At 34.4% G+C, this 125,893-nt stretch overlaps 1 protein-coding gene and 2 pseudogenes across 1 annotated transcript; 1 reads left to right on the forward strand and 2 right to left on the reverse strand.

The window, feature by feature from the left end:
- Positions 1 to 7,653: 7,653 nt before the first annotated feature.
- Positions 7,654 to 108,892, reverse strand: LOC145256430 (uncharacterized). The gene is made up of 16 exons (XM_080115324.1): positions 108,718 to 108,892; positions 87,988 to 91,302; positions 73,792 to 73,854; positions 69,220 to 69,332; positions 63,160 to 63,187; positions 52,920 to 53,436; positions 50,308 to 50,473; positions 45,830 to 47,445; positions 38,914 to 38,965; positions 35,258 to 35,344; positions 30,421 to 30,623; positions 29,095 to 29,239; positions 23,127 to 23,234; positions 17,639 to 17,745; positions 11,190 to 11,301; positions 7,654 to 9,077 (listed from the first exon to the last, which is right to left on the reverse strand). Exons 2-16 carry the CDS (start codon positions 91,280 to 91,282, stop codon positions 8,697 to 8,699), a joined length of 6,993 nt encoding a protein of 2,330 aa, XP_079971450.1. The 5' UTR covers positions 91,283 to 91,302; positions 108,718 to 108,892; the 3' UTR covers positions 7,654 to 8,696.
- LOC145256564 (5S ribosomal RNA) lies at positions 62,288 to 62,406 on the forward strand (annotated as a pseudogene).
- Positions 77,735 to 77,941, reverse strand: LOC145256602 (U2 spliceosomal RNA; annotated as a pseudogene).
- Positions 108,893 to 125,893: the final 17,001 nt, after the last annotated feature.

The raw sequence follows: 125,893 nt of genomic DNA on the forward strand, positions 1-125,893 counted from the left end.
AGAGTCCCTCTCGGATGACAGACCAACAAAAATGTTATCTGAAGCCTGACAGACCAATAAAAATGCTATTCTTTCCAAACTGAAGCCTGACAATCCAATTAAAATGCTACTCTAAACTGACCAATGAGAATGTTATTTCAAATTGAAGCTTGACAGACTAATAGAAATGCATTGAAAACTGAAGTGTGACAGACCAATAAAATACTATTTCATATTAAAATGTAATCGACCAATAAGAATGCTATTTAAAACTGAAGTGAAATAGACCAATGAGTATACTATTCCAAACTGAAGTTTGACAGACCAATAAAAATGCTATTCTAAACTGAAGCCTGACAGACCAATAAAAATGCTATTTTAAATTGAAGTGTAATAGACCAATAACAATGCTATTCTAAATTTAAGCTTGACAGACCAACAAAATACTATTTCATATTAAAATGTAATCGACCAATAAGAATGCTATTTAAAACTGAAGTGAAATAGACCAATGAGTATACTATTCCAAACTGAAGTTTGACAGACCAATAAAAATGCTATTCTAAACTGAAGCCTGACAGACCAATAAAAATGCTATTTTAAATTGAAGTGTAATAGACCAATAACAATGCTATTCTAAATTTAAGCCTGACAGACCAACAAAAATGCCATTCTAAACTGAAGTCTGACCAATCAATAAAAATGTTATTTCAAATTTAAGCCTGACATACCAATAAAAATGCTATTTCAAGCCTGACAGTCCAATAAAATGCTAATTCAAACTGAAGTGTGACAGACAAACCGATAGAGAATTTAAGACTTTATAGTGCTTCATATGTATATGAAAGTTAATGGATACTCACTAAATGATGTATTTTCCCACAAGTTGTCGGAGTTTCTTTGTAGTGTCTCATGAAGTCATTCATGTTTCTGGGTTAAAAAGGACAGCATTTTTTAGATTATGTGAGTATATGTCACCGACACAACACACATGTGAATGAGTTTTATTTAGTTTCAGTTGATGTAGGTAATAGATTTATTAAAGTACTAGCAGTTCTGCTCGGCTTTGCTTGCGCCTTATGTACTGTTCATAACTTTATGTGCATATGTATATAAATATTAAAAAGTTTGACACATGTCTAGGTAATCTATATCTAAAATTTCAAGTGTTCAGACCACAAATTGGCGGAGGCGTTTAGTAGAGTCTGCAAAGGTCAACTCTTTCAACTTTGACCTCTTAGCAGCCAAATTTTCGCCCAAAAACTGATTAAAAAGCTTGTTGCATGTCTGAATACCTTTTATGTAAAATTTCTAATGTTTAGATGAAAAATTGGCTGAGAGGTCAATTTTTTAAAAATTTTGACCCCAATTTTGACCCCTTCATATTTATTATTTTGGTCTCAAATCAAATTTACCCATGTCTAAGTTACCTACATATAAAATTTCAAGTTTTTAGACCCAAAATTGATGGAGAAATTTGGTAGAATCTGCAAAGATCAACTTTTTGAACTTTGACCTTTTGGAAGCCAAAATTTCGCCCCAAAACTGATTAAAATGCAGTTCTAAGAAAGAAGCTTTGCTCATGGAATCTACGTTTGGATTTAGGCACAGATAAAGAGTGGGGAAAATTATTGACAGTAGTTTCAGTCAGACAGGTGTTTCTCGTGAAAGATTGGCGAGAGGGGGACGAGGGATTGGAGCTCAGACGAGCACCTGCCATGGAAATAACGATAAAACAAAGACTGGCTTGCAACGTCTCTTCTGTGGGAGAGAGGTAGCAGGAAAGAGAAAAGGGCATCCCCACTAAACCACGAAGTCTATTTTGTATTCTGTCAAAGCAGGATAGGCTGTTTTTAGCAGCTCCTGTCCAGATATGGCAGCAGTACTCCATCCTTGGACGTACTTGGCTTTTATACAGATAGAGGATTGCATCAGCAGTGAGATATCTATTGGAGCGGTAGAAGGATCCCACCATTTTTCCAGCGTCCCTGGCAACAGATTTGATGTACGTATTCGATTTCAGATCAGGAGTAAAGGTCAAACCCAGAAGCTTGTCAAAACATGGAGCCTCCCCAAGACGAGAGCCATCCATTTCAATTGATGACAGATGGGGATCAGAGCGTTGATGATGTAAAGATAGAAGCTTGGTTTTAGATGCATTAAAAGTAACCAGCCACCTCTTCCCCCATTGTACCACACACTCAAGATCAGAGCAGAGAGAATCAGAAAGAACTTTGTCATTTACGGCCTTTGATGTGTTGCCATAGATGGTCGTGTCATCAGTATAGATGTCAATGAATGATTTAAGTATGTGTTTTGGGAGATCATTGATGTAGATCAGGAAGAGAGTTGGGCCCAGGATGGACCCCTGGGGAACTCCAGCATTAATACTATGGGCCTCTGCTTTCTGCCCATCAACCACTACTCTTATGAACCTATCAGAGAGAAATGATTTAATGATTGAGAAAACATTTCCAGTAATACCGTAGCTGGAAATCTTGTGACGTAGGCCCTTATGCCATACCTTATCGAAGGCCTTCGATATGTCAAGAGCAATTGCCCTGGAAAGGAAACCTTTGTCAAGAGATTCACTAATCCTATGTGATATAACCGTTAGCACATCTGCTGTAGATCTTGCAGAGTGAAAACTATATTGCATGTCACTAAGAAGGTTGTTTCTGTTGAGGTGGTTGACTACTTCTTTATTTAATATGGATTCCAACAACTTACTCATGACACACAGGAGACTTATTGGTCTGTACTGAGAGGGAGATGACTTTTCACCTGAATTCTTAAATACAGGGCATACTGATGAGGTTTTCCAGGGTGTTGGAAAGCACTTCTCCTTAAGGCAACGCTTAAACAGTTTTGTAAGTATGGGGGCAAGTTCTGGTTGGAGCTTTTTCAGCACTATAACTGGAATGCTGTTAGGGCCAGTTGCTTTATTGGAATCAATGTTCTTGATTAGCTTGGCGACTTCACGCACAGATATTTGTATGTTGCATAGTGTGTTGTCTGTTATAGGAGGAAATACAGGGAGTTGATGGTCATTGTCGCATAGGGTAGAATTAGCTGCAAAGTTCTTGGCAAATAGTGTGTGTGTGGGGGGGGGTTATAAGACAATGAAGTAAATTTCTAAGAATTCCAGCCACATAAAAAGTGTTTAGTACTAAATAGGTCATCTATCTATCTATATATCTATAAAAGTGAAAATATCTGTCTGCGTGTGTGTCTGTGTACATTTCCGTACCAAATATCTGTCAAAACTAACTGGACCCGTTGCCCGGTGGTAGCATGCATCCCCTCCCCTGCGTAAAAATTTCAAATACGGCTGTTATTTTTGTTGTTGGCCAAATAATAATTTTTTCTAATACAATATAATAAATTAGCTTATTTAATAAATAAATAAATTGAACTGTTTTAGACATTCTTTTTAGGAAAAGAAGTCGTTATGTTAATTTATTATTTTGTATTTGTATTATAAAAAAAAGTGTTTTCGACATTTAAGGAAAAAAAAAGTTTTAAAAAGTCGATTGTCTACCCTTGTTGATCCTATATTTCCGACAGGTGTTGTTAATAGCATATCAGTCTCAAACAAGATGGTGTGAAGCAATTCTTCGCTGAAATGTGTGATAATATTTGATTTTCTTAAATAAAAAAAAAACTACTGGATCGATTTATATGATTTTTGGAATATGACATCTTCATGCAGTGACAAGTATGTACATTATAAAGAATTTTTTCAGATTTTTCTTGTAAATATTTTTTTTCGGACCAATTATAGACAAGCACCAAAACAATATTATTTCATCACGGTACCAAAAATACATAAGCACCCAAAATTGTATTTTGTATTGTTCAACGCTTTTAATATTAAAAAAAAAAAAAAAATTTGTACTCATTGTCAAACTTCGGTACTTCTGCGGTTTTCAGTTGGTTTTTCCGAACGACGGAAACCGCTGGATTATACCGATTGATTCAAAAGAATCGCGAGTGAACAAACATGATAAATGTCATGTCAACTGATATTTGGGCTTGACGATCTTAAGAAAAAAAAAGTAAAGGAATGAACTTAATACGAAAAATAAAAGAAAAGGCAGAATATCATTGTGCCGACGTATTATAAATAACCACAACCTCCCCATGTTAAGAACGTTTTTCAGAATAAACAACCCCCAACCTCTGAAGCCGTTCTTAACACAGAGAGGTTGGGTATGTTTATACTACAGTTTGGTGGGTCGTAAGAAAAATACATAAATAACTTTGCATACACAAAAAAAAACACGTCACATGCGCAATAATAACGTGCTTAAATTATACTCATGTAAAGTTAGTGAAACATTTTTTAATCCCAAAAACAAAACGATTGTTTTATCTTGTGTGCCTGTAATAATATGTTAGTAAAATCGAATTACTAAATTGTTATATATGTTACGAAAATATAATTATGAATCCTTTTTTTTATGAGTGTCTGCCACTGTAACTGAAGTAAATAAATTATGAAATGTAAAAAACACAAAAAAACAGATTGTATACAGTGTGAAACTTGGTCAACGAGGGTTGAGGACCTGCATTGCATGAGGAAAAATCACGAGAATGAGACAATGGATCTAAGCCTGTCTTCAAGACTCACATTATACATCCATCGTATTATTCTCATATCGTTTCTCTCCATGCAATGCTGGTCCTCAACCCTCATTGACCAAGTTTCACACGGTATACACGTGCTTGATAGACTCTTCCCTTGGTCAACAGTGGTAATGCTCTGCTAGTTTGTAATGACAGAAGAACATTAAACTCCTATCAACTCTTAATTCTTGTAATCACACTAGCTCCTTCCTAAACACCAATGGTATCACCAAACTAACAAAACTCCTAAACAAGATTAATAGATTAACTATCCAAACAAATGCAAAAGCTACCTGAACTGCCTCCTGCCAAATTAAGAATAAATCTCTAGAAAGGATTAACTTACTAAGAGATTGAATAAGCACATCTTATAGTAGACTGATTTGGGGGCACCCTGCCTTGCCTAGTACACTTAAATATATTTTAATTCATGCAGCTTTCGTATTTATTATTATAGACCCAATTCTCTATTACATATTACCTGATTTCAAAATATTAAAAAAAAAAAAAAACATGACTTAGAATCAAAACCAAAACATTTAGCACTTTGTGTTTCCTACCATTTGAGCTATCGACAGATAAGAAAGATTTAAAATTAAACCACTTCAAGCTATGAATGAATTTGCACAAGCGTAAAAATAGAAATATGTCAGCACGTTGAAATGAACATTTTGCATTTCAAATTGCTGACATATTTCTGTATGCATTATTCATCCATCCAACTCGTTATAAATCATTATTGGCGTATGATTACTATTTCCTGTTAATTTCAGTTTTATGTGACATGTAGTTTAAGAGTTTATCAGTTAACTTATTGATTAAGAAAAAAAAAAAAAAAAAAGCTTTCAGGGATTTGTCACACAAACATCTACAGTTTTATTTATGTAGATTTCTACAAACATCCCTATAGAAGGATCCATCGTGCAGTCAATCCATCATATTTAAGTTTGAAATACCATTTTCAAATACATCCAAAGACATCTATAAAATTTGGAAATAGACTTTTCAATCCAAAACATCCAAATTAAATGAAAGTATATAAAAAAGGATTTGTTTTCATTCTTCCTTTGCTTGATCCAAATATAACAGGAAAATCTTGGATCACAAAAAAAAAAAGAAAAGATTAAAATAAAAGTCACAACATGGCTGCCAAAAGCAAAAAAGGCTTAAAATAATTAAACAAGGGATAATATAGTTTGGCACACTGGCCAGATTATCTTATTATTATTTTATGGTTCTGCTTGTTAAGAAAAATTCTCAGCATCAGATATTAACCATCTTCTGGATTCTTTCAATTATAATTTTCAAATTTCTAATCAACAAAAAAAATCCCAAAACAAATTGAGATGTGAAGAAAGCAGTAGGAGAACGTTTTATTTACTTAATGGGTTATCATGATCTTGTCCTGTCAGATATGACTGGGTAGAGGTCTTAAGTAATTTGCAACTGTATTTTTCGATCACCCACACTAAAAGTTGAATCTTCAACCAAGATCACTTTTACAATTAATTTTTCCAAGTACTCTAACCACTGCACCATGAATCCTTGGCAAACAGTCATAGAACGCATTTTTGGAGCCTTAAACCTATTTTATTTAACTTTTACTAGACATTACCTAAATTTCAACTCTTACCATCCATATAATGTAAAGAAAGGAATCGTCAGTTGCCTACAATAAACAGCCAAAGTAATATGTAATAACAGCATATCAAGTAATAGAAATAAAATAGGTTTAAGGCTCACAAAATTCTTACTAGAACTGTCTGCAGGGACCTGTGGCATACAGTAGTTACAGTACTTGGAAAAATCAATTATATTATAAGTGATATTCTCCTGAAGGTTCAATTCTCAGTGTGGGCGATCGAAAAATACAATTGTGAATTGCTTAGAATGTCTATCCAGTCATGAGTGATGGAATGGGAGTATGCTACCCCCATGAAGAAAATAATGGGTTCTGTTCAAAATTCTGTCTAAATTCCCGAGTTTGGCAGAAACATTCCCCGGGTTCGGCAAGATACACCTGAAGAAGGTCAAAGGTTACATTGACTGAAACATTGCGAAAAATGAAACTCAAGATGAGAACAGTAGTCCAAAGTATCCAAATAATACGAACAACCAATCCTCATCTCAAAAATTCAGAAATGTAAAATGCTTTACAGTTGACAACTATTCCATGTCAACAGACTGTTTTCATGCAAAATAGACAGAAATCTAATCCGTCACATGCAATTCATTTTTTTTTTTATTATTGTTTCGTCGAAAACGAGAAAGGTGCAAAGGTAAAAATATTTTTTTTTACATGATTATAAGGAAAGAAATAGATATGGGATAATCACGCTGACACACCGGTTCTTGTTGGATCAAGATAAGCACTGTTGAGCCTGGCCAATACTAAAGTGGGGGACCATTTGGGAATATCAGATGTATGTGCTCTCCGCTTATCTCGGTATTGTTTCCAGTCGTCCTGGACTTCTTCTTGCTACTGGACTCAAGCAGTACAGACTGTGGTTGAGGATTGTGCAACCCTTGCTTCACAATTACACGTACAGCTGTCATTACAGGGGGTATCCATTGTCTCCAGAAACAAAATGGAGGCCATCATCAAAGGAAGGAAATAAAAAAATTGAAAAAAAAAAAAAAAAAAAATGAACAATAAAATATTTCATTCTAGTAAGTTATTTGGCTTCTTTTAATTCAGCAATATTTGAAAATGACACCTAAAAAAAATCATTTTTGTTCTCAGTTTTTAGGTCTATGAATATTAAAAAAAAAATTTTTTTTTTCTTTTTTTTTTTATAAAAATGTGCAATTCAAAAGATATGTCATAACTGTGTAAATATATATAATTCCTGTACGTGTGTTCATGACTTATTCACCATAATTTGTCTATCTGCTCGTCTCAAATTATAACAGCGTAGGATATATAATAAAAAAAATTTTTTTTTTCAGTTTTGTGCCTTCAATCAACTTTTTTTCAGATTTTTAATTTATAAAATGAAAAAACAAATAAAACAAAATAAAAAAATTAAAACAACCAGCACAAAATAACCTTGTTGGGCAAAATTATATTTAATATGAAAATTAAGTTAACAGCAAGTAGCCTGGGAGAAGGAGTTGATGTGTTAGATGCTGCAGGATTGTAAACATAGAAGAATTCTTCATCGGTTGCCATAAAACTCTAATGCATACACATAATTGAATTATATATAAAAGCTGCTCTACCTTTCAAAGTATTGAGCACTTTTCAATTCAATACAATCTATTTATCATAGATCACAAAATCTGGTAATGTATTTCATAATATGTATAATTGTTTTCGTTTTTATTTTTTTATCAATTTAAATTTTCAATTAAATCCACTGAATGCATGATCATATTTTGAGATAATTTCAAATGCCGACTGCCATCATTTGAAACAATGGTGGAAGGCTTTTATTTAATACATGATGTGGCTGCACGCATGTGCATAGTTGTATTGTTTTTCTTCCATTCTTTTTCTTTACAAGAATGATTAAAAATAATTTTAAATGTCCGACAAAGCCGCCAATAACTTTCACACATGGGAAGATAACTCATTTTTATGGTATGGGTTATCTCCCCTACAAAAGTTTAGAGGATTCTTATTTGAAATTCAACTTGATTAAAAAAAAACAAAAAATATAGAAAACACAGGCATATCTGTCATCTTCCAAAAATCACGTAAAGTGATCAAGTATTTTTTTTTTTCTTTAACTAAGAAAATCAAATTTTATGAGGAAGCGAGATGAGAACTGAGAGCTGCTATGTTATTTTAGAATGTAGAATTTTAATTCAAGGGCAACAGCTCAATTCGACCATCTATTCAAATTAATTAAAACTTTAAATGCTAAAAATCGTAAATTTTTATTTTTCTTAGTTAAAAAATAATTAAAATAAAAAATTACTTGATAAATTTACATGATTTTTGGAATATGACATCTTTGTTCCATGAAGAGTATGCACATCCTAGATTTTTCTGTATTTTTGTTATTTTTTAATTAAGTTGAATTCTGAATAAGAAGCGTGCCGAGATGATACACAAATCCAATTTGAATCAATTGTCACTTTGTTCACCAGCTGCTGACACAATTTGTGTCATCTAAAGTTCGAAACACAGTTACTTGCGTGTTTGTAAGCAAACATTTTAGTTTCTCATCAAGCTGGCGCATACCAATGTATTCTGTAAATTTCTCCGAAGTAGACATCATTTCGCTATTGTTATTGGGAGTCTGGTTGATCAATTCCTGAGCGTCTGGTGAAAGAAAAGGGATCATTGCCAGCTTATCACTATCAGAATCTTTGTCACTCTCCATGTTAGATGCTGTAGTCACACTGCGCGGTTCATTCAGGATGATGCTAGAGTTGTTATTCTGAGTCACGCCCCATTCCAACTGTCTTAGGGTAGGAAGTTTAATTACCGTCACAAATGTATTAGAGTTGACAAGAGCTGCCTACAAACAATAAAAAAAAAAAAAAGTGCATTTAAGAAAAGGAAATTCTAAAAATAAGACATACAAGCAAAGTAATTTGAAAAGTTGTGTCCATGCATGCATATCATATAGGTCTCGTCAGTTGATTCATAGGTCAATCGGTTAGCTTACGTTGGGAAAAACATTGTCCATCATGGTAGGGTTTGAAATAATGTTTTGGTGCTTTTCCAAAATGACAAAAATTGAGTTTCAACTAAAAGCAATTATCGTGTTGAAAATATTACGAAAAAAAGCAGAAAATTATTAATGAAAATTGCTTCCAAAGAAATTGCAAGTTTTTCTTCGTATATCAGGGGAGATAACTACAATAATGGCGGTTTGCTGAAGTAGATGGTTTGTGTAATGATGTAATAATCTATGAAGTTTAGTTTTTTTTTCTTACTCTGACATTAATATTAAAAGCCTACTTTTTCTATTTTAAAATTATTAAAACAAACTTTTTTAAATACTCAGTCATAGACATGAAAGCGACTACAGAAATGTTAATTAATTTGCATATTCCTTTGAAAGACAAACGTTAATCATTTATTCATTTTTTATGATTTTTTATTAGATGATTAGTTTCATTTCACTATTACGTTTAATTCTATTTATGCGTGGTTTCTACACCTGCATAATTGCAAATACAAAATAAAAAGGTTCTAGCACATGGAAATATTTTCATATATAAAAGTGACCTTGTTAGTGTGTGTGTGCAACAAACGCCTCTCTGAATATTTGGTATACCAAGATGAAATTTGATACATAGAGTATTTGGACCAATAGCACACTTTCAATTTGGTTTTTAGCCGATAAAATAGCTGCTAAGAGGTCAAAATTGAAAAAAAAAAAAAAAAAAATGTATATTGAAAATACTCAGAGTTTTTTTTTCTGCACATGTGCTAATTAAAAGTTATAGATTAAACATTATTTTTTGCAGGTCTTGTATATTTATGGGTTTAGGTCATATCCTAATGGATTTGAACTGGGCCATAAGTTACCAAATTTAACAAGTCAGAGACACACTTATCAGGATAGAACTAACCACAGCTGGAACCACTTTTTTTCCATAGTTATAAACATAATATGCATGAAAAATATTGAAAAACTTTTGACTCACTGTGGCAAAGGTATTGAGAGAATATCTCGCTTACCAATCAACAAAAGAATTTGTGTGGCGACATGCATCACGTGTGTGTAGGCAGGTTTGGTGAGGTTCAATCTTGAGCCTCGAGATGACAGTTGGTGGCAATGTCACAATATAAAATCTGCATGTGTATGTGCGTGTATATATATATATATATATATATATATATATATATACTTTAGTGTTGGGGAGATTAATCGGAATCGGGAATCAGAAAAATCAAAGCTTTTTTTGGTATCGGAATCGGCATCCGAAAAATTTGAGCCTATTTTCCAATACCAAAACCGATTCCTTTAATTATCCTTTTTATTCAGTTTTGGTATAAGAAATATCTTCCACTGCTTGTAACATTAAAATAATAAATATTTAGTGATTTAAACTTCCAGTAAGACTAAAATTCCCTCACAAGTATGTTTTTACGTTTGAGAAAATATAGGCACATTTAAGATGTGTTTTTATAGTAATCGGGACAAAATAACACTTAAAAATAATAAATAAAGAATCAGAATCGGTAATTGTATCAGAATCAGGAATTTAATAGGGAATCAGGAAAGATTTTGGGATCATCCCATCACTAATATATTTATTATTGTTTGTGAGTGATATACAATTTGCATATGCGTGATATCAAGAGACAATAAAATAGAGGAATACATTCGTATTGGAAGAGAATCCACATATTGTGATCATTATTGAAACGGTGAGAGATCAGAGAGATGTTAGAGAAAATGTCCACTGCTTGCGGATAGGATTATTTTTTAGACTCTGGCAACAACAAGATCATTCAAAATTATTTTGTTTCTCTTTTTAATTATTTCACTTACCACCCTTGTGATATTCTATAAAAGTTGGGAAAATTGCAAGTGTGTGTGTCAAGGGAAGCTAATTTTAAAACGCAATCAACATACTTGGTTGATAAATATAGATTTATTAAACGATCAAATTACCTGCTGAGATGTATCAGGCCAAACAACAAATTTTCTGAGATTCTTCAATTGACTTAACGTAACATGCAAAGTGTCAGCAATCACAAATGTAATCAGTTCTAACTGGCATAAACTGAAAAGAGAGAGAAATAAAAAATCATGAAAAAATATTTTAATGGACTTTTCTTTTTGAAAAGAGAATAGAACAGATTTTTTCTAAAAGGAGAAAAGTACTTCAATATAAATCTAAGAAATGGTGCAAATCTAAAAATTAAGGTTCTAAGTGTGTAAACAACTGGTGAATAATGGGACTCCCTAGTAATGGCGGATTGCCAATTCTTATTGAACATGAAACATTCAATAGAGAAATATTTAATAGTAGATTTTTAAAGTCACAATAGAATACAGGTCAAATATTTAAGTCAGATATTCAAAGCAATAAAATGTTACAGTCAGATATTCAAAGCAATAAAATGTTACAGTCAGATATTCAAAGCAATAAAATGTTACAGTCAGATACTCAAAGCAATAAAATGTTACAGTCAGATATTCAAAGCAATAAAATGTTACAGTCAGATAATTAAAACAATAAAATGTTACAGTCAGATATTCAAAGCAATAAAATGTTACAGTTAGATATTCAAAGCAATAAAATGTTACAGTCAGATATTCAAAGCAATAAAATGTTACAGTCAGATATTCAAAGCAATAAAATGTTACAGTCAGATATTCAAAGCAATAAAATGTTACAGTCAGATATTCAAAGCAATAAAATGATACAGTCAGATATTCAAAGCAATAAAATGATACAGTCAGATATTCAAAGCAATAAAATGTTACAGTCAGATACTCAAAGCAATAAAATGTTACAGTCAGACATTCAAAACAATAAAATGTTACAGTCAGATATTCAAAGCAATAAAATGATACAGTCAGATATTCAAAGCAATAAAATGTTACAGTCAGATATTCAAAGCAATAAAATGTTACAGTCAGACATTCAAAACAATAAAATGTTACAGTCAGATATTCAAAGCAATAAAATGTTACAGTCAGATACTCAAAGCAATAAAATGTTACAGTCAGATATTCAAAGCAATAAAATGTTACAGTCAGATATTCAAAGCAATAAAATGATACAGTCAGATATTCAAAGCAATAAAATGATACAGTCAGATATTCAAAGCAATAAAATGTTACAGTCAGATACTCAAAGCAATAAAATGTTACAGTCAGACATTCAAAACAATAAAATGATACAGTCAGATATTCAAAGCAATAAAATGTTACAGTCAGATAATTAAAACAATAAAATGTTACAGTCAGACATTCAAAGCAATAAAATGATACAGTCAGATATTCAAAGCAATAAAATGTTACAGCCAGATATTCAAAACAATAAAATGTTACAGTCAGATATTCAAAGCAATAAAATGTTACAGTCAGATATTCAAAGCAATAAAATGTTACAGTCAGATATTCAAAGCAATAAAATGATACAGTCAGATATTCAAAACAATAAAATGATACAGTCAGATATTCAAAGCAATAAAATGTTACAGTCAGACATTCAAAACAATAAAATGTTACAGTCAGATATTCAAAGCAATAAAATGTTACAGTTAGATGTTTATGTAATAGATTTTGAAATGTTCACAATTAAAGTTTTACCAAAACAAAGGGTGAACTGGTTCAGTGATGTCAAAGAATCAAACAAAGAGTTTTGAGATGTATACGCAGTCAGTCAGAGAGAGCAGTTAGATAGCCATGGAGTTGGATCGCAGATGGAAGCTTTGGCTCAGAAGAGATTGTTTCCCTTTAAGATGCAGTTCAGTGGGATAACTAAACGTAGAATACAAAGAAGCATTTGCGTAACTCTGACGGGGACTCAGGAACGTGAATGACTGTTAATATAAAGAAATATCATTTTGCCTTATAGCGTTTTCCTTCGGAGGAAGAAATTCATTTGCAGAGTAGCAACCAACCAAGAAAAGTAAGAAATAAAACAAGGTATGTATCCTTTTGATCTGATGTGCCCCACAGTGTAATTTGTCCATTAAAGAACAGTCACGTGTGATGTTATTATCTGTTTATGAACTGCACCTAGCTGCGTAATTATATATATGCAAACACCCTAACGCAGCTGGCTGTTACATGAACATTATACATACGGAAAGAAGACATTACAATATGAACTGAAACTTTCTAACGAGCAGTTGAAGACACGGGCGGCGGCAATCAAAGGCGACATAACACTATCAGGCTTGCAAATAGTTGGTCGTTGACTATGGAATCAGGATTATGTGATTTGTCTCATGATTGGCAAACCAAGGTTGAAGATTAGGATTGTAGATGGTCAGAAAACGTTGAACCAATTCTTAATAGTTTTGCATTGAAGATGGACACTTTTAGTAGATTAGTTGTGAATTTGCAATATTTATTTTATTTTTTATTAGATGCAAATGTTAATATTAATTATATTTATTTCAGTTTTTGATTTATATTCACTTATTTAATGATATTTTATTATTAGATACAAATGTTAATATTAATTATACTGATTTCAGTTTTTAATTTATTTTTTTTATTTGATTATGATTTTATTAAATGTATAATAGTATTTCTGGTCCAAGGATTTACTCATTTTATCTCACAAGATGATTTATGGCATTCCAATTATAGTGCTGTAAAAGTTTCAACCAGAACTAGCTCCCATACAAAGTTTTTTAAGGAGAATTGCTTCTTACAGAGAATTGCTTCCCAACACCCTGGAAAACCTCATCAGTATGTCCCATATTTAAGAATTCAAGTGATTGGTCATTTCCCTCTCAGTACATACCAATAAGTCAAGCGTGCGTCATGAGTAAGTTGCTAAAATCTGTTAAATAGAGAAGTAGTCAACCACCTCAGCAATAATAACCTCCTTAGTTACATGCAATATGGTTTCTGTTCTGCTAGGTCTACAGCAGATCTACTAACGGTTATATCTTTTAGGATTAGCAAATCTCTCGATGGAGACATCCTTTCTAGGGCAATTGCTCTTGACATATCAAAAGCTTTTGATAGGGTATGGCATAATGGTCTACTCTACAAGACCTCAGCTACCTTCTCAATTATTAAATCATTTCTTTCTCAGAGGTTCATAAGAGTAGTGGTTGTGGGCAGAAATCAGAAGCTTACAATATTAATGCTGGAATCCCTTAGGGGTCCATGCTGAGCATAACTCTCTTCCTAATCTACATTAATGATCTCCCAAATAACATCCTAAGATCATTCATAGACATTTATACTGACAACATTACGATCTACGGCAGCACTTCAAAGGCCGTAAATGACCAAGTTCTCTCCCATTTTCTCTCCTCTGGTCTTGAGCACATGATACAATAGAATGGCTAGTTAATTTTAATGCATCTAAAATCAAACTTCTATCATCAATGCCCTGTTCCTCGTCTGGCATCAATTGAAATGAATGGCTCTCATCTTCTGGAGGCTTCATGTTTTGACAAGTTTTTGGGTCTGATCTTTACTCCTGATCTGAAATGGAACACATACATCAAATCCGTTGCCAAGGTCACTGGAAACATGGTGGGATCATTCTACTGATCTAGTAGATATCTCACTGCAGATGCAATTCTCTACCTGTATAAGAGTCAAGCACATAGAAGGATGGAATACTGTTGCCACATCTGGGCAGGAGCTGTTAGAAGCATCTTATCCTGCCTTGACAGAATTCAAAATAGATTTTGTAGCCTAGATAGAGATGCCCTTTTCCTTTCCCTACAACCTTTTTCCCCACAGAAGAGACGTTGTGAGCTTGTCTCTGCTTTATAGTTATTTTCATGGCAAGTGTTTATCTGAACTTCAATCTATGGTTCCCCATCGCTAAACTTTCACAAAAAACACTCGTCTATCTGAAAACACTATCAATAATTTCCCCCATGCTTTATCTGTGCCTAACCTAAACCTAAATGTAGATTCCATGAACAAAGTTTCTTTCTTAGAATTGCATGCCTGTGGAACTCTCTTCGTTTCCCTGCTTTCCAGCTGACTATAATATGGTTGTCTTCAAGTCCAATTTAAACAAGTTCTTGATGAGCCATCCTCTTAATTAATCCAATTTACCAAATTTCTACTACTAATGATTTCTACAATATTGTCCTATTGATTACTGTACACTCATTAACCCTTATACTCGAGTGGGTTCCAGGTCTTGATAAGTGATGACTCCTTTGTAAAAACGAAACATTGCGCACAGAAATCACTTTTTCCACTGCTTCAAACGTAATAGATGTATGGAAACTAAAGCCGTTTTCAGGACTGCCAGCAACCATTGTAAGAAAGTAATAAGGAACGCAAGAGTGTTGTATGCTCAATCTGTTAAGTCCAAAGTAGCTGAGCAGCGGCTTGGTTCCCACCAGTTTTGGCAAATAGCAAACAGAATCCTGAACAGAAGCGTGTGCTCCATCCCAACTATTATCAATGGACCTGAGGTAATCTCGTCAGCATCAGACAAAGCCAAACTCTTTGTCAAGAACTTTGCAGCTAATTCTACCCTTTGCGACCAAGACCGCCAACCCCCAATATTTCCTCCTGTATCAGAAAACACGCTATGTGATATACATATATCTGTACGTGATGTTGCGAAGCTAATCAAAAACCTTGATTCGAGTAAAGCAACTGGCCCTGACGGTATTCCAATTATAGTACTCAAAAAACTTCAACCTGAATTAGCGCCCATACTTACAAAACTGTTTAAACGTTGTCTTAAGGAGAATAGTTTCCCATCTCCCTGGAAAATCTCATCAGTATGCCCTGTATTTAAGAATTCAGGTGATCGCTCATCCCCCTCTCAGTACAGGCCAATAAGTCTCCTGTGCGTCATGAGTAAGTTGCTGGAATCTGTGTTAAATACAGAAGTAATCAAACATCTCAACAAAAATAACCTTCTTAGTGACACTCAATATGGTTTCCGTTCTGCTAGATCTACAGCAGATGTCCTTACAGTTATATCGTATAGGATTAGCAAATCTTTCTAGGGCAATTGCTCTTGACATATCTAAGGCCTTTGATAGGGTATGGCATAAAGGTTTACTTCATAAGATCGCTAGCTATGGTATAGCTGGAAAAGTCTTCTCAATTATTAAATCATTTCTTTCTGATAGGTTCATAAGAGTAGTAGTTGAGGGGCAAAAATCAGAAGCTCTCAGTATTAATGCCGGTGTCCCTCAGGGATCCATCCTGGGCCCAACTCTTTTCCTGATCTACATTAATGATCTTCCAAATCATATCCTTACATCATTTGTAGACATTTATCCTGACGACACTACCATTTATGGTACCACATCTAAGACAGTAAACGACCAAGTTCTCTCCAATTCTCTCTCCTCTGATCTTGAGCACGTAGTACAATGGGGAAAGGAGTGGCTGGTTACTTTTAATGCATCTAAAACCAAGCTTCTCTCTTTACATCATCAACATTCTAATTCACATTTGTCATCAATTGAAATGAATGGCTCTCGTCTTCAGGAGGCCTCAAGTTTTGACAAGCTTCTGGGCTTGACCATTACTCCTAATCTTAAATGGAACACGTATATCAAATCTGTTGCCAAGGCCGCTGGAAAAATGGTGGGATCTTTCTATCGATCCAGTAGATATCTCACTGCTGATGCTATTCTCTACCTATATAAGAGCCAGGTACGTCCAAGGATGGAATACTGTTGCCACATCTGGGCAGGAGCTGCTAGAAAGGACTTGTCCTGCCTTGATAGAGTTCAAAATAGACTTCGTAGCCTCGTAGGAGATGTCCTTTTCTCCTCCTTGCAACCTCTATCTCACAGAAGAGATGTTGCGAGTTTGTCTCTGATGTATCGTTATTTTCATGGAAAGTGTTCAACTGAGCTTCAATCTATGGTCCCCCCCTCGCAAAACTTTCACAAGAAACACTCGTCTAGCTGTAAACACTATCAATAATTTCCCCCACTCTTTATCTGTGCCTAAACCTAAACGTAGATTCCATGAACAAAGCTTCTTTCTTAGAACTGCACGCCTGTGGAATTGTCTTCCGTTTTCCTGCTTTCCGGCTGACTACAATATGGTTGTGTTCAAGTCTAAAGTAAATAAGTTCTTAATGAGCCGTTCCATATAAGTTATTAAATTTACCAAATTTTCATTACTAATGATTACTATATTGACCAATTTCTACTGTACACTCTTTAACCCTTATCCTTGAGTGGCCTCTGGGCCTTGATAATGTGGTGAAGCCTTTGTAAAAAAAAAAAAAAAAAAAAAAAAAAAAAAAAACACTTGACTGCAATGGTGAGAAACTTTGTACAAATGTGGCTTAACCCAACCAGGACGTTAGAAGCATAAAAAATACATTCAAATTACAATCAGGAAGAAATGTCTTTGACCTGCATTGCAAGCTGTAATGAATATTGAAAAAATCTTGCTTAATATTTAAAAATGAATACCTTTTCAGATTGAAGAGGGCATCAGCTAAGCCGACATCAGGTATTTCTCCGCCATGTTCCAGTCGGAGTTTCTGTAAATTCACCAGTTTACCAAGTTGAAAGTAAGTCTGAAAAAGAAGTGTTAAAGGATCACTAAAATTAAAATCTCCAATAGTGATGCATCACAAAACAGACTCACATGTAACATTTCCATCAGAGTACTGATCTAGTTTTATATTAAAACAGCAATAGCAATGGAGACACAGGCATAAAATACAAGACACTATCAGACTCTGTGTCCTGGAATTGCCTGGGAAACTGAAGTAACTCAAAAAATTCCTGACTACAGAATTCAAACTATTGACTTATTTACTGCTTATTGTTAACGGCTCCAACCCGGACGCCATGGTATTAATGTAAAACAGAAAGCGGGAAAATAAAACACAAACTTGAATTAAATAAAAAATAAATAAATAATAAAAAAACTACTAGCTTTGGAATTAATAAAACCTTATGTTGTAAATGTGGTGGCAGAGGATTAGATCTAAGCATAAGAGTGAAAATACCTCCAACTTCTTGTATAGATAACTATGTTAGGAGAAGCTGTCTGGTTGGAAAACAAATGTAAAGATTATTGAACGAGAACAAGAAGAACAAACATTTTCACAGAACACACACAACATGAATTTTCATAAATGACTTCCGAAAAAGATTTGCATATGCAGTTTTTGCTAACTGAGGTGTGATGATAATAGCTGATGAAATAAGCGAAAAAGTCAATTTACTTTATATATAACTCATGTTCAGGCAAACATTAATATTTTTTTTTTATTACATTTTCACCCCAAACAAGACACAGTGCAACTTTGATGTAGGGGAATACTACCAGGGACATAAGTTGCAGGGATACTATGTAGGGAGTTGAGCAGCAAGAAGTCTGTTCACATTACATTTGAACTTCTGTATGTCAGTAACATTGGGAAAGCAGGAACCCTGAAAAGGAATTCCACAGTCTAGCAGTTTTAGGGAAGAAACTATTAGAGTAGAAGGTTTTCTTTTCTTACATCTCGGGATTTCTACTGTGTAGGGGTGAGATTTAGCTGCTTGTCGGGTTTGTCAAGAGAATTTACATTAAGAAGGTATAAGGGTTGCTTGCAGTTCGTCGGAGCATCCACCGTTAAAATACTTGTAAAACAGGTAGAGGGATGCAACATTTTATCAATGGAACAGAGGTTGAAGTTCAGATGACAGTTCAGGACCTATCAGATTGGCAACTCTCTTTTGAACCCTGTCCAGGAGTGAGAGACTAGAAGCAGCGCAAATGTGACAACAATACTCCATACATAGGCGAATGGTGGCCTTGTAGAAATATAGGATACTTTCAGGCGCAAGTAACTTTCTAACACGGTAGAGAGAGCCCATCTTCTTTGCGTCAGCCTTGGTAATGCTCTTGATGTATCTGTTCCGAATCATGTTCCCTGTGAACGTTAAGCCGAGGAGTTTGAATGAAGTATTTTCAGGTAATGTATCATTAGCCATAGCTATTGGTGGTTGAGAAAGTTTCTTGTAATTATTAAAGGAAACAAGCTTAATCTTAGCATTGAATGTTATCATCCATTTTTGACTCCATTCCACTACAGACTGGAGGTCTTCCTCTAAGTTTCCGCCATTGCCTTGGATATGTGTGCATTAATTTTCCCCTCATGCCTGTTATAGAGTGTGATGTCGTCAGCAAATATAGCTATCTCAGAGACAATTTTATCAGGGAGGTCATTTATGTATATCAGAAATAAGAAAGGGCCAAGGTACACCCGCAGTTATATCATAGTTTTGATGTTCGACAATCGAGGACAACCTGGATTCTTTTCTTATTTAAGGATTTAATTATGGTATCACTGAACGAATACTTAACATATGATCTGATTTTCCTGAAAAGACCATTGTGCCATACTCTGTCAAAAGCCTTAGATATATCTAGGGCTACTGCCTAACCTTACCCTACTTTGTCCAATGCATGGCATATACATTGAGATTAGTTAGGATATCTGCAGTAGAATGGCTTGCCTAAATCCATATTGTTGGTCGAACAAAAGTTTAGCAACTGTAAAGTGGTGGACTAGAGCTTGATTAATTATAGACTCAAATATTTTGGTGAAAAGAGGGAGGAGTCTAATGTGATGATAATTTAATGGATCAGTTCTTTCGCCAGAATTCTTGTAAACTGGTACCACAGAAGCAGTTTTCCAGCAGTCAGAAAAGCAAAATTCGTTAAGGCATCTGTTGAAAAGTTTGGACAGGACTGGGACAACTTCAGCAGAGTATTTTTTAATAGTACAGCCGGGATGAGGTTGTGTTCACATGTTTTTGAAGTGTTTAGTTTTTTTATGATATTATGTACTTAAGAGGTAATTTTCAGATCATCTAGTGTGGTTTCTGTCCACAAAGGAAAATCAGAGAGGGAGTGGTTTGCTGGGTCCAAAGTAGAGTTTCAGGCAAACCGACTGGCAAGCATGTTAGCCTTCTTGATTGCTGGATAGTGGAGAAATTGTTGATTTCCCATTATTTACTACACTGTTGTAAATTTTCCAGAAATCATGAGTTCCTAATTTCTGCGTTTCAATGCGTTTTCTGGTGGTTTTGGTATATTCTCTCTTAGATGTCGCTACTTCTTTCTTACAATTACTTCTAGCTTCTATAAACTTTTGTTTGTTTGTACTGAACTTATGCCGGATAAATCTGCAGTATACATATGCCTCTGAGCAATGGCAGCTGTGCAAGTAGAAGTAAACCATTGGGGACACTGGGGTTTGCTATAGAACTTCCATGTGGGAACATGTGCTTCAATTGCCGCTTTGAACCATTCGATGGTCTCATTTGTGCACTGTTCTGCAGAAAAAGAAAGATATTTCTCTGTGGGGCATCTCTGATGTGATTTCTAATAGCATCCCAGCTTTATTGTAGTACTTTGTCATTTTGATCAATGGCTTTTCAACTTGAGGACAAGAGTTTAGAGTGATGTCTATTATTATCACAGCATGATCAGCATTCCCATGTAGGCAATAGGCATTTGTTAGACAATCCTCAGGATCTCTTGTCAAAAATAAATCCAGAAGTGAGGCTTGCTGATTCTGACGATCTGGGAGACGGGTCAGGAATGTTACTGTGTGTCAAGGAATGGGATATAGAAAAGTTATGGACCAGCTGTGTTTGTGTAGTTAGAGAAGCCAAGTCAATTATTGTGATGGGTGTTAAAGCCATCAAATACATGTATTTGGGTCCTAGTATCAAGGGAGAGTGCTACAACTATACTGTCAGAGACATGATTGCTTACAGTACAGTCCTGGGTCGAGGGAGAGCGATAAAGAAAATATAGGTAGCTAACACTATGTTGTAAAGTTAGTTTAAAGCACACGAAGGCCTGGTCATCTGATTCTAGTTTAGATTTCCTAGTCATGGGGAGGGTGTTTCAAATATAGACCCCAAGTCTGTGCATGTATCTGTCAGAGTTCTTACGACAAAGTGGAAGATAACCAGACATGTTAAAGATGTTAGAGGAGATGGAGGAGTGCAAGTTAGTTTCACTAAGTGCTAAGATAAGGGAGTTTGCTAGGAGAAATGATTCTACAGGTGAATCGTTGTTCGAGTGTGTGTCTGGTTTGATTGTTATTTTGGATTGAGTTGTCATTTGGTTTCATTTCATAGTTTCAGTTTAGGGTGAGAGGTGCTAGACAAAGCGGATGTGCATAGCTACCACCATGCAACACAAGTAGATCATCAGTCAACTCCTCATTCACAGGAATGTGGCCTCAAGAATAATCCAGAAATGCATTAAGATAAAAGATGAGAATATTTCCTGTGATGATAGTCACAGAACAGGTACTACATTATTCCTATTATTCAAAAAAGGAGGACATAATACCTAGGAGGATGGTCTCATGACAACAGAACAGATACTACACTTTCTTCCTCCCTCTAAAAACAAGAAGTAATGGTAATACCTGTGATTACGGTCTCATGACATCCCCACTAAAGCTAATTTTAAAAGAAACAATGTCATTTCTGGATTATTTCAATGACACTGCAGATTTCAAAATTATTACATAAATACATTAGAAATCCAGGAAAAAAAAAGAAGCCCCCCCCCCCCCAAAAGGGACCAAAAACTTGTCTAGTTGACCACTAAAGAATAAATAGTTTTTTTTTTTTATATACTTTTCAGATATTATACATCCAGGGCAATGCCAGTCAAAACGATTTCTAAATTACTACATAAATACATTAGAAATCCAGGGGAAAAAAACACCCCCCCCCCCAAAAAAAAAAAATGGGACAAAGAACTTGTCCAGTTGACCACTAAAGAATAGTTTTTTTTTTTTATATACTTTTCAGATATTATACATCCAGAGAAATGCCAGCCAAGACAATACTAACCGGATGGGTCTTAGTTTCCTAAAGTGACATTTGACCTTCGTTAGTGGTGAGTCATCAGCCTATGCGTGTGTGTGTAGTTGTTAGTTAAATTCCAATGACCAAAATTCAATTGTTAATCAAAATATTTATTTTGCAGTAACAGAATTGATGGTTTTACAATAGTTTTATAATGTGGAAGATGCTATAATCCAAAGCAATTACATGCTGCTCATCAAAACTCATCAACTTCAACAAAAACAGAAGAATTTTAGATTATGCAAAATATTTCAGAATAAAATTTTATTTAATTTGTCACTACAATAAATTTACTGCTTCAAGCTAAAAAGATTTCATAATGCAACAGAAGCCTCCATTTTTCATTAAGGTCAGTCTTTTAATGAAATCGAATTAAAAGATTAGGCTTGATAAAGAATGGAAGCCTCTGTCGCATGATGAAATCATTTTAGATTGAAACAGTAAATCTATTGTAGTGACAAATGGTAATTTTGTTTACCTAAATTGAATAAAATATATGAAATTTATAACTTAATATAATGTAATTTTATGACATTCATTATTTTCCAAATGATCGTGCTCCAAAAGAGTTAACACCAACAATATTTATTGATGAGTTTAACTTTACCTGCAATATTTGCTTGCATACTAGATTTTTATAAAAAAAAAATTAGTGCTCTATGTTCTAAAATTATAGTTATTCAAACTTTTCTTAAATAAGAAAAGTATTCAAACACAACACGAGAAATCTGTAATCTGCGATTTTTACACTGAACCAATTTTACACTTATAACTACAAATCCACTATCTTCCTCAAAAGGTACGCAAGTCTGTTTAAAACGTAATGAGACAAAGTGCACAAAAAAATATTTCTCATATTATATTAAATCGTATATTAATCATATATCCATTTTATGTTAAATGTCAATACAATTCCATAAGGAACTACAGACGAACTTAATAGTCAGTATGAATAATAATTGATTAGTTAACTGATTGGTCTAACAAGGTGACACTGGAAAGGTTTGAAGTTAGAAACAGTTTTTGCTAAGATTATAGTGAAATGACAATTATTTTTTCTTACCTCTGACGTCCAATTTGTACAATTTCCGATTTCCAACACTTTCAATCCTTTCAGTTCACCCAGATAATCCAAATCATGGTCGCCAACACTTCTCATTGACGTGAGGGACTGAAAAAGACAAATTAATATTTACACATGAAAAATTGGCCACAAAATGCAGTTGTTTTAAACTAACGATTTTGGCTGTTTATTTATTTTTTTTTAATAATCCTTAAATGTTGTTCAACAAAATATAAAATTATGTTTATGAATTTTTGAGATGAGGATTGGTTATTTGTATTATTAGATTAATCGGACTACTATTCTCATCTTGAGTGTCATTTTCACAATGTTTTAGTCAATGTAACTTAAGTGTTGAGACATTATGTTGAACAAAGATGAGGCAGTAAATCAAATCGGCAAAGAATCAATGCAGTCACAATTCAGTCGTTTCAAGACAGAGGTTTAACAGCGAACTGAATTGAATCCAAAATTCGATATTTTTATAATAGCAATACACATGAAAAAATTGAAATAGCTTGAAATATTTCAATATTGGTATGCATAGAAAGAGCTTGATGAGCTTTTAAATTTTTAAAATCTGATTAAAATTAAGGAAGTTATGGCTATTTTTGTGCCTCACACGTTTGGATATTTTTCCCTCTTCAAGACCATATGCGTTTCGTCACATTTTTTACACTACTTTTTCAGTAAAAATGTCATATCTTTGTTAAAACACAAGACTAAGAAATGAAATTTACCATATAAGTGTATTTTTGTACAAGGAATCAGAATATGCAACTGAAAATCTCCCAAAGTTTATGGTTTCCAAATAATCTGCAGTAAATGTGCATAAATATGCAGCAATTCCTTAAAAATGCCATGTATCCATAAACAGAAAAGAAGTTGGAGAACTCAAAGTTGAATTGTAATGTGCTTTATGTACAAAAAACTTAAATCTAAACATAAGACCATTTAAAAATGAATATATTGCAATATTTCTTTGGTATTATTGTAGATTAACACCTTCTGTTTAACCCCACTCAACTCCTTCTGACCACCCCTCCAAAATGTGATTCTACCTTTTTAGGAAATTATGTATAAAATGCCATGAAAAACTTTAATGAAAGATAAACAAATTATTTTAGAATTGAATGTAAAATAATTTCCTAATATAGGCCATTCTAGCATTTTAGGGCAGTTAACTGTTTTTTTTTTTTTTTTTTTTTAAAGATGATTATGTGTAGTTTTAAGAGGGTTTCTATGCAATGAGAATATGGGGAGGGTTGCCATTCGGACTTTGAATTAATTGTAGGGGCTAAGGAAAATTATGTGTGAACATACTGAAAACTTGACAGAGACAAAGCTAACAAAAACAATATTAGAGGGGGGAGCGGTTAGTTTCACAAAAATTTAATGTAAAATAATTCACCATTTCCTGGCCATTCTAGCATTTTAGGACAGTTAACCAATTTATTTTCATGTGTATTTTTCTTTAAGGAAAGATCTATTTTTTGCTTGTTTGTTTTAGATGCTTGTATGTGGCTTACAAAGGTATTTTATTTGGGGGGAGGGCTTGCCACCCGAACTTAGTGTTATTGTTAGGGTTAAAGAGTGTTTTAGGAATACGAACCGTTACTTCATTTTTGTTTTGTTGTCCTAACTGCAAAATGCCGTTTCCATTTCAAATAAATATTTTACAGAAAGATGTATATATATATATATATATATATATATATATATACATACATACATACATATATATGTGTGTGTGTGTATTCGACAGGTAAATAAGTCAGAAAATGTTATATTTAGTTTTAATTTAATAAGAAACTGCGTTGCGAAATTTCAAAGAAAATTCCATAAATTTGTTGATTTCTATTTTCGAGGTTGAAGGTGTTAATTCCATAGGCCGTTTATACTATTCTGGAGCAGGTTGTAAAAATATCTTTCGCTTAATAAGTAGAAAAAAAAATAACGAAATAAAAAGCTTCCTAATTGTAGTTTGATGTGTTTTCTTTTAAAATTTCAAGAATATTGATATAGATTTTGAGGGTTTGTATTACTATACACACAGATTCGAAAAAGTTGTCACAAAACAAATATATAACAAATAAATGTTATCAAAAGCAAGTTACTTTTCTACATAACTGGATAATTTTTTAGTGTTTTTATTTAATGTAACATGTTTATTCAGCTTGAAAACAGTGTTTACCAATGTTTTGGAAAATTTAAAATGGCGCCCGACTTTTGAAACGGTAAGTTTGTGGAAAAGAGTTAAAAATAAAAAAGTAGACAAAATACTGCTAGAAACTCGCTCAATATATGTTACTGTGACATGTGACATAGGCTGACATATATTCGGTGAGTTTTTAACAGTATTTTGTATAGTTTTTTTTATTTTTAACTCCTTTTCTCAAACTTACCGTGTCAAAGAGAGTCGGGCCGGGCGCCATTTTTAATTTTCCAATACATCGGTAAACACTGTACGTTTTTCGAGCTGAATAAACATGTTACATTAAATAAAAAAACTAGAAAATTATCCAGTTAGGTAGAAAAGTAACTTATCTTGCCTTTGATAACATTTATTTGTTATATATTTGTTTTTTGACAACTTTTTCGAATCTATGTATAAACGAGATTTTGATACTTATTTTGATTTTGAAAAAAAACATTTGTGGCTGTTCGCAGTAAAACATTGTTTTAATTCGCTGTTCAAAACTAATTTAAAGAATAAAAGTGCATGCAATCTACAAAAGTTTATTTTGTTTTTTTAACCATGTTTTTAAATTTGACGAGAAATGTGAGAAATTGCAACAGATTCAATGAATGTCCGCGTATTCAATCACCGCAAGCGGATATTTTGTCAACACGGTTTTTTAACAAATAAGAAATAATATTTTTATTATGTTTGAAACAACTTTAATAGTTTATTTTGGAAGTATATTCCATAAATAAAATAAACAACCCACTTTAAAAACAGAAATTACGATTTTTTTATATTTTATTCGCAGTTTTGTCTTAGGGGTGTCAAATTTGCAATAGCGATTTTCCCAAAGATTCTGACACTGCTACAGATTCATAATGCCGAATTGGTTGGGATTGTTATTATACATTCTGAAAACCGAATAGTTCTAAACTAATGTTATTCTGATAACAAAATAGCTCTAATTAAACATATAAGAACATTTATATTCATATTTTCATGTTTTTCTTAATTCGTTCTTGAATAAAAATTAAAGAACGCGTGTTGTTTATACACTGTGCTGTGCTATGGCTGATTCTACAGGCTGGAGCTGCTGCTGCTGCTAGTAATACTAACTTCATTTGACCAAATTCGAGAAATAGAAACAATTTTTTTTTCGGGTAGGTCCTTTTAAATTATCAATTACCGCGGTCCTACTCAACATAAAATAATACTTTTAATTGATAAAGATAGTAAAAAGATTGATTTACTTACTACTGGGTGTCCGAAGAATTTTTTTTCAAAATGTTCGATACTAGTCATATTAAAGTCTTATTTTTAACACAACAAAAAAAGAAATGGTCAAAAATATTTCGGACACTTGACAGTATTAAGATTAACACCTCTACTGATTGGTTCCCAAATTTCATGACGAAATTCTTCATACAATCACGGTACGGACCTTTAGAAAACAGGGGGGGGGGGTCATTACAAAACCTTACCGAAAACGCCATTTTATGACGTTCACATTTTTATCACTTTATTTGCTTAAAACTCTTAAAATATATAATGTACATTCATATTTATTAATTCATTTGAAAGTATATTCATTTCCGAACAAAACAGTAGTAATTTGAAGACTTGAAGTGCTTTGGTTTAAAAAATATGGCTATTTTAGTAGAACTACCTTGAAATCTGGTTATCCAAAGCGTTTTTTCGTCCGTGTGTATTACTATTTATAATGAAGTTGAAAGCCTCTCATTGGTTGATTCTCATAGCCGTGATTATAAAAACGTTCGTCAAAATCACTGGAGTCATACCCTCATCAGTAATCAAAAACATTTTAACAGTAACTACCAACTTTTTTCAGGGGTATCTTGTCAAACTCAGTAATGTTTCTGTCAAACTTGGAAATTTGGATTGGATTTCGAATGAAACGCTTTATTTATTTGACAGGGGTAGCATGCTTTTGTTCCATCAGCCACGACTGGATAAAGGTCTGCAAGGACCTGTAGTGCAGTGGTTAAAGTACTTGAAAAAATCAATTGTAAAAAGTGATATTCTCCTGAAGGTTGAAGGTTCAATTCCCAGTGTAGGCAACTGAAAAAATACAATTGTAAATTACTTAGGACCTCTATCCAGTCATGGCTGATGGAACAAGAGCATGCTACCCCGTCAAATAAATAAAGCATCCCGTTCAAAATTCCATCCAAATTCCCTGAGTTTGACAAGATACATCTGAAGAAGGTCGAAGGTTACATCGACCGAAACATTGTGAAAATAGCACTCAAGATGAGAAGAGTAGTCCGAAGAATCCAAATTATACATGAATATAAAATAAGTATAATTATATTAAAACTTTTTTATTTGTCTTTTAAATTGATTAAATTCTGTTAAAACTTTTATTTGTCTTTTAAATTGATTAAATTCTGTTAAAACTTTTTTATTTGCCTTTTAAATTGATTAAATTCTGTTAAAACTTTTTTATTTGTCTTTTAAATTGATTAAATTCTGTTAAAACTTTTTTATTTGTCTTTTAAATTGATTAAATTCTGTTAAAACTTTTTTATTTGTCTTTTAAATTGATTAAATTCTGTTAAAACTTTTTTATTTGTCTTTTAAATTGATTAAATTCTGTTAAAACTTTTTTATTTGTCTTTTAAATTGATTAAATTCTGTTAAAACTTTTTTATTTGCCTTTTAAATTGATTAAATTCTGTTAAAACTTTTTTATTTGTCTTTTAAATTGATTAAATTCTGTTAAAACTTTTTTATTTGTCTTTTAAATTGATTAAATTCTGTTAAAACTTTTTTTATTTGTCTTTTAAATTGATTAAATTCTGTTAAAATTTTTATTTGTCTTTTAAATTGATTAAATTCTGTTAAAACTTTTTTTATTTGTCTTTTAAATTGATTAAATTCTGTTAAAACTTTTTTATTTGTCTTTTAAATTGATTAAATTCTGTTAAAACTTTTTTTATTTGTCTTTTAAATTGATTAAATTCTGTTATAACTTTTTTATTTGTCTTTTAAATTGATTAAATTCTGTTAAAACTTTTTTATTTGTCTTTTAAATTGATTAAATTCTGTTAAAACTTTTTTGTCTTTTAAATTGATTAAATTCTGTTAAAACTTTTATTTGTCTTTTAAATTGATTAGATTCTGTTAAAACTTTTTTCATGGGTAAAAAAACTTTTTTTTTTTTAAATTTTTGTTGCTCATAATAAAATTTGAAAAAAGTAAAAAAATAATTTAACTTTAAGACAAACATTAAAAAAGAAAAACAATTTGAATTAAAGTTAAAATATCAACACTCTAAAAATTAGGCCCCTTAGTTCCCTGAACTGTTGTTTTGTTGTATCTCGAATACCAAAAGTGTGATAGCATGTCAACATTGTTATCATACCAAAGCCAGAAAAAGCCACAAAGAAATGCAAAAATGTTATTTCCAGATATTTCTGTTTTAAACTCCCTGAACGTCTCATCCTCAGGAACATGTGATTGATGTGCATCTACGTCAATGAACAAGTTTTCTTTCATTATAATCGTTCGACAACAGACCAAGTTGTCTACGAACTTAACTTCAACATGTTAGAGCATGTGACATTTTGTTTTCACACTTGTTGCTACAAATGTTGCCATCTAAAGAAAATCAGATTCATCATGGAAATCATTTTAAATGTTTGTTTTGGCAGCTGGTCAATGAACATGTTGGTCCTAAAATTGCCAAAACAATTTGGGATTGTCCTCATGCCAGACTTTTTTTTACTGCTTGCATAAAAAAATAAAAAAGAAGAAACTTACTAAATGATGTAAATGTTTAAGAGTGACCATTTCTGAAATGCCAGAGCTGAAAGATGATGCCAAACCACCAGTTCCACGCAATTGTAATTTTCGAAGATTTTTCAAACTGCAGAACTTTGCCAAGTCAATTTTTGTTGGAATTGTCCTGTGTTGCAAGTAAAAAAAAAAAAAAAAAAAAAATGAAGGGGATAAAGGAGAAAACAAAAAAAATTATAACCAATTTCATAAAATTTCATAAAACAAATTGTAGAAAATTATTAAATCTTACTTAGCACTTGATGTGTAGATAAATGATTGACAATATTTGACCCTTTCCCCCATGCAACATAGAAAGGATTTAAAGGTAAATTTCAATTACTGAGTAAAATTTGGGAGACATTTCGCATCACATCCTGTCGGATGGTTTCACTTAGATTCCCCTTAGTGCTATCTCACTTTTATTGATTGATTTATAAAGTAGGAGGTGCAGTTTATTTTTCTTTATCATCAGTATCTGTCAAACCACAATGCATTCATTTTAATAAAGGAAAAAAAAAAGACGTTAAATAGCAGAAATTATTTAAATGAGACTATTAAGAAAAACAAAAATGAACAGAACAAACATGGTATTTAATTTCAAAAAAAAAATAATAATGCAGTTAAATTAACTGCATTATTTAAGAGTTTTAAACTTTTTTTTTTTTTTTTTTTACATAGGCATCACCACATTATCAAGGCCCAGAGGCCACTCAAGGATAAGGTAGCAATTGGACAATATAGTAATCATTAGTAATGAAAATTTGGTAATTTTTATATACAATCTAGAATTTTTAGCCTGTTAAAAGCAGGAAAAAGTTAGAGCTTGTTGCTTTAGAATGAGTGTTTTATACCAAAATACTCTTATGTATGACATGAAAAGATATTGGAACATTAGAAACATCACCATCATTCCAGAAATTTTAGGAACAACTGGACTAATGAAAAAAATTTTTTTTTTTAAACTACCTGGCAAATATACTCGATAAACCAAGTGCAAGAAAGATATAAACAATTGCATTTAAAGGAATGGTTGGAATCTTAAAAAGATCTTTCAGTTGGAATCTCTGAGATAGATGAATGTCTAGCATCTGGCAGGATGCTCCATCCGCAGCAAAAAAAAAGAGAATAATACCAAAGATGCGCATAGTATTTGGAATAATCAAAATAATAAGCATCATCAATTCTCATCTAAACAAATATCAAAACATGTCAAGTGGTTAAATGTAAGCACAAGGTGATAAAATTCTTCAATCAGAAATCATCAGATGGTATGAAAAATGTGATTAAAATCTTATATTATGAACTCACCATTGTTGTTCATTGGTAAAGTCGCTGATCATATTGGCGCCAAGATCTTCCAGCTGAGGCAGTTTTTGACAGACTGTATAAAGCATTAGAGCAGGAACATGGTCAAAATAAAGCCGCTTCAAAGTAGTTAATTGTTCCAAGACAGGAGTTAGTTGGTGCCATACGCGATTCCAATCATCTTCGTACTGCATTCCTCGTAGACTCTGAAATAACAATTCACAAGACTTATAACATTAGACGATAACATAAGGTGTTAAACTGAAATTTCCTTTCAATGATCGAGAAATATAGTGAAATTCATTTACAATAGGTCAATTGTGATTCAATAACCCCAAAAAGGTTGATATGCCGTAAATAAGACAAAGCAAGACTCAATCATATAAGCAAACAGGCACATAAACAAAACGTAGATGTGAGATGTTCAGCCGTTATATGATACACTAGACGGTAAGTTGTTGAATGACATGGGATACAGTTAAGTCATTAAACGTTCAGTTTTGATTTTAATGAAACTACACATTCTCTCCTAATGGTCTGATATTATCTGGTGACTGAAATGATATACAAGTGAAAACAGCTGATAAACACGATAATATTCAAGTCTAGAATGTAAGCTGTTTCTAAAAAAAAGCTGTTGGTCGCTTGCTTCTTAGTGAATTTCTGCTACTGTACTGATAGCAAATATTCTTAAATAATCGAAAAAGGGTTGATATGTTGTAAACTAGACACAGCAAAACTAAATCATATAAGTAAACATAGGCAAATAAACAAAAACATGTTGCAATGGTGTTCACTCTGATCAGGTTGAATAGGCTTCTTCCACATCATATTCCAAATTATGGCGGCTCAAGATTGCAGTCCGGAGCAAAGTCATGCAACACAGCTAACCAATCACGATTCCACTGTTGAAGGTCATCGAGCCATGAACCTGGAAGCTGAAATCCTTCCTGATGGTTGTTGTCTAGGTCATCAACTGTCTAACAATATGCTTGTGCCATCCAAGGAAATATAAACATATGTTAGTCTTATCTATATATATTTCTCTTTATGTTTGTCTATCTGTCGATTACACTTCTTCTTAGAAACTGCTCAGCCAATGTAGCTGAAATTTGATATTTTATTAATTACTACCAGCAGTGAAAGATTTTGTTTTAAACAAAATCAAATAAAAAAAAGATGATTAAAGGAATCGTTTTTGGCCTGAGCGCTGATGGTTGGAAAATAGGCACAAATTTTCAGATTCCAATATATATATGTATAGATCTTTGTTGGAATATGGTGCAACGGGCTAAGTATCAGGTTGACAAGAAAATTCTTGTGATTTTTAACTTTTAAATTCAAATGAACATATCCCGACCCAAACAAAATTTATTGATCAAAATAAGCACCATTAGAATCGATATAATTTTGCCAACTCAAAACAAGTGTATTTATGCCGGTAACATAAAAAGCTTGTGCTCTGATGGCGATGAAGTCGCTGAAGGCATTTTTGATATTGTTTAGGTTTTTGAAGCATTTCTTATGTAGAAAGTTGTCAAGATACTTGAAAAAGTGGTAGTCAGTAGGTGAGAAGTCTGAAGAGTATGGCAGATGAGGCAGTGTTTTGTAGCTCAATTTGTTCAACTTCTACAGGGTCAGTTTAGCAATGTGTGGTCAGGCATTGTCATGGAGGAAAATTGGGCCTTTTCTGTTGACTAATTCTGGGTCTGGTTGCCTAAATTTCTGATGCATTTCATCCATTTGTTGACAGTACTTCTTTGCCGTAATGATTTCGCCTGCATTCAAAAAAATGTAATGGATGACACCTGTCACAGATCACCAAACAGTCAGCATGACCTTCTTTTGGTGCAACTCTGGCTTCAGGAAGTGTCATGGAGCTTTGTCGGTGTCTAACAACCGAGCTGAGTGCTGCTGGTTGTTGTAAAGAATCCACTTTTCATTGTAAGTCACAACCGGGTCAAGAAACAAGTCATTTTTGTTGTGTAAAACACTTCATAACAGCGTTTCTTTTGGTTGTCGTTCAATTCTGTGATGCACCCATTTATCAAGTTTTTTGTCTTTCCAATCTTTCTTAAGTAGTTGGAAATCGGCATATACGTTACACGTCTAATTCAGAAGCAAGTTCTCAAACAGTTGCACATGGATTCGCTTCAACTAGGGCTCTTAATTGATTGTTGTTAATATACGATGGCCGACCACTACGCTCATCATCTTCAAGGCTCTTGTCACCACCATGAAATTTCTTAAACCACTATTTTGCTGTGTGTTCAGTAGTGGCTCCTGGGCCAAACGCTTCATTGATATTGCAAGCCGTTTCAGCAGCTTTTCGGCCTAGCTTGAATTGAAATAAGAAAATTGTACGAATTTGCTTTTTTCTATCTTATATGCAACGTTCTGAAAAGAAATAATTGTTTTAAAACGATTGTAATCTAAATGATTAGATTAAGTGAAATATGCATATAGATGGTGTAATTAATAAAACATGATTTTTATAAAATACTAACCTTCAAATGACACTTGTCAAAATTTGAGCCTAATCATACTATTAGTTTACAAATTACAGTAAAATTACTGTTGATAATTTTGAAATAAATGAAAAAGTCTAAATTTGATGCATTGATAAAGCATTACTTTCTAATGAGAAACATTACAAGCAAATCAATGGCTCGATAAGTTTTTATTTGGCCTTTGCTCTGTTGAAGCAATGGATTAAGATGTGGTATGCTGACTTTAAGCATGGTTGTACAGATAAGCTGGTTAATAAAATATATAAGAAAAAAACTTAAGGAAACATTGATTAATTCTGCTTTACTATAATAATTATGATAATGAGATTTTATGAATGCTAGAATTTTTTACCAATTAAAAACGACAAAAGTTATGGCCCGTTGACTGAGAATGAATGCTTTATGCCATATTGATAATTGAATATGGTTAAATTTGTGCTCATTTTTTGCATTAACTACTAATCCTTATTGATATTTAATACATAATCCGTTGCATTTTATCATAAAGGTCTATACAAAATTTCAGGCAGATCGTCACAATATTTTCTGAGAAAACTTCTAGAGTAAATGTGGTATTGTGATGACTAATCCCTATTAATTTCTAACTGCGCATCTGACGAATACCATAATACTCAGTTTGTTGCACTTTATAATATTAAAAATGTCCATACAAAATTTCAATCAGATTGGGCCCAATAGTTTCTGTGAAAAACTGGAATAGACAGACAAACTGACTAAGAAAAATACAATATAAAAAAATCTAACCAAATGTATAAAGAAAATAAAATAGACAAAGGAAAAAAAAATCTCAAAAAAGCTATAAACTAATATTTCATTTATTTTAAGCTCCGTCTTGAGTACAACAATGGTATATTTGATACATATTTATTCAAACATAAATAGAAAAGGGGGGATAATGGAAATAAACGTGGTAGGATTGGGTAGATCAGTTGAAATATAGGTAACTAGCAAAGTCCCGCCTTTAACATTTGACCTTGACTTTCAAAAATAGTGTGCACCATCCCTGGTTGGAAATCATCACCACATGAGGTTTGGTCAAGATCAGTTCAGTGGTGTAGGAGAGTATATATATTGATATTCAAATATTCCATTAAAATTCTTCTTTACATCTCAAGTAAAGAAGTTGAGAATATAATTTTCCTCTTCCCAATTGACCATTTAAATATGTTATAGTATTACAATAGAAAAATGCGATCATGAAAAGTAATATGGTTTAGATTAAACATAGAAAAGTAAAGGACTAGTTGTTAAAACTGGAAAAGAAAAGGACAAAATTATAAATTTATAATTTAAAATATTGCAGCATTAAGAATTGATTATATAATGTTATAGATTGAATTTTTTTTTTAATTTAATGCTGCAATATTTTAAGTTATAAATTTATTATATTTTTTACTAGACTATCTTGTCTTTTTCTTTTCCAGTTTTAACAACTAGTTCTTTACCTTTCATGCTCTCATTTTTCTATTGTAATCCATGATTTTTCCAGGCTTCCAATAATTTCACTTGTTCTTTGTTTAATTTCAGTCTTATTTTTTTGCCCTCATAAACGTAACATACACATATGTAATAACAATGTATGGCACTCGTCTGCTTTCAATAACATCTCCCCCAATTATCTCCCTTTCATTTTTTCATTCTCTGTTTCACTTATTACTTCTCTTTTTATGAGAGTGGTGAATTGGTAGCAACAGTAGTCATTGAAAACTGTAATAATTGTTTGAAATTTGGTCCGCAAATGAGTGAGCGGTGAAGCTTTAAAGCCATTCTAAACGACTAAAACTGCCACTTAACCATATATTTCTTTCTTGTGGTCTCTCGGTCTTACTGAATTCCAGGACAAGAATTCCTCTAGTCTGGTGCTTTGTGCTGTTACTTGAATTAACATAACTTGGAGAAGATGTTCCAGTCACCATAAAAGCCATTGTTTGTTAGCCATACCAAGGAGATCTTATTTGGGCTGCGAATACAATATGATTTTGAATATTTGGTCAATAATTACTTATAGGGAAAAGTATTCTCATGCCAGGTTGTCTTGACAAACCCTGTACAGAGAGACCTTAAACACTTGAGGATAGTGTCTAATAAGCATTAGGAAGGATAAAATGGATTAATCTTTTATATATTTAGACTGCATTTATTATAGCCATGTCTGATTTCTTCAAATTAACATTAACCGTTTATAACTGTTTTTTTTTTTTTATTATTATAAAAAATTCAATATGAAATTCATTTGTATTTTGAAAATTGAACAATAGCAGAATGAAAATCCATTAAAATAAAATTAGAAAATTAAAGTTTCAACTGACCAATTCTTCAACTAAATAGCGGCTGAAAAACTGAGTAGCTCGAGCCCAATCTGAAATCCTTGTGTTTTCCAGATGAATAGCATTCCACTGAAAAAGTAAAAAGAATAAAAACATCAATATCAATTGTGTTGATTTAGAGTATGGTTTTATATTATAAAAAAGTAAACGATTTCTATGGAATCTCAAAAGGAGAAAGAGAAGAGATAAAGTGAGAAGGAAGATGAGAGAAAAAAGGGAAGTGGCGTGAGGAGAGAAAAAAAGGGAAGTGGCGTGAGGAGAGAAAATAAATAGGGAAGCGGAGTAAGAAGAGAAAAAGAGAAGTGGGGTAAGGAGAGAAAAAAAAGGAAGGAAGAGAAGGGACTATAAAGAGAGAAAGGGATGGGATATGCAGAAAAGTAAATGATCTCTACGGAATTCCAAAAAGTTGTACAAAAGATGAAAAGGAGAGAAGGAAAACAGCAAGGAGTGAGGAAGAGAAGGATTCTCCCTTTTTAACAGACTATTCAAAATATTTAAAACTTTAATAGAATTTATTCACTTGTATTAACATTGTCATGCCAACTGAAAATGAAATGGGGGGATAAACAACAAAAACTCTTACATTTCATTTTAAACTTTTGACTAACAATTTTCTTTAATGAATAATGCAATTCACTCATATACAGCATTTTATTGTGACATAATCTTGATTTCAAATGATTTACTTACAACAGATGCATAAAAAAAATGAAATAAAAATGGGAAAAGTGTTGTAAACACATTTGAAAGAGATTCTCAAATTAGTCATTACTGTAGAGATTACTATTAACAAATATTAGGTAAATTTAGAGTTTTGAACCTTGGATTTTTCACCAAAAAAGTAAAAATGATATTCAACTTTTTTTTTTTTTTTTTTTTAATATCTTTTTTTTTTTTTTTAATATCTGTAAAAGTTCCATGTTTGATCAGTTTAAGATCAGTTTTATATGCTGGCATACATTGGACAGTTTTTAGAAATTGACTTTTGAACTAACCTATCTTTGCCCAGGTCTGTATATATCCCTCTTTTTCTCATGTTGACATGTGTTGAACAGCTTTTAGAAATTGACTTCTAAACTAACTCTGGCCAGGTCTTCATCACTTTTCTCTCACATCATGCCATGCTTGTTTATTTGTTTTAAGGTATATAAATGTTTTTCAGGTCATTTAATGCTGAATCAAGTTGGATGTTTTTTTTTTCTTTTAATTATTTTAAAAAACATTCTTTAACAAAAAAAAACAAAGAACATTTTTGTTAGAGCATATCTTTTTTTGGATCATTTAATACTGAACCAAGTAGGATTTTTATATCTTTAGATCTTTATATTTTTGTACATAGATCAACTGCTTTTAAAAAGTTCACTATAGTTTCTACTTTATTTTTTTACACAGTTCCTTCAGTGTACCTGCTCTATAAAACGTTTTTCTTATAGTATCGACATTAATACATTCAGTAAGAATGTGTTTGATCGCAAATGTACTCGTCTAGCATGTACAACATATGTAATATAGTGGGGATGACTGAATGTCTGGTAATTTTTTTATATTGATATTGTTCTCTTCTTTGAGGAAGGCTTCTTTGAGACAAATAATTGTCAGAGATTCTTGTGTTAGTAAGAAAAGCAATTCATTAAAATTTGTTTTTATACTGCAACAATTCCATTATATTATTATTTTTTGTCCCATGGTTCACAGTTTGATTGAGAGTTGGGGTTTATTTTGTTTAATTTTATTTCTGGTTTTGAGTCACGTTTACTCTTGATTTTTTTTTTTTTTTTGTAAAATGTTTTCTCTTTTTTCTCAATTCGTCTTAAAATGGAGATTTCTTTACTGGAAATTTTTTACCTGGATCTTTTTGCATCACTATTTTTTTTAGCAGATTCAGTAATATTATTTATTTCAGTTGCCTTTAGACTGTGGCAGTGAATCTTGGGTGGGAGACACAATTTTCTTTTCCTCTCTCTGTTCCCCTTCTTGCTTCCTAATTTTTGCTCTGGCTCAAATTCGGTTATATTATTTTATTATCTCTCTTTATACAGATTCGTTATACCTCGGGAATTCCCTGTGATTTTAGCTTTTCCTTTATTTTCTCTAGGGAACACAAAACACGCTCTTGACTTGTTACCATCCCTTTGGAAGTGTTTTGATATTGATGCAGATATACGGGTATTTATTTTTATTGTGAAACATTTTCATTTTCAGCAAAAAATCTAGGTGTCTTTTTTTTTCCACCTGTATCAGGATGTTTCCATTAACTAGTTTTTTTAACATTTTTTTTTTTGCATTATGTTTGTTGAAATGACTCTCTCGATGACAGAAGGAGATAATGTTGTTAGTTTAGGTTCCTCTAAGACTTCCAAAACAATGAATCATGGAAATCTGCTTTGTTCATTTTTTCAAGCTCATATCTCTATGCATTCTTTTAATGATTCTATTATGAGCTATGACTTTTGTTCGTAATATTCATCATTCTTGTTTCTTACCTACTGCAAAGTCCACATTGGCTAAAATCTATGGGAATTGCCAAAGACAGGTTTATAGGAATGGTATATTAAACCTGATCATGATCAAAGCACTGTGTGTCTTCATCGATTTCTCTACCTACATATAGTGAAAAGTTTGAGGCACACCACCATATTGCGTTAACTTATCTTTTAGATTGATTGACCACCTTCTAGCACTTATTCATAAACTGAAGTATTGATAACTATAAAGTTATTCAATTTAAATATTGTAAATGATCGGGACAACTGGTAGAATAAGTGCTAGGGTAAGACATATGATGGATCAAATTGGGCTGTTCCAACGTCCTGTCTAGCAGAAGTAAAATGTTGCAAGTTACATGATCATTTATACAACCAGGGCAGCGACTGGGCAACCACCAGGATCTCATTCTAAGATACCTATCACAGGTCATTAAATATAGCCGTTTTAATGGATCTCATTCCTCAGCATGTGGTTGGAGAGGTTGAATTCTAGGCCCCGACGACAGTGCATCTTCTTTCCATGTTTTCCTTAGGTTCCTCTGTGAACTGAAATTGGTATTTCGATTGTTCTATACTTACTAACTAAAGAACTCTAATCCATTCTTTTAACGTGACTAAACCAACAAAGTCTCCTACCATGCACATATCTCCGTATATTGTCCAAAGTTAATCTTTTAGTGTTATCAGATCTACATCAAATTTATGAGAAGTGATAAGGATCATAATAAAAATTCTGGCTAAAGATAGGTTGGTTTGGAAGTCAATTTCCATGGCTATATAACATATGCCAATATATAAAACAGATTTGAAGCCCAAATATGAATAAAAAATGAAGGTGCAATTCTTCCGGCATTTTTAATTTTGATAACAAATCATTTTGTCTGTCTTGCTTTGATTTTTATCTCAATTAAATGATTTTCGAATATTTTTAACATCTGTTGACTATTAATTTCAAAATGTATCAATTATTTGTATTTGATAATTTTCTGTTTCTCAAGAATATCAAATGAAAAGAATTTCTCAAAAGATAAAAAAATGTTAGACCATAAATATTGGTGCCAATTTTATTTAAAAACATGTAATAATCAAGTGCTAAGATATTTCTAACTCTTTACTCTAATACACTGATTTTTACTTAATGCCAATATTTACCAAACAAGCCTGTGTAGTTAGTCGTCTCCATGTCCGACAGACAAGTGAGCATCTGGAGAAAAAAAGAAAAACAGATATCACCATTTATCTTCAAGACAAGAACGTATATTTTTGATTTATCAGAGATGCAAGTAGCTAATAGCAAAAAAGCTGAAATCAAGATAAATTTATTAACCTTCTCACTTCTCACATGTATAAAAAGAGAGAAAAAAGAAAAAAAAAGAAAAGAATTTTGAATCTAGATAAATGAAGATGGAGATGTATTATTATGTCTGTGATAGTTGTGACACACAAACTCAAGTTCTACCGGACTAAGACTGATAGATGTAATTTGCACCATTCTATATGTTGTCTCCTTATATTTGTTAATAAAATATCTACGTCCAGTTAACTGCAAGTATCCTCATTTCTTCCACTACTTTCTGTCATTCATGTGCTCTGCACATATTTGTCTTCAGGCATAATCTTCTGCAAGACATTAATAGTTATTATATTCTGACACCCCCATTCATAAAGAAATAAATCTAAAATCTAAAAATAAACATAGAAAAAAGTAATAAAACAAAAGATGAAACAATCAATAAATTTTCTGCTACAAAGGCCCATGTTTAAACACTTCATACAATTTAAAAGTTACCACTACAATGGTTTTATAAAAAAAAAAATGTGTCTGCATAAAGTTGAACTCTTCTGTACAAGCTAATCAATCACCTAGATGTATGTCAAGACTAACGCTTCTAGAATATTCCATGCCATCTATATATATAAAAGCGAAAAAGTGTGTGTGTGTGTGCGCGCGTTTTCGTGTATGCCCGCAAGAGGGTTTTTTTCCTCGGCCTTCTCACGGGGTTCGCTCCTTCTTAAAACTTTTTATATCACGTCTAAATGATAATATCTATGAGATAACAAGGGGGATCGCGTGTGTATTTAATTTACCCGACTTTGAAAAGCTAAATATTCAACATTTTTCGATCGCCATGTTTGGATTCGGCTTTTTCATATAATAAAACCAAAAAAACTGCCCAGCAGTAAATAAAATACTGCCCTGCAGTCAAAGTTGATCTCATTAAGTCGTCAAGTACGGGCACCTGCCAATTCTTAATACTTAAATAAATTCAAACATGTTTCCTCTACTACTTCTTGCTGGCCCAGTGGTTAGCGTCGCACGTTTTTTTCATACTTTATTTTTTCAACTCGCCTCAAGGCTTTGGGTTTAATCCTCCCTACTTCCCCCCCCCCTGACACAAACATCTGGGTAACGTCTTTTGTTTTGCTTTACCCAAAAGCACACCTCGACCCCCCCCCCCGACACAAACACCCAGGCAAGAAGTCTTCGCTTATTCTTTTGTTTTGATTTACCCAAAATCACACCTCGGAACACCCGGGCATTGCCGGGTACCCTCGCTAGTCTATTATAATGCACAGAATTAAACTTGCTTAACAGAATGTAGTACACAACACAGCTCCCGAATTCATGCCATGGCTAAGTATTTTTCATGTTCAACAACAACCAATACTATCTCAACTATACTACAATGTCCACGCAAAACAAGTTAACCATCTATTGCAAATAAAATAACTCGCACTTGCAACAATTGGGATAGACAAATCTCTAAATGATTGCAAAATATCACCCTTCACCAAATGAAAGAAAAAATGCAAAAGGCTACTTATTTTATGAAAGAAACTGATTACAAATAATCTTTGATACATATGCTCTATTTGTTGACAAAGGTCTAACAGAAATTAACTGAGATAACATTGAATATTTTTTCTAGCCTTTGTCACTTAGTTATATTTCACAAGAAACTCTTGTGGAAACTACAATTTTATACTACATAAAGAAATTGAAATCTTAGGAAGATCTCCATCTTTCCAATAATCATAAGAACTTCTTGTTTTAAATTATCACATTCATTCGAAAACATTAATTGATTTTTTTTCCCCTTTTGAAATAATGTCTATTTTATTCATTCTTATTAACTTTTACCATCACATTGACACACTGGTTCTCATTAGATCACCAAAGTTAAGCAACATTGAGCCTGGCCAGTACCAGTCTGGTGACCATTAGGAAATATAAGCTGCGGTATGTGGGACGACGTAGACACTTCCGGCAGCTCCTACACATCCCAACTGGCTTCCAACTGCCTCGATCCTAACCTGCCACGGAATCAAGCTGGTTGGGACAAGAGTGAGATCAACTAGCTTCACTTTAAAGAAACTCCCAATGTGTGTGTCATCCATCATCCCTAGGATTAGATGATCTTTGTTGTTTCGATGGTTGAATTATCATTAATTTTTAAGTTTTAATTTGTTAGGTATTGTTTTATGTCTGAAGTTTTGCAAACACAAACAGACATGGGACTTATGTAACAGACACTTTGACTAATGATACAGATCAGTGCAAGTAAAATCAATGTTGATTATTGTCAAAATTTAATATCAGCTATTTAAAAGTAAAAAATAACCAGTACAAATGATGCATTGCAGAAAAAATAAAAATTAAACTAAAAGGGAGAATTACAAGGTGCCATAATCAACAGTGAATGGGGGCATGTGGAAGTATTTATTCATATTTGATGCCAGTGTAATACACAAACTGAACAGGTTACTTAATAATTGGAAAAAAAAAAGAAAAAAAAAAACAGGACATTGGTTTGTATTATCAAAAATCTCATAATTCCATACCAGAAATTGTTTGAGTTTGTAAAAGTAATGTGTACCAGAGACAAAAAGCAGAACTACAATAAAATAAGGCGGTTTTATGACAAATTTGAATCTACTTTTTTGTGATGATTTTTTGGGGTTCTGGTCTAGAATTCTTCCTATCTTAAAAAACAAAAATAAGTCTGTATGACGTACACACTCATAACAAAACAAAAATATCATATTCCAAAAATCACATAACTTGATCAAGTAGTTCTATGTTAATAAAGAAATTCCTTTTTGTAGTGATTAATGGGAATTTGCAGGTATTACAACATAAATCTGATAAGTATGAATTATTGTTGAGTAATTTCCCTTTATTTCTTGAAATATTTCTCAAAATGATGGTCAAGATACCCACTCTTTGGATACTCATAAAATTATTTAAAATAAAAAAATAAAAACTTGATCAATTTATGTGATTTTTGAAATAGATTTTCGTTTCATCACAGATAAATATATCATACAGATTTCTCTTTATTTGTTGTTTAATATAGGGAGAATTTTGGATAAAGACCATTTTTTCAATATTTGCAATAATAATGGTCCAGATACCTTTGTCTAAATTCACTCATGTTGGAATAAAGTAATCTTGCAGAGGAAACGCCGCCATTCACTATTACCAAAGTCAAACGAAAAGAACATCACTTAAATTCACTCCTTTGTCTATACATTTGCTTGCACTTTCATGGAGATGAATTAATAAAATATGCACTTTTGAATCTTGACAAATTGAAAACTTACCAGCAGACGATTCACACATTTGGTTATTTTTATTTTTGAAAAAAAAAAAAAAAAAAAAAAATGGTACTTGTACAGTTTAATCAAGACATTAAAAAATGAAAATATCAAAAGAAGGTTATGTTGCACGTATCCATTATAGAACAAAGTTCTCCCAAAAAAACAAAAAATTTTTTTTTTTCACTTAATCTCATCAAGTATTTTTTTTTTTACAGCGAAAAAACAATTTGTTATGATACCGAGCAAAAGGTTCGAGTTTTAGGAAGAAAAGCTAGGATTAAAGATGGGGAGGGAGTGTCGGCGCTTTACATTGAGTTATCCTCCGTGGCGTTCAGCATGAATAAAGACACCATCATATTATTCTAGCCCTTTTGTTAATACTGTATCGCCACACCCCTTACTAAAATAATAACTTCGATATATTGTCTGGGCTGATTATTTCATTACAAACACACCAATCCATTAACTCACATTTCATCATTTTTAATAATTCTTGGATATGTTACTAATTTTGACAATCATTTTTCATAATTTTAACCCACATTATCACCCCCACCCCCTTTACTAAAATAATAACTTCGATATATTCCTGGGCTGATTATTTCATTACAAACACATCAATCAATTCCGGGTATTCTCATAGTTTATGTGTTCTATGTTGTTTATTCAATCCCGAGTGATGCTGAATATTCTGCTAGTATATATCTTCCACCTATCTCATTCGATCCCAGGCGACGCTGGGTATTCTGCTACTATATGTTTTCCACCTATCTCATTCAATCCTGGGTGACGCTGGGTATTCTGCTAGTATATATTTGCACTTATCTCATCCAATCTCGGACTTACTTTATGTCCGCCACACCACTGTTAAAAATATACATGAAATAATGTAATGTTTAAATGGTAAACTGTTTCAGCCATTTCCGGGATTGACTTCATACTCCCCAACCCCACTGCTAAAAATATACATGAAATAAAATAATGTTTAATGCGTAAACGGTTTCAGCCATTTCCAGGACTGATTTCTAATCCCCCAACCCACTGTTAAAAATATACATGAAATAAAGTAATGTTTAAATCGTGAACGGTTTCAGCCATTTCCGAGACTGACTTCATATCCCCTACCCCACTGTTAAAAATTTACTTGAAATAAAGTAATGTTTAAATCATAAACTGTTTCAGCAGCTTTTTGAAATTAATACATAAAAACATTAACAGTTGGGGATTAGGCAACCATTACTTCAACATGAATTTTTGGGTGCAGTATCATTCTCAGCATTCCAGTGACTTTAACCCCCCCCCCCCCCGGCTTCTTAAGAGTTATTGCAATTACTGCCATGAGAGCATTAAGGACTAAAATATAAACTCAAGATTACTTGATATGCGAATTTCTGGAATGTGACAAATAAGCCCCCAGCGAGCATTGATCCATTTACTAATTTTTAGAACATGACATCTTATGCCAATGTAGTACATCATAAATATATTATATGCATCTTTTTAACAGAAGATAATAATGTTATCATCGGAAGTAAACTTTTCAGACTATCATCCCCTCCCTCTACTCGAAAAGAACGAAGAGATTATGCCTGGGATCTCATTAAAGACTCACCAAATCCATTAACACATTTAGTATAATCTATATATTTATACGATAGGGTGTGTGTTCTTAAATCTCAACCAATGAAGTTTGCTGGAAAGCGTGACACACAAAAGAACACACACGCTATCATATTAATACATAGATTATATTGAACCCAATATACAGTAATGATTTGAAAAGTTTAAAAAAAAAAAAATTTTTTTTAAATGACTCATGCGCCACCACTGAGAATTGAAACCAAAACGTTTAGCTTACGATTTACTTTTTCCTTTGAATTAATGCCTTAGCTAGGAAGACATGTTTGCTGTAAGGCTCAAAATTAAAACATGAATCAACAACTATTACATTACACATGCATATTCGTAATGCCATCGTTTGACTTTCACCTGGCAAATTCCATTTTTTTTATTTTCACCCTTTTGTACACATTTTCCCTGGTTAAAACCCAAATATAAAGTTTCGCATGGGTTTGAATACACTATAAGTTTCATATCTGTAGACCAAAAACTGATAAAGGAGTTTGGTAGGCAAAAGTTTTTAAACAAAAATATATATATATATATATATATGCATAAATATATATAGAAAGAGGTTTGTGTTTACTATAACCTTTTTACAGAAATATTATGCAAGTATAAATCATGTAGAATATCTGTATGAATATAATTACACGTAATAGTTAACTAAGGATGATCATCCCATAAGAAAACCGAAAAAACTAATAGGAAATTAATTAAAATGAATGTTTAAAAGAATATGCAAAAATTAGCTAGATCTTTTGCAGATGAATGCAATTCCATGACCCATATATATAACAAAGTTGTATTTTCTTTTTAAATAAATAGAAAAAGGGGTTTTTAATATGAATATCAATACAAAAAATCCCAAATTTATAGGAGTCTATAGATATATATTATTCAGGCACGTCTGATTGAACACGACAGAGTTATTCTTTTTTCTGATTTTTTGGATATCTTTTCAATTCACAGAGCGGTCTTTTTTATTTGAGCTGGCACATTGTATATTATGGTGTCCAAAAGTTGTTGTTCAACCATATTCTTCTCAAGCACTTTCTTTCAGTAAATTGGATATATTAGTGATGGAACGATCCCAATATACCCCCCCCCCCCGATTCCGTACTAAATCTCTCATTTCAATACAATTACTGATTCCGATTCTTTATAAAACTTTAAACATTTAACTATAAAGTTTTTATTTTTTCATAATTACTGTAAAAAAAAAAAACAAAAAAAAACACGTGTTAAGTGAGCTGATATTTTCTCAAACATAAAATAACGCTGGGGGGGGGGGGTTGATCTATAGATTTAAACTTTACCTGTAATTTGAAATCCATAAATATTATTTTATAATTACTACCAGGAGTGGAAGATTTTGTTTTAAACAAAGTCAAATAAAAAAAGAAAATTAAAGGAATCATTTTTGGCATGGGAAAACATGCACAAATTTTTCCACTTCCAATGCCACAAAAAGTTTGGATTTTTCTGATTCTTGATTCTGATTAATGTTGGGACCAACATTAATATATATTGAAAACATAATGCAAAGGTCCTGGATATGACCTTAAACTATATCCGATGGTGAGGCTCCAACTCGCGGGCTTTTGGGAGTGTGGAGCCACCCTTTAATTGCCATTGCTCCCAGGTACACTCTGACTCAGAGTGGTAGTACCTGTTAGGATCCCAACTATGGGTTAAATAGAAACCGACTTGAAAAAAACAAATATATTCTATTAAAAAATTTTCTTCAAAAATCACTGGATTCAGCATCAAATAACCTGAAAAGGGTTGATATGCCGTAAAACAAAAACAACCAACCAACCATAATGCAAAATGTTGTTCTTACCTTACAAGATCTCCTGCACTGAGGTAACTGAATATTTGAATCATAGTATTATAACCAGTATATAAAGTTTTAAACGGACAAAGATAACTTTTCATTTTGTTCCGACGTTCGGTAATTTTGAGCATTTGCTTGGATGTTTCCGAAGTTTTGCTCAGGTCTACCACCTGATCACACATATCGAGCGACATGGATTTATCCTTGCTCAACATAGAGAGGGAGAGGTCCTTAGCATTATCGGCTGACATGCTGCCCGACGAGAATGTGATGTTCATTGTAGTTGTGGAGCCACTTGGTACAGAGAAGGTCTTTGGTGGCAGAAACACTTTCAACCCCTCCGCAGTATTGATGCACCGCGACGGTGGTATTAGAAGTTGCATATTGTTGATTCGCAGAGCAAGAGGCAATGATGGGTTGAGTCGTTTCGCCACGGCGGATGGCAAGGTAAGTAGCTGACCAGACCGAGGGTAGCTCTCGGAACCGAGGAGTGTATTGGACACCTGAAGCCCAACAACACTATTCACCCCACTGCCAGAATGAGCATATGATGTCGACGATGAAGATGACGGTGATGAGGATGATGGTGATGAGGATGACAAGGTCTCCATCTTGATGCTGCTACTAGAAGTTGTCTCTGAAGTTGACATCTGACTGGGTGGCGCCACCAACTGGGATGGAGAAACTATCATTGGACTTTCTGGTGTTAAAGAAAGGGAATTCTTTATGGTCAGATCTTTAGTACAATCTATGCTTGCCGAGGTTGTGACATTGGTGTGTGTGGTAGTAGTTGCACTGGTAGCGATACTGATAGAACTAGAAGAGGAAGTAGTAGTTGTTATAGTGGTTGTAGTAGAAGAACTTGATGATGCAGGAGGAGGAGAGGTGGAAGAAGGAGTGGTCATGATGGTGGTGACAGAGTTGTTCTTAAGGCTATAAGATGATGATGAAGAAGGAGAAGCAGCAGCAATAACACTGGTGTTAACTTTTGGTAACAAAAGCGGGAGAGAAGATGACGGCTGGGATGAACTTGGGGACTTCTTTGACAAGAGTGAATACGTGAGGCCCGTTTTGGTAAATTTCATGCGAGAAGGAATATTGGGTGTTCGAACAGAGTCCGACAAGTTCTGTGTGCTGCATGCGACGTAGTTTGAAGAATCAGGGCTGAGCTGAATCGTGCTAACATTTTGAGAGTGATCCTCAGCTACAACCTGAATGGGTGAGCTTACTGGAGACCCGTTTAACATAGAGAGGGGAGTGTTTAAAACAACCCGACGTGTGATGGTCACATGCTTCTTTGGAAGTTGTGTAACAACTGTAATGTCTTTAGTTGATGACGACGATGACGACTGAATCACAGATGGTTTTGAGGCAACTTTGTTTCCTTTCTTGTCACTTTCTGACGTTGTGCTGTCGGTAATGGTATTTACAATGTTACTAGTTGAACTGTTCGGAGACGCGACTGAGATAAGACTTGCTGGTATAGCTTTACTTGCAATTATGGTGGACGAAGACGAGGACGTGGTTGTCGTCGTAATCATTACTGAAGATGTAGGTGTTGTGTTGCTGGTGGATTTAACAGTTACCTTATTCCGAAGAAGGCGTTCATCTTTTGAACAGTTCTACAAAATAAATATTTAAAAAAAATTAAATTTAAAATATATTTAAAATATTTTAAAACAATAAAATTAAGTAGACAATACACCAAAATAAGAATGGGTAGTTTCAAAATGTGTCTGCTCGATGGACTCATTTTGTGATGAAAATGAAATTGCAAAGTGACAGACTGACATAAATGCTATTTCAAATAGAAGCGAAGAATATGAAGAACCAATGAACATAAAACCTAAAATTGAGATCCCCCCCCCCCAATTCTTGGGGGTTGTGCAAAATTATTCCCTCCATGTTAAAAAACAAAAATACAGAAAAATCATTATGTATACTCCCGTGACAGAACGAAAATATCATATTCCAAAAATCACCTAAATTGATCAAGTAGTTTTATTATTACAAAGAAAATACTATTTTAATGATTTTTAGCAATCAATAAGAAATCATGGGCATTACAAGGCTGATCTTGCAAGTTTGAATTATTATGAGTTATCTGCCCTTGTTTCTTCAAGATAGTGATGCGAAAGTCCCTTTTTGTTTATTCATCAAATTCGATTTTTTTTAGTTAAAAATGAAATTATTTGATCAATTTACATGATTTTTGGAATATGACATTTTCATAGGTAGGTACATCATACAGATTTTTCAAAAATTTTGTTTTTTAATATAAGGGGAATTCTGGACAAGAACCCAATTCTTTTATCTTTTGTTTTTGATGGAAATGAAGCATCTTATCAGATGTCAGACAATCACCTGCTATTTTGGACACCCAACCGAAAGATCTTTTCGTCTAACAACCCCTCTAAACGTAATTATTTGTATCTCTCTTGCACTTGGTTAACTAGGTATATTTGCCAGGTATTTTTTTATTCTTTTTCAGCCTTGAGAATAACTTAGATGATGTGCTAGTAACAAATAATAAAAACACATTTAAAATAATTTAATAAATGCTTAATTAGTGAGATATCAAACATGGTCAACATGTGATATTATGGATTTCCCCATCCCCTTCCAATGTTAGAAAGTGATCCATAAAAAAAAAGTAACAAAAGGTTTTATTGTTGTAGGTTACAGTGTTATTTGTTTTCTTCTACTGTGAACAACAGACTCGCAGAATTCTTAGTCTGACCAAATTAAATTTTTAGGTTTAATATATCTAATCTTAGATTTTTTCAAAAACATTTTTCTGGTTAATTATTAGACACATACTAAAATAATATACATGGATGAGTTTTCAAAAAAAAAAAAAAAAAAAAAAAAAAAAAAAAAAAATTCTATTATTATAGAATGAATTTTCTATTGATTATTATATATTATGATAAATAATTTGCCCGGTGAACAAATTCGCAAAAAATACAAAAATAATGATAATGTCGTTCATCAAACTCCATTTGTGTTTGTTTACAATATCACATGAACTGATATTTCCACTTAACGATCTTAAAAATAGTCTTTCTAGATAAAAAATAATTTTTACAAGGGAATATTTTACGTTACACCCATCAAGGTGACACCGGTGTAACGTAAAATATTCCTTTGTAAAAATTATTTTTTATTTATCTATAAGAGAAGAAAGACTATTTTTAAAATCGGATTTTTTCGATTTTCGATACGCATTGGGTGAATTTCTGTACAAAACATATCTAAGAACACTGTCAGACATATAAATTACCTTTGTGTGGAATTTGAAAAACATTGGCTCATTTGTTTCAGAACCTCTGAGGAACTCACACACACACAAAGTGACTTTTATATAATAGTAGATTATAAAGTAAAACTAAACAAACAAAATATATAAATTCAGAAAACAAAACAAAACATCACTTTGATGGAACATAGTTGTTTCTGCAACGGCATTCACTCTGCTCAAGTTGAGACAACTTCTTCCCTCGTCTTCACTACATTTTGAACAATTTTGCAGCAACGTCTTTGATCATTTAGGTATGCAGCTCATTATGCTTCTCATCCTCTCTCCTTCTGAGTGGTACAAATACTCAATAGGCAGTTGAGGATTCGGACATCAAGGAAAACTTGGCTGGAATCTCAGATTCACAAATGGTTTTGATTGAGTAGCCATCTTGTGTAATCTTGCTCAGAACCACCATGCATGGGCCGAATGAAGTTATAAGCTGAGAAGTTCCTGTAATAATAGAAATACAAACGAGACCCATGGAACTTCCACAGTTGTATCTTAAATCTATTGTATATTGTTGCTATGCTTTAAACAAGTTTGTGACATATTTCCATTCTATCGACGTCTAGCACAAATGTAAATCTCTATGATATTATTATAACACTTTTGGGTACTTGTGCACTTTTGCCACCGTGCTGAAATAATAACATTATTTTGAAAGCCATTCTTAACATGGGGAGGGTGTTTTGTAACTCTTCCACCTAATAATGTAATAAAAAAAAGATATTGTGAAGCTTGAATTTAACCTGAAAAAACTATTTAAAAATAGCGTGGTAGAAAAAGTGCACAAGCACCCACTTTTGATTAAATGGATATATGCTTATCTAAGTATGCCAATATAGTTTCAGAATATATCTAGTTATGAAGCACTGTCTCCTAAACCTTTGTATAAGTTTGTAACAGATTTTCATCCACTGCGAATAGAGACCCCTTTCTGGCAGAAAAGATACTACACTTTCATCCTAGCCCGAAGGCCAAGAAAGCATATTTTAGTTTGATTTCCATGTTAGCCAACAACAGCAACATAAGATCAAATTTGAAAATTTGATTTTTTTTTGGCATCACATCTTTGGCGATAGGATGATCTAATCTTTTAAAAATGGGTGGAAGGTGATAACGTATGTACGAACATGAAAATGCCTTAGTGCATTATTATATATAAAAAAAAAAAACATCATACCTTACAAGTGAAAACTTTTGGCACTTCGTTGTCTTTAAGATTGACACAATCAATGTGAAAGAGACACATGCAAATGTCACAGTGCAGCGTGGGTGGGATGCCTGCGAGTCCTGGACAGTTTAGGGAGCATGGCTGGAAAGGTTCGGCATTGGTCATGACATCAGCTCTGAGACAGAAACAAAGTTACTATTAAACAGTATGCATCTCTCATTCTTTGCAGGAAGCTGACATAATTACAATCGAGACAAGTAAAATTAAAAAGCAGAAAAAGTGATTCTTTAATCTCTGTTCAAAATTGTATGACCATTTTTTGTGTTTAGACTTTTTTCCAGTTACAACATTGAATTATATTTATCTTCTTTTTATTATTAGTAAATATTTATTGAATCCCAATCGAGACAATCCCGAATGACACCGTCGATCAACACGATACAATCCCGATCGACACAGCACGATCCCGAACAACACCGTCGATCGACACAGCACAATCCCGAACAACACTGTCGATCGACATGACATAATCCTGAACAATACCGTCGATCAACACGACACGACACGAACAACACGACACGATCCTGAACAACACCGTCAATTGACACAACATGACAAGATCCCGAATAACAATGTCTATCAACACGACACGACATGATCTCAAACGACCCTGTCGATCGACACGACACAATCCCAATCAACACAGTCGATCGACATGACATGATCCCGAACAATACCATCGAATTGACACGCCACAATATTATCACGAACGCAGTAACACAGAGCAATCTTTTCCAACTACCCTCGAATAACTTATCGACTTGTTTTTATAGCCATTGGGTGAAACTCAATCGTCACTGAGGTTAGGATGAATGTAGCTCATTGGTAGATTTTTAATTAGCAATCAACAGGTCCCAGATTTGCTTTTCGCCACTGGTATACCCGACTCATATACTGGCACATGATTCTTCCGCGCATGCTCGTCACATGCAGAACAGGAGACACATCATTGTAACAGATGTATTCTTGGGTTAATGGATGTAAAATATTTCAGGGAGCGGGTTCAGTTCAAAAAGGGAAAGGACATATGTGAGAAAGTGATAAAATGGGCTTGATAAAAAGGGGGATAAAAACCTGGTCAAAGATAGACGAGTTCGAAAGTTTCTAAAAGGCGTTCAACACATGCTAGCATTTAAAATGGATATTAAACAAAACATGATGTTCCAAGGCATCGAGATGGGGAGTTTATTGAATCCATTTTATGCATGAAAAGTCGAGGATGTTGTACCCAACAATATTTTTGTTACTAATAAAAATAATATATGTTCTCGGAAGAGAGAAAGTTAAGTACGTACAGTAAAACGATATTGCTTTTTATTTCATGCTAGCCATACACATAAAGAAAGCGGAAAAAGCAAATTAACAAAATAAGTGCAGGGTTTAATTTTTTTCTTTGTTAAATTGCCCTACCCAGATCAGAGATGTGTAAATAAAATAATATCAAAAACAGTAGTTTTCCACACAAGGCTAGAGTAAGTATTATGATAGAGTAGTGGAAAATATCCATTAGAAATTAACAGACTTGATGTATGATTACATTGTAAGATATTACGTTACTGAAGGAAATGTATGAGAGAGAAGCAAGATCAATTTTGCTTTGCTTTTTGAGTTTATAACATAAAAGTGAGCAGATGTTTTTTTTCAAGGTTCATGGTGGGACAGGAAATTACAGCCTATCCAGATATAAATTGCTGTAAAGAGCTGAAAAGAAAAAAACTAAGCCCCCCCAGAAGCAGATAAGTTTGTTTATTGTTTTTGTAAATTCCTATGATTAAAGCTAGCAGAATAAAAACGTAGCTTAGAGACAAAATATCCACGGAGCAATTTGTGACATGGCAACAAAACAGGACTCCGGATAGAACACCTACCAGAGATGTTTATTGCAATCTAAGATCCAAGAACACTGCATTATGCTATACACAATTTTTTTATCTCCATTACATGATGGAGGAAAATTTATCTTCTCAAAAAATGCCAGAAAGATAATCATTGTGACGTTTAACATGTATTTCAATTGTGAACTCGATGTGAGGAAACCTTTTTGTTGAATTAAGGAAAAAATATTTAATCGAAATTGCTTCAGACAAAGCATGAAGCCAATTGATACAAAGAGCTAACAAGAATAAAAAATGATTACCACAAAGACAGGAGATGCCTATTGACCTTACACTTGAAAAGACCAAGGCTGTAGGAAGGAAGAAAACAATCAGTAAGAAAAGTTCCACAAGCTTGCAGTTTTTGGGAAGGAGATACTGGAATAAGGTAACTAAAAGGTATTAAAACAGCAAATTAATGGAGACTACTAGATCAACAAGTCAAACGAGCTCGTACAAAAGAAGCAGAGAATAGATCAGACAATTCTCAAAAACACATGCCATAATAGTATTTACAAAAAAGACTGAGACTAGCAATATCATCTGTGAGAGAGAAGTTGCAGAGAAGAATAAATGGCAGAGTTTGGTTATTCCTTCACTTGTCTGCACTGATTGAAATGCCTGAGTTTCACTATTTAATTGGTGTAATCTTTTTCAAATATTAAAAAGAAGAAAAAAATTACTCACAATGAAATCGATTTGGGGAGTTGACTTGTGCTTTTTCTGGCCACAGATTTTGTTTTCTTTGGTTTTTTTCCTAAAGAATTAGAATTCTCTAGTGAATGTTTTCCAAGAGTTTGTAAGGCGATAACTTGTTCATCTGCATTTTCAGTTTTTATATTTTCTATTTCCATTGGCTCAGATTTGATGACCATTTCTTTACAGCCTCCACTGGGACCAGATACCCAACGAGAAGGAACAACCTGCTGCACAGTGAGTGCCGTTGCAGCAAGTGCCATTTCAAATTCTGGCTCAATAGATTTGGTGTCCTCTTCCTCTTCGGTAGTGTTGCATCCATCTTCTGGTTGAGCTATATCCAAAACAACTGCAGGTTTCGGAAGTCCCTTTGGGCTACTTTTAGAATTTTTAGGTTTCGGTAAACTTCTCCTGCTAGCATTACGGACAGACTCAAAAGGTTCCTTATAGATAGGCTTCCGCATAAAATTGAAGTTATCAACTGTCAAATTACTTTTGTGCTCGGTTACTGAAATGAACAATATCCAGAAAAAATAAATTAAAAAAACAACAAAAAAAAAAACTAAAAATAAACAGATTTTTTAAAAATTACAATAGAAATTAAACGCATACAAAATACAGACAATTGTCAACAAAAAAGGACAGAATTAAAGAAGTGATAGTATTGGTTACGACAACCTGCATCTAGTGGTGAGGTCTTGATTTGGGAATTTTGAAGAATATGGAGTCACTCCTGAGTTGGCATTACTCACAAGTCAACACTGACCCAAAGGGATAGTACCTGTCAGGGTTTGATCTATTATATAAAGGAGAGTTATCTGCTAGTGCATTTGTGTGTTTGAATGCCTAGCTAAAATTTTTAAAAATGCCATGAATATGATATCGAGTGAAAGAGCAGGGACCCGGATATATAATATCTAAAACTTAGAAAATATCAATTCTTTGAGGTACAAATGTCATTTTATTTGAAGGGAGGGGGGTGCAGGTAAAAATGTTGCCTTCAACAATCTTTCTTAATCTACATATACATGAATGCTGTTCATTCTTACCTTCATTTCAAAAACATAAATTTGCAACATTATAAGATTGTTGCAATGTTAGTCTAATACATATCGAGTACGCTTATGGCATTCGCTTTTGAAGTTCATTTTTTTTTTTCCTTTTAATAAACCTATTAGCAATCAGTAATCATTTTTATAACATAAATAAACCTATAAGTAATCAGTAATCATTTTTATAACATAAAAAAACGTTCATTTTGGTTTAAAAAACACTTGCGCAGTTACTAAAGCACTATAAATAACTTTTCTTTTTGTTTGATTTTCTTTTACTATGAATAAAACTCAACTTTGATTTGAGCTGTACAATAAGTCCTTAGGCTACAAAGAAATAATTTTTAATGATTTTATGAATATTTATTGAAAAGCTAATTTAGGGCACTGAAAACATACATATTTTTTTTTTATAGATGTGTTCAAATGCAACTATATTTCTTCTTTTTGTCTTATATGGCCTGGGCAATGCTGAGTACCCCCGCTAGTCTTCTATTATATAAAGGCGAGATGTCTGTTAGCGTGTATGTGTGTGTGTGTTGTTTGTCTGTCTTGCTAAAACTTTTGAAATCCAAAGCTGATAAGGATGATTTTCGTAGTGTCTTAAAGGACACGGACTAGGATGCATAATATGTGAAATTAAAAAAAAAAAAAAAAAATATTCATTTTTTTCTACCTTAATGACCACAGAACCTGAGGGAGGGGGGAGGTCACATAAAATCGTCCCTTTCTAAACAATTTCAGTATCTGCACATGCGTGAACCACTTCACCTTTTGGATATGTTGACTACAAAAACTTGCAACATCATGGTATGACTGTCACCATGGCCCAATGGGTTAGGACTAGTGGTGGGACGATTAATCGGAATCGGAATCGTTAATCGTAAGAATCGTGTATTTTGGGAGGTATCGGAATCGGAATCGCATCGTTAAAAAATACCTTAATTTTCCGATTCCTTCATTACGATTCTTTTAGTCTGATGTTGAAAAAAATAAAAAAATTTCCTGATATTTCTAACCGCAAGAGAGAAATAAAAAGAAACCAAAGAAATTCATTATTGACAGGGCAATGCTTAGTGCCCCTCCCTTACAAGGTTCATTCATTCAGATCTATTGTAATCAAAACTACAAAAGAGTTAACTTGAAAAGAAATATGCAGGGCTCTACATTGCGAGTAAAAATAAAAAAAACGCTTATCTTTTCGGCGATTGTTTTTTTTTACTGACAAATCGTCTAATAGTGAATGAAAATGCTTTTTCAACTTATATTTTCTTAAAATAAAACGAGCAAAGTCAAATTATTTAAACAGTAAAAGGTTTAATAGAACAATATACTTTTTTTTTCCTTTTTTAAAAGAAGGCTTTTGAAAGAAATATCTCTAAAATGAAATTGATCACGTTGTATTATTTCGCAAAGTTTTGACAGTAGTCGGTTTCTTTTGAAGTTTCAAAAAAATCGACCCCATACCTATCTCTTCCAAACCTAAAGTTATTAAATAACCCCTTCGTTAATTTAAGGGTAATTAATTCAATTCAGTCAAGTTTTTTTTTTTAATTTCATTGAAATAAAATCCATTATTTTTTTTTTCTCCAGAAAGATAAAACCCTGAATTTGATTATATTAAAAGCAGAATAATATAATCTTTTTTCTGGAATTTTAAATTGAAAATTAAAAGTGTTTTGCGCAGTTTTTTGCCGAACGAAAAAGAAATTAATATATATTTTTTTAAAAGGTTTTGTAATCAATTAATTTTTATGTCTAAATAATATTTACGATTAATTAAATAATTTCATTTTAAAAAGTATTTATAAAAAGAATTTTACTAAGGACTTATAGTTTAGCAATATTGAACCGCATCAACCATGTGTGAATTGAACACAGTAAACCAAAACAAAAAATTCAAAAGAAAATGCGGGTTTGTATTACTGTACACAGATTCGAAAAAGTTGTCAAAAAAACAAATATATAACAAATAAATGTTATCAAAGGCAAGAGAAGTTATTTTTCTACCTAACTGGATATATTTTTCGGGTTTTTATTCAATGTAACATGTTTATTCAGCTCGAAAAGCATACAGTGTTTACCGATGTATTGGAAAATTCAAAATGGCGCCCGACACTCTTTAACACGGTAAGTTTGGGAAAAGGTGTTATAAATAATAAACTATACAAAATACTGCTAGAAACTCGCTCAATATATGTTACCGTGACATATTTTGACATATATTCGGTGTTTTTTAAATAGTATTTTGTCTAGTTTATTATTTATAACACCTTTTCCCGAACTTACCATGTTAAAGAGAGTGTCGGGCGCCATTTTGAATTTTCCAATACATCGGTAAACACTGCATGTTTTTCGAGCTGAATAAACATGTTACATTGAATAAAAACAAAATAAATTACCCAGTTTGGTAGAAAAGTAACTTATCTTGCCTTTGATAATATTTGTTTGTTATATATTTGTTTTTTGCCAACTTTTTCGAATCTATGTGTACAGTAATACAAACCCGAAAATGCATATTTGCATTTCATTATGTAAACTTTTATATATTGGTTTCAAAAATTAAATTCTATAAGTGTTTTTTGTTAACTACCGGTTGGTACAATTTACCGCCCCATCCCTTTATATTTTTTCTTTTTGTCTTTTTTAGCGGATTATTTTCAATTAATATTATCCAAATAAGTGACTAGCTTTAAAACAAAATTTAATAGTAAATTATTTGTTTACAGATAAACTGAATTTTCTAATATGGCCCAAAGTCCAAAAAAAAGTCTTTTTGAAGATGATGAGTTGAAAGCCATTTGCAAAGTCGGTCAAATTAAAATATCGCGAGGAATAAAACCATCTAACATGACCACAACCAACATGTTAAAACATTTAACTATGAAGCATCCAAATAAATTGGAGGAGCAAAATAAACAGAAAAAGGAACAAAAAATTACCAACTAGTCACTCAGAGCAGTTTTATTAGTGAGGGTCGAAATCGCAGTGTCTTTTTTTTTTTTTTTTTTGCCTACGTCACCATCTAGGTGTCACCATTTTTTTTTTAACCCTCCTTAACTTCAAAGAGTAAATACAATATATACAACTAAAAAAATAATTTAAGAAAATGCTGATTCCATTCATGAAAAATTCTTTTAACTAGAAATTAAAACTTAGGTAAAGATAGCTGACTGACAGCAACAGGAGCACTGGTTAACTACTGAACCACGTGGAAAGGTGTGGGGGGGAGGTAAAAAAGGAAATTAAATGATGATAATAAATTATGATAACCGTCTTTGAAAGGCACTAAACTCCTAAAATTTACTTTAAAATTTTAGGCGGCACTCCCCGGCGATTTTAAACCACTCTCTCTCTCTCTCTCTCTCTCAAAAAAAAAAAAAAAAAAAAAAGATTTAATTTTTAAGTTTGGGAAAGATATATTTATTATAACCAAATTCCTGTATGAAGACTGGATCTACTTTATTGGACGTTAATTTGTGAGATAAGTAATTTTTCAATGTTTAATATGTTTTTAAAGTTTCAATTATCAATTAAATATTTTTAATTGCATTTATTTTTCAATTTATTTAAAAAAAACAGGGTTTTAAATGTATTTTTCAAGGTAACAAGCTTTGAAAGAAGTCTAATAAAAAAAAATCACTTAATTTTTAATTTCGACAACCCTGAGAATTTAATTATTAAAAAAATATTGAAATGTGACATTTTTTTATTTAACATTTCTATTAGTTCAATTAATTTTCTTTCAATAATTCATTTCACTCAACAAACTTCCCCATTTTTTTCTTTTTCTGTAATTTTGGTAATTATGTTTGCTCAATTTTATCTAGTATTTCATTTGTTTTTTATAGTGGTATCATTTTTATGTGTTCCTTTGATATACCCTATTTCAAAATTAGTTTGGCTAAACTTATTCTTCACGTTAGAAACAACGTGTGAAAGCAATGAAAAAGTAAGAAAAAATAATAGGTGTTAACTACTCCTTGTGAATTATGGAGGTCTGAAGAACTGACGTCACAAATACAACTATCAATAGCCAAACAAAAAATCGTTTTTGAAATTCCTTTAATTGTAACTTTTCGCTATACCTACCTTTTTGGTATAAAACACAAAAACTTTCGATTAATGGTATTTCTCATATATGGTCGTTAACTTTGGAAAGGTTATTTTGTATCTACGGCGCCATGTCACGTGGTATATTGTTTTTTTTTTTTTCATTACGCACGTTCATTTATAAATTATTAAATCAAATATTTATCTTTTTTATATTTAATTAGTATATATTTTCTTTCTCTTCCGCTATATTTTTTTTATTTAATTCATTAAATCTGCTAATTATGAGGACCAAAATAATGAATCGTGTGTATTTATTCTCTAATTTTCTTGTTTTTGTTCTGTTATATAAATTCTATTTTATTTGTTTTTTCTCTGAAGGATAAATTCTATTTTCTTTGAGTTTTTTTTTTCTGTATTCCAATTAAGTAAAATAAATTTTCTCTAAAATAAATTTTGCTAATTTTTCCGTTTAGTTTTTTACTATATAATAATTTTATTTAAACCAAAACACGACGGTGTAGACATAAAATATCTCTTCCAAAGTTAGGGAACATATTTGGGAACTACCGACCATAAGTATAAAACTACCTGGTATATTTCAAAACAATAAATTCCCTAGGAATCGGAATCGTACTTGGTATCGGAATCGTTAATCAATATTTTCCTGGAATCGGAATCGGAATCGTATAAAAATTAGGAATCGTCCCAACACTAGTTAGGACATTGACTGAGAAATATTAGTTTTTGTGTTCACAGTCGCACCCACCTTACAGCGGACGTTTCGTATTTTATTTTTAACAGGTTTTTGAAAACGATTATTTCAGTAAGCTTTTGCATTTAAACAGGATTAAAAGATTGTTTTTAATATTTTTTGTTTTGTACTTTGTAGTATTTATTTAGCTCAAATCGAGTACTTAGAGAAGTTTTTTTTTATTAGTGGTTGATTTCAATTAAAACAAAAATCATTTTTCTTATTCCAAATTTTTTTTATCGGCAGTGGATTTAGTTCCCAAATATTTGCGTCTTTTACATTAAGGTTTCGCTCAAAAAAAAGAAAACAAACAAAAAAAAAAAACAAATTAAAAAATATGGATATTTATTTGTTAATTATATTATTTTTTCCATGCAATTTGACAACATTTATAGGTTTTCCAGAATTATGATAATGAATATCGCATGTAAAATTGTCGCTGCCAAATAGTTTTCATCTAATAACATTATGCTTTTCGACGGCCAGCCAGACAACACACACGCGCACACTATTTGGCTTATGGCAAGACTATTTGTCAGTGACAATTTTACATGTGTTATTCATTTACAGATTACCTGAAAACCTATAAATGTTGTCAATTAGGGGGAATATGAAAAGCGGGGAAAAACAAACAATTTAACTTGTTTTGAACCTTGAACATTACCTTACCTTTAATAATGCTACATAAAAAATATGGCTACGTTGAAGGTGTTAACTCTGGACTAAATTGAAAAGGTTAGCTCCCAAATATTTGTGCTTTTTTATTATTATGCCAAAAAAAAAAAAAAAATATGCAAGTTTATTGAACGAAATAAAACTTATTTTTTTGTGAGCAATTTTATTTCCACAACATATTTCTTTTAATAAAATTCTGTAATTTTTTTTTTTTTGGAACAAATCGTAATAAAAAAGACATGATTATTTGGAAGTTAAACTCTTCAATATATAAATATATATGAATTGCGTTGGTTTAAATCATCACTAATCTACATAAGCACAAAAAAAAACAAAAAAAAACAACAATAATGTGTAAAATACATAATTGTTTAAATATTTATGCACTCACTCTTTGTTTTTTTTCAATTTGTCTTTTTTGTTTGTGAAAATCTAGCTATAGTTATCAATTTAGCCTATTTTCTGTATGAGGCTTCAAATATTTAGTAGAGTCTGGAAACCCAATTAGGGTCAGCTATTGAACATGTTTACCTTTTTAGAACCTTGAAAAACACATAGCTTTTTTTTTTTTGTTGTTTTACATAGGCATCACCACATTATCAAGGCCAAGAGGCCACTCAAGGATAAGGGTTAAAGAGTGTACAGTAGAAATTGGACAATAGTTTCAGATTGCAAAATAATTAAACAACAAAAGAATTGGTGGACCTGAACAATGCTGCCCCTATCATTTATTTTTTTTAATTTTTCATTTATTCGTAATTTTTTCAGGCAATTATCAGCGCTTATAGACTTAAATTTGAAATGATAACATTCTACTACAGTGAACAACCACTTTTTGGCTACTCCCATTGTTAATGCTGCATTTAGAATTTTCCTTTTCAATTTTTTGCAAATTTGTCTGGCATTTATCATAGACTAGCGGGGGGTACCCGGCGTTGCCCGAGTGTTTGGAGGTGTGTGTGGTTTTAGGTAAATCAAAGCACCCGGGTGTTTGTGTCGGGGGGAGGGGAGGGGGGGGGTAAAAAAAAAAAAAAAAAAACGTTTTGGTAGGTAAGTATGAAGGATTGAACCCGAACCTTTGAGTCGAAGTTGGAAATTAAAGTGTGAAAAAAAATGTGCGACGTTAACCACTGGGCCACCACGAAATAGTAACAGAAACATGATTGAATTTATTTAAGTATTACAAATTGGCAGGTGCTTGTACTTAATGAGGTCAACTTTGACTGCGAGGCAGTATTTTATTTACTGCGGGGCAAGATTTTTTTTTTTTGTTTCCCCAAGATGTTGTGGGGAAAACCAGCTTCCCATAAAAAGGGATTGTCCAAATTGAATAGCAATTGTCTGATATAAGGAGAAATTCCGCATTGATCAAAGCTGATTGCTTTCAAACTTTTCCGGAAAAATGCTGCCAGAATTAGTTTCGAAAAAGCTTAATGCACATGCGGCGATCGAAAAATGTTGAATATTTATCTTTTCAAAGTCAAGCAAATTGTTAACTCATAGATATTATCATTTAGATGTGATATAAAAAGTGTTAAGAAGAAGTGAGTCGACCGATCGCTTCTCGGAAAAAAGCCTTTCTCGGACATACACAAAAAGCAAACATACATTTTCACTTTTATATTTATAGATTATTGCTTAGCTTCCACATTACCAAATTACCTTGGTAAAAATGTATACACCTTACCAACAGAAAAGGGAAACATTTAACAGCTAGGGGCAGCATTAACAACCGACGTGGCAAAAAATGTGTTCCATTTATTAGCACGTTATCATTACACATTGATCCCAAACTATTACAGTCATTAAAAATGCTACCTTAAATTTCATTTTTAATCCGAAAATTAAGCCTGTACTCAATAATAATCGCCAGAAAAAATTACAACAAAGTTAAAAGGAAAAATTTAAGGTCTGCTGCAGTGTTTTTTTTGTTTCTTTTCCTCGTGACACAATGTTCCCTCCGGAATAAATGCTGGGTTATAATTAATTTTTAGTTCATTTTTTTTTTTTTTTTTCATTATACATCACAGACAGGTGGCAACACCTGCTATCTAATAGGTCACACTACTTTTATTGTACATGTTAGGTGAAAGCACAGAATAATCACAGCACATAATGAAATCCCCATGTTAAGAATGAGTTTATACATACTAACGTTACTTCGGCACAGTACATTCATTTTGGCCATGAGCGCCAGTGCCCCCTCCCCCCAACAACCATAGTTTAATTGTTTTGTTTTTTTTACAGGTGGGGTGAGGGGTATACTTCCACGCCGATACACAGATCCTGCTAGTTCATAATAAAAACTTGTTGACATTACATTTGAAGATAATCAACAAAATATTCTTTTCATTATTTTGATTCTCAAGTATATATCCGACACAGTTAATCAACTGGGAATCCCATCACTCTATATTAAAGCATATAAGATATTAACGGATACACACTCGAGAGTCAAAACATTAAAAAGAATATGCTGTTGTCCTAGCCTTAATAATCAGTTGTATACTTTTAAGAGTTTGGGACATATTTTCATTCTAGAAACGCTCAGCACACAAACAGACCCCAAAATGTTATTTTCACACTTTTACTGAAGCCGAAACATACTTATTTAAGTATTCTAGTTAATATAATTTCAGAATATATCTGATGAGGTCTATCTCCAAAACTCTTATAAATGTTTATGACATATTTCCAGTCTATGGAGGTCCAGTGCATATGTATACTCCATGACGTTATTGTACCATTTTTAAACAGAACAGATACTAAACTGTGATCCTAACCCAAAAGCCAAGTATTCTAGTTTAAGCTTTACATTTGACACAACATACGGCATAATCATGTTTTACACACCGGTTCCCATCAGATCACCAAAGTTAAGCAACGATGAGCCAGGCCAGTACAGGATGGGTGACCATTTGGGACTTCCAGGTTCCTGCATGTACTTTCCGCTTATCTCGGCATTGTTTCCAGTCGTCCTGGACTTCTCCTTACCACTAGACTCAAGCAGTGCCGATTCAGGAGAGGTGTGGTTAGAGATTGCGCAACCTTTGCCACATAATTAGACATGCAGCTGCCCCTACAGGGGGTATCCTTTGTCTTTCGAGATTGAACGGAGGCATCGATATGACACAACAGCAAAATCAGATTTTGAAAATGTACTTTCCACCTAAAAATAAGGAACATACTAGGGAGACAAAATCTTGTTTCACGCTAAAAATCAAGTTATGCAAGCAGACAACACTAGAACAAACACAGTGTAGCCTACCTGTTCTTTGAAATTAATTTTCTCTGTGTCCTCTTTTATATTAAAGATGTCTGATTACAAAACAGTTAAAAATACAATAACGAAATACTTATTTTGTTATAAGATGCATTTGTACTTCTGGATTTTTTTTATCACAGACTATCTGTATTTAATCGGTTTTACTTGTGCAAAATTCTGAATATTATTCAGAGAAAATAAATTAGTAAATCATTTAAAATTATGTCAAGTTGGTTTATTCTGATATTATGACAGTAAGTAACAATCACAGCCAATCCAGTCAAAATTGGAAAGAATATATAACATTTGTAAACATTAAAGATGATTCTAATTGGTTTCTCATATTAGTAATTATAAAACATTTAACTCTTATTTTAAGACAAATTTGAATTGAAACTGAAGTATAAAAAAGGGTCTTCAAGATATACTTACAGTAAGCGGCAATCTGTACTTTTGATCGCTAGAGAAAACAAAACAGAAAAAATTATGTTTAATGAAATTTTTAGATTGTTTGTAAAAAAGTAAAAAATTTCTTCCATCTACACCAAGTTGCAGAGTCAGAGGTTTTCAATTGCTAGGAATTGTATTTTTGTAATCTAACAAATCAACAGACACTCAATTTATTGGAGGAGTTTAAAATAAGGTGTTTGGGGTTGGATATGCTGTTGAAATTTTTTAGGTTGTCAGTCAGACCTTATACATTTTGACTCCACAATCCTGGTTAAAGGTTGTTGATAGAAAATGTAAATTGTCTCCAAAACTTGTTAATTAGTGTGAAATTAATAAATTTGTAATGAAATTTGCTATGTCTATCATAGATTCATTCATATTAACATGAGGATAACAATAAATCAATTAACTTGAATAAATGTTTGATTTATTTTTTAAAATATAGTAGAGCCTTTTTAATGTCCAACACTAAATTTAAACACTAACAGTATAGGTCTCTTTTTATTTTCATGAGAAAGACAAAAGGAGACAAATTGAAAGGCAATACAAAGAAAACAGCCAGAAAACTCATAAATAAACGAGCAGAGATTTAAAATCATTATACATAAAAAAGTAAACAAACGAAAACTTGAATAAAAAAAACTGTTAACAAAGTGATGGTTTTGATAAAAAACAAAAACTGTTAAAGTGGTGTTTTCACTAAAAAAGAAAAAACTTTGTTTTTAGAGACAGCTTTAAACTATTAAACAGCTTTAATGAATTTAAACAAATTCATTTATTTTAATCTTAAAACTATCAATAAAATTTTAAATCTTTTTTATTTATTCTTCAGCGAGATATTTAATTTTATTTTATGAAACAAAAAAAATCTATTTTTAGAAAATGAATTTTGTTTTTTTTACATCCTAATATATTTCACCTATTTTATGGATGTAACTAATAGTCAAACCTAGTAACTCCAGATGTAATTGAAAGAAAATTTCAATGGTACCTTTAGAATCTGAAAAATTTTTTTTAACTATTATTGAAACTTAATTGAATGTTCTGTTAACATATCAATTTCAACACACAAGCAAGCAAACATTAACACACACACACACACAAGATATAAACATATATAAACACATACCTAATTTATACAGGTGGCCCACTTAAAAGTAGCCTGATCACTCTAATCTTTCTCTAACCAATTTCGTTTTTTTCAGATTAAGCTTCCTAATTTTTTAAAATCAACATTTAAATTTTTTTTTAGTACAGTGTTTTCGCTACAGCACAGAATAGTGATTGTGGAAGCCTATCTGTGCACCGGATCAATTAAGAAAATGCAATAGACATTCCTGGAAAATGCAATGTAATGGCAAGCAATCTACAAAAGATTAATGCAAGCAACAGTAAACGTAGTCACTAGTTTTGTCTTCTCTGCACCAGCCTCTCGAACCAAAGGTTCTCAAGTCCTTCACCACCCTTACTCAAGGCACGCCTCCATGCTGGTCTATCTTCGGCTAGCTCTTCCCACACATTCACATCGATGCAAAGAGCGATCAGATCCCGTTTGGCCACGTCTTTAAAGCGCAGCACAGGGCGACCGCGGCTTCTTGATCCATTTGACAGTTCGCTGTAGAGGATATCCTTAGGGAGATGGCCATTGGGCATTCTGCGCAGGTGTCCAAGCCAGCGCGATCGTCGTATCTTGGGTGTCTCGAACAAGGAGCGGCTGGTGGCACGTTTTAGCACCTCTTCATTGGTGATTCTATTCCACCAATTCATGCCCATGATATGTCGCAAGCATTGGAGATGGTAGACGTTCAGTCTTTTCTCGTGATGAGCATACGTGGTCCAAGTCTCTGCTCCATACAGTAGGGTACTCAGAACACAGCATTTGTAGATGCAGCATTTTGTGCGAGAAGTGAGATATTTATTGAACCATGCTCTTTCACGTAGTCGGTTGAAAGTAGACGCTGCTCTACCTATGCACGTTTGTAGCTCCTGTTCAATGGATACTCCCTTGTTGATGTTAGATCCAAGATACGCAAAGTTCTCGACAGTCTCTAGTTCGTGGCCATTGATGGTGATTGGTGATGCGTCACCCTGGTGCATCACAACTGTCTTCTTCACACTGATTATCAGTGCAAACTTGGTTTTGGCGCGTAGGCGAGCCAAGATAAAAAGTTCTCCATCAGAGCGAGTATGAAGGAACATACTGTTTTCGTCCTTGTGATTTCCAAAAGCGTGGTGCAGAAGAACTGAGAAGAAGATGCCAAACAGTGTGGGAGCCAACACACAACCTTGCTTGACTCCACTGCACACGAGGAAGTTGTCAGACTTGTCATCCTGGAAGAAGACTGTGGCTGTCATGTTATCATGGAGCGATCTTATCAAACTAAGAAGAAACTTTTGTAGGATGGAAAACAAACTATCTGTACTGACCATGTCAAATGCTTTCGTGAGGTCCACAAATGAAGATATGGAGAGGTCTACGTTGTTCTCTGCATGTTTCCTGGATTTGACGCACTGAAAATATCATGTCCATGGCTGAGCGCCCGCTGTGGAAGCTGCATTGCGATTCTGGATAAACGCAGTTTGCAATCTGCTGGAGCCTTGGAAGGAGCACTCTGGCAAAGACTTTGCCAGTGACACTGAGTAAAGATATACCACGGTAGTTATTGCAATCTCCTTTGTCTCCTTTCTTGAATAAAGTGACAATTTTAGCATCTTTCATTGCTGTTGGAAATTTTCCGTTGCGCCAACTGGTGCAGAGGAGGTCGTACAAGTGCAGGAGCAGGAACTTATCGCACTTGAGCAGGTCTGCTGGAATCTCGTCAGTACCTGGGGCCTTCCCTACATTCGTGTGTTAGAGAGCTACTTCGAGTTCTGACATAGTTGGAAGGAATGTTGTCCAGTTCGACTAGGGGGTCGAAGTTCGGAGTGGAATTTAAAGCTGTAACTGTGGTATTGCGTGGTTCGCCATATAGTACAGAGTAGTGCTCCACCCAGCGTTCAAGCTGCTTCATAGGATCAGTGATGAGCTCCCCTGTAGTAGATTTTAAAGGGCAAACTTTCTTTGCACTCAGTCCAGTTGCCTTGCAGAGCCCACGGTACATCACACGTAGTTTACCGCAGTCAGCAGCAGTCTGGATTTCGTTGCACACGTTGTTCCAGTAGTTGTTTGCATAGTGCCGAGCAGCTTTCTGGAATTGACTGCGAGCCTCTTTCAGCTTGGATAGGGTGCTGCGTGTCGGCCTGCTCACATAGTTCTTGTGAGTATCATTTTTAGACAGTAGTAGAGGTTCTAAGATTTCTGCATTCTCAGCCATACAGTCTTCGCAAGGCAGCCGCTTGGTTCCAAAGAATGTGACTGCAGCGTCATGCAATGCAGTTTGCAGGATTTCCCAGGATTTATCCAGGTTCACTGCTTCCGCTGGTGAAGAATCTCTCAGCTTATTTTTGAGTGCAGTGCGAAACGCACTGATGCTGTCGTTCTTCATTGCAGCCGTGTTGAGACTATGACGTGGTCTTGGCTTACGTGGTGCAGGTTTCTTGTTCGGGAGATCAAGTTGTGTCAGCACGAGTGAGTGGTCGGTATCACCATTGACGGAGTGGTAGGTTCTTGATCGTTTGACAGAACCGATGTCTCTTTTTCTACACAATGCAAGATCCAATTGGAACCAATGTTTGTAACGAGGGTGTTTCCAAGAGACACAATGACACATTTTCTGTTTGAACCAGGTGTTTGCAATACAGAGTCCCTGTTGACTACAGAGCTCCAGATTTCTTTGACCATTTTCATTTATTTTACCAGTACCGAAGTGACCAATGATGTCACGCCAGGCAGTATGGTTTGCACCGACTCTGGCGTTGAAGTCTCCGAGTACTAGGAGGTGATTGCTGGCTGGGATCCTGCTCAGTATTTTGTTGAAACAGTCGTAAAATTCATCCTTCACATGATCTTCGCTAGGCAGTGTTGGCGCATAGACGCTGATGACGTGTACTGGTGCATCGGCGCAGTTGATCTTCAGTGTCATAATTCTCTCTGAAATGCTGACCGGAGTGTCGACTACATGTTCTCTGAGTAATTTATTTGTCACTGCAAAACCTACTCCATTGATGCGATGTTCCTCTTCTGCTTTGCCAGTCCAGAAGAAGTGTAGTTTTTTTCCGAGATGGAGCCAGTTCCAGCCAATCTGGTCTCCTGTAGAGTGATAATGTCGACAGACAGCTTGGCAAGTTCATGGTCAAGTAATGTGGTCTTACGAGGCAGACCTTGTGCACAAAGGTTGAGATCCGGGTCATGCATGAAACCCGGGCACAGTGTACGAATGTTCCAACTTCTGAGTCGGAGAGTAGTCTTTGAATTGTGATTTGTAACAGGTGAATGATTTACGTCCGTGATTGCCTGACCACCCCATGGAAGCGGCGGACGTGACGGGGTAGCACCTTACTGACCAGGGGCTGCCTGGTTTGAGGTGGGCGGTAGCCACCCACTGGGGCTAAATAGCCCCTCCCACTGTTGCGGAGAATCTGAAGCGCCTGGTCGCGACGTCAATTTGACCAGACTTTTAACTCGTAACTATCTTCCACTGTTGCGAGAGCCTGGGTGAAGAAACTCATGCGTTGCCCAAGCAGCACGAGTGGAACTTAACCAGAGCCGGTAGAACCCAAGAAAAGACAAGGTCGATACGTTGGTACCGACTCTGGCTGCAGAGATAAAAGCACTAGTAAAACATTTTATTCAGAGCTTGGTAGAGAAATGGTGCGAAACAGGCTCTGTCAAATACGTGAAGAAGCAAAGACCTAAATAAGTCCGGACACCAGAAGTTGTTAGCGATTTCTAACAGCGAATTTTAAGAAGTCCACAAAAGTCAACTACTATTGTAGTTGTATTGTAGAGACTATCCCAGCAAGTCACTTTATCACAAACAACATCTCAGCGTGTACTGAAATCTTTGAGCATGAGAGCATACAGAATAACATGTGTTCAGGATCTGAAGTTGCCTGACAAAGATAAACGTCTTCAGGTAGCTGCTGAGTATTGTTGATTAGGGGCATTTGGACCCACTGCTGTACTTTATATCGGATGAGGAATGGTTTCACATATCAGTATATGTGAATTCTCAGAACACTCATTTTGGTTTTCTAAAAATGCACACATAATTCACGAAACACTACTGCATGAATTGAAATTGGTGTTTGGTGTGCAGTTTCAGGAACTAAGATAGTTGGCCTAATTTTTTTTTAATCAACTGTGAACACAGACGGTTATCTACACATCTTACAACCAACTGACAGCACAAGATAAAATGCAATTCTTCTTCCAACAAACTGCCTCTACATGCCACACGTCTCACAGATCACTGACACGGTTTCATGACAGGTTTACGGAAGAGAGAACAATAAGTGGTTATGGCCACCATGTTCCCCGGACTTGTCATCATGTGATTCTTATCTTTGGGGGACTTTAAAACAAAAAAGTGTTATGCAAATAATCCTAACAATCTAGACCAACTAAAAGAGAACATTACTAAAGTTATCAGGAGAATCACCAGAGAAGATCTATAGGCAGTATCTGCAAACGTTAAACAAGCCCAGAAATGCAACATGGAGCATTTCCAGCATCTTTTATAACACTACAGGTAATTCAAACAATAAAAGGATGTTCCTCCTCTCTATAAAATTTTCTGGATTACTTTTAAGCAGGCCACCCTGTATATGTAGAAAAGTAATATCAATAATTAAGAAAAACAGTCCTATACACAGCTATTAACGTATGCTAAAAAATCCTGGTACTAGTGCACTTATTGATCCGTGCTGAAATAATAACATTATTATTTAAAAAGCCATTCTTAACATGGGGAAGGGAGGGTGTTTTGTACCTATTCTGTACTTTAACCTTACAATTGAATAAAAAACATATCATAAAACTTTAATTAAACTTGGAAATACTATTTAAAAAATAGCGTGAATCACTAAGTGCATTAGCATCAAAATCTTTGTATATACTGGCAATAGTCAAAGAGTTCTGCAGCTGAAGAAATAAAAACTTACCAATTTTCGTCTATCTGGCGCGTAATAGTAAACATCAGCAGGAACTCTTTTGGGTTTACCACTTTTAGTAAATTCTTCGTAAACACCCCGAATAACAACTTCTCGTCTCCAACCTACAGTAAAAATAATAGAAATTATAAATGATTCAATAATGAGCATTTTTATACTTGGATGGCAATGGTCTCAGTTTTATTATGGCCTATCATTCTTTTCTTTTTTAAGTTATTTAATGTCAAAATACAGTATTGAATACAAATTGCTATTTTATGTAAGGTTATTTGTGTGTATTTAATATTTTTAAATCCACATAAATATTCGCCGAGTTTGACAAGATGCCCCTGAAAAAGGTTGGAGGTTGCATTGATGAAAACTTGAAAATAATGTCCAAGATGAGAACAGTAGTCAAATAATACAAATTATTTACAATGTTATTCCCACATTTCATATGATGTAACCTCAATTTTAAGTGCATCTTGTCGAACAAGGACCCATATCATAACGGATAAAAGTACTAAGTATAATATGTGCTAAGTGACAATCTTCTGGAGGTTGCAGGTTCAATCCTCAGTATAAATTACTTAAGACTGGTCATGGCTGACAGAACAAGAACAAGCTACACAGTGGATTGAATAATGGGTTTCAATTGAAATTCTGTATAGATTCCTAAATTCAAGATAATGCACTTGAAGAAGATTGAAAGTTACATCAGCAGTTTCAACTCTGCAAGAATAACATTCTAGATAAAAACAGTCTTCAAAATAAGCCTAATAAGTTTGTTTGGTCACATGATGATTAATCAGCACAGCAATTTCTAAATAGTTTCTGAACAGTTTGCAGACAGCCACAAAGTAAGATGCATAAACTCTGTACAGCCATCTATCAGTTATTATCACTTGATATACAGCTACTCAAAGAAAAGACATCACCTGCCAACATACACTCATTCTACTTAATTCCTTTTGACAAAAAGATAAATTCACGATTCTTACTTTTGGCAATATTCAACTGTGGGTACTATAATTATTTCCGTAATCAAACGATATCACAGCTCACAATACCCATGACAGCCAAGAAACTAGAAGTCCAAGATTTGAGTTTGGCCCTAATTTGACTCATCAGTTGAATTCAGGTTTCAAATCCTGAGTTCGGATGTATTCAACTGATGAGCTCAAATGAGGGCAAAACTTGAGTCTTGGACTACCGGTTTGTTGGTTATCACAACTATTGTGAGCTGTGAAGTCATTTGATTGTAGAAATATATCTTTCCAAAAACGCCTTGTTTTTCCTTTCTTCTTAAACAATCCTTTTCTTACAAATTATTATAGGAGTATCATCATCATCAACGATCCTGTCGTTTAACAGTGTTGGTAACAACGGCTTTCCAATGTGGGTGGCTACCCATAGCCCAAAACAGCTCAACTTTAGATGATAATCCTGTCTAATCACCCAAGTTATACATCAAAGTACGTTTTGGTTGACCGTTCTTTTTTGATCTTTGCATTTTACCAGTCAATACTAAATTTTTTATGCTTCTTTGATGGTAAATATAGGGGGGCAACCAGAGTTATCCCGGAAAATCTGTTTTGGCACAATTTAGTTTCACCATGTTTATGCAAAGTTTTTTTTAAAAATCCAAGGAGGGGTTATTGAGAAAAGTGCAAACAGACAGACGAATGAGAGTGAATTACTAGCTCTAATCTCTTTTGCTGGAGGACCAATAAGGAAGTTATAATGCTTTTTGTGTCTTGTACAGTTGCATATTTTTTCTTGTGCAGTTGGATATTTTTTCTTGTACAGTTGGATATTTTTTCTTGTACAGTTGGATTTTTTTTTTTCTTGAAGACTAACCATACGCATTTCATCACATTTTTATATTTTTTCATTAAAAATACTATAACTTTGTTAAAACACAAGATTAAGCATAAAATTTGCCATACAAGTATTTTTGTGCAGCGTATCAGCATATGCCCTTTAAAATCTCTAGAAATTAATGGTTTCCAAGTAATCTGCAGCAAATAGACATATGTTGCAGTATCTAATAAAGATCATGTACCCATTAGAAAAAAAAATCAGAACTCAAAGCTGAATTGTAATGCAATTTATGTACAAGAAACTGGAATCTAATACTAGGACAATTAAAAGTGTATATTTTGCAAGATTTCTTTGGTATTATTATAAATCTTGCGTTAAATTGCCTTAACCAAAATATGAGAAATTACCTTTTCTAGGTCATTACCTATGGATATCCTGAAAAACTTGAAAGAAAAAAAAATATTTTTGAATTTAGATTAAAGAATTAGTTTCATATAAAATTAATGCAAAATCCTCCATTTCAGTATTTTAGTACAGTTTACTAAGTTAAATACTTTTTCTATGAAAGTTAAATACTTTTTTCAAAGACAATTTATTAAGAGTGGGAGGCATGTTACACAGATTAGGGTTAGTGGTAGAGTTAAAGGAGTTTCTGAGGATGAAGAGTGCCACTCCTACCTTGCATTAAAGATGGAGTGTTTTTTGGGGTGGGTGGGGGTATGACACATTTAAGGGAAGTCGTTTTAAGAGGTGGCCTTGTCACTCAAAGCCAGAGAAATTTTTTTATACTAACTTTTTATACTAGCTTTAAAAAAATCCAAAGAATTACGTGGTTAACTGCTCTAAAGGCAGGAATGGCAGGAAGTGAGGGATCATTTTATGTTAAATTTATATGCAAAATATATCCATCATTCTAAATTATTTTGTTTTTTTCTTTTTACCACTATGTGTAATCACCTAAAAAAAGGTAGAATCTAATTTAATTTTTAATTGGCAGCTATAAAATAATTTCTGACTAAAATTAAAGTTTAAAAGTATATTTGAAAATCAGTACTTCTTAAAGGAGTCACTATTTTATAAAAGCACCATGCTAATGTTAATTTTAAGAAAAACAAGTGAAGCATGCATGGTCCCCCATGAGTGCACAGTGAATGAGGCATAAAAAAATGAACAAGTTCAGCATTGGCCCACCCCCAATCCCTCCATTTAGCCCCAAAAGTCTCCTGATGAAAATGAACAAACGGTGCAGTTTTAGGCCTTAACATGTGTAAATTTTAGTTCTGCACCATGCAAAAAAAGAAATGACTAAGTCCATCATTTGCCCCCCACCCCTCATTAGCCCCAAAAGTCCCCAAGGCCTTAGCATATTTAAATTTGAGTTCAGCGCCATGTAAAACTGCTAAATAAATTTATATAGAAAATTTTGGACAAATATGGTAAATTAGTCCCCAAAAATAGAGTGTTTTTTATTAGTCCTGAGGACACCCAAGAGTTATCGTGAAGTACAGACACACAAAATTATATATAAATCAATTAGTTACTTTTCAGAAAATTCTATAAAAATTCAAAGCATCATTTTTTTTTAATAAGCACAGAAGTATCAATTTTAGCCATTTTAACCCGAAAGGCACCCCTAGGAGAGCAAACAGAGTTTTCCTGGAAAATCCATTCTGTTACTTTCTTTAATCATACCATGTTTAATGTTTGTGCAAAATTCAAAAAAATCCCAAGGCGTAGTTATTGGGAAAAGTGCGGACAGACGAACGGACAAGGGTGAATTTACAGGTTCACCCTCCTTTTGTCAGGGACCAAAAATATTTTCTTCTTTTTCAAAATAAACCTGTAAACATTGATAAAAATAGTTATTTATGTAAATCTCTGCTGCTGATAATGACTAACACTATTATTTTGCTGATCGTGTTCTGAGTAATACTATCAAATTGTTGACTTTCACTGAAATAGAGACAATTATTTTTAGGATAGAGTAATTAAAATTGATACTACAAAAATAGAAAAATAACATACAACTATGATTTTAAAGCATACAAAAGAGTAAAACAGACTGATTTATTTACTAGTTGAGGTATAAAACTTTCTTTTTTAATGTTTGATATCATGTTGAAATATTAAAGACAGCAAAAAAGGAATTTGCCAGTTTATTTTGTATCTCAACAAAGATTAAGGTTTTTCTATTTGGTTCTCAAATTCCGTAATGGAATTCCTCATACAACAAATTTCTAAAAATTCAATGGCCCAAAAAAAAAAAAAAAAGATGGAAATGGCGTTAACATTTTTTTGACTTTATCTCTCTATCTGATCAGGCTTCTTGCCTGGACCAATGCAACTCTCTCTTTCTCCAGATCTCCCTGTCATCCATCAGCTGCCTCAGATGCCTTCAGGATCAAAGTTGGTGTCATGTGCAATACATTACTCATCAATTCTTGCTTGCTCCTATGGTAGTGACCAGCAAATCGTAGACATCGCTCTCTGATGGTAGTAGATATGGCAGGTAGGTTGCCATAAAGTTGCTGCTCCGTGAGATGATTTTATCACTTTATTTGTTCAAAACATATCATGTAGACTATCATTTAGTAATTACTACGAAAGGATATTCATTTCTGAATAAAATGGTGGTCTTTTGAAGGGTTAAAGTGCTTTGGCTTATAAATATGACTATTTTAGTTGCTTTAGTTGCGTATTTTGATAATATTAAGAAAGTAGGGGTTTTTTGTCAACAAAAGAAAAATAAACGTAAATTACCTTGCTCAAAAGGAACTAACGTTTTCTCTAGATCAAGTTTCTCTTTGAATTTTGAACTGGAATCTGAAATTAAAGTGAAAAAATATTTATTATCAAAAATTAAAATAAAGAACATTCAAGCAGCATAACATTAATGCAGGAGTGCCTCAAAGATAGATCCTTGGACCATTATTATTCCTGATATTCATAAACAACCTCCCTGATAATATTTTGTTGAGATGGGTATATTAGCTGATGATACAACGCTCTATAATATGCATGAGGGAAGAACGGATGTACATAAATTTAAGACAATGGCAGAATCGTTAGTAAATGACTCCCAGACTATAGTGGAATGGGGCCGCAAATGGATAGTAACATTTAATGCTAGTAAAAGTAAGCTTCTTTCATTTAACAATTACAAGATGCCTCTCCAACCCCCTATATCCATGACAAATAGCACCCAACCTGAGAATTCTACCTTCAAACTCCTTGGCCTAACATTTGCGGGCAATATGAACTGAACAAATACATAGAGGACATTGCAAAGGCTGCTGCAAAGAAGGTGGGTTCCCTCTATCGAGCTAGAAGACTACTCATGCCTGAGAGTATTTTGTACCTTTACAAGGCCCCCATTCGCCCATGCATGGAGTATTGTTGCCACATCTTGGCTGGTGCATCTACCACTAGTCTTTCCCTCTTAGATAAAGTTCAAAAAAGAGTTGTTAATCTAATCGGTCCCACTTTATCAACTAAGCTCCAGCCCCCGTCCCATCGCCGCAATGTTGCATCATTGTGCCTCTTTTACAAATATTTTAATGGAATCTGTTCTGATGAACTTGTTTCACTTGTACCCTCTTGAAGTACATATCCCTAACAAACATGTTTAGCAGCAAAATCTCACCCCTTCACTGTTGATGTCCCTAAATGCCAGAAAGCTTTCTATTCCGATAGTTTCTTCCCTCGAACAGCTAGACTTTGGAATTCCCTTCCTGCTGCCTGTTTCCCTGGCTGTATTGATATGCAGAAGTTTAAATGTAATATAAACAAATATCTTGTTAATCTTTCCTAGACATGGCCCCAAATAGTAACCCCTTACATCTAAGTGGTGATATGCTTTGTAAGGGGTGAACATGAGTAAAAAAAAAAGAACCTAATATATATATATATATATATATATATATATAAACACATACATATATATATCTATAATATAAAGCTGAATGTGTGTGTGTGTGTGTGTCTGGTCATGAATAGGCTCCTATATGGTTAACTATTTTAAAAAACTGATTACATATATTGATAGAAGATGTATCGAGACACAGGAATGGGGATTTTTGATCTGGCAGAACAGTGGTTCATATAAATTGTGGGGTCTGCATTTGCGCCTGGTCGAGAAAGTATGAAAATAAAAAATTAAAAAATTAAAAAAAAAAACGTTTACAAGTGTTTTTGATATAGATGTATATAATAATACTTTGATAAGTATGTTTTATCTTAAATAGGGATGGTATAATAAAATTGTGGGGTCTGCGTTCGCGCCTGGCCTCCATAGAATGGAAATAGGCACAAACTTTAATAAAGACTTTTCATATCTATCTGCGTAAGTATACTTTGATAATTATGTTTCAGTTTGAAGAAATATGGTATAATAAAATTATGGGGAGTTCGTTCGCACATGACCTCCATAGAATGAAAATATCTCACAAAGTTTAACAAGGTTTTTTTACATAGATCCACAGAATATTGTGATAAGTGTTTCAGTGTGAACAGGTATGGTATAATAAATTATGGGGTTTATTTATTTTATTTTTACTTTCATCATATTTTGCTTTGGTTTTGATACCCCTAAATTTGAAGCTATCTCATTACAACCCCTTTTCATAACCTATCATACTTTCATAAATCAGAGTTCATTTTCTGTAGGCTGTTTTTGAGCCCAGTCAAGGACAGGTACATTTGCTAGTATATATATAAAGAAGATTGAGATACATAAAATTAGCAAATATCAGTTCTAAGAATTAAATATAAACAAAACAGAAGTTAAGCAAAACCATCAAAATTAAGTACCATTTAAAAATACATATATCCAATTATGATAAGAAAACAAGTTCTTATATAATTTTATACCACTTTATTTATAACTAGTAGGGCTACCCAGTATTGCCCAGGGTCATAAAAGTAAACAAAAGAAAGTGTTTATTTGTAAATGAAGCAATTGGATAATATGGTAAATATTATCCTAAATTTTTAAGAGCTTCCACCTCTTTCTCACGATATTAAGGGAAACTAATTATAGATCATATTCAGACACCCCACACCCCGCAGCTGTGTTCAAAATTGATAATGATCGGTCAATTAGTTTTAATGTGAATTTTATTTAAACATATATAAAATATTTAATGCTGTAATTTTACCGTGGCTTTATTTAAGATCCCAATCAATTGTATTCCGACAGATCGTGCTGAAATAATAACATTAATATTTGGGAGGGAGGCTTTAACTTTTCTGTACTTACATGTTATGCAGAAGATGGACCGTGATATTTTTGTTTAGATAAGATAAGCAGATTAAATCAAGTTCTTATGATTTGGTTAATAAAATGTTAGATGAAAGTACAGATTAGTTAGAAAACTTTTTCCTCTTCCCATGAGTATCTACATGTGTGTGTGTGTGCATACGTTACAGATTTAGCAGGGTGTAGGCCACAGTCGGTGATATTACGTATAATTTAAAAATAGACTTACGGCTAGCATCCAAAAAAACGTAACTTACTAAAAAATAATATATTTAAAAAAAAAACGACACAATAAAATTGTGTAAGTAAGAAAAAAAAAAAAAATAGAAATGAATTTATAATTAAAAAATAGAAGGTTAAGAATAAATGTTATCGCATTGTCAGACGTATACTTAACCGAACACATGCACAAATTATGATAAGAACCATTAGCAATGAGAAATACATGTGGCAAGAGAGAGTAACTCCTTTTCATACAGAGTGGACCTTGTAAAATAACAGGGAACAGCAGTCTGACAACTACAAAGCCACTAATAGAGTAATTTGTATTGTATACATGCATGCACATACAACTGTAATGACCTATTCGTTAAATGAACTTGAAGTGGGGCAAAATAATATATGTCTTAGTGACGCCATATTTATCTTAGTAACTGTTCATTTATAAAGGAAAGAATTGGATTCCGGAATATGAGAATTTTCAGAGCTCAGCCAGTCAAAATGGACAGACTTTGGCGAGGGAGTCTTTTATTATTTATGAATTGGAAATTGGAAAGATTATGTTAGGGCTATGTATGTATGAGCCAGTTACAGTCGGTGTAATCACAGAAGCTGTGGAACATGTAGAATTCGTCACGGTGACAACTGGTAGCAGTGGTATGTCTAAATATTTAGAGAGAAAAATGAGGACTCCTTCCTCTGTAAATGTTGCAATTGTGCTGGTGTTGCTTGTAGGATGCAATGTAATATTCTATTATCATGACTGAACGTGTCTAAAACTACATAAGATAGTGGCTATTAGCCTAGATGTATTGAATTTGTATGTGGCATCTGTTGTTGCAAACCTGATTCTTTTCTCCACAGGGGAATTTCTGCAGTCATTTTATTATATATGGAAATATCAATAAGAAGAATATATAGTAAATAGTGTTTTTCAATATAAAACAAGGCCGATAGCCATTAGTCGCATGCTCTCGTGTAATGAATGAATGCGTGAGTGTAGGATTGACATAAAATTCTTTAAGATAAACTAAAATGACAGAAAAATGGGCTGAAATAACTTAAATAAATAAAACGTAAATGACTTAGAATGACTTTAATGAACTTAAGGATGAATTGAATGACCTTAAGAATGATTTGAATGCTTAGAAAATAACTGGAATCATTCAAAAACAACTTGAATAATCTGGAGAATGACTTGAATGGCTTTGAGACTGACTGGTTGTAAAGTGGAAGATCATTTTACATTAAATTAATACAGAAAAGTAATCCCCCACTTTATATCACAATAAGTACAGCATGTAGTAAGAACAGATGGTGTTTATTTGCTCCCCCACCGAGCAAATTAGGCACAAGGCCGATTTTTAATGTGAGGAGCATGTAGTAAGAACAGATACTACACTTTGATCTTGGCCAAAAGGCCAAGAAAAGGGTATTTATTTGCTCCCCCACCGAGCAAATTAGGCACAAGGCCGATTTTTAATGTGAGGAGTGAAGGGGAAATGGGGACCAACTCCCCGGGGGAGTAGGGGAGCTGGATAGTGACAATTGGTATGAATGGTTGCCCCTACATTGACCAAGGTTTTATATGTGAGGTTTCCCCCCACATATAGTCTTTGCTTGCAGTATCTGCCGGAAAAGATACTACACTTTGAGATATTAAATTTTTTATTCACAGGAAAAAAATACAATTGGGAAAATGAACAAAAAACTTAGGCACAAGGCCAACTCAAAAAGAAGGGGGGATGGTGAGGTTGGTTGTCCCATCTCCTCTCTGTTGTAAATTTTAAATGATTTTTCTCTCGGCCAGCCTCTTTTATCATGGTTACCCCTTTAAATTTGTATTTATGTGTGTGTGCTGGGATTTTTTATTTATATCAAAAAATACAAAAAAGATAACAATATTAATAAAATTTCATCTTGGCCAAAAGGCTAAGGAAGGCTTAAAAAGCTAAGAACAGCATCTATTAACAACAGACCTTTGATCTTAACCAAAAAAGCCAAGCACAAAAGTGTTACGGACGGACCGACAGAGTGACTTATAGAGTCACTTGCACACGACTAATAAAAGAGAATAAATAATACTAAAATACAAAGTAAAAAAATAATAAAATAACAATAAGAATAAAATGAAGTACAGGTTAAAACAATGAAATATTAAAATACTTTGAAGATAACTAAAATTTAAAACATTACATTGTAAGATATGACTTTATAATAGAATTAGATGAATTATATATATATATATATTTGATTTATTGATTAAACTTTATACATGTATATATATATATATATATATATATATATATATATATATACACACTAAAATTATAGAGAATAATATTCCAAAAAATATTAAGAAAATGAGAGAGAAAAATAAAGAAAAAAAAAACTTAGTTAAAATATTTTTTATAGAGTGTATCCTATATTTATTAATGAAAACCGAAAAACGGATACTTTACCAAAAACAATAAACAATAATAAATCAAAGACAAAAAGATAAATAAAATAAACAGCAGACAAAACTTAAAGCAGGGCTCTATGGACAAGTTTATCTTTATTTGACCTTTGACAACTAAATGTTTTCATTGACTAACCAAATAGAAAAGTTACCAAGCAAACCCATAGGATTTTTAGAATATGACATCTTCGTTCTGTGACAAGTACGTACATCATAAAGATTGTTCTGTATATTTTTTAATACGTGTAATTCTAAATATACAACAAATTTTATGACGTTTCTGAATTTTTGAGGCGAGGATTTGGTTATTTGTTTTATTATTCATCAGACTACTGTTCTTATCTTGAGTGTGATTTTCACAACGTTTCAGTCGATATAACCTCTGACCTTCTCCAGGTGCATTTTGTCGAACTTGGAAAGGTTTCTGCTGAACTTGGGAATTTGGACAGAATCCGTACTAGAATTGTCTGCAAGGACCCATGGCACAGTGGTTAGAGTACTGGGAAAAATCAATTGTAAAAGTGATATTCTCCTGAGGGTTGAAGGTTCAATCCTCAGTGTGGGCGACCGAAAAAATACATTTGCGAATTACTTAGGACCTCTATCCAGTCATGGCTGACAGAACAAGAGCATGCTACCCTCGTGAAGTAAATAAAGGGTTCCGCTCAAAATTCCGTCCAAATTCCCGAGTTCAACAAGATACACCTAAAGAAGGTCAGAGGTTATATCGACTGAAACGTGAAAATCATTCAAGATGAGAACAGTAGTCCGATGAATAATAATATACACCAAATTTTATGTTGATACTTGAAGGTATAAACATTTTGATTTCTTCAGATGTTTTTTTTAAACAGCCTTTGTTAAAAAATAATATTCTAAATATACATCAAATTTTATGTTGATACTTGAAGGTATAAACATTCTGATGTCTTCAGATGTTTTTTTTTAAACAGCCTTTGTTAAAACAAAAGAGTATATTCTATTAAACTTTTATTGTTTAAATAATTTTACTTTGTTCATTTTATCAAAAAAAGTTGAAAAGATATTTTTCACTCAGTGGTGAGCCTTGGAAGATTGTCACTGAAAGAAATCCAATCGCTAAAAGATAAACGTTTCATTATTTCTAGTCGCCACTTTGAAAAATCACTCGCAAATGCAACTATTTCACTTGCAATGTAGAGCCCTGTAAAGGCAAGTTATTGTTAAATTAAAATTTTATAAAGTTGTTCCTATCCAATATTAGTCAATAAAAAAAAATCAAATCTTTGTAGATTTTAATCCTCATTGAAAGTTAGCGACACCGATGAAACCATTTCAAGTAAGAGTTAATCTTTCAATATGTTGTTATAATATGAAAGTTTATAGTTACAAGTCAAACTAAAATTAAGACTTCTTAGACTTGTAATTGTAATTGTGTAATTACTGAAATGCACTTAATTTCATCAAAATATGGCATAATCAAATTCTACCTTAGACGAAATACAAAATCGGTATTAATCAAATTCAAAATAAAATGATGCTTTTTTTTTTTAAGGAACAAGTAACTCTTCAGCTAAAATAAAATTTTCTAAAATCTAAATAATCAAACGCACATAATGCAAACTTCCTAATTGAAAAATACTGATTCAGTACAAAAATTACATTGTTATAATTTAAAAATCTAAAAGGTAATTTAATATATTAATTTATTTTATAAATGATAACAATTTAAAAAAAATATCATTGAATTAAAAATAAAGGACCAATGATAATGTTTATGAATCAAAAATACAATATTAATTTACAATTGTCTCTAATACATGACAAAAAATTATATATATTACAGAAGATCAAAACTTAAGTACTACACTATAAATATATATTCCACTCATATTTTTTAATTTTCTTAATAATTGAGCATTAGGGTTCTGTCTCACTAACCTTACTTAAATGTATATAAGTAAACTTGATTTTTCTCCCTGAAACTGCAATCATAATAGAAACACATTCACTATATAGAAGTACAATATGGTCACACCTTATAACAATAATCAATGCAGATTTTCGGAAATTATTAGTCATTTTTAAGTCCAAGTAACTTTTACTCACACACACAAGTCTACAGCCACCATTTTAGACCAAGAGTTCTTTATAGGATAAATTTTCCATCTCAGACCATCATTGTTTAATTCTGTAATATTGTATTTCACCCATTATAAATTCTCCCTTGATCAGACTCTTCCTTTTTTTTTTTTTTTACATGGAGGTCAAACTTATCAAGGCCCGGAAGCCACTCGAGGATAAGGGTTATTGTGTATACAGTAATCAATAAGATAGTGTTACGTACTGGGTGTTATTTTAGAAGGTACCAAATATGTGAGTATGTTTCATTGTTCTTATTTAAATGACGACTTATATATTTGTTGTTGTTCATGTTAGTAAGAGTCTTAGTGTGTTATCGAGACAGTCTTAGAAGTGTTCATGTTGTTGAGTGTTGTGAGATGCTTGATATTATATATATTCATTGTGAGTGTTCATGTTGTTGAGTGTTGTGAGATGCTAGATATTATATATATTCATTGTGAGTGTTCATATTGTTGAGAGATGGAGACATTGGTGAGATATAAAGACAGGGTACATATAAAAAGAGAAACAGTTCTGTTTATATATAATAGACAGTGTACATGTTACAACAAGAGAGCCTAGCCTGTAATTCAATGAGAGGAGATTTATATCTTGATAGATAGTGCGTTTGACATTTACGTTGACAGTTGTACATTTTCATAAACACAAAGTTCATATTAATACAATTTCACTTTACCTTTGTTTTGGTAGAATGGCACAACACAAGATGGCAGTTATAAAAACACATGATGATACGTTTATTTCTTCTTTGACCGATCGGACATGATTCTGCATTTCAGGGATTCAAAGTTGTTACATGGTTATCTCTAAAACCTCTCGCTTCCTAGAGAGTGCCTTGACTCTAACGGAGAATCGGTCTGATCTCCTCTGCTTCTCTGATCTGATTCTCTCTAACTAACTTTGAACTATTTCCTATATTGAGAAATCACACGTATGTCTGGTCAACGTGACCACAACTCACGTGTTTCAAACATGCGCGATTTGCACGTTTTTGAAACCATTTTTGACGACCAGGAAATTTCCCATTCAATTTGTTGTTTTACAAAGGAATTTAATCTACTTGTCTAATTCTGTAACCGATATTTTATTATGTATTCTTTCTAAGAATTGGGAATAGTTTTTCCATCCAAATTGTATTTATTAAATATTTTAACAGAATCAACAATTTAACTGGACATTCCATTTATAATAACATTCTGTGTTTATTTTAACTTATGATTGGAATTTTCAATTCCAAGTCTAGTTTTGCAAGTTCGAATCCTTGACTATCTTATTTCATATTTACATTTAACTAATTCCCTATTTTTTATTGCTTACATGAAATGGGGACAGCCCTTATCATGTAACAATAGTATCATAGTAATCATTAGTATTGGATATTTGATAGGGTGTCTTAAGAGAGCGGTTTGTCAGGAATTTGTTTATGTTGGACTTGAAAACATCCAAGTCGTAGTCAGGTGGGAAACAGGCAAACGGAAAAGAGTTCCAAGTCGTGCACTTCTAAGAAAGAAGCTCTGCTCATGGAATCTGTTTGGATTTAGGCACAGATAAAGAGTGGGGAAAATTAATGACAGTAGTTTCAGCTAGACGGGTGTTTTTCGTGAAAGATTGGCAAGGGGCGACTAGAGATTGAGCTTAGACGAGCACTTGCCATGGAAATAATGATAAAACAAAGACAGGCTTGCGATGTCTCTTCTCTGGGAGAGAGGTTGCAGGGAAGAGAAAAAGGTATCCCCACTAAGCCACAAAGTCTATTTTGTACTTTGTCAAGGCAGGATAGTCTGCTTTTAGCAGCTCCTGCCCAGATGTGGCAGCAGCACTCCATCCTTGGATGTACTTGACTTTTATACAGATAGAGTATTGCATTCGTAGTGAGATATTTTCTGGAGCGGTAGAAGGATCCCACCATTTTCATAGCGACCTTGACAACAGACTTGATGTACGTGTTCCATTTCAGATCAGGAGTAAAGGTCAATCCCAGAAACTTGTCAAAACTTGGAGCCTCCCCAAGACGAGAGCCATCCATTTCAATTGATGCCAGATGAGGATTAGAGCGTTGATAATGTAAAGATAGAAGCTTGGTTTTGGGTGCATTAAAAGTAACCAGCCACCTCTTTCCCCACTGTACCACACGCTCAAGATCAGAGGAGAGAGAATTAGAGAGAACTTTGTCATTGATGTGTTGCCATAGATGGTCGTGTCATCAGCATAGATGTCAACGAATGATTTAAGTATATGTTTTGAGAGATCATTGATGTAGATCAGGAAGAGAGTTGGGCCCAGGATGGACCCTTGAGGGACTCCAGTATTAATACTCTGGGCCTCTGATTTCTGCCCATCAACCACTACTCTTATGAGCCTATCAGAGAGAAATGATTTAATAATTGAGAAAACATTTCTAGTGATACCGTAGCTGGAAATCTTGTGAAGTAGGCCCTTATGCCAAACCTTATCGAAGGCCTTCGATATGTCAAGAGCAATTGCCCTGGAAAGGAAGCCTTTGTTGAGAGATTCACTAATACTATGTGATATAACCGTTAGCACATCTGCTGTAGATCTTGCAGAACGGAAACCATATTGCATGTCACTAAAAAAGTTATTTCTGCTGAGGTGGTTGACTACTTTATTTAATATGGATTCCAACAACTTACTCATGACACACAGGAGACTTATTGGTCTGTACTGAGAGGGAGATAACTTATCACCTGAATTCTTAAATACAGGGCATACTGATGAGGTTTTCCAGGGTGTTGGATAGCACTTCTCCTTAAGGCAACACTTAAACAGTTTCATAAGCATATAGCTCTCTTGCATTTTTTTATTACTCTTTTACAGTGGTTGCTGGCGTTCCTGAAAACAGCTTTAGTCTCAGTGCATCTATTACGTTGGTAGCTATGGAAAAAGTGATTTCTGTGTGCGATGGCAGCAGCATATTCTGGGGGGAACCATGGCTGGCTGTTAGGTTTTTGTTGGAATTTTTTAGATGGTATGAATCGGTCTATGCTTACAATTAACCATTCGGTCAGGTCTGATACTGTAGAAGACACATCCTTTTTAAACATGGAATGCAGAGGTAAATCAGATATGAATGTACAGAAGCTATCCCAGTCAGCCATGGAGTATCGATATACAGTACGGTGGAGGGGTACGTCTGGGGACTTATTACATTTCATTTTTATTTTAACTGATACAACGGAGTAGTCAGAGGATCCTAGAGGAGATAGAACGGAACATGAACATAGCTCAGGGGAAGTTGAGAGAAAAAGGTCTAGAAGGCTTGCATACTGACCAGTAGTATCGGGCACACGGGTGGGCTCGCAAACAATCTGAGTGAGGTCATAGGTAATGGTAAAATCATGACAGAACCTCCCCTCATCATCTGTCTTATTTGAGTGGGTCAGCCATTCCACGTTATGGACATTGAAGTCTCCACAGATGTGAATGTTAGCCAAGGAATGTGCAGACAGGATTTTGTCTATTTTCTCAGATATACTCTTAAAGATAGTAACTCCGCTGTTGTGGGGGCGATAGAGGGCAAATATAAATGCAGTGGTGTAAGCAAGTGCAACCCGGAAGCACATATAAGGTAAATTAGGGTCTTCTCTGGAGATATCCCTGCCACATGGGAAGTCATCTTTAATGTAGGCACATATTCCATGCCCATGACGATCTTGGAGGTCAGATTTAGATGTTAAGTTAGAGTATCCATCAATTATGAATTCATCTAGGGAAGTGATCGGCCCTATTCCTCAAATTTATTTAAAATTTTAGTTTTTATAAATATATTTATAATTATGTAAAAATTTATTTGAATTTGAAAAGAAATGGGGAATAGGAGAACAAAAACATGAATCTTGTTGACATACACTCAGAACTGTTCAAAATTGCAACATTTGAAAGAGTGATCAGACATTTTTTCTTTGTGTATTTTTACTGCAAGGAAACTTAGATTTCTAATCCTCCATTCCAGAACTGGTTTGTATGACATTGATTGGTAAACATGTTCTAGGCCAATTGTTAGGTCAGAGAGTTCACAGTTCAGAGATGACCTGTATCGGTCACCCAACTCCTTTCAGAGCGGATCTCTTCCTCAGACAAATCCTTAGCAGCACTTCTCACTAATCCCCTGTGGAACCAAGAAAGGTTACTGGACCAAAGACACGTTTTTCAGCATGACTAAGCACTCTCTGAAGAAATGCAATTTGTTCCTCAGCCTATGAGATCGTGAAAGGTTCTCTTGATCAGGAGATCCTACACAGATTCCTCTGTTAAAGTCTGACTTGGAAAAGCTAGTATCACTAAGCTCCCTCACACATATGTTGAATACAGATTCATCATCTTAGAAAAGCAATAAAAGATGCCACTGAATCTTTAAGCGAATTTCAGGTAAAGGAAGTACGAGCAATCAGTCATGAATGAGACTAAAGATGTTAACAGCGCACATCCTTTAAAGAGCGATTTCTTCAAAGCCAAGTTACTTTCAAGTTACTAACCAGGCTCCATGTTGCTTAACTTTGGTGATCTGAGGAGAACTGACGTGTCAACACAATCATGAATAGAGCCTTAGTAAAACCAATAGTTGTCAGAAGCAGTACAATATGTGAGACAGAACTAAAAATAATTTGTAGAGCAAATTATAAAGTCCTAATCCTAACGATTTGTTATAGCCAACCTGCTTCAATGAAACCAAGATCTCGCACTCCATGACCCTACCTTCGCAATCAGCTGGAGAGAGTCAGCTAAATAGTTGTAAAACTCGTGGACCAAGATTAGACATTGTGTGAAATGTTCCTTGAAATGCTCCCAAAATTCAAAATATACCCATCTGTGTGCTTTACTTTTCCAATGCCCCTCTCAGAGACACACCTGAAAACGTCCTTATGTTCATCTATGTCAAAGTTCATCATTTGACTTTCATTACTCTAACTACTTGGACTCATATTGCTTGCTAGCCTTATGTGGTAGGTCCTGCTTAGCTAGTTCTATACCTACAGTATTCTTCCAGCCACCACCTGGGTTGATTTCTCTTCTAAGCATGTCTTTACTTTGCCTTTATCTAGTGTGAGATGTTGACCCTACTTGAAGAAGAGCTTCTGATCTAAGCTACTCCCAGTTACTACGCTTGCTGGATAAATAATTGGATAAATAAGTGGAATGTTTAGGTCACCTTTACTAATATACAATTACAAATAAGTATCTGTGTAGATAGGGACATCCATACCTCCTGCGCTTGATAATCAGCATGAAACCTCTCAACAACCTTGCATCTAGCCAGAGGATTGGCCAAGCTGTTCTCACACCTCTCCAATCTTCTAGTTCTACCAACCTCGTCTATCTTGCCATAAAAGATGGCCTTCCAATATACTACATTTTGATCTTAACTCAAACGTCAAAGGATCTTGGCACATATGTGTGCACTGAAATTCAATAAGGTTTGTTTAAATAAAATGTCAGTAAATCTTTAGTTATTTTTTCTTGTTGGCGGATTCTACACATTTATATACACACAAAATATACATGTATGTCTTATGTGATGGGATGATTTTTTTTTTACATAGGAGTCACCACTTATCAAGACCCAGAGGCCACTCGAGGATAAGGGTTAAAGCGTGTACAGTAGTCAATGGGACAATATCATAGTAATCATTAGTAGTGGAAATTTGGTAAATTGGATTATTTAAAGGGAACGGCTAATCAAGAACTTGTTTACATTAGACTTGAAGACGATTATATTGTAATCAGCTGGAAAGCAGGCAAATGGAAGAGAGTTCCACAGATGTGCAGTTGTAAGAAAGAAGCTTTGTTCATGGAATGTACGTTTATTATACTGATTCCAGTATTTTTTCTAATTCTGATACAGTTACCGATTCCAATTCTTCTAAAATCTGTAAATATTTAGCTGTAGAGTCTCTTTTTATTATTATTTTCCAGACTACTATAAAAACCGATGTAATATATGCATGTTACTGCAAACATAAAAATACATTTGGGAAATTATATAGATTTTTTTTTATTTTATTGCTAGTTTAAAAATCAATAAATATTTATCATTTTTTTCATCAATACTAGTCATGGAAGATTTAATTTTTAAACAAAAACACACTAAAAAATAAATTGAAAGAATTGTTTTTAGGATCATAAAATTGACACAATTTCTTTTTTGATTTTGATACACCAAAACATTCCAATTTTTCCGTCTTTTTGCAAGGAGGCATGAAAGTGATGCAAAACGATTATGTTTGGAGAATTAATTTTACCTGTTCTCTACCAATCTATTGAGGACATTGCAAAGGCTGCTACAAAAAAGGTGGACTCCCTCTACCATGCTAGAAAATTACTCACACCAGAGATCATTCTTTATCTTTACAAAGCCGCAATTCGCCCATGTATGGAGTATTTTTGACATATCTGGGTTGGTACATATACCACTGTTCTAACTCTTAGATAGCCCCACTACTCCCAAAGTCTCAAATCCGTCCAAAACTGTCAGCCAAGCTCCAACTTCTGTCCCATCGCCACATCCCTGTGCCACTTTTACAAGTACTTTGATGGAATGTGTTCTGATGAACTCATAGCACTTGTGCCCCCCCTGATATATATACTCTTGACTAACTTGACAAGCAGCAAAATCTTGCCCCTTCACCATCGGAAAGCCTTCTACTCTAATAATTTCTTACCTCAGCTTAGACTATAGAATCCCCTCCCTGTTTCCCTGATTGTACTAACCTGCTGAAGTTTAAATGTAATGTGAACAGACATCTAGCTGCTCAGATCCCCAGAGTCTCCTGCTAGATGCAATCCCAAATAGTAGCCCCTTGAATTGAAAAAGAGTAAAGAAAAATAAAGAAGATATACACAATTGGTATTATTAGAGTAGACGTTAAGATTAACTCACCAAAGGAGTTGTTGAACATATCCTCTATTTGTTTGTCCGTTACGTTCAGAACTTCATCTTTGATGTTACCCGAGAAAGATGAATCTGCAACGACAGCAGGTGAACGAGCCACCTGCTTAATCGGGACTCTTTCATCTTCCAAATTGTGGTCAACACTCACACCAATACCAAGTACTTCCACAACATTAAATTTTGATTTTGACTGCCTACTTGACCGGCGTGGTTCGCCAAGGGAAGAACTGACAGGACTCTGGGACCGTTTTCGCTTTTGACATTTGCCAGGACTTACTTCATCAGGCCCCAGGTCAGTGCTGGTGTCAGCACATTTAACAGCCTTTTTTGGGGGGCTGGATTTCTCGTTGACTTCCTTCTTGCCCTGTTCAGTTGCATTATCAGGTAAAGGAGAGCCAGTACTTGCTAACTCCATCTCAACTTTTATTTTGGAACTTTCCATTTCAATTAAATTATCTTTACTCTCGGGTATTTCAGCGATTTTTGCTTTCTTGAGTGCAGGACCAGCATCATCTTCATTCTTTTGGATTTCAGATGAAGCTGAATCGCCAATCGTGTTATTTGCTTTAGAGTCCAATATGTTCATATCAGATTTTGTACCATCCATTTCATTTTTGGTTTCACTTTTCTGACAATTTGTATCAAGGTCTGTTATTGTTGAAGTACAGGAGTTGTCATCCTTAGAAACAGAGTTTTGAACGAGGGGTTTCATCTTGAGGGAGCTGCTGGAACTATCTGCTTTCATCGGAGAGTTTGCATCGTCACCAAAATTCATCTTTTCTTTCAACAATTCTTTTCTATGGAGGGAATTTTCAACATTGTTCGCATAATTTGCATCCATACCAGAAAGCGAGGAGCTCAAAGAGTCTTGGTCATTTTTTATTAAACTGCTGGAAACATTGGAACGGTCCAAATTTGTTATTTGGGAATCTGACTCCAAAACAGAATTGCTACAATCTGCAAAAGATTTTGTTTCTCTGGAAGAACTGGCAGAGTTGGAGCTGCAGGAATCGTTATCATTAGTGGAAAGTTCGTAACCTGATGAGACATTATTAGTGTCAGACGTTATGTTAGTAGATTCCAAAACTGCACTGCAATTATTTGCCTCCGAAGAGAGACACACTTGTTTGAAAGAAATATTTGTACCAGATGTGACATAATTAGAATCAGTGCTTCCAGAAACAGACAGTTCTTTCCTACCAGAATTAACATAATTTTCATTCCATTCTGGACTAGATGTAACTTGACCAGGGATAGATAGAGCCGTTTTGTGTGCAGGTGTGTTTTTTTCCGAGATGAGATCGTTAGCAACAGATGTAACACAAGTTCCGGTAGATACATTTCCGCATCCAGATGTAACTTGTTCAACCTCAAGAGAAACATTAACTGGAAGAGAATTAGTTTCGTCAGACAGTCCAGATGTACTTATTCCTTTGTCAGAGTCTGCTTTGGTTTCATTAATTACATTGCTCTCAAATCCAAATATTACTTTATCTCCAGATGCAGACGTTACCTTGTCGCCTGATCCAGATGTGACTTTTTGTAAGTTCGTATTACTCACATCACTACTTGATGCAGATGTTTTTGTTTTATCTAGCTGATCCTTTGTAATATGAGAGTTTAAACTAACAGCATCTGTTGATGCATCTTTACTAGATCCTAAAAGACTACCAGAATCAAGTTGAACATGGGAGTCTGTAGATCCTGATACCATATTTCTATTATCTGCTGTTTCGTCGCAATTGGAAAATGCTGACTTGTCATTATTTAACAATTCTGAATTAGGTTTATTATCAAGAGTATTAAAAGAACTACTAGGAACTTGTACTGATGAAAGTTCTGAGCTACTAGGGCCAGATGGCGAGTCACTATGACTAAGAGGGTAATTATTTTCTGTTGAAGAAAGTTGAAGAGATTCAGGCATTGAACTAGAGCAGTTACTGGCAGCATCACCCTGACTGAGCATGGTACTGCTTGGTTGCGAGAAAATATTTGGTTTGGAATAATCTTGAGATCCAGTCGTAGAATGAAGAGTGTTATGGGTCGATACTGAACTTGTTGGTCCATTTTCCCCGGTGTTGAGATGTTGAGGTACTGCTGTTACATTGAGGCTCGAGCTATCAGAACTGTACAAGTTAGCTTTCTTAGATGTTGATACAGAAGCACTTGACGGACTTGCAGGCCCTATCATAGTGGCTTGATTTTCAAAGGAACTACTTACTCCAAACATTGCGTCAACCGAAGGAGAGGAAGTGCTAGCTTTGTGCTCACAAATAACAGAACTAGATGGAATCTGAAACTGGGGAGATGAGGATGACATCATCACGTTTGATTGCAGTGAAGACATCGGGATATACAATGGATCGGATGCTGGTAGGGGGATGTTGTTCGTAACAGCTGGAGCAGTAGTTTCAGCTGGCAAGACATTGCTGCCACTTGGCATTACTGGTGAATCTTTTTGTGCTAAAGAAGATGATGATTTTGTTAATTCGCTAGAGGAAGGCTGAAGAGTAGTAGTAGTAGTAGTAGTAACACTACCTTGCATAGAATTAGAGGGACGGTGGATAGTACCAGCTGCGGGAGAGAAGACTGAACTAGGTGTAGTACCAACCACGTACTGTGAACTACTTGGAGATTCTGTGATACTGTCGGACACATAAAAACTGGATGCAGAATGTACAATATGATTGGGTAGAGACATAGAACTTGGGGTCATAGATTTAGAGCCGACACCATCCTGCATAGAACTTACTGAGGGAAGTACTGTATGACTTGATTCCGAAGGTAAGTAGTTAGATGAAGGTGTCGAACTGTTGGATATCTGGACTTGTGAAGAATAATTCTGTACTGGGACAAGACCAACTCCGATGTTCATTGTGTGACTTGTGGTGGTGGTAGTGGTGGTGGCCAGTGAATTTTCTTTACAGGTAGCCATAATAGCCGGTGGATGAAACGGAGATGAACTACCACTACTGGTAGGAGTTGAGATAATCTCATGTTGCTGTTGGACAGGTGCTGCTGGCATGTTAGCAAGATTTGCATCGGTTGTACTGATGGGAGGATGGTACATAACATGGTCCACTGCATTTGCGAGGAGGTGCATATTACACTCCTTAGAAGACTCTTTTAAGGGAGCCGAGGAAGGGTTCACTGGGTTTAATGATGGCCTTTCAGCCAGATAAGGAGAAGCTTCCTGTTGAGTTTGTGCATTCATTTTGTGATGAATAACATTGGATAAACTGTTCGGAAGTTCAATCTGATTCTCAGGTAAGTTCTCTTCCATGGTAAGAATAAAGTGTTAATCTGGAAAACGAATGAAATATATATGAGATATAAAATAAAAAAATAAATAAAAGGAAAAATAGATAAACATAAACAGTTTAGAATGTTGAGGGAAAACTGATGAAATAAGTAAAAAAAAAAAAAAAAAAAAAAAAAAAGCAAAAAGAACTTTTGACTTAGAACAATTGCTGACACTCACCCAACAGTCAGAATTTGCTAAAGAGTGTGCAATAACTCGTCTGCCACATCGACCAGCCCCAAACCAAAATGGATAGTGCTGGAAATTACGAACTAATGCTAGACTATTGTAGCAAGGAGCAAACATTTGTAACGAAATAGCTTGTGTTAAAAGAAAAATGCAAAAGGACGCTTTACTTAGAACGGTCGTCAACACACACGCAACAGTAACATCGATACAGATTCCAGCAATGATGCTAACACAGACTCAAACAGTAATGCCAATACAAACACAAACGATAACGTTGACATGACCAGTAGTACCAATTTGAATTCGAATGATAATGTTGACACAGACTATGAGCAACCTCTGAAACCAGACAAATGACTTGGTGCCAGCCTTATATCGTTCTTGTACCCCAAGGGGTATTCAGTGAGAGCATACACGCACCGTTCTCGGGTGCTTCCATGTATGCTTGTCACAAAATATTATCTATTAGAGAATGAAAGAGATAGGAAGATTGAGAGAGCTGCTTTTATATCAATCCTCTAGGTACAAATCTTACATGTGTGTTGGCCTCGATTTGGTAACGATGCATGCGCTATTCATACCCAAATGGCCACAATAAGACTTGCTTTGCTTTATTCAACTATTCATAGCACACATCAGATTTGTTTAAGTATCTAAAATTTGTAAAATGTTTAACTGTGGAGAACACACAAAATAAAAACAAGCATACTTGCTAACTTAGAAATTGGATCCCAAATTAACTCTTTAGACGATACACATTTTAAACTTATAATTAGGACTATGACAAAGGAATATTCTTATCATTGTCTTGACTCTTGAGTATATATCCGATACAGGCACAGTTAATCAACCAAGAACCACATCACTCTATATAAAAGCATATAAGATATCAACAGATACACACTAGAGAGTCAAAACAATGAAAAGACTATGCTGTTGTCATAGTCCTACTTATAATGAACAAATATGGAAGAAAATGGGCAAACTCAGTTAATTTATTTCTGGAAAAATTGCTCAGAGAATATCAAGGAAGATATTGAACTTTATGAGTGAATTCAGCCGCAACATTTTGGTAAAACTAAAAAAAAAAAAAAAAAGTGTTTGTGTTTGCATTAAAAAAGAATTTATTGGCAACGGATTGGATGACATTATTTGATCATTGGGAATTTTCAATTAATTTATTTTGCAACAAAATAAAAATTGTCCCCCTTTGATCTTAATCATCAACAGGGTTTTTCTCATCACTCCTTAAGGAGTAACCCCTCCCTAGTTTTCTCCCATTTTGATCTGTCCCTGGCTACTTGGGTCATCCAGTTGATTGTTAAGATTGTCTCTCCACCAGGTTTTTGGCTCCACCTCTTGATGTTTTCCATTGCTTAAAACATTCAACACCTATGCTGTATCTCATCCAATGTAATTTGTTTATATTGAAATGTATTTAACTTATTTTTGTCATAAGATGAAATTGTTCAGTTGTCTTTACAGTTCACTTCTAAATGGTGGAGGAATAAAAAGAACAGAAAAACTAAAAGAAAAAAAAACAGGTGAACATACTTGTAAATATCTCTTATCAAAAAAAAAATTAATTTAAAAAAAAAAAAGCATTTACATTTTTTTGTGCATTGCAAATTGTGATGAACCATTTTTTAATGAAAAAAAAATGTGTTCTTAGGATGCATTAGCAATACTACCTGCTTGTAAGACGTCATAAAAACAGCATTTTTCAACAGGATCAATTGAACATTTGAAACAATACAACAATTTGTTAATAAGTGGAAATTTTTACCAAATTAAATGATGGTAATTTTTTTTACCTTGGATCTTTGAGATGCTCACCTATAAATTAATGAAAAAGCGTGTTCAAAACTATTAATATTCATAAAAGGCTTTACAAATTTCACTGGTTTCCTTTAGGTATAAAAATAGCAATACACATGAAAAAATTTAAATGGCTTAAAATATTTCAATATTGGTATATATAGAAAGAGCTTGATAAGCTAAGAAAGAATCTTTAAATTTTTAAAATCCAATTAAAATCAAGGAAGTTATGACTATTTTTATGCCCTGCGTGTTTGGATATTTCCCCCTCTATATATGCGTTTTGTCACATTTTTTGCGCTACTTTTTCAGTAAAAATGCTATATCTTTGTTAAAACACATGACTAAGCAATGAAATTTGCCAGATAAGTGTATTTTTGTGCAAGGAATCTGAATATGCTACTGAAAATCTCTAGAAATTAATGGTTTCCAAATAATCTGCAGTAAATGCACATATGCTGTGATTGCTTAAAAATGCTATGTATTCATTAAAAGAAAAGAAGTTAGAGAACTCAAAGTTTAGTTGTAATGCATTTTATGTGCCAAAAACTGAAACCGAAATCTAGGATTGGTTAAAAATGAATATATTGCAATATTTCTTTGGTATTACTGTAGATTAATACCTTCTGCTACCCCTCCCCATCTGACCACCTCTCCAAAGTATGTGATACTACCTTTATAGACAATTGAATGTGAACAACTTGAAAAACTAATAAAAGATAAACAAAAATTATTTCAGAATTTAATGTAAAATGATTTCCCATTTTGAATCATTTGAGTGTTTTAGGGTAGTTACCCCCCCCACACACACACACCTTTTCCCTATGATAGATAAATCTTGGGTGTTTTTTGTTTGTTTTCTAAAAGGCGATTATGCATGGTTTTAAGAGAGCCTTTGTGCAATTATGAGAAGGTGGGGAGGTTGCCACTCTGACTTTGGGTTAATGATAGGACTAAGGAAAATTATGTGCGAACATCCTGAAGAATTGATAGAAACAAAACAAAAACAATTTTAGAATTTAGAGTGGGGGTTGGTTTCACATAAATGCAAAATAATTCACCATTTCAAGACAATCCTAGCGTTTTAGGACAGTTGACCAATTTATTTCTTTTTGGAAGATTAATCATGTGCACTTTTCTTTAAACGTTTTTTATGCTTTTTTTTTAATTTTTTTTTTTACACTTATATGAGCTCACAGAGGAAGTTTGTTTAGTGGGGAGCTCTGCCACTTGTACTTAATGTTATTGTTAAGGCTAAAGGTTTTTTTTGTTACATGGGGACCACCACTTATCAAGGCCCGGAAGCCACTCGGGGGTAAGGATTATTTTGTCTACAATAATCAATGGGATAATATCGTAGTAATAGTTGGTATTGGAGATACTTAAGGGGGCGATTAATCAGGAATTTGTTTATATTAGACTTGAAGACGTCCAAGTTGTAGCCAGGTGGGAAACAGGCAAAGGGAAGAGAATTCCATAGGTGTGCACTTCTCAGAAAAAAGCTATGTTCATGGAATCTACGTTTTGATTTAGGCACAGATAAAGTGTGGGGGAAATTACTGACAGTGGTTTTAGCTAGACGGGTGTTTATCATGAAAGATTGGCAAGAGGGGACCAGAGATTGGAGCTCAAACGAGCACTTGCCATGGAAATAATGATAAAACAAAGACAGGCTCACAACGTTTCTTCTGTGGGAGAGAGGTTGCAGGGAAGAGAAGAGAGCATCCCTCATTAAGCCATGAAGTCTATTTTGTAATTTGTCTAGGTAGCATAGGCTGTTTTTTGAAGCTCCAGCCCAGCTGTGGCAATAGTACTCCATCTTTGGACATACTTGGCTTTTATACAGATAGAGAATTGCATCAGTAGTGAGATATCTTCTGGAGCGGTAGAAGGATCCCACAATTTTCCCAGCGGCCCGAGCAACAGACTTGATATACGTGTTCCATTTCAGATCAGGAGTAAAGGTCAAACCCAGGAGCTTGTCAAAAGCTTCCCCAAGACGAGAGCCATCCATCCATGTTAAGCTTCCCCAAGACGAGAGCCATCCATTTCAATTGATGCTAGATGAGGAACAGAGCGTTGATGATGTAACGTTAGGAGCTTGGTTTTAGATGCATTAAAAGTAACCAGCCATCTCTTCCCCCACTGAACCATGCGCTCTAGATCAGAGGAGAGGGAATCAGAGAGAGCTTTGTCATTTAAGGCCTTTGTTACTGCAGCTAACAAACAACTTCAACCAACAAGGAGGACTTCAGGTGGATCAGACTATCCTGAGGCACGATCTGTAAGCTTTCTACAAAAGTTCAACTCATTTAACAATAATAGTTTGAACTGAGTTATCTCCCTATATTTATTAAATATGGTGGATCAAAGCACACCATTCTCACTTCATTATAAAATTTAATTTTCTTAATTAAAAGAAAACAAAAAAAAAAAAAACAACTACTTGATCAATTTTATGAATATGACATTTTCGTTCCATGACGGATATATGATAGGTATGTGCAAAATGAATGGCTGATTCCCAAAATGTATAAACATTACGGTCCTTCCTTTTACTTAAAAATTCATAAAAATTCAGGAAATCAACCAATTTTAATGAAATTTTCTATTATCTATTTGTTCTTGATTAACGATCACAGAATATAATGAACCCATAATTTATTTTTACTTTTTTATGAAAATAAAGCATCGTAGATGTTAACATTTTTAAATATTTCCGGAACATGATGAAAAAAAAAAAAAAAAGCCCTAAAGTCTGTGTTAATGAAATTAATTAAAAAAAAAAAAATAATAATTTCTCAAACTATCGATCAAACATTGAATTAAGTATTGTTTATTCAATGTTTTCACCAAATCAAAATATAATTGAAAAAAATATTTAATGTGATTTTAATGATAACAGTTGCCGGAGAATTTTAAATGTAATCTATTATATCTATAAAAGTGAGAACGTATTTATTTTTGTTTTTTTTTTTTACATGGAGGTCATCACTTATCAAGGCCCCGAAGCCACTCGGGGATAAGGGTTATTGTGTGTACAGTAACTTTAAGTAATCAATAAGATAGTATCGTAGTAATCGGTAGTATTGGAAAGGACACTTCTCAACCTATATACTCAATGAATTTTTTAACTACAAACTTGAAATTTGGTATACAGAATATTCAGGCATGTGAAAAACTTTTTAATCAGTTTTCATCCAGAAAAAAAGGGCTGCTAAGGGGTCAAAATTGAAAAATTGGTATTTGGAGAGGGGGGGGGTGTCATTGGATTTTTATCTTTTTGTCAACTGTTTCACAACTGCGCATGTCGTAAAACATGACAGCTCCTTATGTAAAGAATAAGCAAGTTTGAAAACACATTCTAAAGAACATGAAAGCTGGTTCAATGTACTTGACTCACTATCTTTATGTTTTGGTTTCAATCTAAGCTTGAGTATTGTTTTTTTTTTTACTTACAAAAAATTAACTGTTTAGAAAAAAAAACATATATCGGTTTTTCATTTAAACTTAATATTATGCTTTTTTTAAATAGTGTTTTTTTCGAGTTAGTATATACTATAATCAGTTGAATTGCCAAGAAAAAGAAACTTCGTAAACATTAATTAATTTTAAAAAGATTAAAACGATTAAAATTCCATTATTTCAAAATGTTCCGTTACAACATAAATTTTTAATTGTTTAAAAAAATTTTAAATATTAAGTTTTAATATAAACATGACTCTTGTCAGCTATTTTATCGCCAGATTAGAACCAATTAAAAAATATTATTGCACAAATATTAAGCATTTTGTAAGCTCCCCCACCTCATATTTTGTTTGTCTCTTTTTACCGAACAAAATATGGAACCCCGTATGTAACCAAATGAACATTCAGTAAAACCGTATTTCATATTTAAGATACAAATGTTTATAATATTATTAATCGTTAAACTGTGTAAATCTTAAAACCTAACAAAATTAATTGCAGTTTGAAGAAGATAAACAAAGGTTTTAAAAAATCATTAAGTCGCTTCTGCTTTTCCATAGTTCGTATAGTTAGCACAAATCTGACGTGACAGAAACATGCGGTCCATTTTTCACAATCGTTTGACGTTTGGCAGACCCTAGAGAACATATATCCGTAATTGTTTAATTGAAAATGTTTCTATTTAATTAATGAAAACGGGAAAGCTTTTCATGAAACGTATATATATAGATTTTTATTAAATCAAAATGAAAATGACATATTCATAATTGTTTAAACTGGGCGAGCGCGAGCGCCGTTTGCAAACCAAAATATTTATTGTATAAAATTGTATCAAAATATAATTGCAAAGATATTTATTTAAAAGTCTGCGTAAGAAAATATAATTTTAATAAAACAATTTTCTATTATTATTATTATTTTATTTTTATTTTTTTTGTTATTTATTTCCTACTTCGGTCATAGTTTAAAATACTGATTTCTTCCTATGATTTTAACAACAGGTGACCGAAAAAAAATGGCGTCCCCATTTTCGGCGATACTGTAAAAGTACCTCATTTTCTTTCCAATTTGAATTCTATCTAATCATTAATAAATGATTACTTTTAGCCTATTTCTTATGAATTTAAGAATAAATCGAATAATGTAATTTGCTTTTGGAACAACATTTCACAAACGTTTTATTTCAAAGTCTAAGGAAAATACTGGTAAACAAACGTCATCAATAATTTTAGTTTTATACAAAAAAAACTTAATATGAAACTTTTTCAGAGAAAAATAAAGAAATTCTTACTTGTGTACATTAAAAGAATATTTTAATTAAATAAGCATTTCCAGTTTTATTAAAACAAAATTAAATAAATTACGAAATTATTACACTTCCCGTTATCCGTACTTTCGTGAAAATCTGCGGGATTTGTGTTTACAAATGATTGTCGATGTTTGTTTTTTCGTTTTTGTTTTTTTTCAACTAACCTGCTTTGGGGGTGGAGGGGAGATAATTATGCAATTATTAGTTTTAAAAAGCACGTACATTTTTCTTATTATGGTATCTTAAATTTTTAATTTACTAATTATCGTTGAAATAGTTTCAGAAAAGTGATAATTATTTTTCTAGAGACTTTGAAAGTTGATGTATTCGGATCTGAAATTTGAACAAATTTTTTTCTTAACCCCTAAATAACATTTATTAATATTTACTAGATATACATTTTTCCCCCTTTTAGAGATAAAGTTCGGACTGTTATCTTTCGAACACAATAAAAATTTAAATATAAACTAAACAAAAAAAAATATTATAAGTGGGTTTATATAAAAAAATAAATGTTAGTAAAGGCAAGATAAGTTACTTTTCTACCTAATTGGATAATTTTTTTGCGTTTTTATTTAATGTAACATGTTTATTCGGCTCGAAAAACATAGTGTTTACCGATGTATTCGAAAATTGCTAATTAAACACGGTAAACTTGGGAAAATGAGTTAAAACTAAAAAACTAACAACAATATTGTTAGAAACTCAATATATGTTACCATGACATAGGCTGACATATATTCGGTGGGTTTTTAACAGTATTTTGTGTATTTTTTTAGTTTTAACTCGTTTTCCCAAGCTTACCGTGTTTACCAGAGAGTGCCCCTGCCCCGCCATTTGCAATTTTCAAATACATCGGTAAACATTGTATGTTTTTCGAGCTAATAAAATGTTACATTAAATAAAAAACACTAAAAAAATTATCCAGTTAGGTAGAAAAGTAACTTATTTTACCTTTGATAACATTTATTTGTTATATATTTATTTTTTGACAACTTTTTCGGATCTATGTATACAGTAATACAAACCCTATAAGTATAGGGAGCTGTTTTTCGGTCATTTTTACCGGTACCAGGGTACCATTACAGCGATTTTTCGGCAGATTGCAGAGTGATCCGCGCTATTTTTTAAATCGTATTTCCAAGTTTAATTAAAGTTTTATGATATGTTTTTTTCTTTTATTCAATTGTAAGGTTAAAGTACAGAATATGTACAAAACACCCTCCCCTCCCTATGTTAAGAATGGCTTTTTAAATAATAACGTTATTATATATCAGCACGGATCACTCTGCATGCATGAGTACCGATTTTTCGGTATTATTATACAAACACCGTGACAGCGTTAGGGTTAGGGTTAGGGTTAGGATTAGGGTTAGGGTTAGGGGTTAGGGTTAGGGTTAATTCGCTGTCACGGTGTTTGTATAGTTTTACCGATTTTTCTGGGGTTTTTTTTCTTTTTTTTTTTTTTCTTCAGGTTGAATTTTGGACTTGCACCAGAAAAAGTCAAATATCTTAACATTTACTGGTTCGTTGCATTGCAATACAAATAAAACAAAAACAAAAACAAAAAACATCTTATCGTCATGTTCCTTTGCCGTACAAAAGAGCTGAATTTTGGATGATTGTGAAAGGAAACAGAGCGAATCAAAAATATACGAACACACATGTAGATTGTAGTGTAAAAAAAAGAAAATGAACATTGTGTAGTGTGTGAAACATATCTGCGTTGTCCATAGCGAAACGTGCAAAAAGAGGAGGGGTTGAAGAATGTCGTCGGCCTCAGCAGCGCCGCCTAGATGAGATCAACAAAAAGGCAAGAAGTACCACCAACAACTCTAGTCATGATGCCCCCACCCCACCCAACTTGAAGAAAAATCATACATCCTTTCTTTTCTAAATCGATAAAATATCATCCTTTTTTTTTCTCTCTTTAAACATTAAAACAATAGCAAGAATAATCATCACTTAAATAATGCCTAGAGATCATCATAAAACGAAAATGTTTCAGAACTTCATGTTTCCAAAATTTATACTTAATAGATATTTTATAATCATGAAATTAAGTTGAAAGATCCTTTATTAGTCTTTAATGGGCTTATTTACTTTGATGACTTTTGTAAAGGCCCAGAAAAAAAAAAAAACGTTTATTTAATGGGGAAAGGAGGTATTCAAATCCGAAAATGATTATACAACAGAAACGTAAATTTACAAAACATATAATTTTTAATCCTCCAAAAAAATAAAAATTAAACAAAAAACAAACATGGATCCTGTCATAAAGTTTAGTAACTTTTAAAAAAGTAAACTTAAGTTTATTTTTCTTTATAAACACACGAAAACTGTAAACCTTTTATCACTAAACAGGCTGTTTAGTAAACAGCCCCCCTCTTAAAAGGTCGAGTGTCGTATAATTACAAACTTTTCAGCAATTTATTTTGGTCAATCTGCACTAGAATATCAACTACGGTAAAGACATAGGTTTTAAAAGTTGATTTTTAAGGGTATTCGGGTCTGTTTTTGAATGAATATCAATAATGTCACATTTAAAACTATCGCTAACAAGTTGTTTTTATTAGAATAAGACTTTTATTATCCAATGTATTCAGTATTGTTTTTTACCGGTCGCCATGTTGATTTTTCTCACACGCGCATTCAATTTTGCGTGCACGCATTTAATAAATGCGTATTCGGTTCGATTATAGAATAGGAACCTTCCGCTCATTTCGTCTCCATATTATCAGATGGATTATACTTTTTTTTTTTTTCCCCCCTCCCTGAAACAAAATAATGTTTCTAATTTTTTTCGGCAAAGGGCATTTTTTTTACGATATATTGTCATTAAATTACCGACCAACACGGTAATATTGCATTAAATTCCGTAAAAAGATAGGAGCTTGGTTTTAGATGCATTAAAAGTAACCAGCCACCTTTTCCCCCACTGTATCGTGCACTCAAGATCAGAGAAGAGAGAATCAAAGAGAATTTTGTCATTTACGGCCTTAGATGTGTTGCCATGGTCATGTCAGCAGCATAGATGTGATATGCCCTAAGGTGGCCTATTTAATCAAAAATAAAGTATTCCATGAAAGGAATAAATATACACTGTGGTTTGAATACTGAAAGAGAAGTTTATTTATGTATTTACATACAGACAAATACAGCATGTTAATGTTCAGGGAGAAGTCTGTTTTTTTACAAGGGTCCGGTGGAAACCGGTGGCACGGTTCCTTATGTAGAATGTTCCAGGTTGGTTACCTATCTCCACATAACACCTCCCCCAAGCCAATTTCTCCTTGGAGAATTTTGCTTAATACCGTTTATTTTTAAGTCTGGGGCTCAGTCGATTAACTTTTTTTTTCACCCTTGTACTTTTTCTCCTCAACACCGTTGCACAGCAGTCCAGCCTTTCTTAATGCAGCTATCACTGTGTCCTCTAAAGGTTCTACACACTTTTGAATCAATCTGGATAGTCCATCTGCATGTCCGATATTTTTGGATGAAATGTACTCCATTTTAAAATTATAATTCAACAGAATTATGCTCCATCATTGAAGTTTGTTTGCAGTGTGAGTGGGTATGCCTTTTTTAGATCCAAAAATAATCAACAAGGGCTTGTGGTCAGTCTGCAACGTAAAAATCCTGCCATGAATAAATCTATGGAATTTTCTAATTGCATAAATTATTCCTAAACTTTCTTTTTCAATTTGAGAATAGTTTCTCTCTGCAGGCAAAAGTGATCTGGAAGCATGAACTATTGGCTTCGTTGATCCGTCTTCCAGTCTATGGAGAAGTACTACTCCTATACCATAATCACCTGCATCTGAGGCCACAATCAATTCCTTCTGTGGATCGAAGTGTGCCAGTGCTAAATCAGATAGCAGGCATTTCTTAATCTCTTCAAATGCACTTTGGCACTCCTTTGACCAAATCCATTTTCGTTCCTTTTTTAATAATTTGTTCAATGGTGCTTTCAACTTATGCATTTTTGGGATATAGATAGCATAATATTGTGCTAAACCCTAAAAAGATTGTAACTGGGCAACATTGCTAGGTGCTGGAATCCTCTCAATGGCTTCTGTTCTCTGAGGATCCGGTCTTCTGTCTTGGCTGTCAATGATTTGACTCAGATATTTTATCTGTTTTTAAAAAATATTCACATTTTTCAGCACTCAATTTGAAACCAAATTCCTCAATTCTTTACAAAATTGTTCTGATATGCTCCTTATGTTCATAAACATTTCTACTCCTTACAAGAATGCCATCCAAATATGCGATTGCAAAACCTAAATCGGCAAGCATTGTGTCCATTATTTGCTGAAATAACGCTGGAGCTATTTCCAAACCAAAAGGGAGCCTTTTGAGTCCTAAATGGGTATTGATACACAAATACTTCGAACATTCTTCACTGACTTTTACCTGAAGGTAAAAGTAAGATAAATCAATTTTGGAGAAAATTTTCCCTCCATTCAGCTTTGTAAAAATGTCTTCAGGGGATGGGACTGGATAATTATGATCCATAAGACAGTCATCGAGGCCTGTAGAAAAATCGGCACATATCCGAATCCTCTTATTTTTCTTTTTAACATATACAGTGGGGCTTTCCCACTCAGAATAGTCAACTTTTTCGACTACACCATTTTCCTGTAGTTTCTGCAGTTCAATTTCAATATCTTCTTTTGAGGAAAAAGGCACGTTTCTTTTTGGCTTAAAAAAAGGCACATTTCTTTTTGGCTTAAAAACATTTTGCTTTAGTTCAAAATTCACTTCGGTCTTAGTACACATACCTAAACCCTCAGAAAAAACCCTGGGAATTCACTTTTTAAGACCGTAAGAAAATCCTCATTTTGTTTGGAATTTTTCTTTTCAACTACAATCTCACAAAATGAATTTATGAGTAGCTCCAATAAATCAAAAACGATCCAATTAATTCCGAAAAGGCAAGAATTTATACCTGGAACAACTGACACTTTTGTAGAAAAAGTTTTTGATCCAAGGGATACACTGCAATTAAATTCTCCCATGAATTTTAATCTCTTACCAGATACTCCTTTGGCATTTTAAAATGTTTTTTCTAGTTTTGGACACCCAATCCTCTTCCAGGTCACTTCGTCGATAATTGAAATATCGCTACCTGCATCCAAAAGTAGTTTCACTATGTGACAATTTATTTTGGTATTGACCAATTTTCTTTTACTTCCTTGTCTCACTTCTTTTGACAACACCACATTTATTTTAGACTTAAATTTTTGTTTTTGTTTATTTTGTTTAGTTCGGCACTGGAAAGCTCGATGTCCGACTAAACCACATTTGGCACAAGGTTGGTCTTTAAAAGGGCACATTTTCCTTTAGTGCGAACCCGCAAAACTTTTTCCTTTGTTCTTGGGAACTGTTTTTTGTTTTACCATTAGGATGTGGGATGTAGTTTTTCCCTCTATCCTAGTGGTATCCCTTTTCACATTTATCAATTTCTGACATTCTTCTGTCACTTTTGCAAGTTAATTTCTGGATCTTGCTCCATAATCGATAAAATTCTTGACCTTAAATCCTTGTCCTTTGATGCTGTCAGTCCCTGAACAAATATATAACACTTAAAAATGTCAACTGACAAATCTTTTAATTTAAATAGTTCACGCTGGGCGTTGACTTTACCCGCATATGTAACAATATCATCAGTTTCTTCTTTTTGCATGTTCAAGCACTTATACCTTCTATGAAAAAGGCTGTCTATTTCACCAAATATCGAGTACAAAATTCGAACAGTTTCCAGAAAAGAAATATCTTCCGGTTTCTTTGGTAAAGTCAAATTCGTAAATTTTGTGTTTTCCTCCTTACCTAATTTCTGAAGTAAGAGTGTGATTCTTTCTTCGTCCGACCATTTCTCACATCTTCTTGTAAAAATTGTCTTGAACCTATGATAATAAGCAGGGAACCTATCACCTCGTTCTGGGTCATATTTGAACTCCGCTAGAGAGTTGACTATAACCTCTGCAGAAAAAAATCTACATGTGCCATCTTCAGATTTTTGTGACAACAGTTTCACATAATAGACGATTCTCTGTAGTTTGCTGAAAGACGAGTGATTCAAAACGTTTTTGCTGAATCAACATCCGTTTTTGAAATTCAATTTGAGATTTTTGTTGAGCGATTAAGCTTTCAGTTATCATTTTCGTTAACTCTGTTATTTGTTCGGAAGACATGTTTTGTTTTTTTAAACGCACAAATACAAAGTCAACGTATACAAAATTTTGTTCCCCTTCAGATATCATCACAAAAAAAAAAAAATTGTCAGCACTTGAGAAATGTTCGAAGAGAAAAAAAAAAAAATCACCATACAAAATATCAATAGTTTACAAATTTTCAGAGATCCTTTTCGTCTTTTTTGTGTAACCTTTTTTAAGAATTTCTTTATGACAGAAAAACAATTTCCACAGTACAATTCGTTTTATCGTATTAATCGAAAACAAAACACCTCCGAATTGCTTTTCAACACAAGACGATATGACGTCAACTTTTCAGAAAGTTCAAAGAAAAAAAAAAAAAACGCCAATAAGAATATAAAAATTTGTACTTGCGTGAATACTCGTCTTTCGCTTTCTAAGAAGTATTTCCTTAATCGGATATAAACTCTTTAAGGATTTTTCTTTTTTATTTCGCGCTCACCACGTGCTCACTTTTTTTTTTTTACTGAGTTCGCATCTCGTCTCCGTCACCAATTTGATATGTCCTAAGGTGGCCTATTATTCGGACAATCATAGATAAAGTATTCCATGAAAGGAATAAATAAATATACACTGTGGTTTGAATACTGAAAGAATTTACGTATTTATATGGAGACAAATATAGCATGTTAATGTTCAGGGAGAAGTCTGTTTTTTTACAAGGGTCCGGTGAAAACCGGTGACTCGGTTCCTTATGTAGAATGTTCCGGGTTGGTTACCTATTTCCACATAACAAGATGTCAACGAATGATTTAAGTATGTGTTTTTGAAGATCATTGATGTAGATCAGGAAGAGAGTTGGGCCCAGGATGGACCCTTGAGGGACTCCAGCATTAATACTCTGGGCCTCTAATTTCTGCCCATCAACCACTACTCTTATGAGCCTATCAGAGAGAAATGATTTAATGATTGAGAAAACATTTCCAGTTATACCGTAGCTGGAAATCTTGTGAAGTAGGCCCTTATGCAACACCTTATCGAAGGCCTTTGATATGTCAAGAGCAATTGCCCTAGAAAGGAAGCCTTTGTCAAGAGATTCACTAATCTTATGAGATACAACCGTTAGCACATCTGCTATAGATCTTGCAGAACGGAAACCATATTGCATGTCACTAAGAAGGTTATTTCTGCTGAGGTGGTTGACTACTTCTCTATTTAATATGGATTCCAGCAACTTACTCATGACACACAGGAGACTTGTTGGTCTGTACTGAGAGGGAGATGACTTTTCACATGAATTCTTAAATACAGGGCATACTGATGAGGTTTTCCAGGGTGTTGGGAAGCACTTCTTAAGGCAACACTTAAACAGTTTTGTAAGCATGGGGACAAGTTCTGGTTGAAGCTTTTTCAACACTATAATTGGAATGCCGTCAGGGCCAGTTGCTTTACTGGAATTAAGATTCTTGATTAGCTTGGTGACCTCACGCACAGATATTTGTATGTTGCATAGCATGTTGTCTGTTATAGGAGGAAATACGGGGAGTTGATGGCCTTCGTTGCATAGGGTAGAATTAGCTGCAAAGTTCTTTTCAAATAGTTTGGCCTTTTCTGATGCTGACGAGATGACCTCAGGTCCATTGATGATAGTTGGGATAGAACGCACGCTCCTGTTAAGGATCCTGTTTGCTATTTGCCAAAACTAGTGGGAACCAAGCCGCTGCTCAGCTACTTTGGATATAATGGACTGAGCATATAGCTCCCTTGCATTTTTTACAGTGGTTGCTGGCAGTCCTGAAAGCAGCTTTAGTCTTAGTGCATCGATTACGTTGGTAGCTATGGAAAAAGTGATTTTTGTGCGCAATGGCAGCAGCATATTCTGAGGAGAACCATGGCTGGCTGTTAGGTTTTTGTTGGAATTTTTTGGATGGTATGAATCGGTCTATGCCTACAATTAACCATTCGGTCAGGTCTGATACTATAGAGGACACATCCTTTTTAAGCATGGAATGCAGGGGTAGATCAGATATAAATGTACGGAAGCTATCGCAGTCAGCCATAGATTACTGTTTGATTGTGTTTATGTGAGAAAAACAAATGGCAACCAGTGATTAAAATATCGAATTAAACTTAGATTTTCAAGATTAAAAAAAGTAAATAATCTTATTTCTATACGAAACACAATTTGAACTTCAAATTAAAAAAATTGAAATGAGATTTTTAGAACAATTCTTATTAGACGATGAAGGAAGCACGTTTTATTTATTTTTTAAACTATTAAGTTGGTAAATTTTTACGACGTGCCCCAGCGTATTATAAACACTCCAACCTCCCATGTTAAGAACATCTTTCGAAATAAACAACCCCCCAACCTCGAAAGCCGTTCTTAACATAGGGAGTATAAGAGGGTATTCCGAAAGCCGTTCTTAACATGGGTGGTTAGGGGTGTTTATACTACATTGGGGCAGGTCGTAGAAAAATACCATAAAGTTTATAATGAGATAGATATACACACTTTTATCAAATTATCGCTGTTAAGTTCCATTTTGTCACAAATGAAGACGGCTTTCGAAAAGAAATCGATTAAAACTTAACATTTCATTGATTTGTTTATCGATTGACAAAAAAAAATGTCAACTTTTCAACTTGTTCGGTAAATATACTCGTGTTTTTGTTTTGGTTGTTGTTGTTATTTTTTTAAGAGAAATCAAATTATTTTATTGATTTAAATCAATTTCGATATTTTTTAATTAAAATAATTAATTTAAATATACAAGATGAGTTAGTTTTTGAGCTGTCCTTCTAAACCGAGACAATCCAAAATGAAAAACTGACCCTCTTGTGGGGAGTTAAGTAAATGGGAGACATTATACAATTACATGTTACTTTGTGTGTGCTTTTATAGATTAACCCCCATGGCTGCCAATATGGATTCTGAAAATATTGTGAAATATTGCCGAAAGGCAACCACGCAAAATGAAACCTGGGTTCTTGAAACGAAAAACTACTTACAGATTTATTTACATTTTATTTTTGCAAATTGTTTCTTTTATTTTCTATTTTTTTATTTATTATTTATTTTTTTTTTTTTTAAATTGTAATTTTTTGCATTTCATTACTTGGGTATTAAGAACCCAAACAATAAAGTGAAAAACAAAACGAAAAAATAAAAATGTTCGGCATTTCTACAGAATTTGAACCGCACTGTTTTCTTTTTACCCTACCCTTAAATTTTAAGTTTAGTTCGCAAAGGTCGATTTGTTTTAAATTCTGTTAAAAGTATTTTTTTTTTTTTTTCATAAATTGTCGTATTTTATTATTTTTTGCGAATGAGTAGTAATTACATTTGCACTTTATTTTTTGTTAGTATTGTTATTTTTTTTTTTGCTTTCCATGTGGTCTGCTGTAAGCTTAGGGTGTGGATCCACGTCCAGAAAAAAAAAAAAAAAAAACAAAAAAGAAACTGTGGACTTGAATTTTTAAAAGAAGGGACTTTTAGTTATTTATAATTAATTTATCGAAACATTGTCATGATCGTGTAGCGACATAAAAAATGTTTATTTGAATCTTGCTTTATTGAGCACTAATATATTTACTTCGTTGAATTCAATGGGTTTTTATCTTTGAATATTCGTAACTTGGAAGAATCGTGTGTGTGTATATATATATATATATATATATATATATATATATATATATATAAGGATTAGGTTATTTTAAAATAACATTTAGAATTTATCAGACTTCTGAGCCTTTGGGCCAAGATCAAAGTGTCGTATCTGTTCTACATTGCTACACTTCAATTTTTTTTGTTCTCTGTCAGTGAAGGGAAGGGGCAATCCTTCACGACTGAGACAATTTTTTATTTTTGTTCCTTTTCTCCACGTTAAAAAAACGACCCTGGTGTCTAACTGTCTCGTGAGAAGGCATTGTAAACAGGTACATTTAGAATTTATCAAGTTCAATAATTCAATAATTCTTCTTTTTACCCTCATAAAAAACTTTACATAAAAGGCTCGTTAAACCTTAACACTTTTTTTTTTTTTTTAATGCATATACAACATTATATAAAATAAAAACTATCCACAAATGTGATGATTAAAAACGAAGGAAACATAACAAATGGATGTTTAATAATTAGAAAACTAAAAAGGTTTGTCATGTTTTTATAGGAAAGGGTTGAGGGAGGAAAAAAAAAAAAAAACGAGGAAGGCAGATTTAGGAGAAGTCAAAAGGTTTGCTCGTCACGTCATTTCACAACAAGTCTTGCAAATAATAACCACGCTAATCAACCGAAGCGTGGAATATTTTAATTGAGAAAAGATCAGAGTAAACAAGTGGGATTAAAAAATAAAAAGGGGGAAAAAATATCAGCGAAAAATGGCTAGAGGAACTGATCATTCTTATGTTTTTTTGTTGTTGTTGTTGTTGTTATTGATAATCCTAATAAGGTGGTTTTCGTGAATGATTTTTACCTGGTATCAGCAGTTCGTCATTATGGATTCTAATGACAGTAATCTGAGGAATTAATATTCGCCAGGATTCCGTGTCACCTCTACGAACATAGACACACACATGCGATAGCCCGAAGTGGGAGAGACGCCATTAGAATTCCGGTTGGCCGTCGCATAGTCACGTCACGTGAGAGACGGATGATGACGGCGCTGAGAGAGAGAGAGAGAGAGAGAGAGAGAGAGAGAGAGAGAGAGAGAGAAAAAGAGAAGTAATACGGAACACCAATGGGGCAATAATTATTCTTTTAAAAATGAGACTTTCGGACCAATTCGAAAATGAAATCACCACCAATTTCAAAGAAAAACTTTTCCCCTAGATATTTATTTCGTCTTAAGAAAATAAAATTAGCAATTGATTTTATTTTTATGAGATTTCAAAATTAAAACGCAGTGGCGCATAGAGGTCTGGTGACGCCAAAAGGGCCAAGTCATTGATTGTATGCCTCCAAAGACTCAAGTGTAAGTCCTAGTACTGAGAAATATTATGAGAAAGAGAGATAGTGTAAATATGATTGTATGTCCGCCCTTGCTTACATCTAATATAAAAGTGGCCTTTTCTAATCAGTAAATGAATGATTCAAGGTTATTAGATGCTTGATCGAGATAAATTTTTAACTGATAATCCTAATTTGAACCTGTGCGAGCCTTTTCTAGTCTCACACAAAACACGCGTTCACATTTCAAGCTATATTACTTGTCATATACATACGCGCACACAAACATACACGCCCACGTCCACACACGTACATATATCCACATTCGCATACATACACTCACATTCACGTGTATATACACACACGCTAACGTACACACATGTACTCACACACGCGCACACGTATGCACACAAGGACGACGTCACTTCCTTTCAATGGAAATCCACACACGCGCAAAAGACCACCGGAAACAAGTATAAAACAAAGAGCAATAAGCGGCTTCTTCCTTTTAGGCCCAGCTTTTGAGCTGGTCGGTCTACGGACCGACCGCGTGCGTCACGTCCACTTTGCTACTATGTGGGGCAAAAAGCTAACAGACCGTACGTACACATTCTCACTCTTTCTCTCTCTATCTACTACTGGTCCCTGAGAACACCACCGCGGAGCTGACTTCTAACATGCAAACAAACAATAGTGACCACACACATTTCCTTTTTCTTGCTAAAACACCAGTCCCGCAATGAACGATGGTTACACCCGCGCGAACATGAACACATGTTATATCTAAAACATTCATTCTTTCAACAGTAAATAAACGACACGTTTATCTTATCCATCAATTGAGTTTTTGTTTCCTTCAATTCAATTCGTTTCATTATTTTCTTGTAGCGAGTTAGGGTATTATTATATCCTGGTCTGCAACAAACCCCAACCCTAGGTCTAAAGAGTATTCTTCACAGATTAAAAGTAAAATGACTCATTTTGTTATTAAAGATAAAATATGCTTTTTCAATTAAATAGTTTTTACAAATCATTTAAAGTTTCACAATTTTTTGCTTATTAAAAAAGTAAATTTGTATGCATTTGCCTGATAAAAAGTTTTTGACCAACTTGATTCTGTTGTTGCCATTGGTTTTTAGTAGTTCATCAATAAAGATTTATTTTCTCACGTGGATAAATTTCCCTGCTAGATTTTGTTTAAAAGTTTAATTTTGTTTAAAAGTGCAATTGTTATATAACAGTTCTCACTCAATTACTGTATTATCCACTCTGTTTAAAAGTGCAATTGTTATATAACAGTTCTCACTCAATTACTGTATTATCCACTCTGTTTAAAAGTGCAATTGTTATATAACAGTTCTCACTCAATTACTGTATTATCCACTCTGTTTAAAAAGTGCAATTGTTATATAACAGTTCTCACTCAATTATTGTATTATCCATTCTGTTTAAAAATGCAATTGTTATATAACAGTTCTCACTCAATTACTGTATTATCCACTCTGTTTAAAAGTGCAATTGTTATATAACAGTTCTCACTCAATTACTGTATTATCCACTCTGTTTAAAAGTGCAATTGTTATATAACAGTTCTCACTCAATTACTGTATTATCCATTCTGTTTAAAAGTGCAATTGTTATATAACAGTTCTCACTCAATTACTGTATTATCCACTCTGTTTGAAAGTGCAATTGTTATATAACAGTTCTCACTCAATTACTGTATTATCCACTCTGTTTGAAAGTGCAATTGTTATATAACAGTTCTCACTCAATTACTGTATTATCCACTCTGTTTGAAAGTGCAATTGTTATATAACAGTTCTCACTCAATTACTGTATTATCCACTCTGTTTGAAAGTGCAATTGTTATATAACAGTTCTCACTCAATTACTGTATTATCCACTCTGTTTGAAAGTGCAATTGTTATATAACAGTTCTCACTCAATTACTGTATTATCCACTCTGTTTGAAAGTGCAATTGTTATATAACATTTCTCACTCAATTACTGTATTATCCACTCTGTTTGAAAGTGCAATTGTTATATAACAGTTCTCACTCAATTACTGTATTATCCACTCTGTTTGAAAGTGCAATTGCACGCATTTCGCCGCACATTAAAATCTCAGTCACGTACACAATTTCCATTACAACTACACACGCTCTGCGAAGAACAGAAACAAAACTGCGTTCTCCATGCAAACGTAGTAGACGATATACTACATGATCAGAAAATGAGACTTACTGACCAATCAGAGATACAATAAGTGAAATATTTCTTTGGTCTGATTCGAGCCAAAGACCAACTCTAAAAGGAACCCCTCCTTCGACCACAAGGCAGTCTTACCTTCCTTGAGGATCGCCATCATTGCCATCACCAACTTATTGTGAATATCTCGCCGTCGTCGCCATCACTAACTTATCGCAAGTAATTCACCAACATCAACCAGACTCGTTGCTACTGACGACGACACTTCTACCGCTATAAATCTTTTGATTTGGTGAGAATAAAATATATATATTTAATTTTATTCAGTTGTTTGTATTTTCTTTCAACCATATGCAATATTTTGATTACACACTGGCCAATCAGTTAGGTGTATTGGTTCCATCTGTCCCCTGAAGAACTACTTCCAACCCATTTGGGAATCATCGTCAATCAATAGAGAGAGACAATCCTGGGAACAACAAGGAAAGACATCCCTGCTCTCTCTCTCTCTCTCTCTCTCTCTCTCTCTCTCTCTCTCTCTCTCTCTCTCTCTCTCTTTTCACTGGACACTCCAGTATCGATTATCGTCACCTGAAGATAACTGCTGAAATGGCTACACCTGAAGACCTGTTCCAACAGAAAATAGACTCCATCTTAGATAAGTACGTTGCACAGATGATGCTGGACAAACTAAACTGAATATGACCAAAATCTAATACAATTAATGAGGCTTACAGAAAAAAAAATGGTCTCATGTTCAATACCAAAAAGTGCTTCATCAAACTGAAGCAAATCTCTTTCTTTGGCATGTATATATTAATAATATAATTTGCCAACTTGAAGTGCTCTTTTGTGAATGTGGTTCACCTCGCGAACTACTGACAGATTTCAATGAGCAGGGCATACATCCTGATCCGAGGGAAATTGTTGTGACCATAGAATGCCAACCTCAAGGAACAAGAAGAAAGAGCTTTTTTGTATTTTTTTTTTTTTACTTGGGAGTCACCACTTATCAAGACCCAAACGCCACTCGAGGATAATGATTAATAAATGTAAGGTGGTAGTATAGTAATCATAATCGGTGTAAATTGGTTATTTATGCTCAACAAGAAATTGTTTACATTGGATTTAAAGGCTACCATGTTGTATTCAACCGGGAAGCAGGCCAGCGAAACAGTGTTCCATAGGCAGGCAGTTCTGGAAAAGAAGCTTTGCTCCAGAAATTTCTTGGTCTAATTCAATACCTCTCCCTATTTACATCAAATTGGGGAGAAAAAGCAGCACCACTCCAGCATCTACTAAAACAGAACATGACATTAATGTGGGATGAGATCAGAAAAGTTTGGAAAGAATGAAAATTCTTATTGATGATGATCCAACACTACAACATTATGATATAACTGCACAAGTCATCCTGCATGGATGGACAAGGGTTGGCTTGTGTCATACCTAGAAGAAAGACTTGGACCCGCCACCCCCACTCCAAAGGATTAATTCCGTTGATGGCTGTGAGGCAGTGGAATAAGGTAAAGGTGCAGTCAGTGATGGACTACCGCGAATGCAATAATCATATCGATTCATTCACGGCAAATGCAGATATTGTGCTGCTAAGATGCACGAGTGGTACCAAAAAGGAGCAAACATGTCACTGCTTCACCTTTGGAGAGTGTATCTCAAAGTACGAATCCACGAGACATTGTGGCCATACCAGATGGTTTGAGGTCGATGGAAATAGATACCGTCTGACAAGTTTGAGGCTTGGCTTGAACGTGTCTCCCCTCCTTATGAAGCAGGGTGCTGTAGCAGGAGGAAGCTGTGGACCGTGTGACGTCTGCTTACATCAACAATATCTTTGTTGATAAAGATGTTATGTATGCATCTCAAGTCAGGAAACATTTAGCTTGATATGGGTTAGAATGCAAGGACATGAAATGGTTTGGGGATGGCACATGCATACTGGGACTGACAATCTTAAGAGAGCATGGTGTCCTGTGACACAAAGAAATGCAATCCCAGAAATTCTCAATATCATAACACGATGGACAACATTTTCCTTTTGTGGAAAGCTTGTAGGGCACCTCCCAGCATGGCTGCGTGTAGTATGTGGAGTAATAAAAAGAAGAGCATGTTCAATCACACATGGTTAGAACGACAAGGTGAAAGACTCCCTACTCTGAGGTATGAAGTGCGAGATAGCAGACACAGTGTAGCAATGTAGAACAGATACGACACCTTGATCCAGCTTGTGAGGACTGGTGTGTGAACAGCCAGGAACTGAACATATGGGTTGATGCCAGCGCGCTAGCAACCGGAGTGGCATTGGAAAGATATGGAACTGTGGTGGAGGATGCTTGTTGACTGAGACCTGAAAATGATGTGCAGCATATTAATCTGGCTGAATTGGATGCCATGTTGAAGGGAATTAATTTGTCACTTCAGTGGAAGACCAAGATGTTGCACATAAAGACCGACTCTGCATGTGTACACAACTGGGTGTCAGACACTCTCAGCAGGAAACAACGAATCCACACAAAGGCTGCTAGTGAGATGCTCGTTAGAAGATGATTAATTACCCTCAAAGAATTGGTGAAAAAATATGGACTTTCAGGTGTGACATTAGTTGCGTCAATTCACAGCATGGCCGATTAATAATTATAATTATAGGTCAATACCATGAAGATGGATGTGAGACCCTAGCCACTGATCAGTGCAATGCATGTTGTTGAGGTAGATGCAGCCCAGATCATGGCCATTCACAGAAACAGTGGACATTCAGGAGTGCAATGCATTGCTTATTTTGTCCGAAGAGTTTACCCCACAACGAAAAAAACAGCAGTCAGATTGGCAATACAAATATGTGTGGAATGCCTATCTGTAGATCCAGTGCTATGACGTAACCGTCTTGAGGAGCGATACTGTTCCCCACTGGGGAAGTTAAAATCCCCTAAAACTCTGAGTAAGATCGGGTAAATATGCTGAGATTGTCCGTTAAACGTTAATCGAATCCCGGACAGCGCCGGGTGACCTATAAAAAGGGGCGAGTTTATTGTGCTTTGTAAAAAAAACAGACAGATATTTTTATTGTTTAGAACAATGACAGGAAATGTTCAAATAATGTAGAAACGAGATCATGTACTTGTTGGCCTGAATCTCTGAGTAGAGAAAATTGACAGGATTTGACCCCTTGGGATCATGTGAATGCACAGTTGAGACTTGGTCTCAGATTTACAAAACAACGGACGATTCGTGGAAGTGCACACACGTAAATGGATCTGGGGATTTCCCCAGAAAACGTGTCTGGCCCTGATTAGTTCAGCAGATCACCAGAACCACCCCATCACCTTAGTATAAGAACTGCAACCCGGGTCGAAATCGACAGATTGAAGCCGAATCTCAACAGAAATACACACTCCAAGAATGCCCCAGATCCTCCTCCAACCATCCTGACCGCCATCGAGAGAACGAAGAATAAGATTTTGTGAGAACTTTGATATTTTGGTGAACTGAACGTTGTATATATATGTAAAAACTTGAACTTTCCTGGAATTAACTTTTTCGTAGTTAGAAAACCTCAGTCTGTCTTCTTTCTTTTCTGGCACGCATACGAAATCAACACAGAGCTGAGACGCTGAATATTTCATGTGAAGGACTCCCAGAGACAGGACGATCATGACCAACAGTTCGGCCAAGGCCAAAGGTCAGTTGCTGACCTGAGCGGGGGATCCTGTCACATGCCGGTTCACTGGGAGAAAGGAAAACTGGACATGAGCAGCAATTGGCAACGGTTGGTAATGAACATCACATACTACATCGCTTACTATTTCCTAACTATCATGGATTGTGGCCTGTCGTGGTTTTCAGTGTGAAGGCAATTAGCACAGCAGAACTCCACAACTTAATTTGCCAACTGGAAGTGCTCTTTTGTGAACATGGCCCACCTCGCAAACTACTGATAGATAATGACACAGCCTTCCACAGCAAAGAACTCAGAATATTTGCAGATGAATGGGGTGTGAATTTGAGATTTCACTGTGCATATGACCTGGCCGGGAATGGTATAGCAGATGATGCCATTGCACTGTGAAACGGATCATAGCTAGAATGCACTGCTCCTTATCAGAGACAGTTTACTGGTACAATGTGACTCCAAAAGACAATGAGTAAGCTTTGACTTCACTAGCCAATGCTTTATGCTAATACGAGGTCCAGGTGAAAGGAATCGATGTTATGCCACCAGTAGCAGGCCCTGAGCATAGTCCCTACCAAATTGGAGGCTATGTGTGAGTGAAGGCTCAACATAGTTGTTGTACCACAAGATTTGGCCAGGGTTGGGTAACCGAGATAGTTAGTCCACAGGCCGTTTTAGTGGATGGGATGCCCTGACACATGAAGGACCTGCACTCCCGATACAGTGTACTCTCATCAGAAGAAGATTCCAACAGCATAACATCTTTGGAGTGCGGGTCAGAAAATCTGATTCCTAATAACGAAACAGAGTCGGAAGGTGGTCATGAGGAAGAAGCGCATGCTCATGATGAAGCTCACAGTTCTGAAGAAACCACACAATCGCAAAGAAGCACCTGACAAAGACGAACATTGCTGGGATGCTGCCTGTGTGATCATAAGATCAGAGAGGGGTATGACAATGGTTATAGAAACAAGCATTCAAGGGTGGCATGTGTGTATTGTAAAAAGTCATTGACACTCAAACTCAAAACCCGACTGATAGGAAACAACAAGGTAACATATGCAAATAAAGACACGGTCAAATTTGAGCATATATAAAAAAGCTAGTATTTCTTTCATTGGCGAGGACATTCGTTTTTTTGACTCAGAGTCATTTGAACATATGGTTAATTCGCATGTCATTGGGAAGAAAGTAATACAAATTTTCTACAAACATCGAAACAGGAAAAGAAAAAGATTATCGTTTTTGTGTGTGCCGAGAACGTTGCAAGTTGAAGAAAAACATCTTTTTTTTTTTTGCACAAACATTTAATGATATTTGGCAGTTCAAAGGCAAACTTTAATTTCAACACCTCAGAATGTCATTTTTACTTGGTCTTCATTTTAATGTGCATCATTTTTTTTGTATTGAAAATCAAACATTAATTCAAAGATTGAAAACAACTTGTGTATCTTAAGTTGTATTACAAGAAACATTGAAAAGTAATTTTCAATGCAAAAATGAACTTATTATTTAATTTAATATTTTAATTTAAAATAAATAATTAAGAACAGTTTTGAATAATAAAGTCGATTTAAATTTTAGACAAGTGAAGCATGCATAGTGCTCCGTGAGTGCACAACGAGGCATAAAAAAATGATTAAGTTCAGCACACATTTAGCCTCAAAAGTCTTCAGGGAACGTCAAATCCTGGTGAAAATGAACAAACGGCACAGTTTTAATATATATATATATATATATATATATATATATATATATATATATGTAATTTTGAGTTCTGCACCATGCAAAAAAAGAAATGACCGAATCCATCATTTAACCCCCCCCCCATTTAGCCCCAAAAGTCCCCAAGGCCTTAACATAATTTAAATTTGAGTTCACCACTATGCAAACCTGCTAAAGAGACATAAACAGAAAATTTTGGAGAAATATAGTAAAATAGTCCCAAAAATGGAGTGAATAATGGAGTTTCAGAGACGAACTATCAGTAAAAAGTGGAATGTTGCTGAAAGGAGAGCGTATCATCATCCTGAAACCACTTCATCAGAAAACCCTTGAATAGTTACATACAGAGCATCTTGGGCATGAAATAACAATCAGTATACTGGCACAAGCTTAACGGAGACATAACATGTGCAAACAATATAAAAACCTGGAAAGATACTCGCCTTACTTGTCAGGAGGTCTAAAAAAGTCATGCAAACCAAACCATGAGATTAACTAAGGACAGATCTATTCTTTGGATGCTGAAGGTTATCTGATCATTGCTGACTACTACAGTAAATACATAGTAGTATGGAAGCTTCAAGAACACTGTCTAAGCTCCAAAATTGTGGCTGCATCTAAAGAGATATTTACAGAATATAGCATACCATCCATGATAGTGTTTGAGAACTTTCCTCACTACAGCAGCGACAAATACTGGAAATTTGCATCAGATTAGGGTTTCAAACAAATAACATTATTACCCCAAATCCAACAGATTTGTTTAGGCAAATTCAAACACTAAAATAAACAGAAGCACCAAAAAAGCTAGTGAGGAAATTGAATTGGCTTTGCCTAGTCTTGCTGAAGTACTCTTCAATAGAAGAGTAAAGGCCACATTGAGTATGCACACAAGCAACAAGTCCAAAGTCAAAATAATGTCATGAAAAATGAGTAGAATTTTAATAATAAATAAAATTAATTTACTATTAGGGTTCGGACTTCACCAACTCCAAACGACATTCATGGCAAGCCAGCATGGAATAGATTATCTCCCTTCTACTAAGATAAACATGTCATGTGGTCTTGTCATTCCTAGTTTGTTGAATATGAATAGTAAATTAATTATTTTTTAAAATTAAAACTCTTCTCAATAATTTTCCGTAATTTTTCATGTACGCTTATATTCTTACCTGATATTCATAAGTTTTTTTATTATTTTATTTTGAACTGTCATATTTCACTAGTATATCAGAATAAATAAGAACAAAAGATTTTGACTGTAGCGATACGCCAGAGACAGTTGCCGCTCAACATTACTCGTATTTCGAGCCGAGCAGAATTACTACTTGGATAACCGACTCGGACATATTTGCACGGAAAGGATCTACCCTTAATTGAATCTGATTATTCTAATAAGAAATTTAATTCCTCTTTTGCTCCTATTCTTTTAAAGGACATTATTTCCTCCAGCCAGAAAAACTCTCTCATTTAATTCCTGTAGTTTGATATGCAGTAATTTGCATATGAAAATCTACACGCCAAAATGATCTTATAAAAGACTTGAAATCAAGATGGCGGCCAGTCGAGTTTGAATGCTGATAAGAGTTCAGTTTGATTTGATTACAAGCTATTCCGGCAAAGAACTTTAAAAATTGAAAGTGTTGAGAGAATGGGAATATTGCATAATACATATTGAATTTTAAAAGTTGAAGGAGTTGAAAAAAGAGAAAGATTGAACGAGTCATGTTGAGGTTTGGAGATGTCGAGAAGGAGAAAGATTGAAATGATTCATGTCAACCTTTAAAAATTGAGTATCAAGAGAATTGACGTAGAATTTTAAAAACTCCTGATAGGATTCAGTGAATTTTCTTTTTTAATTGTCATCATGACTAGTTAAGTGAACATGTTGGAATACAATTCAGTTAAATGTTGGAGGTACATTTAGAAGTCAACGAGAAAATTTGCCATGCTATGGATAATTTAAAATGCATGCATATTTATTTAAACACTTAATTGGTAGTCATTTTAATAAAAACATAAACTGCTTAATAGCATTTAAATGTAACATACTTTAAATATTTTAATACATTTTGTGCAGAAGTTAAACGATTTTTTGTTAACATACGCTTATTTGTTTGAATGTTAAATGCCCATTTGAAAGTCAAAGTGAAAATTTGTCATGTTGTGGATAATTTACGGGCTTTACAAAAATTTGATGCTATGGAGAAGTTAAATATGCATTTGAAGCTCGGACTTTGTGATAATTTGTTGGGCTATGAAGAATTTTTTATATGCACATGCAAGTCAAACTTTGAAAGTTCGTCATTTTATAAAAGTGTAGCAGCTGAGACCTGTTACAAAAACAGGCAAGAACTAATTCTCACGATTTGAGATTTGAAATCCATTTCCTTCTAGCTTGTCCAATCACAAGCCAGCTCTCTATCATGTCACCGAGTATATAAAAGGCGAAATCTAAAACTCTTAACTCTGAATAAAATGGAGAGTAGATAATGCATGTGGATGTGTTATCGGCAGCTCCAGTAACTCTTGCTGCTCCTTTTTTGTCCTTCAGTCCTCATTTCCAATGAATGATTTTTCTGACAAAGGGTGAAGAAAAAGCTGCTTTCCAGGTCGGTAGTACTTTGTAAACAGTAGCCTGAGATGTCGGAAAATTTCTGTTTCTATGTCTATCCTTGTGGTCATGTCACTAGTAAGGGTGCTGGAGGTAAACATTTCATCTAGGCTGACCTTACCCGCTTGATAGTCAGGGACCCGAACCTTGGTTTAACCACTAAGGAGGCTGTCCTATCAGCAGGTGCAAAGTACCGGGGCTGCTGTATTGCCATTTGGTGAATAGATTCTGAACCATACAGTAGTTTCTGGTAGGGCCTCTTGATGCCATACTAGTGGGTAATTGTTACGGCTTTACCTTATCATGTGCTACAAAACAAAACAAAACAAAAATTTTTTTTCTTGTCTTTTTCTCTCTTATTTTCCCTCTCTGTCCTGCTCCAACCAAGTCTACCGACCTGCTCCACAAACCCCAAAACCTCAGCAATCATGACAAATCTCCAAAAAAGAAACACGAATAAACCTAGAAGCCCATCCTCCAACATAGACTCCTACTACCAGGTCTCCTTCTCCAACATCAGGGGTCTACGTTCCAACCTTTCAGAGGCTGAAACACAATTACAGGAGACGAAACCGGACATATTCTTTCTAAGTGAAACTGGCACAGGGCCAACCACTTCTCTAGACGAATTCATAATTAAAGGATACTCTAACTTAACATCTAAATCTGACATCCAAGATCACCATGGGCATGGAATATGTGCCTACATCAAAGATGGCTTTCCATGTGGTAGGGATATCTCCAGAGAAGACCCTAATTTACCTTATATATGCTTCCGGGTTGCACTAGCTTACACCACTGCATTTATATTTGCCCTCTATCGCCCCCACAACAGTGGGGTTACTATCTTTAAGAGTATATCTGAGAAAATTGACCACATCCTGTCTGCTCATCCTTCGGCTGACATTCATATTTGTGGTGGCTTCAATGTCCATAATGTGGAATGGCTGACCCACTCAAATAAGACTGATGACAAGGGGGGGTTTTGTCATGATTTTGCCCTTGCCTATGACCTCACTCAGATTGTTCACGAACCCACCCGTGTGCCCAATACTACCGGTCAATATGCAAGCCTTCTAGACCTTTTCTTCACAACTTCCCCTGAGCTGTGTTCATGTTCCATTCTATCTCCTCTGGGATCCTCTGACCACTCTGTTGTAGCAGTTAAGACAAAAATGAAATGTAATAAGTCTTCAGGCGTACCTCTCCACCGTACTGTATATCGATACTCTATGGCTGACTGGAACAGCTTCCGTACATTCATATCTGACCTACCTCTGCATTCCATGTTAAAAAGGATGTGTCCTCTATAGTATCAGACCTGACCGAATGGTTAATTGTAGGCATAGACCGATTCATACCATCCAAAAAATTCCAACAAAAACCTAACAGCCAGCCATGGTTCTCCCCTGAATGTGCTGCTGCCATCGCACACAGAAATCACTTTTTCCATAGCTACCAACGTAATAGATGTACTGAGCCTAAAGCTGCTTTCAGGACTGCCAGCAACCACTGTAAAAGAGTAATAAAAAATGCAAGAGAACTATATGCTCAGTCTGTTATATCCAAAGTAGCTGAGCAGCGGCTTGGTTCCCACTAGTTCTGGCAAATAGCAGACAGGATCCTTAACAGAAGTGTGCGTTCTATCCCAACTATCATCAATGGACCTGAGGTCATCTCGTCAGCATCAGACAAGGCCAGACTATTTGCCAAGAACTTTGCAGCTAATTCTACCCTATGCAACAATGACCATCAACTCCCTGTATTTCCTCCTATAACAAACAACACGCTATGCAACATACAAATATCTGTGCGTGAGGTCGCCAAGCTAATCAAGAACCTTGATTCCAGTAAAGCAACTGGCTCTGACAGCATTCCAGTTATAGTGCTGAAAAAGCTCCAACCAGAACTATACTTACTGTTTAAGCGTTGCCTTAAGGAGAAGTGCTTTCCAACACCCTAGAAAATCTCATCAGTATGCCCTGTATTTAAGAATTCATGTGAAAAGTCATCCCCTAATAAGTCTCCTGTGTATATGAGTAAGTTGTTGGAATCCATATTAAATAAAGAAGTAGTCAACCACCTCAACAGAAACAACCTTCTTAGTGATATGCAATATGGTTTCCACTCTGCAAGATCTACAGCAGATGTGCTAACGGTTATATCTCATAGCATTCGTGAATCTCTTGACAAAGGTTTCCTTTCCAGGGCAATTGCTCTTGACATATCAAAGGCCTTCGATAAGGTATGGCATAAAGGCCTACTTCACAAGATTTCCAGCTACGGTATTACTGGAAATGTTTTCTCAATCATTAAATCATTTCTCTCTGACAGGTTCATAAGAGTAGTGGTTGATGGGCAGAAATCAGAGGCCTACAGTATTAATGCTGGAGTCCCCCAAGGGTCCATCCTGGGCCCAACTCTCTTCCTGATCTACATCAATGATCTCCCAAAACACATACTTAAATCATTCGTTGACATCTATGCTGATGACACGACCATCTATGGCAACACATCAAAGGCCGTAAATGACAAAGTTCTCTCCAATTCTCTCTCCTCTGATCTTGAGCGCGTGGTACAATGGGGGAAGAGGTTGCTGGTCACTTTTAATGCATCCAGAACCAAGTTTCTATCTTTACATCATCAACGCTCTGATCCCCATCTGGCATCAATTGAAATGGATGGCTCTCGTCTTGGGGAGGCTCCATGTTTTGACAAGCTTCTGGGCTTGACCTTTACTCCTGACCTGAAATGGAACACGTACATCAAATCTGTTGCCAGGGACGCTGGGAAAATGGTGGGATCCTTCTACTGCTCCAGAAGATATCTCCGTACTGATGCAATTCTCTATCTGTATAAAAGCCAAGTACGTCCAAGGATGGAGTACTGCTGCCACATCTGGGCAGGAGCTGCTAAAAACAGCCTATCCTGCCTTGACAGAGTACAAAATAGACTTTGTGGCTTAGTGGAGGATGCCCTTTTCTCTTCCCTGCAGCCTCTCTCCCACAGAAGAGACGTTGCAAGCCTGTCTTTGTTTTATCATTATTTCCATGGCAAGTGCTCGTCTGAGCTCCAATCTCTAGTCCCCCTCGCCAATCTTTCACGAGAAACACCCATCTCATTGAAACTACTGTCAATAATTTTCCCCACTCTTTATCTGTGCCTAAATCCAAATGTAGATTCCATGAGCAGAGCTTCTTTCTTAGAAGTGCACGATTGTGAACTCTCTTCCGTTCATCTCTTTCCCACCTGACTACAACTTGGATGTCTTCAAATCCAATATAAACAAATTCCTGACAAACCGCCCCCTTAAGTAAGACACTTTATCAAATCTCCAATACTAATGATTACTACAATACTATCTCATTGATTACTGTACACGCAATAACCCTTATCCCTGAGTGGCCTCCGGGCCTTGATAAGTGGTGACCCCTATGTAAAAAAAAACAAGCTAACAATGGCTCTTTTCAAACTCCCATTTGTTTCCATGTGCAGTACCCAAACGAACATTCTTTATCATGCTGAAGAACATACACCGACACACACCGACACACACACACACACACACACACACACACACACACACACACACACACCTACTCTTTCTTACCACAAGACACTAACCCTTTGCCCTGTCTCTACTATTGAATTCATGCTCCTACATATGTAAACACACTGAAGTCTTTACCCTTTCTTTCCCCTTTAACCGGTTTCCTTTGTACCGACGGCTACTAGCTATGAACACGTGTGAAATGAACTGTTCTCTCTTCAACAAGCCGGCAATATATTAATTCTATCTTTACACAAGAACACTTCAACGTACTAACCTCGTTTCTCCCTTCTACCAATGAAAATGACAAATAAAGTTGTTTATTAATATAGAATGAAACTACATTTCATTGTCTTCATTTCTACAGAAGTTTGAATGGCAATTCGAGTGCTGGACTCCGAAATTCAGTTGTCTTTGAAAAAAGCAAAAAAAGTTGTCACTTTTAAACAAGAGCTATTTTAATAAAAGTACAATTCAAGTAGGATTTTTTAAAAAATATTGCCTCCATTAGTCTCCTCCCACTTTTCGCCAAAATATTTGAGTTCATAATTAGCCAAGCTCTAGTCCATCACCTTATAGCTGCTAAACTTCTGACCGGCCAACAATATGGATTCAGGTAAGCCCATTCTACAGCAGATATCCCAACTGTAATCTCTGAACGTATATATGATACACTAGACAAAGCATGGGAGGGTAGAACGGTAGCCCTAGATATATCTAAGGTTTTTGACAGGGTATGGCATGATGATCTTCTCAGGAAAATCAGATCATACGGTATCACTGGACGAATACTTAACATAATTAAATACCTCTTAAATAAGAGAAAAATCTAGATTGTCATCGATGGATATAAATGATATAAATGCAGGTGTACTTCAAGGGTCGATACTTGTACCTTTATTATTCCAAACATTGGCTAGGGAAGAGACTAGCAGGGGTCCGATTGGTTAGGGAAAAGACTAGCAGGGGTCCTATTGGTTAGGGAAGAGACTAGCAGGGGTTCGATTGGTTAGGGAAAAGACTAGCAGGGGTCAGATTGGCTAGGGAAGAGACTAGCAGGGGTCCGATTGGCTAGGGAAGAGACTAGCAGGGGTGCAATTGGCTAGGGAAGAGAATTGCAGGGGTCCGATTGGCTAGGGAAGAGACTAGCAGGGGTCTCATTGGCTAGGGTAGAGTCTAGCAGGGGTCCGATTGGCTAGGGTAGAGACTTGCAGGGGTCCGATTGGCTAGGGTAGAGACTTGTAGGGGTCTGATTGGCTAGGGCAGACTTTCAGGGGTCTGATTGGCTACGGTAGAGACTTGTAGGGGTTCGATTGGCTAGGAAAGAGACTAGCAGGGGTCTGATTGGCTAGGGAAGGGACTAGCAGGCGTCTGATTTGCTAGAATAGAGACTAGCAGGGGTCCGATTGGCTAAGGTAGAGACTTGCAGGGGTCCGATTTGCTAGGAAAGAGACTAGCAGGGGTCTGATTGGCTAGGGAAGGGACTAGCAGGGGTCTGATTGGCTAGAGTAGAGACTAGCAGGGGTCCGATTGGCTAAGGTAGAGACTTGCAGGGGTCCGATTTGCTAGGGAAGAGACTTGTAGGTGTCTGATTGGCTAGGGAAGGGACTAGCAGGGGTCCGATTGGCTAGAGTTGGGACCTGTAGGTGTCTGATTCGCTAGGGAAAAGACTAGCAGGGGTGCAATTGGCTAGGGAAGAGAATTGCAGGGGTCCGATTGGCTAGGGTAGAGACTTGTAGGAGTCTGATTGGCTAGGGAAGAGACTAGCAGGGGTCTCATTGGCTAGGGCAGAGTCTAGCAGGGGTCCGATTGGCTAGGGTAGAGACTTGCAGGGGTCCGATTGGCTAGGGTAGAGACTTGTAGGGGTCTGATTGGCTAGGGCAGACTTTCAGGGGTCTGATTGGCTACGGTAGAGACTAGCAGGGGTCTGATTGGCTAGGGAAGGGACTAGCAGGGGTCTGATTGGCTAGGGAAGGGACTAGCAGGGGTCTGATTTGCTAGAATAGAGACTAGCAGGGGTCCAATTGGCTAAGGTAGAGACTTGCAGGGGTCCGATTTGCTAGGAAAGAGACTAGCAGGGGTCTGATTGGCTAGGGAAGGGACTAGCAGGGGTTTGATTGGCTAGAGTAGAGACTAGCAGGGGTCCGATTGGTTAAGGTAGAAACTTGCAGGGGTCTGATTTGCTAGGGAAGAGACTTGTAGGTGTCTGATTGGCTAGGGAAGGGACTAGCAGGGGTCCGATTGGCTAGGGTTGGGACCTGTAGGTGTCTGATTGGCTAGGGAAGAGACTAGCAGGGGTCCGATTGTCTAGGATAGAGACTTGTAGGGATCCGATTGACTGGGGTAGAGACTAGCAAGGGTTTGATTGGCTGAGGTGGTCTTTAAGGATCAGAGAGGGGATGTAGTTTGATATGCAGTAATGTGCATATAAAAATCTACACGCCAAAATGACGTTATAAAAGACCTGAAATCAAGATGGCGATGAGTAGAGCTTGGAGAACCGAACCTAACAGATTAGAGATTATAACAGTGGTCAAATGCTGACAAGAGTCCAGTTTGATTTAATTACATAAAATCAAAATCAAACTCTAACATGTTTTCTCCTGTGTAATGACAAAGTACAAATGCTCATATATAAAAAAGTGATGTTTTCGTCAATAAATTTCTATATTAAATGCTGAAACTGGTCTTCGTATTGCTACTTATTGACACTTTTTATTTTTTAAGGGTTGGGAGATATTTATCTATGCTCACGCCACAGCTATGATACCAGGCATCGGTGGATATCGAATAATCCCTTACATGACATTTTAATATATCAAAAAGAACGTTCGGTTCTCGAGTTAACTACAATTATAGCCCAAATGTTATTCCATACATTAGATTTCCTCTTCTCTTCTTCCAAAGTTCAATTT

This window comes from Euprymna scolopes, chromosome 32 (genome assembly GCF_053919585.1).
Source record: "Euprymna scolopes isolate OS-2025 chromosome 32, ASM5391958v1, whole genome shotgun sequence".
Lineage (NCBI taxonomy): Eukaryota > Metazoa > Mollusca > Cephalopoda > Sepiida > Sepiolidae > Euprymna > Euprymna scolopes.

Coding starts and splice junctions, on each gene's coding strand:
- LOC145256430 (XM_080115324.1), bottom strand. CDS start 91,282: ATGGAAGAGAACTTACCTGAGAATCAGATTGAACTTCCGAACAGTTTA. Junction 47,446..50,307: donor CAAAAGTTTTCACTTGTAAG/GTATGATGTTTT, acceptor TTTATTTTGTAG/AACTGTTCAAAAGATGAACG. Junction 17,746..23,126: donor GTACAAATTGGACGTCAGAG/GTAAGAAAAAAT, acceptor CTTCTTTTTCAG/ACTTACTTTCAACTTGGTAA.